At 48.0% G+C, this 117,665-nt stretch overlaps 2 protein-coding genes across 3 annotated transcripts; one reads left to right on the top strand and one right to left on the bottom strand.

The window, feature by feature from the left end:
• The first annotated feature begins 19,357 nt into the window (after positions 1-19,357).
• On the top strand, positions 19,358-56,139 carry PIANP (PILR alpha associated neural protein). The gene is given in 7 exon segments (XM_083149699.1): positions 19,358-19,502; positions 20,351-20,401; positions 35,801-35,981; positions 35,983-36,383; positions 36,476-36,556; positions 51,496-51,678; positions 53,922-56,139. Coding segments are annotated over 6 exon segments (876 nt in total). The 5' UTR covers positions 19,358-19,502; positions 20,351-20,393; the 3' UTR covers positions 53,944-56,139.
• On the bottom strand, positions 54,451-93,097 carry LOC146009383 (uncharacterized). Of its 2 annotated transcripts, none has more exons than XM_083149697.1 (14): positions 92,727-93,097; positions 90,600-90,848; positions 83,555-83,658; positions 82,581-82,726; positions 78,645-78,750; positions 78,287-78,405; positions 78,111-78,194; positions 77,628-77,714; positions 70,506-70,594; positions 70,227-70,431; positions 69,472-69,597; positions 60,391-60,559; positions 58,893-58,966; positions 54,451-54,634 (listed from the first exon to the last, which is right to left on the bottom strand). In XM_083149697.1, the coding sequence occupies exons 2-14, from the start codon at positions 90,696-90,698 to the stop codon at positions 54,546-54,548; spliced, it is 1,497 nt and encodes a 498-aa protein (XP_083005823.1). In that variant the 5' UTR covers positions 90,699-90,848; positions 92,727-93,097; the 3' UTR covers positions 54,451-54,545. The 2 variants fall into 2 exon arrangements, with proteins under 2 accessions (XP_083005823.1, XP_083005824.1); XM_083149698.1 differs by lacking the exon at positions 92,727-93,097 and adding an exon at positions 92,580-92,717.
• Positions 93,098-117,665: the final 24,568 nt, after the last annotated feature.

Here is a 117,665-nt window from a genome sequence, read left to right as displayed (position 1 = left end):
ACTGTAATGATCATTGTCCGTTAGAACAATGATTATTGTGTAATACAGCACCCCCATCCCCCACGCACCGGACTACAGCACGTACACCTAAGTGGCGGTTGGCGACAGTTCGCTAATGCCTATAGAACAGTCATGCAGCCGAGCCCAGGAACGCTCCCCGGAGAGCCGGACCTTTTAAATTATTGGACAGCAACACATGTAATAAGCTGTAAAATTCTCCTCCCAGATAAGAAAGTAAAGCAATGAAAAAGGCAGCAAAGCGCTGATTAAAAATGCAGTGGAACAGATACGGAGCACTCATCCGTCTAATTGTCAGCGGCAGGGAAGGCGAGGAAAGTGCTCACATCCCCAAAGTACAATAACTAGGCCGGAGTGTCTCTTCTGCCAGCGAACACACATGACCTTTTCCTTTATTTATATCCACCTCTGCTCACCTGACGCTTATTGTGTTCTTAGTGTCACGCTGGCCCCGCTTCTGAGCCGCGGTAAGACCTGCTCCATTAACCAGAGTGTTGCCGACGCTCGCTCGTTTGCAGGGAAGGCAGACGCTTTGCAGCCTGGCGGTAACGTCACGTGTCTCCTCACTAGGGAGCGGAGGCATCACTGAGGCGTGAAGCGGCGCCTGATACCTCTGGTTCTGAAGAGAGACCGCCTCAGGGACAGAAGCCGCCTCGTTTAATTAGTGATCACGATGCTCTGCTGCCGTCACTTTATACGTCACTTTTTGTTTTTTAAGGCCCAGGGTAGGTGGTCTGCGACGATCTGTATCTTGTGAATGTGTCCCAGCATACCTGTACACCCCCTTTTTCGGTTTGGAACAGAGACGGAAGAGTTGTTGTACTACAAGTACCAGTAGCCCTGTGCTGGTGCCTCTGCCAGAGGGCCAACGGTGGGCAGAGTTTTCTCTGGAACCTCACATCGTGGTGGCCAGGCTTCTCACGTTCAAGCGTGGCCCCTCGGTTTGCGAACTTATTAAGGGCCAGACGCACTAAGCTTCAAAAGTGATAAACTGGAGAGTGATAAACAACCAACCAGCCCCTGCCTGACATTTTTCAAACCCAGCCTGTAACATGGTAGGTAGGAGCTGATTGGCTGGCTGTTTATCACTCTACTTTATTACTTTTTGAAGCTTGATGCATCCGGCCCTTAAACTTTTTAATGATTAAATCCCTCCCCCCCCCCCCAAATGTATCACTTCCTCTTGTGTCCTGGTTCTGTACGGTGCATTCGTCTCTATATGAGGCTGGGAATATTACCCTCCCCTTCGGAACATCACAGCAATTACTGCGCAGTTTGGAAGCCTGTGTGTAGACTTTACTCTAGAAGGAAATGTAACGTTGGCGGAAGGCAGCTCAGGATCATTACAGGCTGGCTTCTTTAGCCGCTGTTTTTCTGTCCTGTCTGCTTTAAAATAACAGCTCATTTACTGCACCAAAGCCTTCCTCGCCGCTCCTCGTCTTCTGCTGTGACAATCTGTTCTATCTCACCGGCTTCTCCTCCTCACGCCGTACTTAACCGACTGTGTCGCCGCTCTGCGCCGACGCTCCACTGTGTTTGCACAAACTCTGACTCGCTCGAGCGCCTGTTGCAGTCTGTTCTTATTCTGTCTGCGGCTATAACCTGCTCAGGCGGGACGTGAATGATTATATGCATGGCCGGGTTGACCACAAATAAGTCCCATGAATACGAGATGCCAACTTATAAACATGCAAAACGTGAAGAAAAAAAACCCGCAGCCACACAAGTGGCATTAATGTAAAGGTTAAAAGCAAAACCCTGTGTACTTTTATTATTAGGTTTTGTACTGGTTTTACTGTGACATTGCAAAATGATGTGGGGAAGACTTTTGTGGTTGCGCATTCTCACATAGCTCAGTCTGTTTTTGAATAGAATGTCCTCTGATCATGGAGACTGAACTCATTCAGGATGTGGCAGAAGAAGGGGGTGGAGGTGGGGCTGTGCAGTGACTGTGCAGTGACTGTGCATGCTGAGATAGGCGTTCCAAAGCCTCTCTGCTCACTAGGTAACTCGGCAATCTGAGAGCTATTGAAGAAAACCTGTAAGGAAAAGGCGACCGCGTAGTCTCTCCTAATCAGAGCCGGTAGTGATTCATTTTCTGTTTGTGGATTGCAGCTGTACAAGGCTAATGTGGGAAGTGTTTCTATTCCTGTCTGTGTTGCATTGTGCTTGTACATCTCTGTGCATTACAGCACGTAACCTTGTATTATAAAGATTTGCCAGGTGTTTCTTTGTTGCCGCTGTCCCTGTGTTTCCCCTTGTGCCTATTTGAGTGTCTCTACGTCATTGCTGGTATGTGTAAATGTCAGCCGCATCTTATGGCAATGACGCCGTTGTGGGCCCATTGCACATATCCTAGTGCCAGCTGCCTGTCGGCGGGCGCAGGCTGCCTGCTGGGGTTCATATATTTTATTGGATGCAGAATTAGGAGGGGTGGGGCTGTGGATCACATGGTGCAGTATGTCACTTTTGCAGGTCTAGGTGTGCGGTTGAAGGGTGGGAGGAGTCAGTCCATCACAGGACCGGTCCTGCCTAACCCTGTGTCCTATCACATTGCTTGGAACCAGTGACATCACTGCAGCATAACCCAGCCTCTAATATATTCACTGAGCTACAATGTCTAAGTCAGACATGTCCAACGTTGGCCCTCCAGATGTTGTGAAACTACACATCCCAGCATGCTTTGCAATAGTTTTAGCATTCTCTAATAGCAAAACTGTGGCAAAGCATGCTGGCATGTGTAGTTTCACAACATCTGAAGGGCCAACGTTGGACATGTCTGGTCTAAGTAAACAGGCAGTAGGCTAACACCGCATCGTCAACAGGTAGAAATGTACTGTGGCCTCGCTAGCAAGGTTCTGACACAGTGGCGCACTCCACCACCACTGCGCAATCTGCCGGTTACTGTTCCCCCTAGCTCTCCACGTGACTAGTACATCGAGCAAATGTCGGTAAACATGCGTCAACCATTTGCGTTTCAACCCTTGTCATCCAGATATTAGTGTAATCGACTCTTTCAGAGCTTGCTTAGCATTCATTACTATTGCCGAGTCAACATCGATCGAAGCCGCCGTCATGGGGAGCACAGCGTTCCTTACAGGACACTGGATTTCCTAATGATCTCTGAGCGCGTGTGACCTATAGGCCGCTGCTGCTGGTCACTGGTGTATGATGTATAATAATATAAGATGTATACTACTGTCGCGGTACGTTTCCAATGCAGACATCACCGCCCAGGGCAGAACATGTCTGATGGAAAATCCCAAACTGTAATCTGTATAAAGCATGGAGGTACAATGCATGTTTATGTATCAAGCAGAGAAGAGCGGATAAGGTGCCCATAGCAACCAACCTTTAGCGTCTACCCATCATAAATACCAAAGCTGATTGGTCGCTATGGGCAATTTCTCCCTAGCAACCACATCGTTCAGTGTAAAGTACTCCCGTCCTCATCCCAACCGTACAGCAGTGTCTTAATGAATGTGTTCTAGGTGGAAAGTTACCGTGACATTACTCCCCGCCGCTCCATGCAAATCACCCATTCAGCACAGAATGTTCTTCCTTGAATGCTACCAACAGGTTTTCTAGGATTACGTGTTACCAGACCCCCTAGCTGGTACCCAGGTGCAGTCATTACGTGTTACCAGACCCCCTAGCTGGTGCGCAGGTGCAGGCATTACGTGCCGCCAGACCCCCTAGCTGGTGCGCAGGTGCAGGCATTACGTGCCGCCAGACCCCCAGCTGGTGCGCAGGTGCAGGCATTACGTGTCGCCAGACCCCCTAGCTGGTGCACGGGTGCAGGCATTACGTGTCACCAGACCCCCTAGCTGGTGCACGGGTGCAGGCATTACGTGTCGCCAGACCCCCTAGCTGGTGCAGGCATTACATGTCACCAGACCCCCTAGCTGGTGCACAGGTGCAGGCATTACATGTCACCAGACCCCCTAGCTGGTGCACAGTGCAGGCATTACATGTTGTCAGCACCCCCTAGCTGGTGCACGGGTGCAGGCATTACGTGTCGCCAGACCCCCTAGCTGGTACACAGGTGCAGGCATTACATGTTGCCAGCACCCCCCAGCTGGTGCCTGGGTGCAGGCATTACGTATCACCAGACCCCCTAGCTGGTGCACAGGTGCAGGCATTACATGTTGCCAGCACCCCCCTAGCTGGTGCCCAGGTGCAGGCATTACATGTTGCCAGCACCCCCTAGCTGGTGCACAGGTGCAGGCATTACATGTTGCCAGCACCCCCTAGCTGGTGCACAGGTGCAGGCATTACATCTCACCAGACCCCCTAGCTGGTGCACAGGTGCAGTCATTCATAACTGTCACATTTGAGCTAGACACTGTTAATCCCTTGATACCATAAACCTAACCGCAGCTTAACACTGTTGTCACTGACGACATGCACAATGTTGATGTTACAAATGTCGGCATTTCTCTGAGGGTAGACGTGATAAAGTAAATCTTATTAGGGCAGCTACTTATGGGATTTGATAAAAGTTAGTGATAAATGAAATGCGATGTATTATTTTAGCTGCTGCCTAACTCCTGAATCTCTTGTAAATTTATTTTTTATAAAAAGTATCTCTGGCTATTTCTGGACAGAATACACTGTGTTCCAACGCATCATGCAAAAGTTATTAGAGAAACCACGCAGGCTCGGGTTTATCACACGGGGCTGCAGGACGCTAGCAGCCAGTAGGTGGCGCTGAGCAGCCATCGCATCTACCCTCACCCACATGCTGTGCCTGCAAACGGAGCTTTAAATATATCTAGAAAAGTCCTTTCTATGGGAGGAAAACACGACCGCTCATCTCCTGGATAACATGGGGACAGGCATTGTGCACTGTGTATCAGTATATGTGGCACAGGATGAAGCGGTGGGGGTGATTGCTGGCTGCAGATCAGAGGGCCTAATTCCTCTTTGTAAGCCTGGCCTACACAGCTGCAAATTTTCAGGCTGGTGAAGTGAATCTGACGCCCACCGGAGCCATCACAAACTCATTCAGAACTGCGCACACATACGCAGCCTATACGCAGTAACGCGGAACATGAACTGCCAGCCTCGCACAGACCCCGGCCGCGACAGGAGTCACGCGGGAACCCTGTTTCTTTACATACACGGTCGGCGGCGGAAGCTGATAAAAAAACACCAGTGACGCACCGGTGTTTTTGCTGACACATCCCGATACCTCCCCCAAAAAGGTCCCTTCCTGTCAATCCCTCTGCGATAAAAATCCCAGTGTCGTCTTGTCACGTGCGCAATGAGATTGTGACAGTACGCTGATAATTGGGGGAACATGGGCGTTGTGTGCAAACATGAATTAAGCCCAGAGCGCAGATCGGTGCTAGCAGTGCGTATGGACTTTGCGATGTCTGGACACATTTGCACACTTGCGCCTTGGCTTTCCTGTGGCGCAGTCCTTCCTGAGCGCACCCGGACGCACAGACGCACTTGATATCACAATAGGAGTTTGGTCATGGCGGGATGAGACGTTTCATTGTATGAATTCTTGCAGAGCCGCTTTCTCCCGGCGTCATCCTCTGAGTGAGTGGAGTTCAGCAGAGTTCAGAGCTCAGCGACGGCTTTCACCTCTTCCACGCACAGCGAACAAGACAGTGCATTTGTGCCACGCTACCGAAGACCTTGGGATGTAAGATAATGAGGCATGGAAGGACAACGGTCGCATGGTCTCTGTCTCATCATTACTGGTAGCGGAGGCCGCAACGGGCAATGCTTTGTCAGGAACCAAATGAAATGTAGAAACTGTCTGTATCTCTATGAGTGGTCGGAGCTCTGCCCTAGTGTGACTCACTCTCTGGAGACCCAGACGGATCCCAGCTGTACAAAGTATACACACATGGTAGGGGATGGCAATCGACATGCCCCATTGGTGGTTGCCACCGATGGCTTTTAAAGCAGGAGCCATCAATGTCTATAGAACATTCTACCACTGACCATCGATGGTTACCACCATCGATTAGTTGCGCATGCGCAGAAGAATGGGACGGACTGCTGCATTGCTATGGGTGGGCTCACCGGGAGGTGCGCGTATGCGCAGAAGAAACTTTAGATATCCGTCTAGTTAAAGATTATTCTGCGCATGTTACCTCCCGTTCGAGCCTGACAGTGGCCGGACGTACTGGTGGAGACATAGGCTGCGCATGCGCGCACACACACACCCCAGCCATGTACCATACCTGCTGCAGCGCTGGCCGAAGAAGCCACAAACTGTGAGACCCAGACTGCATATAATGAGAGACTGAGACGATGGAGAGTGTGGGGGGGGGGGGAACATTGCCATCGGGTGCCATCCATCGATGGCATAAAATTATTCAAACATCCCCTATCGATGCCCAAAACATGGAGCATTAGGTCCCGACCATCGATGTTTTGGGAACTTAGTCGATGGCAATCCCTAGCACATGGAGCCGGACAGCACAGATGGATTGGAGATGTGCCTTTGTGCGTTACCGATCTGTCTTATAGGATGGCGGCGGGGAGCAGGGCCGGCGCTACCCACTCAGCAGCTCCTGCAAAGCAGGGAGGCGCCATGCTGAAAAGGCGCTGTCTCCCTCCCTGCTCTGCTAAAGCTGCCTCAGCCCTCACTGTCACTGCCTCCTGCACACCGCCCGCAGCGCCTGTCTGACAGCGGGCGGCAGTATGGAGAGGCTCAGCAGCTCCCTGCACCGCGCACATACTGTCCTCCTCCTGTGACCTGCCCCCTCTTACTCACGGACACTTGTGCTGAGGCATGTAGCGCTGTCTGTGAAAGCCTGGATGACATGTCATGTCCGGATCCGCCCCCTACCCATTGCTCCCTGCGCCTGTCAGCTGTCAATCAAATGACGAACAGGCAGCGGCACCGCCTCCCCTTCCTTCCCTCTTCTCAGTGTGCTGTGCCAGTGCCACTGCCAGTCCTCAACACTCCACCCCCTCAATCTCCTCCCCTCTTCTTCCATCTCCTCCTTCTCTCCCCTCCTTCTCTCCCCTCAGTCACGAGTGCTGCACATACTTTTTGTACTGCTTTCGGATCGCATCGCACACACACTGCATACATGCTGTGCAATGCGATTTAGCCCATAATAATTCTCGCAGCGTGTATGGGCACCTTTAGTGCCTGCAACATTTTGCGGACACAGCACTGAGATGGTGTATGCATACATGTACATGCACCCGAGATCCTCCATAGGATCGCATGTTGCATACACTCCCACAATTGGGTTGCAGCTTGTTGCAATGGCAATGTGAAAGGGCGCAAAATGTATGGTTTGCAGGAGGGCGCCGGACACCTTAGCACCGGCCCTGGCGGGGAGTAAGCAGAATTCCTCTCCCAGAGCGTGCAGATGAATGGAGGCGGCCTTTCATGCACAGTCGCACAGATACTGACATCGGAAAAAGTAAGGATGGCTATCGCTGCAGTCGTCATCGATAGGTAAAACTACCACATCACATATTTTGTTACTATCAATGGTCCTCCCATTTCCTTGTACTTGGGCCAGTTAGAATGTGGGGGCGGGGCTTCAGTGTTGCTTGTAGCAACCTGATTCCAGCTATCTTTTGTCCACTCTATTGCATCCTAGAAAATGATAGACACAATCTGGTTGCTACGGGCAACACCTCCACGTGTGTGTATTAGAAGCTTTGATAACTGTACCCAGGGCCAGGATCACACAATTAGGGATGACTCAGAGAGGGGCGTCCTCCTAAAGCTTACTGTAAACGTCAGGTGCTGAACTCCTAAGAGGCCCCCTCCACACGTTCACCAGAAGTGCTGGAGAGTGGGTGTCGGTGTGTGCGTGGTGGTCAGAGCAGAAAGCTGAACTTTCGCTGTGGGTGCTGAAAAACCTTGCAGCGGTCCTGGCTGTACTACCAGGTGCTTACACACAGGTGTAGTAAGTAGTTCCGTAAAGCATAAGAACATCCCCCAGCGTGTAATACATGGAAAGCTGAGATACTCGTCCTTTCTCTCCTGCAAAGGTTCTGGTTGGTAGGTCGAAGATCAATAGGTCGACCGCTATTGGTCGAAAGGCAAAAGGTCAAAATTTACATCTCCGCTTTATCATTTCTACTTCGAGAAAATGGAGAGAGATAAAGTACCATCCCCTATCTGTCATTTTTTTTAAACCCAGTCACCCAGCTCAGTTAGTAGCTGGGTGGTGGGTACTTTATCACTATTTTTACGCTTAGTACATCTGGCCTGATGTCTGACACCCTGTAGGATGATACCTGTTTCCTACAGGACTCGTATGTACTGAATGGGAAGATTTAACTTAAAATATGTTTGAAATGTTTTTTTTTTTTAAAGAGCCTTAATGTATAAACTGCTGCTTCCAGCTCTGTGCATGCTCCTTCCTCCCAGCACCGACGTCCCCTGACAGCTGACTCTGAGGCTGCCTTGTCATCATTTCTCCGTCTCTCTGTTGACTGATATTGACTTTCTCAGCTGGGAGACAGAAGCACAACAGCTGCATCACAGATATGGCGGTGGCCCGGACTAACAGCTACATCGCTAATATGGCAGTGGCCCAGACTAACGGCTGCATCACGGATATGGCGGTGGCCCGGACTAACAGCTGCATCGTGAATATGGCGGTGGCCCAGACTAACAGCTGCATCACAGATATGGCGGTGGCCCGGACTAACAGCTGCATCGTGAATATGGCAGTGGCCCAGACTAACGGCTGCATCACGGATATGGCAGTGGCCCGAAAAAACGGCTGCATCGCGGATATGGCGGTGGCCCAGACTAACGGCTGCATCGCGGATATGGCGGTGGCCCAGACTAACGGCTGCATCGCGGATATGGCAGTGGCCCTGACTAACTGCTGCATCACAGATATGGCGGTGGCTCGAACTAATGACTGCATCGCGGTTATAGCTGTGGCACGGACTAATGGATGCATCGCTAATATGGCAGTGGCCCAGACTAATGGCTGCATCTTGGATATGGTGGTGGCCCGGATTAACGGCTGCATAGCGGATATGGCGGTGGCCTGGACGAACAGCTGCATCACAGATATGGCGGTGGCCCGGACTAACGGCTGCATCGCGGATATGGCGGCGGCCCGGACTAATGGCTGCATCGCTAATATGGCAGTAGCCCGGACTAACAGCTACATCGCGGGTACGTGGATTGCCCGGACTAACTGCTGCATTGCGGATATGGCAGTGGCCCTAAAACAATCTGTCATAATTATAGGCCTATTATTACATGGATGCCTGGGTCCAGGGCCAGATTAAGGGGGGTACAACAGGAGCCTTTTCCCCATACTTGCCTACTTGAAAACTATAATCAGGTTGATCACAGTAGGATGCACTGCTAAGAGGCATGCCACCCTCTGCCCAAAAGGCTGTCTAGCTCCACATATGGGCATGACTAGCTCCACATATGGGCGTGTCTGCACTCAAATGCTTGTTGTTGTGAGATATTTCTATATAACATTAGTAACATCATACTTTGGGAAGTTTTGCAAGTATTGATCCCAACATTGCTGTCTGCAATATAGGGTTTCATGTTTGCAACTTTATATCCACTGTGATATTTCTTTTCTTTTTACAGTATACATGATTAATGTGATCTATGCAATAAATTCCAAATGCAATTTGACCTTGTGTGAATTCATTCCTAAGCATATAAGTATGTTTTCAGTGTTTTAAAAGTTACTCTATTGTGAAAACTGACTGTCTGCATCTTGCAAGCACTACCTATATTTATCGGATGTGCTGCTTCTCATACCATTATAGCACTAGCGGAATCATTATGGACACCAGATACTCCAATTCAACAAATGTGCTAATTAAACTAACTAAAATTCCTACCCTAAAGTCACTGCTCACTAGCGGCAGCAGGACGCTATGGATGAGTGCACACCAGCACAGCTAAAGATCATGAGTTGTGATCATGTGCTGCTGTCTTGCTCACCAGTCAGGGGTTCCCACAGGGGGGGTAATGAGTGTCATCAGCAAGGACCCCTGAGCAAATCACAGTCCTTTGCAAATAAACCCCTTTATTGACAGAATCTAGGAGATGAGGAGTGCAATGCAGGGCAGCGGGAGGTGTATGACTGAAACAGAGGCCTCCTGCAGGATGTGGGAGGATAGGCAACTACTGTATGATTCTCTCCTGGGCTTCCACATACCAGGCCTGGATGCACGGCCGGAGAGCCCAAAACAAAAAAGAGCCGCTAAACCCAGACATTTCATATTGCAGCGAGGAACCCACCTATCTCGACCGCACTCCCGCAAGGATAACCAATCTATCTCAATCACAAAAACCTCAGGGTTCTGAACTGGCCTCCACATACATCACCTGTAATCTTGACCACCATACAATTTCTACCTCATTTTATGGGTTCATTTCTCTAACTACCTCAATGATATTGTGCGTAACAGCCATCTGTGTGATTGCTGTTAGGTGGCGAGGTCCACGATAACCGAAAAATCATTACTCACAGCTCAGACCGTGAGTGATTGACAAGGAAAAGCGTCTAAATTACCAGCCTGGGAGGAAGGAGAAGGGACACGACAGGCTCGGAGGAAGCCACGCAGATTGTGAGCCTACGAGACAGGCCGTCCTTGTGTTCTTGCAATGTGTCTCTTCTGTTCTCTGCGGCTCTGAATGAACAGCAAACGTTATGTAAGGGAAATATTATTAATTGAAAAAGGGGTTTGCAGCTAAGCAGCGGGCACTCGAAAAGAGATAGCGGAAAACAAAGCCGGAGAATGAAAGCGAACGATTCTACCGCTAGCTATGTGTCAGGGGAGAAAGAAAGACCACCCAGCCAGTGTGGGGGCACATGGTTGATCCAGCAATGCACACATAGCTTGTAGGAATCCATTCACATTAATGCGCAGATCGTTCAGTGCTTGCAAGCAGTTGCCCAAATTAGCAGCTTCTTAGAATGCTTTTTTTTTTATGTGAAAGAAACAGAAATATCCCTGATTTCCTCTGTAAGGACTTATACGTGTCATATAAAGGCACTGAGGAATTCGTGTACAAGAAGGGTATAATTTTCTTTTAATGATGCTGCCGGGAAATTAAGTGCTCACGCGACTTGGCAGCAGCGCATTGTGTCAGGCCGAGGTGCCCCGTGAACGAGAAATTCTCAGTTTGCCCATCAAGAAAAATTATAGAGGCTGAAGTCTAGATCCTATCATGCAACATATATTTGCTATAGATTTCTCCATATGTAGAGAATTGTTAGATATTTCTCTCGCCCCTGGGGAACTATCTAGGATTTCTCCTCATTTTCCTTAGCTACAGTAAAATGACCATTTCTGCCCAGCCATAGAGTAGTATAAATAGTTGGTGCCCTTGAATTTAGTGGAAAGAAGTAGATGTTCACCTGGCCCTGCCTTAAAGCACACTAACAGTGCAGGGCAGGTTTTAGTAAATATCCATGCTTCAGCACAGACGGTTAAATCAAAATAACTGAGGTGACAATCAAGGAACCTGTGATAAAGCATTCGTATTGCTAAAATAGAGAATGTAGGAGAACGCTGGCATAGAGGGATGAGGGCCGCATAGAGAATGAAGGAGAGGGCTTGATGAGGGCCACATGGAGAATGTAGGAGAACCCTTGCATACAGCGATGAGGGCCACATGGAGAATGTAGGAGAACGCTTGCATACAGCGATGAGGGCCACATGGAGAATTTAGGAGAATGCTTGCTTAGAGGGATGAGGGCCACAGAGAATGTAGGAAGATGCTTGTAGAGAGTGATGAGGGCCACATAGAGACTGTAGGACAATGCTTGCATAGAGGGATGAGGGTCACAGAGAATGTAGGAGAATGCTTGTATAGAGGGATGAGGTCCACATAGAGAATGTAGGAGAGCACTTGCATAGAGGGATGAGGGTTACAGAGAATGTAGGAGAATGCTTGTATAGAGGGATGAGGTCCACATAGAGAATGTAGGAGAACGCTCGCATAGAGGGATGAGGGCCACATAGAGAATGTAGAACAATGCTTGCATAGAGGGATGAGGGCCACATAGAGAATGTAGAACAATGCTTGCATAGAGGGATGAGGGCCACATAGAGAATGTAGGAGAATGCTTGCATAGAGGGATGAGGGCCACATAGAGAATGTAGGAGAACGCTTGCATAAAGGGATGAGGGCCACATAGAGAATGTAGGAGAATGCTTGCATAGAAGGATGAGGGTCACAGAGAATGTAGGGGAATGCTTGCATAGAGGGATGAGGGCCACATAGAGAATGTAGAACAATGCTTGCATAGAGGGATGAGGGCCACATAGAGAATGAAGAAGAATGCTTGCATAGAGGGATGAGGGCCACATAGAGAATGAAGAAGAATGCTTGCATAGAGGGATGAGGGCCACATAGAGAATGAAGAAGAATGCTTGCATAGAGGGATGAGGGCCACATAGAGAATGTAGGAGAACAATTGCATAGAGGGATGATGTCCACATAGAGAATGTAGAACAATGCTTGCATAGTGGGATGAGGGCCACATAGAGAATGAAGGAGAATGCTTGTATAGAGGGATGTGGGTCACATAGAGAATGTAGGAGAATGCTTGCATAGAGGGATGAGGGCCACATAGAGAATGTAGGAGAATGCTTGCATAGAGGGATGAGGGTCACAAAGAATGTAGGAGAACGCTTGCATAGAGGGATGAGGGCCATATAGAGAATGTAGGACAATGCTTGCATAGAGGGATGAGGTCACATAGAGAATGAAGGAGAATGCTTGCATAGAGTGATGAGGGCCACATAGAGAATGTAGAACAATGCTTGCATAGAGGGATGGGGTCACAGAGAATGTAGGGGAATACTTGCTTAGAGGGATGAGGTCCACATAGAGAATGAAGGCGAACGCTTGCATAGAGGGATGAGGTCCACCTAGAGAATTTAGGAGAACGCTTGCATAGGAGGGATGAAGTCCACATAGAGAATGTAGGAGAACGCTTGCATAGAGGGATGAGCTCCACATAGAGAATGAAGGAGAACGCTTGCATAGAGGGATGAGGGCCAGATAGAGAATGTAGGAGAACGCTTGCATCGAGGGATGAGGGCCACATAGAGAATGAAGGAGAACGCTTTCATAGAGGGAAGAGGTCCACACAGAGAATGAAGGAGAATGCTTGTATAGAGGGATGAGGGCCACACAGAGAATGAAGGAGAATGCTCACATAGACGGTTGAGGTGAGAGCCCACATAGAGATAGTACTGTAGACGATTTGCTTGCTGAAATAAGTAGAGTGCTCACATAAATGGCCCATGTAAATGTTCATGGGCGCCCACCTGCATTAAGCGATCACATAGAGAGAGCAGGTAAGTGCTTACATTAGAGAGTCAGGAGAGCGCCCACCTGCATTAAGCGATCACATAGAGAGAGCAGGTAAGTGCTCACATAAGAGAGTCAGGAGAGCGCCCACCTGCATGAAGCGATCACATAGAAGGAGCAGGTAAGTGCTTACATAAGAGAGTCAGGAGAGCGCCCACCTGCATTAAGCGATCACATAGAGAGCAGGTAAGTGCTTACTTAAGAGAGTCAGGAGAGCGCCCACCTGCATGAAGCTATCACATAGAGGGAGCAGGTAAGTGCTTTCATAAGAAAGTCAGGAGAGCGCCCACCTGCATTAAGCGATCACATAGAGGGAGCGGGTAAGTGCTTACATAAGAGAGCCAGGAGAGCGCCCACCTGTATTAAGCGATCAGTTAGAGGGAGCAGGTAAGTGCTTACATAAGAGAGTCAGGAGAGCGCCCACCTGCATTAAGCGATCACATAGAGGGAGCAGGTAAGTGCTTACATAAGAGAGTCAGGAGAGCGCCCACCTGCATTAAGAGATCACATAGAGGGAGCAGGTAAGTGCTTACATAAGAGAGCCAGGAGAGCGCCCACCTGTATTAAGCGATCACATAGAGAGAGCAGGTAAGTGCTTACATAGGAGAGTCAGGAGAGCGCCCACCTGCATTAAGTGATCACATAGAGAGCAGGTAAGTGCTCACATAAGAGAGTCAGGAGAGCGCCCACCTGCATTAAGTGATCACATAGAGAGCAGGTAAGTGCTCACATTAGAGAGTCAGGAGAGCGCCCACCTGCATTAAGCGATCACATAGAGGGAGCGGGTAAGTGCTTACATAAGAGAGTCAGGAGAGCGCCCACCTGCATTAAGCGATCACATAGAGGGAGCGGGTAAGTGCTTACATAAGCGAGTCAGGAGAGCGCCCACCTGCATTAAGCGATCACAAAGAGGGAGCAGGTAAGTGCTTACATAAGCGAGTCAGGAGAGCGCCCACCTGCATTAAGCGATCACAAAGAGGGAGCAGGTAAGTGCTTACATAAGAGAGTCAGGAGAGCGCCCACCTGCATTAAGCGATCACAAAGAGGGAGCGGGTAAGTGCTTACATAAGAGAGTCCGGAGAGCGCCCACCTGCATGAAGCGATCACATAGACGGAGCAGGTAAGTGTTTACATAAGAGTCAGGAGAGCGCCCACCTGCATTAAGCAATCACAAAGAGGGAGCAGGTAAGTGCTTACATAAGAGAGTCAGGAGAGCGCCCACCTGCATTAAGCGATCACAAAGAGGGAGCAGGTAAGTGCTTACATAAGAGAGTCAGGAGAGCGCCCACCTGCATTAAGTGATCACATAGAGAGCAGGTAAGTGCTTACATAAGAGAGTCAGGAGAACGCCCACCTGCATTAAGCGATCACATAGAGAGCAGGTAAGTGCTTACATAAGAGAGTCAGGAGAGCGCCCACCTGCATTAAGCGATCACATAGAGGGAGCGGGTAAGTGCTTACATAAGAGAGTCAGGAGAGCGCCCACCTGCATTAAGCGATCACAAAGAGGGAGCAGGTAAGTGCTTACATAAGAGAGTCCAGAGAGCGCCCACCTGCATTAAGCGATCACATAGAGAGCAGGTAAGTGCTTACATAAGAGAGTCAGGAGAGCGCCCACCTGCATTAAGCGATCACATAGAGGGAGCAGGTAAGTGTTTACATAAGAGTCAGGAGAGCGCCCACCTGTATTAAGCGATCACATAGAGGGAGCAGGTAAGTGCTTACATAAGAGAGTCAGGAGAGCGCCCACCTGCATTAAGCGATCACATAGAGGGAGCAGGTAAGTGCTTACATAAGAGAGTCAGGAGAGCGCCCACCTGCATGAAGCGATCACATAGAGAGAGCAGGTAAGTGCTTACATAAGAAAGCCAGGAGAGCGCCCACCTGTATTAAGCGATCAGTTAGAGGGAGCAGGTAAGTGCTTACATAAGAGAGTCAGGAGAGTGCCCACCTGCATTGAGCGATCACATAGAGGGAGCAGGTAAGTGCTTACATAAGAGAGCCAGGAGAGCGCCCACCTGTATTAAGCGATCACATAGAGGGAGCAGGTAAGTGCTTACATAAGAGAGTCAGGAGAGCGCCCACCTGTATTAAGCGATCACATAGAGAGAGCAGGTAAGTGCTTACATAGGAGAGTCAGGAGAGCGCCCACCTGCATTAAGTGATCACATAGAGAGCAGGTAAGTGCTCACATAAGAGAGTCAGGAGAGCGCCCACCTGCATTAAGTGATCACATAGAGAGCAGGTAAGTGCTCACATTAGAGAGTCAGGAGAGCGCCCACCTGCATTAAGAGATCACATAGAGGGAGCGGGTAAGTGCTTACATAAGAGAGTCAGGAGAGTGCCCACCTGCATTAAGCGATCACATAGAGGGAGCGGGTAAGTGTTTACATAAGCGAGTCAGGAGAGCGCCCACCTGCATTAAGCGATCACAAAGAGGGAGCAGGTAAGTGCTTACATAAGAGAGTCAGGAGAGCGCCCACCTGCATTAAGCGTTCACAAAGAGGGAGCGGGTAAGTGCTTACATAAGAGGGTCCGGAGAGCGCCCACCTGCATGAAGCGATCACATAGACGGAGCAGGTAAGTGTTTACATAAGAGTCAGGAGAGCGCCCACCTGCATTAAGCAATCACAAAGAGGGAGCAGGTAAGTGCTTACATAAGAGAGTCAGGAGAGCACCCACCAGCATGAAGCGATCACATAGAGGGAGCAGGTAAGTGCTCACATTAGAGAGTCAGGAGAGCGCCCACCTGCATTAAGAGATCACATAGAGGGAGCGGGTAAGTGCTTACATAAGAGAGTCAGGAGAGTGCCCACCTGCATTAAGCGATCACATAGAGGGAGCGGGTAAGTGTTTACATAAGCGAGTCAGGAGAGCGCCCACCTGCATTAAGCGATCACAAAGAGGGAGCAGGTAAGTGCTTACATAAGAGAGTCAGGAGAGCGCCCACCTGCATTAAGCGTTCACAAAGAGGGAGCGGGTAAGTGCTTACATAAGAGGGTCCGGAGAGCGCCCACCTGCATGAAGCGATCACATAGACGGAGCAGGTAAGTGTTTACATAAGAGTCAGGAGAGCGCCCACCTGCATTAAGCAATCACAAAGAGGGAGCAGGTAAGTGCTTACATAAGAGAGTCAGGAGAGCGCCCACCTGCATTAAGCGATCACAAAGAGGGAGCAGGTAAGTGCTTACATAAGAGAGTCAGGAGAGCGCCCACCTGCATTAAGTGATCACATAGAGAGCAGGTAAGTGCTTACATAAGAGAGTCAAGAGAACGCCCACCTGCATTAAGCGATCACATAGAGAGCAGGTAAGTGCTTACATAAGAGAGTCAGGAGAGCGCCCACCTGCATTAAGCGATCACATAGAGGGAGCAGGTAAGTGCTTACATAAGAGAGTCAGGAGAGCGCCCACCTGTATTAAGCGATCACAAAGAGGGAGCAGGTAAGTGCTTACATAAGAGAGTCCGGAGAGCGCCTACCTGCATGAAGCGATCACATAGAGGGAGTGGGTAAGTGTTTACATAAGAGTCAGGAGAGCGCCCACCTGTATTAAGCGATCACATAGAGGGAGCAGGTAAGTGCTTACATAAGAGAGTCAGGAGAGCACCCACCAGCATGAAGCGATCACATAGAGGGAGCGGGTAAGTGCTTACATAAGAGAGTCCGGAGAGCGCCCACCTGCATTAAGCGATCACATAGAGAGCAGGTAAGTGCTTACATAAGAGAGTCAGGAGAGCGCCCACCTGCATTAAGCGATCACATAGAGGGAGCAGGTAAGTGCTTACATAAGAGTCAGGAGAGCACCCACCTGTATTAAGCGATCACAAAGAGGGAGCAGGTAAGTGCTTACATAAGAGAGTCCGGAGAGCGCCTACCTGCATGAAGCGATCACATAGAGGGAGTGGGTAAGTGTTTACATAAGAGTCAGGAGAGCGCCCACCTGTATTAAGCGATCACAAAGAGGGAGCAGATAAGTGCTTACATTAGAGTCAGGAGAGCACCCACCTGCATTAAGCGATCACATAGAGGGAGCGGGTAAGTGCTTACATAAGAGAGTCAGGAGAGCGCCCACCTGCATTAAGCGATCACATAGAGAGCAGGTAAGTGCTTACATAAGAGAGTCTGGAGAGCGCCCACCTGCATTAAGCGATCACATAGAGGGAGCAGGTAAGTGCTTACATAAGAGAGTCAGGAGAGCGCCCACCTGCATTAAGCGATCACATAGAGAGAGCAGGTAAGTGCTTACATAAGAGAGCCAGAAGAGCGCCCACCTGCATTAAGCGATCACATAGAGAGAGCAGGTAAGTGCTTACATAAGAGAGTCAGGAGAGCACCCACCTGCATTAAGCGATCACATAGAGAGAGCAGGTAAGTGCTTAAATAAGAGAGTCAGGAGAGTGCCTGCCTGCATTAAGCGATCACATAGAGCAGGTAAGTGCTTGCATAAGAGAGTCCGGAGAGCGCCCACCTGCATTAAGCGATCACATAGAGGGAGCAGGTAAGTGCTTACATAAGAGAGTCAGGAGAGCGCCCGCCTGCATTAAGCGATCACATAGAGGGAGCAGGTAAGTGCTTACATAAGAGAGTCCGGAGAGCGCCCACCTGCATTAAGCGATCACATAGAGGGAGCAGGTAAGTGCTTACATAAGAGAGTCAGGAGAGCGCCCACCTGCATTAAGCGATCACATAGAGGGAGCAGGTAAGTGCTTACATAAGAGAGCCAGGAGAGCGCCCACCTGCATTAAGCGATCACATAGAGTGAGCAGGTAAGTGCTCACATAAGAGAGCCAGGAGAGCGCCCACCTGCATTAAGCGATCACATAGAGGCAGCAGGTAAGTGCTTACATAAGAGAGTCCGGAGAGCGCCCACCTGCATTAAGTGATCACATAGAGAGAGCAGGTAAGTGCTTACATAAGAGAGTCAGGAGAGCGCACATAACAGGCACGAGGGCGGGAGAGCACCACACTCAGTAAGTGCTGGCATAGATGGTTCTGTACTTCATTATTTAAACATGATGCTAAGGTTGAACTTGAGAGCAACGGGAGCATCAAGAGAGAGACAAGACACACACATACGAGACCAGCATCCACCCAAATTAGAGCGCCCATCCTGCAGTGAGAGAGAGGGGGGAATGCAGAGTTAGAGAGACAGCAGGCAGAACATAACATGGATGGAGCAGGGGGAAAGGCAGCCAGCCTGGAAGAGAAGCAAATGTTAGACAGAGACGTTGTGGAGTAATGGCCTCCAGATATAGACATAACCCAGAGAGACACGCAATAAGTGGCAGAAGTGAGACACTCAAGAAGATAAGCAAGAATGACAGTCACACAGAGCGCTGAGGAAGGAGGTACGTGCAGAGGGAGTGAGAACAGGTAGGACACAGAGATCTGCAAAATAGGAGACAGATCAGATAGTATAAGGATGCAAAGAGAGAGAGAGTGTTGGACATCTGGGAGGAGAGGAGACAGCTGGTACCAGTGATGTTCTCTCCTCCGTCTCCATGGTAACCTCTAGGCATCTTACAAGGAGACAGAGGAGAGATGGGGGAGAGCGGTGGGAGTGCATGGGAGATGGGAAGAGACTCAGAAAGTGTGATGTACAAAGAGAGAGCCAAGGAGTGAGCGAGACACTGAGCCAGATCACAATGTGACAAAGTATGACTGAGTGACACCGGAGAGACCCCCCCACCCCTGAGTGACAGAGTGGGGAGGGGATGCACAGTGACTGCTCTCCTGTTCTGTACAGAATGTCCCCATCATGTCCGAGACTGCAACAACTTCTCCTATGAGCCCAGCCACGGCTCTGCAGAGTATATATCTCACTTCATTCTTTATGCACATGCTGTGTGTGCATAACCCCCCTCACTTAACCCATTCTGCTAAAGTTATCCCTCTGCAGAGCGTCGCCCTAGTGCTCATGTTCCCATGGCGCTGCAGAGTGTTGCATCGTGCATGCAACAGTGGACGAGGAAGGGTAAAGGACCATAAGAGAAAGGTGGAGACAGTCTGCGAGGGAGGGAGAAAGATAATATGAGTGGATGGGAAGGGAGAGCGAGAGCACACTGATCCTGCCAGACAGAGAGAGGGAGAGAACAGAGGTAGAGAGAAGCGTCACACTCAGCTGCTCCCCCCTCAGCACCTCAAATCCAGCCTGCACCCCAAACTGAGGTCAGAGCTGTGCATGTGCACCAGTGTGTATGTGTGTGTGTGTCTCTCTGTGCGTTGTACAGGTGCGTAACCAGTTTCTATATGTGTGAATGGAATATTGCATCATTGGTTTGCATAGCAATGAAGCAGGTCTGCTTGTGCAACCATCCACCTGTTGTTGTTGCAGCAGTGTGTGTGTGTGTATGTGTTTGTGTGAGACACCGATAGTGCATGCTTTGTGGGTGTGTGTGACACCCTGACTTGTGTCCTCTGGCTGTGGGTGGGTGTGTAACACTACATTGTACATTTCAGCCAGAAACACAAGTTGCTCCTCTTGCACAGATGTGCTTGTGCGATTGCACACTTAGGGAGAACACTATTACCGACACAGTCTTCTTCATTGTTACATCTCTGCTACAGTATCAGTGTGACAGCAGCATAAAGACATTTTGCAACAATTACACAACCGAATCGCTTCTCTCACCTGCAGCCTGTGGCTAGCCAGCTGTTGGGGAGGGGGGACTACATGTCCCAGCTTACACAAGGCATGCATGCACTTTTCCACAACACTTGGAGAGCCACAGGTTGCTTTCCTGTGACAGCAGCTGGTCATTTTGGGGTGCAACTTTGAAAGAAGATGTACAAGCACCCACCTGTGCCCAGTTCCCCCTGTCCCCATACATTTAATGCTAGAATAACTGGTATATATATATTATATGGTTCTAGTGCTTTGTACTAAGCCCTATGTGCAGATATTATGGTGCATTGGGAGGGCTCAGCTGGAATGATCATTTAGATAATAATGTGTAATCAGGGGAGTGTGGGCTATTGTACAATTGCCTCTGTATAACTGTATTCCCATCCAACAGGCAATGATCGTCTCTCCTCGGGGTTAACTGTGTGCGGTCCAAGATGAAGCGGTATGTAAGAGTGCTTGCTGGGGCAGCAGTGTAAGGTGCAGGGGCATTTAGGACTGAGGAGCTAGGGTGAGGAATTGAGGTGCGAGGGCTGCATGGTAACAGAGCTGAACGGCCAGGGAGAGATTCATGTAATGGCTCTTGAGCTTGTAAATGAATTTATGTAGGAGAGCAGTATATTAGCTTTAAGTGCGAGGTGGCTGTGAGCTACTGTCTTGGCTTGTGCTGGGGAGGGGGAGATGTGGTGAGGTAAGGAAGCACTTTTAGCGTAGCTAGACCATCAGAGGGGAAGACAACATTTTGGAGGAAGTGTTAGAATGGTCAATGTGTGGTCAGCAGCGATTGAATGTTCAATAAATAATGCTGGGCGTTCATGACGTAGGCGGCAATGTTGGAGTGTTATGCTTGCAGTCAGCCAACCTTGAAATGTCCAAATCAATTAGACTGTAGAGTGTACAGGCAAGCAATGCTAGAGTGTCCAACGTGGAAGGAAAGTCGTGGTAGAATGTGGTCACCCTGAAAGGAAACATGGCCAGTGTATGGGGAATGCAATGTAAGAATGCACAGTGTGTGGGGAAGCAAAATTAGAATGTCAAGTGTATGTATAAACATTGTTAGAATGCCCATTGCAAGCGTAAACAATGGGCCAGTATGTGTGAGTAAGCAACATTAGAATGTCCACTTCATGGAATAGAAATGTAGGCGCATTCAGTGTGTCTGGAAGCAATGTTAGAATGTCCAGTGTGTCTGGAAGCAATGTTAGAATGTCCAGTGTGTCTGGAAGCAATGTTAGAATGTCCAGTGTGTCTGGAAGCAATGTTACAATGTCCAATGTGTGAGAAAACAATGAGATAAAGCAGTTGTATAAATGTTGAACTCTTGGGAGACAGTATTGGCATGTTCCACAGTGTGTAGGGGAAACAATGCTAGAATGTCCAGTGTGATGGGAAGGAATGTTAGAATGTCTAGTGTGTGCAAGGAAACAATATTAGAATGCCCAGTGTATGAGGAAGGAAGTCTAAAATGTCCAGTGTATTGGATAACAATACTAGAATGTCCAGTGTGAGGGGAAGGAATGTCAGAATGTCCAGTGTGTGTGTGGAAGGGATGTTAGAATGTTATGTGTGTGGGGGGAACAATATTAGAATGTCCATTTTGTTGGTAAACAATACTAAAATGTTCATTGTGTTGGGAAGGAATGTTAGAATGACCAGTGTGTTTGGAAGGAATGTTGGAATGTTCAGTGTGTGGAAGGAACAATATTAGAATGTTCAGTGTATGGGGAAGGAATGTTAGAATGCCCAGTGTATGGGGAAGGAAGTCTAGAATGTCCAGTGTATTGGATAACCATACTAGAATGTCCAGCGTGAGGGGAAGGAATGTCAGAATGTCCAATGTGTGGGAAGGAATGTTGGAACGTTCAGTGTGTGGAAGGAACAATATTAGAATGTTCAGTGTGTGAGGAAGGAATGTTAGCATGTCCAATGTGTGGGGAAGGAATGTTAGAATGTCCAGTGTGTGGGGAAGGAATCATAGAATATCCAGTGTGTGTATGAAAGCAATATTAGAAACCTTGTTAGAATTCAGAGCAATGGAAATATAATGTTAAAGAGTACAATGAATGGAAAGTAATGTTAAAATGTCTTTGGACAACAATGTTAGAAAGCCAAGCATATCAAGGAGCCCTGCTAGAGGGCCTTATTCTGGTTGGTGCGGCCGGGCCGTACGCGTACGTTCCGGGGTTTTTCTTGATCTGCGCATGCGTACATTCGCTAATGTGCAGGCGCGAACACTCCACAACGCTTACGGACGGGTCTCTCCGTGCGAAAAAACCTGTACGCGAGTGTACGGGCATTGGGGGCGGCATAGGGGCGTGTTGAGGGGAGCGGCCGAAATAATGAGGGAAAATGGGCGTAAACATGGGCGTACACGGGGGTGTGCACCAAAAATGAGCGGTGCTACTACCGCACGATCGCCTAAAGCACCGTTCATTTCGGACACAAAACAGGCGGCCGCCAACCGCCAGCTCAGACCACCCCTACAGATACCGCATGCCAGCGTGCGCCTGGGTTTGCTAGATTACTACTCAAACACATACACCTGAATGTAATAAGCAATGCTGCAGTCTATTAAGTCCAAACCATGATTTCACTACCTGCAAGCCACACACAGCACTCAAACACATTGGAAGCTTATCTTTCTATACTTCTCGACATTTAAAGGTTTGTTTAATTTAAGGTAAGAATCTTTTTAAGACCTGCTTATATATGCTAAGGTAGGTATTTGTTAAACAGTTAGACACATTCACTACGTGCTTTCATAGACTTTACACAGTAGCACACTCAATCTACACAAGTCGACATGTGTCAACGTGTTCACTCTAATACAAACATAGGTTTTGTATTTATGATACAATAACATAAACCACATCTAACACCTACAAAGGATGTTTCAGCAATGTTTTAAGCCCATGCCCACTATTTTGCACATTAATTAATTCAATCAATTAATTAATTTTCATAATTATAGTTGAAAGGCAAGATTTGCAGGTCCATATATGTGAAGGGTATGCCAGCGTACACGGACGTACGCTCACTCTCACGAGCGGTGACATAAGCTGAGTTTTCTATTGAAAATAATAGGGACCCGTCCGTGCAAGCTGGCGTACGCTCAGATAGCCGCAAGAAGTCGGTGGGAAGACGGACGAGAGACGTCCGTAAACGGTGGCGTACGCTCAATTGTACGCCAGTTGTCGGAGTGTAAGGGCTGGTCCGTCCGTGTACGTTGGCGTACGCTCAATTGTACGCCACTCCCCTTCGACGGTGTTTCTGCCCGTACGTATGCGGCTGATTTGTGGGTGGACTTAACCCCAACGGCCGCGTACGGATAGCGTACGTTAATAGCGAACGTACGCACGTTTGGCCGCTACGATCAGAATAACCTCCAGAGTGTCCAGAGTTGTCCAGCAATGTTGAAAATGTCACATATGTTGGGAAGCGCAATATTAGAGTGTCTAATGTTCAGGGAAGCCAAATTAGAATGGCCAATATGTAGCCAAGCAATATTAGAATGCTCATAATGTGTGAATGTTAGAATGAATAATGTGTGTGGAAGCCAAGTTAGAATGACCCGTATATGTGAAATAAATATTAGAATGTCCTTTGTAAGTGAAGGCAATGTTAGGCCAGGCTAAGGAAAAATAAATGTTAGCATGTGCAGTGTAAGCAAAAGCAATGTTAAATTAGCCAGAGTAAACAATATAAACATTAGAATGTCCAGTATATGTAAAAACAATGTTGACTCTTCAGTACACAGGGAACCAATTTAAGAAATTTTAATATATGGTCAAGATATGGTAGAATGCTCTCTATGAATGTCCAATATGCGGAGAAGAAATATTAGAATGTCCAATGTGATGGGAAGGAATGTTAAGATATCCAGCGTAAGGAAAAGCCATTTTAGAAAGTATTACAGAAGCAATGGAATTGTGTGGAAAAGTAATGTTAGAATATTCCGTGTAAGCGAAGGCAAAGTTAGAATGTTTAATAGGTGGGAAAATAATGTCAGAATGCCTTATGTGTGAGAAAGTAATTTTAGAATGCACAATGTATGTGGAAGCATGGGTTGAGTGTCCAGTGTGTGAGGGAAAACTGGCATATGGGTAAGCATTAGAATACTGAGTGTGTGGGTTAGGAATTGCCCGAATATTCAGTATTATAATCAAGCAATGCCTATTGTTAGGAATACCAATATTATTCGCAGAATATGAGGAAGCAATGTTAGCTTGTTTAGTTTGAAATGAATGTCAGAATGTCCAATATGTAAGTAAGCAGCTCTAGAATGTCCAGTGTGATGTAAAGCAATGCTAGAATGTCTAGTATGTGGGTAAGCAATGCTAGAGTGTTCAGTGTGTGCTGAAAGAATTATGCAATATCCTAGTCTGCGAGGAAGTAATGACATAATTGCTGGTGTTTAGGAGGAAAAACATTGGAATGTGCAGTGTGTGGGAAAGCACTACTAGAATGTACTATATGTGGTTAAGCACTGCTAGAATGTGCTATGTGTGGGAAAGCACTGCTAGAATGTACTTTGTGTTAGGAAGCACTGCTAGAATGTACTTTGTGTGGGGAAGCACTGCTAGAATGTACTATGTGTGGGAAAGCATTGCTAGAATGTACTATGTGTGAGGAAGAACTGCTAGAATGTGCTATGTGTGATGAAGCACTGCTAGAATGTGCTATGTGTGGGGAAGCACTGCTAGAATGTGCTATCTGTGGGGAATCACTGCTAGAATGTGCCGTGTATGGTGAAGCACTGCTAGAATGTGCCATGTGTGGGGAAGCACTGCTAGAATGTGCCATCTGTGGTGAAGCACTGCTACAATGTGCCATCTGTGGTGAAGCACTGCTAGAATGTGCTGTGTGTGGGAAAGCATTGCTAGAATGTACTATGTGTGGGGAAGCACTGCTAGAATGTGCTATGTGTGGGGAAGCACTGCTAGAATGTGCTATGTGTGGTGAAGCACTGCTAGAATGTGCTATGTGTGGGGAAGCACTGCTAGAATGTGCTGTTTGTGGGGCAGCACTGCTAGAATGTGTTATGTGGAGAAGCAATGATAGAATGCGGTGCGTGAAGAAGCATAGTTAGAATATGCTGTGTTTGGGAAGGCAATATTAGAAAGCACTGTGTGTTGGGTAGCAATATTAGAATGTGCTGTGAATGGGAAGGCAATGTTAGAATGTGCTGTGTGTAGGAAAGCAATGTTAGAATGCCCTGTGTGTGGGAAGGCAATGTTAGAATACTCTGTATGCGGAAACAATGTTAAAATGTTCTGTGTGTATGGAAACAATGTTAGAATGTACTGTGTGTGGGAAAGCAATGTTAGAAAGTACATTGTGTTGGGAGGCAATGTTAGAATATGCTGTGTGTGGGGAATTATTGTTAGAATGTGCTGTGTGTGGGAAGCAATGTTAGAATGTGCTGTATGTGGGAAAGCAATGTTAGAATCTGCTGTGTGTGGGGGGAGGCAATATTAGAAAGCACTGAAAATGTGTGGAGAAGCAATATTAGAATGTATTGGGGATGGGGAGGCAATGTTAGAATGTGATGTGTGTAGGGAAGCAATGTTAGAATGTGCAGTGTGTGAAGAAGCATAGTTAAAATATGCTGTCTGTGGGGAGGCAATGTTAGAATCTACTGTATGTGGGAAGGGAATGTTAGAATGTACTGTGTGTGGGGAGGCATGTTATAATATGCTGTGTGTGGGGAGGCAATATTAGAATGTACTGTGTGTAGGGAGGCAATGTTAGAATGTGCTGTGTGTGGTGAGGCAATGTTTGAATGTACTGTATGTGGGGAGGCAATGTTAGAATGTGCTGTGTGCTGGGAGGCAATGTTAGAATGTGCTGTGCGTAGAAAAGCTATACTAGAATGTGCTGTGTGTAGAGAAGCGATATTAGAATGCACTGTGTGTGGTAAGTCAATGTTAGAATGTACTGTACAGTATGTGGGGAGGCAATGTTAGAATGTACTGTGTGTGGGGAGGCAATGTTAGAATATGCTGTGTGTAGGGAGGCAATATTAGACTGTACTGTGTGTAGGGAGGCAATGTTAGAATGTAGTGTATGTGGTGAGGCAATGTTTGAATGTACTGCATGTGGGGAGGCAATGTTAGAATGTGCTGTGTGTGGGAAGGCAATGTTAGAATACTCTGTATGGGGAAGCAATGTTAAAATGTGCTGTGTGTATGGAAACAATGTTAGAATGTACTGTGTGTGGGAAAGCAATGTTAGAAAGTACATTGTGTTGGGAGGCAATGTTAGAATATGCTGTGTGTGGGGAAGTATTGTTAGAATGTGCTGTGTGTGCAAAGCAATGTTAGAATGTGCTGTATGTGGGAAAGCAATGTTAGAATCTGCTGTGTGTGGGGGGAGGCAATATTAGAAAGCACTGAAAATCTGTGGAGAAGCAATATTAGAATGTATTGGGGATGGGGAGGCAATGTTAGAATGTGATGTGTGTAGGGAAGCAATGTTAGAATGTGCAGTGTGTGAAGAAGCATAGTTAAAATATGCTGTCTGTGGGGAGGCAATGTTAGAATCTACTGTATGTGGGAAGGCAATGTTAGAATGTACTGTGTGTGGGGAGGCATGTTAAAATATGCTGTGTGTGGGGAGGCAATATTAGAATGTACTGTGTGTAGGGAGGCAATGTTAGAATGTGCTGTGTGTGGTGAGGCAATGTTTGAATGTACTGTATGTGGGGAGGCAATGTTAGAATGTGCTGTGTGCGGGGAGGTAATGTTAGAATGTGCTGTGCGTAGAGAAGCTATACTAGAATGTGCTGTGTGTAGAGAAGCGATATTAGAATGCACTGTGTGTGGTAAGTCAATGTTAGAATGTACTGTACAGTATGTGGGGAGGCAATGTTAGAATGTACTGTGTGTGGGGAGGCAATGTTAGAATATGCTGTGTGTGGGGAGGCAATATTAGACTGTACTGTGTGTAGGGAGGCAATGTTATAATGTGCTGTGTGTGGTGAGGCAATGTTTGAATGTACTGTGTGCGGGGAGGCAATGTTAGAATGTGCTGTGCGTAGAGAAGCTATACTAGAATGTGCTGTGTGTAGAGAAGCGATATTAGAATGCACTGTGTGTGGTAAGTCAATGTTAGAATGTACTGTACAGTATGTGGGGAGGCAATGTTAGAATGTACTGTGTGTGGGGAGGCAATGTTAGAATATGCTGTGTGTGGGGAGGCAATATTAGACTGTACTGTGTGTAGGGAGGCAATGTTAGAATGTAGTGTATGTGGTGAGGCAATGTTTGAATGTACTGCATGTGGGGAGGCAATGTTAGAATGTGCTGTGTGTGGGAAGGCAATGTTAGAATGTGCTGTGTGTAGAGAAGATATATTAGAATGTGCTGTGTGAGTGAAGGCAGTATTAGAATGTACTGTGTGTGGGGAGGCAATGTTAGAATGTGCTGTGTGCTGGGAGGCAATGTTAGAATGTGCTGTGCGTAGAAAAGCTATACTAGAATGTGCTGTGTGTAGAGAAGCGATATTAGAATGCACTGTGTGTGGTAAGTCAATGTTAGAATGTACTGTACAGTATGTGGGGAGGCAATGTTAGAATGTACTGTGTGTGGGGAGGCAATGTTAGAATATGCTGTGTGTAGGGAGGCAATATTAGACTGTACTGTGTGTAGGGAGGCAATGTTAGAATGTAGTGTATGTGGTGAGGCAATGTTTGAATGTACTGCATGTGGGGAGGCAATGTTAGAATGTGCTGTGTGTGGGAAGGCAATGTTAGAATACTCTGTATGGGGAAGCAATGTTAAAATGTGCTGTGTGTATGGAAACAATGTTAGAATGTACTGTGTGTGGGAAAGCAATGTTAGAAAGTACATTGTGTTGGGAGGCAATGTTAGAATATGCTGTGTGTGGGGAAGTATTGTTAGAATGTGCTGTGTGTGCAAAGCAATGTTAGAATGTGCTGTATGTGGGAAAGCAATGTTAGAATCTGCTGTGTGTGGGGGGAGGCAATATTAGAAAGCACTGAAAATCTGTGGAGAAGCAATATTAGAATGTATTGGGGATGGGGAGGCAATGTTAGAATGTGATGTGTGTAGGGAAGCAATGTTAGAATGTGCAGTGTGTGAAGAAGCATAGTTAAAATATGCTGTCTGTGGGGAGGCAATGTTAGAATCTACTGTATGTGGGAAGGCAATGTTAGAATGTACTGTGTGTGGGGAGGCATGTTAAAATATGCTGTGTGTGGGGAGGCAATATTAGAATGTACTGTGTGTAGGGAGGCAATGTTAGAATGTGCTGTGTGTGGTGAGGCAATGTTTGAATGTACTGTATGTGGGGAGGCAATGTTAGAATGTGCTGTGTGCGGGGAGGTAATGTTAGAATGTGCTGTGCGTAGAGAAGCTATACTAGAATGTGCTGTGTGTAGAGAAGCGATATTAGAATGCACTGTGTGTGGTAAGTCAATGTTAGAATTTACTGTACAGTATGTGGGGAGGCAATGTTAGAATGTACTGTGTGTGGGGAGGCAATGTTAGAATATGCTGTGTGTGGGGAGGCAATATTAGACTGTACTGTGTGTAGGGAGGCAATGTTATAATGTGCTGTGTGTGGTGAGGCAATGTTTGAATGTACTGTGTGCGGGGAGGCAATGTTAGAATGTGCTGTGCGTAGAGAAGCTATACTAGAATGTGCTGTGTGTAGAGAAGCGATATTAGAATGCACTGTGTGTGGTAAGTCAATGTTAGAATGTACTGTACAGTATGTGGGGAGGCAATGTTAGAATGTACTGTGTGTGGGGAGGCAATGTTAGAATATGCTGTGTATGGGGAGGCAATATTAGACTGTACTGTGTGTAGGGAGGCAATGTTAGAATGTAGTGTATGTGGTGAGGCAATGTTTGAATGTACTGCATGTGGGGAGGCAATGTTAGAATGTGCTGTGTGTGGGAAGGCAATGTTAGAATGTGCTGTGTGTAGAGAAGAGATATTAGAATGTGCTGTGTGAGTGAAGGCAGTATTAGAATGTACTGTGTGTGGGGAAGCAATGTTAGAATGTATAGTATGTGTAGAAAAGCAATGTTAGAATGTGCTGTGTGTGGGGAGGCAATGTTAGAATATGCTGTGTGTGGGGAGGCAATATTAGAATGTACTGTGTGTAGGGAGGCAATGTTAGAATGTACTGTATGTGGTGAGGCAATGTTTGAATGTGCTGTGTGTGGGAATGCAATGTTAGAATGTGCTGTGTGTAGAGAAGAGATATTAGAATGTACTGTGTGTGGGAAAGCAATGTTAGAATGTATAGTATGTGTAGAAAAGCAATGTTAGAATGTGCTGTGCGTAGAGATGCAATGTTAGAATGTACTGTGTGCAGGGGCGTAACTATAGCCCCGCAGCCCCCGCCATGGCGGGGAGGCGCTGAGTAACTGTGGGCGCCGGTCTCCGCTGCGGGGCTATGTTACGCTGTGTAAGGCTGGCCGGCCGGGACATGTGGGCAGACAGAGCGGCCCCCTACCCTCCCCCTCGCCCTCCCATCCGCCCGCCCTCGGACAGTTAATCCCCCCCCCTTACCCCTCCTCGTGCCACCGCCGCCACATTCTCGCAGCGCAGATCTCCAGTCCTTCAGGCTCCGGACAGTCTCCTCCTGACGTACAGTGCTATTGAAAACTGCCCCTCAGAATATGGCTGCCCCCTAACAGCAGACAGTTTTTGTAGGGATGCTAGAGGAGGCGGCGGCCTCCTCTAGCATCCTTAAAATCTGTCTGCTATTAGGGGGCAGCCATTTTGTGATGGTATTATTTCATTAGCACTGTACATCAGGAGGAGACGGTCCGGAGCCTGGAGGAGGATCTGCGCTGCGGGAATGCGGCGGCGGCGGCAGAGGGGTAAGGGGGGGGGGGGTGTTTAACTCTTGGAAGACCTAGGGGGGGGCCGCGCCTCCTATAACGGCGGGGGGGGCGCAAAAATCGTAGCTTCGCCGCTGACTTTGTGTAAGGAACCACTTCCAGAATGGCATAAGGGATGGCCTTGCCATATGCCCCCCCACCCCCTCCCCCTTTTGCAGGCTACAGAAAAGCAGCTGTCGTTCCTGCGATTTCTTGCAAAACTACGACTGAAGCTGAATTAGGCCCAATACTGGGTTACTTCTGATTCATGGTACAATATAACAGCTAAAATCACCGTAAATGTTCAGATTTTCCATTATGCATAATATGACTCCTCTCTTCTTGAAGCTACTTCCTCAGTTGAAGAGAAGAAAGAGGGGAGTGTCCTTCTGTCGGTGCACCTTATAAGAAATAGACAATAAAATATAACCTTTATTGGGGCAGATCCAGGAGAAAATGACAGGGGGGCACCATGAGAGGTTTGGGAGGGGGAGGGGGTTGTTAGTGGTTCCAGTGTACATGCTAAGAGAGCGGTGAGAGAGAGGAGAACAGAGAGAGGGTGAAAAATAGGCCCTGGCGTTTAAAGTACACAGGCCCACCTTGGCGACAAAAGTGAAGGATGTAGTTGTGCACGTCCCGAAGGCGTGCTCCGGGAAAGGGGGTATGGCCACTCAAAAGGGGGCATGTCCTTGAGTGTAGTGTACAACACCATATACAACTTCTACATATTATGCAACAAAATACTAGAACCCATTATAATTGCCCCTTACACATGATGCCAAATGGAAGGAGCCAAAATTGACATAATGCCACATGGATTGTGCCAAAATTCACAATATGCTTCATAAACAGGGACATTTCGCGCCAAAGGGGTGCATTAAAAATGTACAACATAATGCCCATTGGGCGGGATGTATTAAAATACATCGCCGCCCTTCGCGCCCCCCCCCCCCCCGCCGCGATGCCGCCGCATATGTACTAACATATGCGGCTGGCATCGCGATGCGGTGACGGAGGCCCCCCGCGATACCTGTACTGTGGTCTGCGGGGGGTCTCCGTCACCTCCCAGCCGGCTTCTGCTGCTTTCACGCCGGGGACAGCTAAGCAAGCTGTCCCCGGCGCTTCCTCCTCCCCCTGCAGCCGGAAGGACGTCCGGCTGCATTGCTAGGGGGAGGAAGGGCTTACCTTCCGGGGTCCTGGAGGACCTGCAAGAAGGTAAGCCCAAGGGAGGGGGGAAAGGGGGGGTCGGCGGGGCGGCGGGCGGCGAAAAGAAGCCCATAGGCTTCTATAGGGTATCGCCACCCAAAGGTGGCGATACCCTGCCCCGCGATATCGCTGCGAACGGGTTTTAGTACATAGGAAAATGCGGTAAAAAGGGGGTTTTACCGCATTTTCCCTTTAGTACTTCTCGCCCATTATATGTTAAGCCACACAGCATAATGTCCATTACGTATTATGCCAAACACCATAATGCCTATTAAAAATTATGCTGCATAAGTGCTGCTTACCTACATGCTCATTGCCAAGGGTTCCATGCTCATTGCCATGTGGGATTACATGCTCCTTGCCAAGGGCGAATACATGGTTGCGGTAACTGGGGAACAGCTGCGGCCAGGCAGAAGTGACAGTCATTGACAACCAGGCAGAGAACAGGGGGCTGCCCGGCTGTATTTAGAGCACTGCAGGTCCGGCTATTTGAAATAATACCCCTTTCACTCCAGGAAATGCAGGGACTTACCCAGGAATATGGTCCCAGGATCATGCAGGGACATTCCCAGGTTGGCCCCTTTTACACCAGCCTAGTCCCTGCATTTTCTGGTGCAAGGGGGAGAGAAAACCACCCCTTTCTTCCCCCCTTTAACTGGCTATGGGGCAGATGTATCAAGCCTGGTGAAGAGATAAACTGGAGATAAAATGGAAGGAGATAATCGACTGCTTTTGAAAAATGACAGTTGGGAGCTGATTGGCTGGTGCGTTATCTCCTTCCACTTTTTCTCCACTTTATCTCTTCACCAGGCTTAATACGTCTGCCCCTATATAGTTTAACCGGCTATATCTTTGGAACCAACTGACCCATTTACATGAGACCAGTATCATATTGAACTTTTCCCATGAAACTGGGCAGTTTGGTTCCAGAGAAATCTTCCCTCAAAGAACATGAACAGCCATGAAATTACATTTCAGGAAAATAAATATCTCCAGAACCAATTGCATACCTCCCAACTTTCGATGTGATGGAGGCGGGACGTTGACGAAAATTCCAGGTACGTGGCCTAATTCCGGTGGTGTGGCCTAATTCCGGGGCATGGCCTATACTCGTGAGGCCACGCCTCCATTTTGCCGCTATGGGGGCATGACTCAGAGGCTCTGTGAGCCTCTAGCCATGCCCCCAGCCCCCTGTCTGCGGGAATACATCGCACAGCGTTTATTCCCCGCTGGTTAGCAGCCGACAGGGGGGACTCCCAACAGCCCCCACTCACCGCGGGACATTTCCAGCCCCGGGAGGGACAGCGGGACAGGCCCTGATAATCGGGACTGTCCCGCTGAAATCGGGGCTGTTGGGAGGTATGCAATTGACCCATATGGACCAGTGATTTGGGTTTGAATGAGATCAACCACGAGCTGTGGGGGCTAGTGACGTTGGGCCAGGCTTTTTGGAAATCCACGGTCAGAAATTACAGGGGAGCCCCCCCCCCTGAATCCGCCCATGCGGATACACGTTTAGCCAGTGTTGTCTAGAGGCCCAGCAGAGCAACAGTCAGGCTGAACAAACATAGTATACCTGCCACAGAGTTCCACACAGAGAAGCTATCAACGAACAACCCTGATGAACAAGTGGTGGGGCCCTGCATTGTCGTTTGTATCATACACACTGGTCGATATTTTGAACAATACCGTTCAGAAGGGCCAAAATGATGCACCTTAAGTCTTGCAAAACTTACTTGTATTAGAACTTATTTATCCACAGTGCCATCTACAGTCATACACTGGTAATACATCATGCTCAGCTACTTCGTGGGGGATATTTCATCAATATTGCCTCAAGGCAAACATTCCTGATTACTCAAAGCAAACCTAAATTTAAAAAGGGCATATTTTCAATTGAACACATTTCTTAAATATGGCGGGAAAAAAAGAGGTGAAAATAAGCAATTAATAAAATAGGCAAAATATGCCATGTCATGTCAACCATACATGTCATGTCAACCAAATGGCCAGGAGGTTCCTGAAAATCTGGTCCCCCTCCTGGCCTCCCGGGAAGGTGGGAAAGCCTCCCGCATGTGCCCGAAGCCCCCGCACCCCCTAAATTCAAATGCCAGAATTTGAGGCTTTTCAGGGAAGGCGGGACTAAAATAACGTAAATCTCTGCATTTTGCCTCATTTAAGCCCCACCCTCTCTCCAAGGACCCGCAAGCGGGACTTGGTAATGTCATCCTCGTCCCTTGCCCCCCTGGAGTTTGCACATGGGCCCCCTTCTCTCTTAGGGGCCGATTTATTACAAATATTTTTACTAAAATAATCTAAAGAGGAACGTTTCATATCCTTTTTTTCGCATTATTTTAGTATAACCCAGGGGTTCCCAAACATTTTTGAATCACGGCACCTTAGAGCATCAAAATATTTTCAAGGCACCCCTAGGCCAAATGCTTCTTATCAAGAAATTCAGAAAAAAAATATTAAATTAAGTGCATTGTGTTTATATGTCACAGTTATCTGAGGGACAGGATTTGCTTCGGTTTGTCCACATATATTGTGATTGGCAGCCACCAGCACTGGTTTTACCTGGTACATTGACCATTCATAATATGAATTGATCCTGGTGCACCAACCCAAGGCACCCCTGCAAGTGTCCTGAGGCACCCCATGGTGCCTAGGCACACAGTTTGGAAACCACTGGTATAACCTAAATGCACATGAAAAAGGTCTTGGAGCAGTTTAATTAGCAGTTTTTGTAACTAGATCACATTTCACATACTTAGGGCCAAATGCACTAAGCTTCAAAAGTGATAAAATGGAGAATGATAAACAACCGACCAATCCGCTCCTGCCTGACATTTTTCAAACACAGTCTGTGACAAGGCAGGAAGGAGCTGATTGGCTGGCTGTGTATCACTCTCAAGCTTAGTGCATCTGGCCCTTAGAATATGAAATGTGATCTGGACAAATTTTGGGGAAAAGCGAAAACAAAATCCGCAATGTTATCAGAGCATCAGCTTCAGCTGGCAATTTCCGGCGGGGACTGGGCCAGTGGCCAGTGTGATCAGCTGTGTGTGTCCCATGGACTCACAAGCTGATCACTGTGTACAAAAATAAAAGATACAGAGACTGCTAAACACTGCTTCGGTCATCAGAGCCCTGCAATGCTCCTGTGACACCCGGAGCGATGCAGCGGAGGTCACAGAAACAGGAAGTCGCAGTGACCGAGAGCGGTCCAGTAGCTCCAATCACTGATCCCCGGTGTAGGTGAGAGTATGACCAGCGGTTTGGGGGGTTGTGGCACAGGGGGGGATCCTGACAGAGAGGAGGTGCCGGCAGCGCTGGTACCAGCGACTATGGTGGCGCGTGTGCAGCTCACGGTCTGAGTATTTGTCTCGAAAAAATCCACTGCTATGGCTGCGAAGACGCCTCACTGGGACGGCATACGGTCACTAGGTCTACAAGCATTGGGTAAATACCACTGGCCAAAATCATGTGCACTGCAGGTGGGGCAGATGTAACATGTGCAGAGAGAGTTAGATTTGTGCGAGTTATTTTGTTTCTGTGCAGGGTAAACACTGGCTGCATTATTTTTACACTGCAATTTAGATTTCAGTTTCAACACACCCCACCCAAATGTAACTCTCTTTGCATGTTACATCTGCCCCACCTGCAGTCTCATGGTTTTGCCCATTTTCACTAACAAATTTGTACTGCGATCAGATCTGAAAAAGGGCCAATGATCCACACCCACTGGGACAGAGCTTACTCACAAACTCTGTCCGTGCATCCAGTAATTGATACAAATACTCATATACTCTCACTCTGCTTATTTGGTGACCCGGCACTGGATGTAGACCATGGGCCAGTTTTGTTGCTGTCCTTTGCACGTTCCCTTATGTATTTTTGTCCGTTTAGAGACCTGACCTCTCGCACTGATCCTTGAGATGCCGCTATCAATGTAATCCCAAAAAAACTGTTGATATTTCTTTATATTTTTAAATGAATCAGAATATGGTGAAACGGTACCAAGGTTACAGTGGTTGAGGTCAGGATACAGTGTCGGAATGTGCAGTGTGGGGGGGGGGAAGACCTCCGGAATGTCCCAATGATCGTGTTGGAATGTGCAGTGTGGGGGGGAAGACCTCCGGAATGTCCCAATGATCGTGTTGGAATGTGCAGTGTGGGGGGGAAGACCTCCGGAATGTCCCAATGATCGTGTTGGAATGTGCAGTGTGGGGGGAAGACCTCCGGAATGTCCCAATGATCGTGTTGGAATGTGCAGTGTGGGGGGGAAGACCTCCGGAATGTTCCAATGATCTGTCTTGGTGGACATAGCGTGTGGATGCAATGCTAGTATAATGTGAGTAAATGGCACAGAGAGTATATGAATGGGCAAGATTGGAAGTGGCTGCATGTAGAGATGAGAAGACAATGTAACCTGTAAGAGTGTAGGATACAAAGGGGGGGGGGGGGGGACATATAGGAGCTGATTTGTTGGAGGTTTATATCTCTCCCTGTTATCACTTTTCAAGGATTAGTACATCTCGCCCAGGGTAAGTGCGTTAGTAATGTCAGACAGCTACAATGAGATGTAGAGGAAGAGTCAGATGTAAGTAGGGAACAGTAGGGACAACTGCGGGGAGTAGTACAAGTCCACCAGCTATCTACAGACAAACCAGGGGTTAGCTGGGCTCATAGCAGATAGTAGTAGTTGAGTAAAGGGTTGGGGGTGTAACAGTTGGCGTTGTAGTCATTATACTAATCCCCCCCCCCCCCCTTCTCTCTCAGGTCTGGCTGTACTTCCACCTACTGCATTTATTATTGTATACTACTCTCAAGCACATGTTCTTCCCTCCCCAAGCTCTTACACCCCACCAAACTCCCTCACCATGGTGCAATACGGCCTTCATACTCCCCTCGCCTTCCGGCCCACCAGCATTTACGCTCCTTCCTCCATCCTGCCCCCAAACCCCTCAGGTACCACCCACCACCCCGATCTCCAACATGCTTTCCCTATAATCAGATCACAAAACTTGCCACCAAAGATCACATACTTCCCCCACAGGAACGCCCAGCTCCCTCAACAACACTTTGTGCCCGCACGGGGCAAACGCCAGTCCCCAGCCTCCAGTTTGCTGTTCCCTGCAGCTCTTGAAGGGGCAGTACCTCCTTCTCCATACCCCTGGGCCATCCTGTGGGACCCAACAGTCGCAGATGAGGATGGGGCTCTAAGCTCCGCTTCGTCCACGCCACGGCCGTTTTACCATCAAGAGTGGGGCCTCTTGGAGCACGACGAGCCTGCGCGAGGACTAGACTTGAGAGGGGCTCCCACTACACTGAGACCCCATAACTTCCCTCCAAAAGATGAAGGTAAGCAGCGACTGGCCAAGGTGTCAGAGAACGAGGCTCAGTTTTCATCAGCAAAATCTCTGACGCAGTTTTCCCTTATCTGTCTTTATAGGAAACAGACCCTCAGCTGTACGTCACCATTGTCATCTCCGTGGTCATTGTATTAGTGGCTACTGGAATCATCATCAAATTCTGGTGAGTGACATAAATGAGGTATCAGTGCCACAGTAACATATTATAATAATAATAATAATCTATCTAACTTACGATATATAGTTAATACTGTGCAACTTACAGTAGAGATGGTCATTGACCATCGATGATTCAAAATCATTGATGGTTCATGGCCGATGTTAAATACTTTTGCCATTGATAGGTGAAAACTAGATGGTTTCCCTCCATCAATGGCACAGCAAAACCAATGGGTTTTTTTTAAGCATAGCTCCGCCCCCAACAACCTTGAAGCCCCGCACCCCCATTCTGATTGTCCCACGGGCCAGTCAGTCAGAGATAATGGATGACCATCAGTAGGTTAAACTATCGATGGTCATCCATCACAAAGTTTGTTACTATCAATGGCTGGTTGCAGTATCACCATCGATGGCGACTGCATGGATGGCCATCCCTAACTTACAGTATTTTTGCCTGAAGTCAACTGTTCAACACTCAGAAACACACTGTTTCTTCTGCCATCTGACGGGTCGTGAATATCTGACCTTCCTTTATTACTCTTTGTGGCCTGCAATGATTGTTCCCATGGTTACCGATGTGTATCCTGCCTTGGAGCTCTCTCAGGTCTTCTGCCACAGGGCACCTTCGTGTTCTGCCAACTCTCCTATGGGTACGCAGTGGGCCGATGCCTGCTGACGCCACAGGAAGTCGGCCACCTGCCCTGACTTCGCCAGACATGCGCAAATTAAAGTCAGTTTGACCATCGAATGATTTCTCCTGCAGTGTTGGCATGTGACGGGATGTATTTTCGCTACACGTCCCCTTGCATGTTACCAATAGAAATCGGCGGCGGGGCCCGGCGGAGGGCGTTCGTAGGGCGGTGTCTCGGGCGCTCGGTAAGCTGAATCGGCCTCTAGGTCCACTTTAGATGAAACATACATCACCACTGGAGTAGGCCAGATGTAAATAGGCAATCACCGCTGGAGGGAGATCGTGTTCTGTGCTGGTAAATGGCGTCCTCACTAGTGTGCCGTTTCCTTAATGTACAGATGTGGTATGAGTGGAATCAGAGTTATGATCCCATCAGAAAAGTGGACCAAGTCATTAGGGGAGTTCTTATACTTTCTCATTCTTTTAGCGCTACTTTTGTAGCATTGGGAACTGGAACTTCCCCGAGTTAGCAGCTTGGTAACACACCCCATACCGAGAGCCTGTTCCTTATCTAGGTAATCCACTGCCTTCATCCAAAGTATGAATTCAGCCAGCAAAAGGTTCTCTAGTGGTTACACAAGTGCTTCCGGGTGCCTCAACAACAGCCTGCAGCCTGGGAGGCAGCACGTGGGTAAAGAGTTCATACTTCAGTTGGTGGTTTGACCAGTTGGTGCCAGTAGGAGAAGTCAGTGATGAAAAGTTAATGACGACCTAATAAGGTTGGTAGATAAAGATGTTCCAGAGTCAGACTTTCTGGTCAGCTAGACATTTGGTTAACCCAATCAGTTGTAAATCTTAATCATAAACTTAATTTAAAGTTACCAGAGAGAAGAGGAACTGAAGCACAGGGGAATTTGCATCCCAATCCTTGCAGGAGGAAGATTGACCTAACCTACTTATGAGGACTTCCTGAAGTCCAACATCCTCGCCAAGAAGCAGGTTTAGTTTTTGAAAAACGGCAGATGTATTTCAAGAGCTGGGGGGTCCATGAGCAGCGGTGGAATTATTGTAGCTGGCTTGCTGGCAGGCAACCATGGAGAAAGTGTTGGCGGCAGTTCAAAATTTGGGCTAGTCTTAATCCAATTGAAGCTTGTGCGCCGGCAGCCAATCAGGAACCACCACTGGAGGGCTATGCCTATTTTATCAGTCCCGGGCCTTGAAATTTCTGATTGCAGCCCTGTGTGCAGTGGCATCGTTCTTATATAACCGGAAAGTTGGCACACAAGTAATAAGACAAGTGGCCAGAGCAGAAGAGGAACCATTGGCCATTGTTCTTTGTGCGCGGTGTACAGCTCTCAGCTCTCCTGGACTCAGGGACTTATTTGCTCACACAACCTGTACTCATGGTAGATATGCCAATAATACCAGCGAAACTCCACCCAAGTGTCACGGGTGGAGGGCTGGGTTGGATCGTGTGGTGTTCAGGAATCACTTTCGGACCAGATGGAGTAGGGTTAAAGCGAGCTGGTTTTATTATAGATGGTTTCATAAATGAAAATAAATCACTTATTCAAATAACGGCTTTGACATAAGGAAAACAAAGAAAGTCCCAAATAACGTCTTTGAGCAAAGTCTTTAGAAACAAATGGAAATAATAATAAAAGGCAATACGGCTTGCATAACTCACGAAGTGACCGGTGAGGCTGAGGGAGATCCAATATACGGGAAAGAGAGCTTGGAATGGAGGGTTTATGACAAAGACAGGCAATGATGGAAATGAATAACAGTCCAGGCAAGGTCACGGAAAAGAAATGGGTGATGATCCAGAAGGTACGGAGAAGACTGTAAATGGGTGATTTTCCAGGCTGTAGGATATCCCAGGAGGCGATGTCCCTTTGTGGGGTGCAGGCGGACTTCGGGGTTCTGTCTGGAGCCCACGGGCAGGTAGCACTGGTATCACAGGCAAACAAGCAGAAAGGCACTGATAGGTCAGGATTCCCAGAGTCAGTAGCAGAGCGAACGCTGGTGAAGGCTGCAGTGGACAGGAGTAGCCAGGAGTCTCCAACTGCACAAGGCTAGGAAACCTTTGCACTGACACCAGTTCACCAGGACAGATCCCCTAAATACATAGTGGGCAGCTGTCATTGGTTTAGACAGTGCAGGAAGGCAGGAAACCTGAACCTGGCGTCCAATCTGCATTTTGCCCACATCCAAGATGTCGGCGCCGGCCTCCCAGCTCCGCCTCAGTCACAACTCCCTTGGGACTCACAGGGACCCGCCCCCAACACACAGTGCCTCCCGGCCGCCCAGGACACAGCAGCACCCCCGCACCAGAGACCCAGAACGGACAGGCAGCGGCGGGCACGGAGGGGTGAGTACCAGACCCGCCGTGCCTCACCACGGCCGTCCGTGACACCAAGTCACCATGCTGGAGACAGAACCTTCCATTGAAAGATTAGGCTTTGGTGGCTGTAACGATCAGATCAGGTGATCGATCAAATTAACGTATGCCTCCTGTTATGATTATCTGTTCGATCAATGTATGTCTGATATTGTTGTAAAGTTATGTCTCCGGTGAGTATTGGAATCAGGACATGTCTTTTATTATGTGGGTAAACTGTAGGTGACCCTGGGTTTGAGTTTGAGGCCTGTATTCCCTCTGGTTGACATCTGTGGACTCCTCTGGAGTTAGGATGTAAGATAAGATCTGAGACCCCTCATAAACCAGATTGGGGGGGGAGAGCAATAGTGTCCAGCCAACAGGCCAAAGTTGCTCTGGCCCTCCACTAAATTACCTCTTATCACTTGAGGAATGTACTTCAAAGCAGGGACAAATTCTTTATGGGAAAGATCCTATATCTAGGGACCTTCCCTAGGCTCAGCAAGGGAATGGTTAAAAATCCCAGGGAGGGATGAGGGAGGCTGCAGATAAAACCTCTGTACCTTGGAATACCCGTTGTCACTACCTGGGGGTGTAGCAAACAGGCTGTAAGCTACCAGAGATTTCTTGTGGAGAACCCCCCCACGTCAGGATTGGTACTTAATTGTAAGATACGGTTCTGTCATTTTTCCCTTTTATTTTATTTCTGAAATTGCATTTAATCTTGTGTGTACTTTTAAAATCATTGTAATATCTTGTAACCATTTTCTAAAGCTCTGTAGTAATATCTAGGAATAAATAATACATATTCTCAGTCCTGGTTCTGTGTTCTTAAGACTCATTAGCCTCAGAAGAGAACGCTCCAGCGTGTTACCATTTGTATATTGTATTGTGCGGTCAGGTGCGAGCCAAGCCGCCCCTTGCGCAGTTTCAAGCGCTAAAATCAGGTTTTGGCTGGTGGCAGTGTACCTCAAGTAAAGGACCGAGAGTCAAAAGTGAACCCCAGTCACGGCCGGAGCTGCTCAGATTGACGTATCGGAGCAGGCGACCGGTGGGTCCGTGACAGTGGCAGAAGCTTCTTGGATGATTTCCTGTATTCTTTGCATGTTGGAAATCAGAATTTTGTTATGTTAGTTACTACTGTGTAAAAAAACACTTTTGGAGGAGAACCTGTTATCCGCACTTTAGAAGATTGGTGATTTAGGGGCCCCCGCTGCTACCTTCCTCAGAAAACGGCGATAGCCCATTGGAGCCTTCGGGTTACACACAACACTACTGGCTGGGCAGAGGCCGCTGTGCAGTGCAGTCCATACTTGCCTAATTTTGAAAACTAGTTTCAGGGAGATTATAGATGGTAATAGAAGTTTGCACAGCGCCCCATTGAGGGGGCATGTCATGCTCCACCTACAGGGCGTGTCTAGTTCCAAATATGGAGAGATTGTTAAAAGAGATTGTGAACGTGGCATCTAGAAGCGTGGGTGTGTACCGCTACATCTGAGAGGAATCTTTTAAAATTACTTATAGCCAATTGTAGATGAGCCCAAAGCAGTTAGTAAGAGATACTATACTTGGTAAAGTGCTGGGAAATGGTGCTGATGATTCAATGTAACTGTATCTGTCTCTCATTCCTTTTCCCCAAAAAATTTAACAGTGTAATGTGGGCTAGGTGACATGAGGGAGATTGCTGCTATGTCGGGGAGTCTCCTGCAGAATGCAGGAGGGGAGGTAACTATGATGTAACAGTGTAATGTGGGCTAGGTGACATGAGGGAGATTGCTAGACTAATGAGGGAGAGAGGGAGATTGCTGCTATGTCAGGGAGTCTCCTGCAGAATGCAGGAGGGGAGGTAACTATAATGTAACAGTGTAATGTGGGCTAGGTGACATGAGGGAGATTGCTAGACTAATGAGGGAGAGAGGGAGATTGCTGCTATGTCAGGGAGTCTCCTGCAGAATGCAGGAGGGGAGGTAACTATGATGTAACAGTGTAATGTGGGCTAGGTGACATGAGGGAGATTGCTAGACTAATGAGGGAGAGAGGGAGATTGCTGCTATGTCAGGGAGTCTCCTGCAGAATGCAGGAGGGGAGGTTACTATGATGTAACAGTGTAATGTGGGCTAGGTGACATGAGGGAGACTGCTGCTATGTCAGGGAGTCTGCTGCAGAATGCAGGAGGGGAGGCAGCTACAGTATGGTGCAGTCTGACAGACCACCCCGGAAGCTCACTGAGCACATTGCAGGGACAGGCTCCGCCATTGTGAACGCATAGTGCAATGCTAATATGCCCCCCCCCCCCCCCCCTCCCCAATCACGTTGCATATGTGATAATTTTTTATTACCAGTTATATAGTGCATTGGGTAATTTTTGTTGGGAGTACATTTTTGGATTGTGGGAGGAAACCGTAGTACACATAGGAAACCCACGCAAGCACGGGGAGAATATACAAGCTCCACGCAGTTCAGGCCATTAGGGAATCAAACCCATAACACAAGGCAGTATTGCTAACCATTAAAAGGCCAGAATTCTATCCCATAACACTGTTTGCGAAGAGGGCTGTTACATTAAAGCAGGCATGTCCAAATGATGGCCTACCAGCTGTTGTGAAACTACAAGTCCCATCATGCCTTGCCACAGTTTTGCTATTAGGGAATGCTAAAACTGTGGCAAGGCATGCTGGGATGTGTAGTTTCACAGCAGCTGGAGGGCCACAGTTTGGCCAATCCTCCATTAAAGGCTTCCTTTGCACTTGCTATCCTGTCGTGTGGATTTTGATCAGTACAGACAGCGATAGCCAAACATGATCCAATAGAATATGTGATAATCTGTGAGTACATATTTGCAGAGCTGCCCAAATTAACGACCAGAGATACAGTTTGCAAAATGCACCCAGTTATGTTAAATAAATAATTACACGCCATTCCGCACTGCTAATTGCGCCACCTCTGAGCGGCTTCCTGCTGTGTCCTTCACTACCCTCACCGTGCCACTTCCTTTCCAGCCGAGCGCAGGAATATTGCTTCCCCCACAGAACAAATTACATTACAGACACACGCCGCTCGGACGTGACCTTGCATCGCTCACATCCGGATGACAGGGATGAGAGGACGCTGTTATTTGTAACTGTTGCTCTATGGTGTCACTATATTAGGCAGCGCTGTACGGAGGATATTTATCAGTCACATTGTACCCTGTATTATTGGAGATTGCAATCTACAGTCGTTAGACACCAGGGTCCATGTTCATTGACAGATAATTTGTTGGTATGTTTTGGGGCTGTTGCGGGTAACCAGGGCAACTTTGGGACACCCATAGTGGATTGTGGGAGGAAACCGTAGTACACATAGGAAACCCACGCAAGCACGGGGAGAATATACAAGCTCCACGCAGTTCAGGCCATTATGACTTATGACAAAATGCCGCTACACCCACAGCCCCCCAAGAGCGTTTCACACATCCTGGACCCCACGCTGCCCGCCCCCTTCACATAGGTGTGTGCCAGCGGTACTTCACCACTGGCACACACCTACAGATCGGACCAACACATTGTGGGTGGTAAAAAGCCGATGCCGCTGATGGGTCCGATCCGATGGATTGAACCTTCAGCAGCTTCAATCTGTAGGGTCCGACCCGGGTCCACGCATTGGGTCGGATGGGGGTGTCAAACACATCCGAATTGGGCCAATTTCTCGGCCCGATCTGTCGTGTATGGGGGCCTTAAGAGTGGATTGGATGACTGTTTATCACTCTGCATTTTAGCACTTTTGAACCTTCATACATCTGGCCCATAGTTTGAGAAATTAATTAAATAATGAATTATTTGGATTAAACCGAACAGTATTTTAAATGAAATATATACAAGTCCAATGAAAAGGGGGGTTCTAAGGAGAAGGCCGAATGCTGATGGGAAGTTGGACTCTGGATACTGGCAGGAGCCTAAACTCGACACAGGCAGGAGGCTAGCCGCTGGATGGACACTGGCTTCTGGATACTGGCAGGAGGCTGGCCGCTGGATGGACACTGGCAGGAGGCTGGCCGCTGGATGGACCCTGGCTTCTGGATACTGGCAGGAGGCTGGCCGCTGGATGGACACTGGCTTCTGGATACTGGCAGGAGGCTGGCCGCTGGATGGACACTGGCTTCTGGATACTGGCAGGAGGCTGGCCGCTGGATGGACCCTGGCTTCTGTATACTGGCAGGAGGCTGGCCGTTGGATGGACACTGGCTTCTGGATACTGGCAGGAGGCTGGCCGCTGGATGGACACTGGCTTCTGGATACTGGCAGGAGGCTGGCCGCTGGATAGACCCTGGCTTCTGGATACTGGCAGGAGGCTGGCCGCTGGATGGACACTGGCTTCTGGATACTGGCAGGAGGCTGGCCGCTGGATGGACCGTCGCTTCTGGATACTGGCAGGAGGCTGGCCGCTGGATGGACCCTGGCTTCTGTATACTGGCAGGAGGCTGGCCGTTGGATGGACACTGGCTTCTGGATACTGGCAGGAGGCTGGCCGCTGGATGGACACTGGCTTCTGGATACTGGCAGGAGGCTGGCCGCTGGATGGACCCTGGCTTCTGGATACTGGCAGGAGGCTGGCCGCTGGATGGACACTGGCTTCTGGATACTGGCAGGAGGCTGGCCGCTGGATGGACACTGGCTTCTGGATACTGGCAGGAGGCTGGCCGCTGGATGGACCCTGGCTTCTGGATACTGGCAGGAGGCTGGCCGCTGGATGGACACTGGCTTCTGGATACTGGCAGGAGGCTGGCCGCTGGATGGACACTGGCTTCTGGATACTGGCAGGAGGCTGGCCGCTGGATGGACCCTCGCTTCTGGATACTGGCAGGAAGCTGGCCGCTAGATGGACACTGGCTTCTGGATACTGGCAGGGGGCTGGACCTTGGCTTCTGGATACTGGCAGGAGGCTGGACCTTGGCTTCTGGATACTGGCAGGAGGCTGACCGCTGGATGGACCCTCGCTTCTGGATACTGGCAGGAGGCTGGCCGCTGGATGGACACTGGCTTCTGGATACTGGCAGGAGGCTGGACCTTGGCTTCTGGATACTGGCAGGAGGCTGGACCTTGGCTTCTGGATACTGGCAGGAGGCTGGCCGCTGGATGGACACTGGCTTCTGGATACTGGCAGGAGGCTGGCCGCTGGATGGACACTGGCTTCTGGATACTGGCAGGAGGCTGGCCGCTGGATGGACCCTGGCTTCTGGATACTGGCAGGAGGCTGGCCGCTGGATGGACACTGGCTTCTGGATACTGGCAGGAGGCTGGCCGCTGGATGGACACTGGCTTCTGGATACTGGCAGGAGGCTGGCCGCTGGATGGACCCTGGCTTCTGGATACTGGCAGGAGGCTGGCCGCTGGATGGACACTGGCTTCTGGATACTGGCAGGAGGCTGGCCGCTGGATGGACACTGGCTTCTGGATACTGGCAGGAGGCTGGCCGCTAGATGGACACTGGCTTCTGGATACTGGCAGGGGGCTGGACCTTGGCTTCTGGATACTGGCAGGAGGCTGGACCTTGGCTTCTGGATACTGGCAGGAGGCTGACCGCTGGATGGACCCTCGCTTCTGGATACTGGCAGGAGGCTGGCCGCTGGATGGACACTGGCTTCTGGATACTGGCAGGAGGCTGGACCTTGGCTTCTGGATACTGGCAGGAGGCTGGACCTTGGCTTCTGGATACTGGCAGGAGGCTGGCCGCTGGATGGACACTGGCTTCTGTATACTGGCAGGAGGCTGGCCGCTGGATGGACACTGGCTTCTGGATACTGGCAGGAGGCTGGCCGCTGGATGGACCCTGGCATCTGGATACTGGCAGGAGGCTGGCCGCTGGATGGACACTGGCTTCTGGATACTGGCAGGAGGCTGGCCGCTGGATGGACTGTCGCTTCTGGATACTGGCAGGAGGCTGGCCGCTGGATGAACCGTCGCTTCTGGATACTGGCAGGAGGCTGGCCGCTGGATGGACACTGGCTTCTGGATACTGGCAGGAGGCTGGCCGCTGGATGGACACTGGCTTCTGGATACTGGCAGGAGGCTGGCCGCTGGATGGACCCTGGCTTCTGGATACTGGCAGGAGGCTGGCCGCTGGATGGACCGTCGCTTCTGGATACTGGCAGGAGGCTGGCCGCTGGATGGACCGTCGCTTCTGGATACTGGCAGGAGGCTGGCCGCTGGATGGACCGTCGCTTCTGGATACTGGCAGGAGGCTGGCCGCTGGATGGACACTGGCTTCTGGATACTGGCAGGAGGCTGGCCGCTGGATGGACCCTGGCTTCTGGATACTGGCAGGAGGCTGGCCGCTGGATGGACACTGGCTTCTGGATACTGGCAGGAGGCTGGCCGCTGGATGGACCGTCGCTTCTGGATACTGGCAGGAGGCTGGCCGCTGGATGGACACTGGCTTCTGGATACTGGCAGGAGGCTGGCCGCTGGATGGACACTGGCTTCTGGATACTGGCAGGAGGCTGGCCGCTGGATGGACCCTGGCTTCTGGATACTGGCAGGAGGCTGGCCGCTGGATGGACACTGGCTTCTGGATACTGGCAGGAGGCTGGCCGCTGGATGGACCGTCGCTTCTGGATACTGGCAGGAGGCTGGCCGCTGGATGGACCATCGCTTCTGGATACTGGCAGGAGGCTGGCCGCTGGATGGACACTGGCTTCTGGATACTGGCAGGAGGCTGGCCGCTGGATGGACACTGGCTTCTGGATACTGGCAGGAGGCTGGCCGCTGGATGGACCCTGGCTTCTGGATACTGGCAGGAGGCTGGCCGCTGGATGGACCGTCGCTTCTGGATACTGGCAGGAGGCTGGCCGCTGGATGGACCGTCGCTTCTGGATACTGGCAGGAGGCTGGCCGCTGGATGGACCGTCGCTTCTGGATACTGGCAGGAGGCTGGCCGCTGGATGGACACTGGCTTCTGGATACTGGCAGGAGGCTGGCCGCTGGATGGACACTGGCTTCTGGATACTGGCAGGAGGCTGGCCGCTGGATGGACCCTGGCTTCTGGATACTGGCCGCTGGATGGACACTGGCTTCTGGATACTGGCAGGAGGCTGGCCACTGGATGGACCGTCGCTTCTGGATACTGGCAGGAGGCTGGCCGCTGGATGGACCGTCGCTTCTGGATACTGGCAGGAGGCTGGCCGCTGGATGGACACTGGCTTCTGGATACTGGCAGGAGGCTGGCCGCTGGATGGACACTGGCTTCTGGATACTGGCAGGAGGCTGGCCGCTGGATGGACACTGGCTTCTGGATACTGGCAGGAGGCTGGCCGCTGGATGGACCGTCGCTTCTGGATACTGGCAGGAGGCTGGCCGCTGGATGGACCGTCGCTTCTGGATACTGGCAGGAGGCTGGCCGCTGGATGGACACTGGCTTCTGGATACTGGCAGGAGGCTGGCCGCCGGATGGACACTGGCTTCTGGATACTGGCAGAAGGCTGGCCGCTGGATGGACACTGGCTTCTGGATACTGGCAGGAGGCTGGCCGCTGGATGGACACTGGCTTCTGGATACTGGCAGGAGGCTGGCCGCTGGATGGACACTGGCTTCTGGATACTGGCAGGAGGCTGGCCGCTGGATGGACAATGGCTTCTGGATACTGGCAGGAGGCTGGCCGCTGGATGGACACTGGCTTCTGGATACTGGCAGGAGGCTGGCCGCTGGATGGACACTGGCTTCTGGATACTGGCAGGAGGCTGGCCGCTGGATGGACCGTCGCTTCTGGATACTGGCAGGAGGCTGGCCGCTGGATGGACCGTCGCTTCTGGATACTGGCAGGAGGCTGGCCGCTGGATGGACACTGGCTTCTGGATACTGGCAGGAGGCTGGCCGCTGGATGGACAATGGCTTCTGGATACTGGCAGGAGGCTGGCCGCTGGATGGACACTGGCTTCTGGATACTGGCAGGAGGCTGGCCGCTGGATGGACACTGGCTTCTGGATACTGGCAGGAGGCTGGCCGCTGGATGGACCGTCGCTTCTGGATACTGGCAGGAGGCTGGCCGCTGGATGGACCGTCGCTTCTGGATACTGGCAGGAGGCTGGCCGCTGGATGGACACTGGCTTCTGGATACTGGCAGGAGGCTGGCCGCTGGATGGACACTGGCTTCTGGATACTGGCAGGAGCAGTGGCGTAGCTACGTTTTGGGCGGCCGCCCCCCCCCCCCCCGTCGCCGCCCCCCCGCCAAGCACCCCTACCCCGCCGCCCATGCAAACCCCCCCCTCAATCCCCCACAGCCTTACCTATCGCGCTGGTCCCGGTGGCTCCGTTCTTCTGCTGAGGACCACCAGAAAATGGCTGCCCCCATACAGCAGACAGTTTCAGAGAACTGTGTGCTATATGGGGGCGGCCATTTTGTGGTGGTCCTCAGCAGAAGAACGGAGCCGCCGGGACCAGCGCGATAGGTAAGTCTGCGGGGGATTGAGGGGGGGGTTTAACTATAGCACCGCAGCCCCCGGCACCCCCACATGCACAGCGCCCCCCCCGCGGTGGCGGGGGCTGCGGTGCTATAGTTACGCCACTGGGCAGGAGGCTGGCCGCTGGCTTCTGGATACTGACAGAAGGCTGGCCGCTGGATGGACCCTGGCTTCTGGATACTGGCAGGAGGCTGGCCGCTGGATGGACCCTGGCTTCTGGATACTGGCAGGAGGCTGGCCGCTGGATGGACACTGGCTTCTGGATACTGGCAGGAGGCTGGCCGCTGGATGGACCCTCGCTTCTGGATACTGGCAGGAGGCTGGCTGCTGGATGGACACTGGCTTCTGGCAGGAGGCTGGCCGCTGGATGGACCCTCGCTTCTGGATACTGGCAGGAGGCTGGTCGCTGGATGGACACTGGCTTCTGGATACTGGCAGGAGGCTGGCCACTGGATGGACACTGGCCTCTAGATATTTGCAGGAGGCTGGCTGCTAGATGGATACTGGCCTTTAGAGGATGACCTCTAGAAGCTTGCATGAGGCTGGAACCTCTCCTTGGATACTGGTAGTAGGCTGGCCGCTGGATGGATACTGGCCTGGAGATACTGGCAGCAGGCTGGAAACTCTCCTTGGATACTGGTAGTAGGCTGGCCGCTGGATGGATACTGGCCTGGAGATACTGGCAGGAGGCTGGAAACTCTCCTTGGATACTGGCAGGAGGCTGGACCCTGGACGGACACTGGCAGGAGGTTGGCTGCTGGATGGATACTAGCATCTAGATACTTGCAGGAGGCTGGCCACTGATTGGATACTGGCAGGAGGAAGGCCGCTGAATGCATACTGGCCGCTAGATACTGGCAGGGGGCTGGACACTGGCCTATGGTTTACTGGCAGGAGTCTGGACACTGGATAGGCACTGGCCTATGGTTACTGGCAGGAGGCTGGACACTGGCTAGGCACTGGCCTATGATTACTGTCAGGAGGCTGGACACGGGATAGGCACTGGCCTATGGTTACTGGCAGGAGGCTGGACACTGGATGGACTCTGGCCTATGAATACTGGCAGGAGGTTGGACACTGGATGGACTCTGGCCTATGGTTACTGGCAGGAGGCTGGACACTGGATGGACTCTGGCCTATGGTTACTGGCAGGAGGTTGGACACTGGATGGACTCTGGCCTATGGTTACTGGAAGGAGGCTGGACACTGGATAGATACTGCCGGAAAGAGGGCAAGATGCACCAAACAAAAGATCCCGTAAAAAAATACAGTTTTCGGGGTTTTTACCGCATTTTCATATGCAGCAAAGCCCCACCGCTGGGGCTTCACCATGGGGGATTACGCCAGTTCTACATGGCATAACCCCATAGAAGCCTATGGGCTTCCCTTTGCGTCCTGCTGTGCTACATGGACCAGTGACCTCCTCCCGGCCCCTTCTGCGGGTGCAGGGAGCAGGAGGCGGAGCCAGGGCCGTGCAGCCAGGGTCCAGTGAGGGAGGGGGGACCCGCTGCACATCGCCGGCCACAACACAAAGGACAGCTCTTAAAGCAAAAAAGGTGGTTTTATATAAGGTGTAGGGGTGTGTGTGTGTGTGTGTGAGGGGCAAGCAGGAGGGGGTAAATGATAAATATAATGCTTGGCTGTCACATAGGTGTATGTTATATGTTCCCATGTATAACGTGCACATGACATGACATATGATGCAGTCACATATGTGTATGTTGTATGTTCCCATGTATAATGTGCACATGACATGATATATGATGGTATGATGCAGTCACATGGGTGTATGTTCCCATGTATGACGTGCACATGACATGACATATGATGGTATGATGCAGTCACATAGGTGTATGTTATATGTTCCCATGTATGACAAGCACATGACATGATATATGATGGTATGATGCAGTCACATAGGTGTATGTTATATGTTCCCATGTATAACGTGCACATGACATATGATGGTATGATGCAGTCACATATGTGTATGTTATATGTTCCCATGTATAACGTGCACATGACATGATATATGATGGTATGATGCAGTCACATAGGTGTATGTTATATGTTCCCAAGTATAACGTGCACATGACATGACATATGATGGTATGATGCAGTCACATGTGTATGTTGTATGTTCCCATGTATAACGTGCACATGACATGACATATGATGCAGTCACATAGGTGTATGTTATATGCTCCCATGTATAACGTGCACATGACATGATATATGATGGTATGATGCAGTCACATAGGTGTATGTTGTATGTTCCCATGTATAACGTGCACATGACATGATATATGATGGTATGATGCAGTCACATATGTGTATGTTGTATGTTCCCATGTATAACGTGCACATGACATGATATATGATGCAGTCACATAGGTGTATGTTATATGTTCCCATGTATAACGTGCACATGACATGATATATGATAGATATGATGCAGTCACATAGGTGTATGTTATATGTTCCCATGTATGACGTGCACATGACATGATATATGATGCAGTCACATAGGTGTATGTTATATGTTCCCATGTATAACGTGCACATGACATGATATATGATAGATATGATGCAGTCACATAGGTGTATGTTATATGTTCCCATGTATGACGTGCACATGACATGATATATGATGCAGTCACATAGGTGTATGTTATATGTTCCCATGTATAACGTGCACATGACATGATATGTGATGGTATGATGCAGTCACATATGTGTATGTTATATGTTCCCATGTATAACGTGCACATGACATGATATATGATAGATATGATGCAGTCACATAGGTGTATGTTATATGTTCCCATGTATGACGTGCACATGACATGATATATGATGCAGTCACATAGGTGTATGTTATATGCTCCCATGTATAACGTGCACATGACATGATATATGATGGTATGATGCAGTCACATAGGTGTATGTTGTATGTTCCCATGTATAACGTGCACATGACATGATATATGATGGTATGATGCAGTCACATAGGTGTATGTTGTATGTTCCCATGTATAACGTGCACATGACATGATATATGATGGTATGATGCAGTCACATATGTGTAAGTTATATGTTCCCATGTATAACGTGCACATGACAGGATATATGATGGTATGATGCAGTCACATGTGTATGTTATATGCTCCCATGTATAACGTGCACATGACATGATATATGATGGTATGATGCAGTCACATAGGTGTATGTTATATGTTCCCATGTATAACGTGCACATGACAGGATATATGATGGTATGATGCAGTCACATATGTGTATGTTATATGTTCCCATGTATAACGTGCACATGACATGATATATGATGGTATGATGCAGTCACATAGGTGTATGTTATATGTTCCCATGTATAACATGCTTATGACATGATATATGATGGTATGATGCAGTCACATATGTGTATGTTACATGCTCCCATGTATAACTTGCCTCTTACACTGGCATGTTCTCTCCATGCAGCTGTGAGCGCAGACAGAAGCGGCGGCACCACCGCAATGAGCGCTGTGCGTTACCGGAGGAGGGGAGCCTGCAGCCCCTCACTGACCTCTCCCCAGACACCGACATCCCTGGGCTGCATCCTCTAAAACTCGGGGACTTCAAAAGTGGCCTGGATGAGAGAGGCGTCCCCTGCAGGACGAGCAAGTAAGGACAAGGTCTACCACTGCCTCCATCAATGTCACCGGTCACTCCCTTTATTCTGGAAATGTCCCCTCTTTATACTTTCCATAGAATGTTTGGTTTTATAGAGGCTCTATGGGGAACTTACAGGAGCAACCAAGTTATACATGTATATCAGTCATACTGTCCCAACGTCAGGGGAGAAACGTGTAGGTATATAGCGGAAGGAGCAGGGTCCTCCGGAAGCACAGAGTATATCAGGAGATGAGTGATGTGTCCATGAGGACAGGGCTGCATGTGACAGGGGGAGTGACATGATGTGAGGAGGGGAATGGGGGCAGCAGGAAGCCACAGACAGAGTTATATAGTGGGAGGAGCAGGGTCCCCAGCAGCACAGAGTATATCAGGAGATGAGTAATGTCAGTGAGGACAGGGCTGCATGTGACAGGGGCAGTGATATGATGTGAGGAGAGGAATGGGGGCAGCAGGAAGCCACAGACTGAGAGTTATATAGTGGGAGGAGCAGGGTCCCCAGCAGCACAGAGTATATCAGGAGATTAGTGATGTGTCAGTGAGGACAGGGCTGCATGTGACAGGGGCAGTGACATGATGTGAGGAGGGGAATGGGGGCAGCAGCAAGCCACAGACTGAGTTATATAGTGGGAGGAGCAGGGTCCCCAGCAGCACAGAGTATATCAGGAGATTAGTGATGTGTCAGTGAGGACAGAGCTGCATGTGACAGGAGCAGTGACATGATCTGAGGAGGGGAATGGGGGCAGCAGGAAGCCACAGACTGAGAGTTATATAGTGGAAGGAGCAGGGTCCCCAGCAGCACAGAGTATATCAGGAGATGAGTGATGTGTCAGTGAGGACAGGGCTGCATGTGACAGGGGCAGTGACATGATCTGAGGAGGGGAAAGGAGGCAGCAGGAAGCCACAGACTGAGAGTTATATAGTGGGAGGAGCAGAGTCCCCAGCAGCACAGAGTATATCAGGAGATGAGTAATGTGTCAGTGAGGACAGGGCTGCATGTGACAGGGGCAGTGACATGATCTGAGGAGGGGAATGGGAGCAGCAGAAAGCCACAGACTGAGAGTTATATAGTGGGAGGAGCAGGATCCCCAGCAGCACAGAGTATATCAGGAGATGAGTAATGTGTCAGTGAGGACAGGGCTGCATGTGACAGGGGCAGTAACATGATGTGAGGAGGGGAATGGGAGCAGCAGAAAGCCACAGACTGAGAGTTATATAGTGGGATGAGCAGGGTCCCCAGCAGCACAGAGTATATCAGGAGATGAGGGATGTGTCAGTAAGGACAGGGCTGCATGTGACAGGGGCAGTGACATGATGTGAGGAGGAGAATGGAGGCAGCAGGAAGCCACAGGCTGAGAGTTATATAGTGGGAGGAGCAGGGTCCCCAGCAGCACAGAGTATATCAGGAGATGAGTGATGTGTCAGTGAGGACAGGGCTGCATGTCACAGGGGCAGTGACATGATGTGAGGAGGAGAATGGAGGCAGCAGGAAGCCACAGGCTGAGAGTTATATAGTGGGAGCAGGGTTCCCAGCAGTACAGAGTATATCAGGAGATGAGTGATGTGTCAGTGAGGACAGGGCTGCATTTGACTGGGGCAGTGACATGATGTGAGGAGGGGAATGGGGGCAGCAGGAAGCCACAGACTGAGAGTTATATAGTGGGAGGAGCAGGGTTCCCAGCAGCACAGAGTATATCAGGAGATGAGGGATGTGTCAGTGAGGACAGGGCTGCATGTCACAGGGGCAGTGACATGATGTGAGGAGGGGAATGTAGCGGAAGGAGCACAGAGTATATAAGGAGATAATGCTGTGTTAGTGAGGATACACCAATTGACAGGATGCATGGATGGGAATAGGTATATAGCGGAAGGAGCAGGGTCCCCAGCAGCACAGAGTATATAAGGAAATTAGTGATTTAATTGAAAACGGGGCTGCAGGTGACAGGGACAGTGACATGATGTGAGCAGAGGAATGGAGGCACTGATGAAAATGAGATGGCCATACTGTGGACCAGAGAAATGTTTATCAGACTACAATCTATCATCTCTCTATGATCCAGTGATTCCATAACTCCAAGTGAATTGATAAGCTATCAGCCCACAAAGGCTGTGGCTACCATTGTCTCCTTCCCGGACGTCAGTCGCACTTACACCCCATGCCCTGCATGCATAGGCGGGCTGTTTCCACTCATGTCACCAGCCATTATTACTGTGTTCTCTCCCCTCTACCCCAGGATCCCAGTGGTAACCATGTGAGCGCACTGTCTATGTGATGAAATTGTAGAGGAACAGCTCTGAAGGACTCTGACGGGTGACAAACAACCCGCCTGAAAGCAAGTGCTGGCGCAACTCACATTTCTCCAAACACTGCACCCCAAACACAACTGCGTGAGAGGACCGAGCATCGGAAGTGACCAGTCACAGAGAGAAGACCTGAGATAGACAGGAGCAGCCCCGCCCCCCAAACATGGGGCTGTCTGTATATATTACGTGTATGTATGCATGGGCGTACTTAACCACCCATCCAGGCCTGCCCATGGGGAAGACTGCGATGCCCTGGGGCATAATGATAGAAAATGTATGTAATAACATTGTTATATATTATATAGATACGTGTATGTATGACCGCATGTATGACTGTTAACATGTGAGCAATTCACAAAGGGCTTAACCCCATGTATGTTTTGTGAGTGTATCTGTCACCCCAGATAAGTGTAACGTATCTGCTCATCTTTTGGGTTTTAATCACCTTTTTATTTATAAAAAAAAAAAAACTAATTTTAAAGTGTAACAAATGGACAACAGGAAGGTTCCGCTGATGAGACGGAGAGTCGAGGGCGCAGAAGAAGTCTCTCCCTCTATACCAGCACGCACCACTGCCAGCCATGGGTCTCCGCCTGCACGTGGCAGGACGCGCTCTCGCTGTCCACCGCCCACAGATCTTCCTCTGAAACAGAAAGTCGGTGGATAAGCATGGAACCTGTGCGAAACGCGTCGCGCCAGACGAAGCGGTCATATTATATATATATATAGATATTTACAGAGCACAGCACTTTACTATATGTCCAACGCACCACGGAGGAGACGATTTTAACACTGTATGTAAATAATAGCTTGGGAATTCAGATGTCGTTTATTTTCCATAGAGATAGAGAATAATGATTGTGTGGTATATGTAGTAACATGTGACCAGGTATGACGGAGCGCTTTGCCCCCTGTACAACGGCCTATCACGGAGCCGCTGACTACATCCATATAGTTACGGGAACGATATTTGGCGCAGTTAGTTCCCAATGCGCCGCTGGCTTCCTGTCATTCTACTGAAGTGAGGTTACTGCTCTGGTAATCTTACCCTCAGCGGCAAATCCAGAGAATTCCATGGGGTATGGAACATTATGTCGATTAGTATTAGGTCGACATGCAATAGTGTCGACACCCAACTAGTTGAAATGTTGACAGGGTGAAAAGGTTGACATGTACAAAGAGTCAACAAAGTGGAAGGGTCGAGGTGGAAATGGTTAACACAAACAAGGTCGACACAAGATTTGGGGGGGGGTCATTTTTAACATTTTAAACCCAATTGGTGCACCGTGTTAACTCATCACACCTTGGGTAAGGTTACTATTCCTGATCTTAGTCCATGTAGATATTTGATTGAAAAAAATAAGATAAAAAATACTATATGTGTGTCGACTATTGTTATGTCAACCATTGGTACCTGTTGACCATAAGCCCTGTAAACCTTTTATATGTTTAACTTTTGTACCTGCCGACCTACTGCGTGTCGACACTGGGTCCGGCTTATTGACTGTAAACTTAATACTGGTCAGCCTAACAAACGGATACCAATTCCAGGCATCTACGTTGCGGTCACGTGACCGGACATGTGACTACTGAATGTTCTTAGTTAGTCTTATATAAGGAAACTTGTATACTTGCGTCCCTTTGTGTGTGCTAACAAACTATCATTTATTTATTTTAATATGATATTTAACCAGATTCTCTCTAATGCAGGGGTATTCAACACAGCTGCTGTGAAACTACACATCCCAGCATGCCCTGCCACTGTTCAGCATGCTCTATTAGCACACCTGTGGCAGGGCATGCTGGGATGTGTAGTTCCACAGCAGCCAGTAGTCCGTATGTTCAATAACCCTGTTGCGGTGTAAAGGATAGATTGATAACAAGACCAATCTTCCAGCGTTTGAGATCTTCCGCTTAATGGTTGACACTGGCGCTCAACGTGGTGGTGGTGGTGGTGGTGGTGGTGGTGGTGCATTTCCTGTCTATAGACTGTTTTAATGTTTTGTTTTGACCTCTATACTGAACGAGTCTATACATATGTACAAATGCCAAACAGAAGACGTTGAAGTCATATTATCTGCACACAATCAATGAGCTTGAGTGTTACTGTCTATCTGAAAGGAAATAAAACCATATGGTTGTATAGCTTCTTATTGAATTTCCTGGAGACAAATTTCAACCTATTCAAAAGTAAATATGTATATACAGATGGATATCCTGGCGATAGAAAGGCCATTCGCCAGCCGACAGAAGTGGGCGCACGCACACCATGTTCCATCGGAGCCCTCCGCTGCCCTCAGCAGTTCCCCCCCAATCCCCGTCCCTCTCCCTGAAGCGGAGACGGGCAGGGAAACCGCTCCCCGCCGCCGTGCTGACGGGGACGCGTGTGAAACGCTCGCACCCAGCAAGCGACTGTAGACATAATTATGGGGCTGACTTATCATACGCAATGAGGTTTAAAACTCGCTGCGTGTTATAAACGGTGCACCAGCCAATCAGACCACAAATGCCATTTTTCACATACATGAACTAGATGGTCCAGGTTGAACTAGATGGACGCAAGTCTTTTTTCAGCCTTACCTACTATGTAACTATGTAACTATGACCGCTGATTGGCTGGAGCACCATTTATCAGGCACAATCCATTTTAAAACATGTTGTATATGATAAAACTCGTTAATACAACAAACCCCATAGGCTCCCACATGCAGTGACATGTATTTTTAGCAGATTCACACATTGACCTAGACTAGTAAGCAGGCAGCCATGGCCGCAAATGTGTCAGGTATAAGACTGGCACATTTTATTAAGATTAAGCGAGGGCTGCATAGGCAGAAAGTTATAGAAGAGTCTTCAGTTTTTGTGATTGGTAGGAGAGTAGGACTGTTGCTAGGCAGGATCATTCCCCTTTGTGATTGGTTTGGTATTTGATCAGCCAATGAGGTGAAATAGGGGAGGTAACCTAATACCTAATTTCCATATTTGCACTTCCTTTTTTGATTTCCATCTCCTGATTCGACTCGATCATTCGAATCTCATTTCAATTAGTACTTTTGGCGGGAAGGAAGGCGTTCTTGACCAGTGGTCACATTCCAAGGACAGCTGGTGAGTTCTGCCCTTACGGAAATGTCCACGCTATGCCATAGTGAAGGGTTTGATGCCTTCACAACGTAGTTTAGGCCTTTAGTCATATGGGAGCGTTTCAGTCACATCCATTTTGTACAGTTGGGGCATTTAAGTCGCTGCCATTTTAAGTTGGGGCATTTAAGTCGCCGCCATTTTAAGTTGGGGCGTTTAAGTCGCCGCCATTTTAAAACCTTAAATGGGTAGCGCTGGTCATCAAGCGCTTTCCTTGCTACCCCTTACCATAAGGGTCATTCCATTTAACCCTTTGCGTGCTAACATCTCTGTGAGAGCTGTTCAAAATGTTTCCCAAATATGTCAGCAGCTCTCACATTTGTTATATAAATTAAAATAAAAAATAACGTGTAAAAAAAGATTATATTTCCTAAATAAGGTAACATTACAGGTCAATGCGATGAATACAAATGTTTGCTTGGCAATTTTCACACCTAGGCCCTCAAAGGATTAATAAATATGGTACTTGTTTCCTAGTAGGGCGCCCACGATTTTGATCGTGGGCATCGCAAGCAAAAAAATCGCGTCGGTCGCGTCGCGTGCTGACAAAAAAACGCATGCGATGCGACCGACGCGATTACCGCGATTTTACATAGGGAACAATGTTAAATGTCCCAATTGACCCGATTTCACATAGGGAACAATGTTAAATGTCCCAATTGACCCGATTTCACATAGGGAACAATGTTAAATGCCCCCCCCCCCCCTCCCCAATTGTTAACGCCACTCCACGATCAACGTCAACCCGAAGCGTGGCGAGCGCAGCGAGCCCGCGAGGGGCGGCGGTACGCGTCCTCCGACCTTTTCATACCCCTACTAACCACTAGGGCGCGGAGTGAGAATAGAATAGTGTGGCGAGCGCAGCGAGCCACCGAGCCCGAAGCGTGGCGAGCGCACGCGGACACCTGTGAAGCCCGCAAGGGGATGTGGATACCTGTGAAGGTATCCGCGTCCGCTCGCCACGCTTCGGGCTCGGTGGCTCGCTGCGCTCGCCACACTATTCTATTCTCACTCCACGCCCTAGTGGAAAGTAGGGGTATGAAAAGGTCGGAGGACGCGTACCGCCGCCCCTCGCGGGCTCGCTGCGCTCGCCACGCTTCGGGTTGACGTTGATCGTGGAGTGGCGTTAACAATTTGGGGGGGGGGCATTTAACATTGTTCCCTATGTGAAATCGGGTCAATTGGGACATTTAACATTGTTCCCTATGTGAAATCGGGTCAATTGGGACATTTAACATTGTTCCCTATGTAAAATCGCGGTAATCGCGTCGGTCGCATCGCATGTCATTATAATGGCATGCGATGTACACGCGATGCCCGCGATGGGCGCCCAGATAGGAAACAAGTACCATAAATATTAATGACCTGTTAAACTTTCTGTGTCTTTTAGTGATACGTTAGCTTAAATATGGTAATTAAAAGTCAATCACAATAAATCAAAAGACGCCTAATAGATAATAATACTAATAATAATTATAATGTTTATTTATATAGCACCACTAACTAAGAACACGGGAGCATTTAAATGAAACCCATGAAAACACTTGGAGTACGTACAAACTCCACACTGCTGAAAAATTCGCTGTGCAAATTAAACTCATGAGCTTAGTGTCCCAAGGCAGTCATGCTAACCACTACGCCACTGTACTGGCACCTGGTCCTGGCCCTACACCCGTGAGCAGTCCACACACTTTATACAAACACAGCAGGCTATATTTCTATATAACGGTGTGCTGGGAGCTGGAGCCCTCACGTTTCCTTACCTTCATCTTCTTCCGAATCACTTTCCGGAGCAGGGAGCAGGAACTCTGCGCAGAACTGAACCTGCACAGCCGACCTACAGCAGGGGGGGGCAGATAAGGATGATTACAATGGCGGGTAAGGGAGGAATCACTAATATACTGATGCAACGGTCGGGCGAAGAAAACTCAGACTGATAAACCCAGCGGGTAGAGAGAGTCCTAGAAACTGCAGACAGATTGTCTTCATCCCATATACTGAGTAATAAAGACATTGGAGCCGATTCTGGTTGACACGCTCCCCGGCGTGTACTCGCATGCGCATAGTCATTTATGCGCAAGTGAAGCCGCTGTGTGAGAGTGCTCACACACAACAGTGCGGGGTCGGGGGATGCACCCATGGGAATGCCCAGCATTTCATGGGCGTTCTCATGGTGATTCCCCAATGACGAGGGTGCGGGGAGTGGGCAGCTGAAGTCAGCTCCCTGCAAGCTTTCAGCACAGGGCGCCTGCAGTTCTGAGAAACCACAGAGGTCGCCCACCATAGAATGATTTCTTAAATCATCCATTCGCGGCCGTGCGGGGGATCGCGGTGTGCGAAATTTGCAGCCTTGCGAGTCAACCAGAATAAAAGGGCCATTGTGCGTGCTAAGGGCCAGATCCGGACACAAGTGGAAATACAGATGGATCTCACATTTATAATGCTGCAGAAAGAAAGCGGCAACTGTGTGTAAGTATCCGTTAATGAATATCTGCCTCTTCTGCCTACTGATTACTTCCTTCAACTCCTACCTCCAAGACTTTTCACATTCTGCTGCCTTTCTCTGGAATTCCTCTCCCCATCAGACTCGGCACCTCTCTACAAAACTGGCTCTCAAGACCCACTTCTTCCCCAATCCCAGCCAAAATTCACCCTTACCCTCTGTTCTACACTCTCTGTCTACCCCATCTGTCACCCCTGTCTGTCTGTCCCTCCTTTTTACAATGCAAGCTCTCACGAGCAGGGCCCTCTCCCCTTATGTGGTTTTCCTTCTCTTACTTAAACCATCTTTGATGGCACCAAATCTCTGCCACGCTGATACTTACTGTATGTCAGTGTCCTCTGGTGATACAGCTATGTGTACAGCTCTATTGTATTCACCCATAAGTCACAGCTTCCTGTTAGTTTATGTACTCTGTAACTGGGCGCTGCAGATCCCTTGTGTCTCCATATAAATAATAAAGAATAATAATAATAACACCACGTATTTACGTGGATTTGCAAGTGCAGATAGATTGATATGGCAGTTGGCTCGTTCCATGAAGTTGGAACTGATCTATCTCGTGAGAGTGAAGTGGACTCCCACGCATGTTCGTAGATGTGGTGTCTGTTTCAGAATGATCAGCTGGAGAGACAGTGGGTGGCACAGGTTACTTAACAGAACCTTTGGGAACAAACAACCACAATATGGTTTCCTCTACGGTGAGGGTAGGTGATGTGAACGCTGAAATAACAGGAAAAGGACAAAAAAAAAGTACCCACCCATCTACTGCCCCTCCCTTTGGAAGCTCCTCCCACAGCAGCAGTTCCCTGCCCCCCGTCACCCAACGGGAGAGACCGTCGGAGGTACAAGAGACCGCCACACACAGTAGCCGGGGGATATCAGGGCCGGAGAGTGTGCTGAGATAATGGCCGGTTTTCACATCTCGGACTAAAAGAAAAGAAAATAGTGTTATACAAAGAAAGAGTAAATTACAGAACATATATAGCATACATTTATTGGCTATAAGAGACTCTGCTCTCCTGCTGTAATTGCTTGGTACATTACTTATAGTGCGTTATAATGCTGCAGCAAAACACATCTATAACACATTCGACGTGATTGGTGCAAATCGCAGGAAGTTGCAATGTGATACGTCCAGGGACGGGCAGCTTCCGTGATGCGGGGGCTCTAAACGCCAGCGGACACAACAGCTGTGTCCCAGAGGCTCGCTTTCGCTCTCTCACTGGCTATGGTGGATCACTTACAGTAACACTGCACCACTTAGTAAAATTCACTCTCCTCTTTGCAGAAGGGGAAGAAAAAGAGAAGTTTAATTTCAAATAATCTGTCCCCAGATAGCACATAAAGTAAAAGCACAATTGTACGAAGTGATCACGTACACAGAAGCCATAAAACTAAATGAGTAAAACAGCATGCAGAAAAAGTAATTGAATAACAGATGAAATCATCCTCTGATAGTCTGCGGCATCTGTCTTGCACACATACTACATGTGCATTGGGTGGAGGGGATGGGGGTACTAGGCGTCAGGAACCACAGAGGTACAGCCATCCCGCACGCGGTAACCTGTATCTTACATGACGGCTGGCAGGGGCTTTCCTTCTGTCCTTTTTAATCCCATCTAATCTGCGGATACTTACTAACCAAACTCATGTTACCTGGGAGACAGAAAGCCCTGCAACAGCTCGCAAGACATGTCAGCTCCAACTAAGCAGCGGGAGAGATCTCTGGGCAGATTTACATAATGAAGTACTATTTAAATCAGTTGCAAAAGAGGCTTAAAATACTAAAATATATATATATATCCTCATAAAAGGCACATGTCACTGCAATACTGTAAATGGAACAGATAAATATCAGTAAAGGAAATCACAGCTATACAGAAGGATCAGCTCATACAGGTGCATTGTTATTAGATGTGTTCATTTTATGGAATAATGCCCACCTTATGGTAACGTGCTGGTTGTGTAATCAGCCTTTCATATTGTTACACAATCGCCTTGCCTGCGTTTCATGTAAGCTGCCTATCACCGATATATGCCAAAGTCACTCCTGTCTGTGGCTTCCTGCTGCCCCCATTCCCCTCCTCACATCATGTCACTGCCCCTGTCACATGCAACCTTGTCCTCACACATCAATCATAACCTGATATGCTCTGTGCTGCTGGGGTCCCTGCTCCTCCCACTATGTAACTCTCGGTCTGTGGCTTCCTGCTGCCTCCATCCCCTCCTCACATCATGTCACTCCCCCTGTCACATGCAGCCATGTCCTCACTGACACATCACTCATCTCCTGATATGCTCTGTGCTGCTGGGAACCCTGCTTCTCCCACTATGTAACTCTTAGTCTGTGGCTTCCAGCTGCCCCCATTCCCCTCCTAACATCATGTCACTGCCCCTGTCACATGCAGCCCTGTCCTCACTGACACATCACTCATCTCCTGATATACTCTGTGCTGCTGGGGATCCTGCTCCTCCCACTATATAACTCTCAGCCTGTGGCTTCCAGCTGCCTCCATTCCCCTCCTCACATCATGTCACTGTCCCTGTCACATGCAGCCCTGTCCTCACGGACACATCACTCATCTCCTGATATGCTCTGTGCTGCTGGAAACCCTGCTCTTCCCACTATATAACCCTCAGTCTGTGGCTTCCTGCTGCCTCCATTCCCTTCCTCACATCATGTCACTGCCCCTGTCACATGCAGCCCTGTCCTCACCTACACATCACTCATCTCCTGATATAATCTGTGCTGCTGGGGGACCCTGCCCCTCCCACTATATAACTCTCAGTCTGTGGCTTCCTGCTGCCTCCATTCCCCTCCTCACATCATGTCACTGCCCCTGTCACATGCAGCCCTGTCCTCACTGACACATCACTCATCCCCTGATATACTCTGTGCTGCTGGGGACCCTGATCCTCCCACTATATAACTCTCAGTCTGTGGCTTCCTGCTGCCTCTATTCCCCTCTTCACATCATGTCACTGCCCCTGTCACATGCAGGCCTGTCCTCACTGATACATCACTCATCTCCTGATATACTCTGTCCTGCTCCTCCCACTAAGAAAAACTTTCATTCTGTGGCTTCCTGCTGCCTCTAATTCCCCTCTTTACATCATGTCCTAACTCACACCACACAAACATACAGGTCACCGACTCCTACAAGATTAGTCCTGAAATACTCTGGGCTGCAGCCTCCCAATTTCCCATTGCCTGTAACTTTTCTGCGACTTCTAATATCCTTATATCTTGCTGTATCGAGAGCATTATTGCCAGTATATAACAATATCCAATGGCAGGTTACTTCCTTTGGTTTGTTATCTCCTTCTCCCAGGTCCAGTCAAAGCGAATCTAAAGGTTAGTATTGTGCATAAATCACAAAGTTTCCCAGCACCCTGGTGGGAGGATTCTGGTTCCATAATACATAATGCACAGGATAGTTTACGTTTATCTCCCCCTGATAGGCGGTGGTAAAGCTGCACATTACTTTTACTGCTTTTGCTTTGATGTTCAATAAAACGCCTCAACCGTGAATGATTTGAGTTCCATTTGTAATTTTCCGCCTGAGCTCAATAAAACAATAATTTAATGATTTTGCCGTTCGACCTACATAATGCGGGTTACATTCTGTGCAGGGAAGGGTATCAGCTAAATAACCTGGCGCTGTACCATGAGCTGTTTAACTGAAATATGGTTTTATCTGAAAAAGTACTAATGGGACGCAGCAGGTCTGTTAGTCACTAATGACACGTCGGATGGGACAGGAGGGTCTCTCCTCTGCAGGGACAGAGTCCTGTGACGCTGTAATGTAATGCTCGGTGCTGGAGGCATGGCAGCTACGTCGTGTTCTGCTGAGTCAGCGCTCCAGCTTTACAGTAATGCTTTAATCAAGCAGCACTAGATCTCTGTGGGCGATTTACTGATCGCTGGTCATTGGCCACTTGTCACCTGGGCCGATCTGTCTACAAAGCAGTGATGGAGGCTTTAACAACTGGCCAGTTTACCTTGGAAGTTAAATTGAACTAGGGCACAGTGCAACATGTAACATGAGCCATGGGACAGTGCGGAGTATAATGTGTACTGGGGGCACAGTGCAACATGTAACATGAGCATGGCACAGTGCGGAGTAAAATGTGTACTGGGGGCACAGTGTGACATATAACATGAGCCATGGGACAGTGCGGAGTATAATGTGTACTGGGGGCACAGTGCGGCATATAATGTGTACTGGGGGCACAGTGCAACATGTAACATGAGCCATGGCACAGTGCGGAGTATAATGTGTACTGGGGGCACAGTGCAACATATAACATGAGCCATGGGACAGTGCGGAGTATAATGTGTACTGGGGGCACAGTGCAACATGTAACATGAGCCATGGCACAGTGCGGAGTATAATGTGTACTGGGGGTACAGTGCAACATATAACATGAGCCATGGCACAGTGCGGAGTATAATGTGTACTGGGGGCACAGTTTGACATATAACATGAGCCATGGGACAGTGTGGAGTATAATGTGTACTGGGGGCACAGTGCGGCATATAATGTGTACTGGGGGCACAGTGTGACATATAACACAAGCCATGACACAGTGCGGAGTATAATGTGAACTGGGGGCACAGTGTGACATATAACATGAGCCATGGCACAGTGCGGAGTATAATGTGTACTGGGGGCACAGTGCAACATGTAACATGAGCCATGGCACAGTGCGGAGTATAATGTGTACTGGGGGCACAGTGCAACATGTAACATGAGCCATGGCACAGTGCGGAGTATAATGTGTACTGGGGGCACAGTGCAACATGTAACATGAGCATGGCACAGTGCGGAGTAAAATGTGTACTGGGGGCACAGTGTGACATATAACATGAGCCATGGGACAGTGCGGAGTATAATGTGTACTGGGGGCACAGTGCGGCATATAATGTGTACTGGGGGCACAGTGCAACATGTAACATGAGCCATGGCACAGTGCGGAGTATAATGTGTACTGGGGGCACAGTGCAACATATAACATGAGCCATGGGACAGTGCGGAGTATAATGTGTACTGGGGGCACAGTGCAACATGTAACATGAGCCATGGCACAGTGCGGAGTATAATGTGTACTGGGGGTACAGTGCAACATATAACATGAGCCATGGCACAGTGCGGAGTATAATGTGTACTGGGGGCACAGTTTGACATATAACATGAGCCATGGGACAGTGTGGAGTATAATGTGTACTGGGGGCACAGTGCGGCATATAATGTGTACTGGGGGCACAGTGTGACATATAACACAAGCCATGACACAGTGCGGAGTATAATGTGAACTGGGGGCACAGTGTGACATATAACATGAGCCATGGCACAGTGCGGAGTATAATGTGTACTGGGGGCACAGTGCAACATGTAACATGAGCCATGGCACAGTGCGGAGTATAATGTGTACTGGGGGCACAGTGCAACATGTAACATGAGCCATGGCACAGTGCGGAGTATAATGTATACTGGGGGCACAGTGCAACATATAACATGAGCCATGGCACAGTGCGGAGTATAATGTGTACTGGGGGCACAGTGTGACATATAACATGAGCCATGGGACAGTGTGGAGTATAATGTGTACTGGGGGCACAGTGCAACATGTAACATGAGCCATGGCACAGTGCGGAGTATAATGTGTACTGGGGGTACAGTGCAACATGTAACATGAGCCATGGCACAGTGCGGAGTATAATGTATACTGGGGGCACAGTGTGACATATAACATGAGCCATGGGACAGTGCGGAGTATAATGTGTACTGGGGGCACAGTGTGACATATAACATGAGCTGTGGCACAATGCGGAGTATAATGTGTACCGGGGGCACAGTGCGGCATATAATGTGTACTGGGGGCACAGAGTGACATATATTGTGAACTGGGCACACAGAGTGGCATATATTGTGAACAGGGGGCACACAGGGTGGCATATAATGTATATTGGGGGTACAGTGCGGCATATAATGTGTACCGGGGGCACAGTGCAACATGTAACATGAGCCATGGGACAGTGCGGCATATAATGTGTACTGGGGGCACAGGGTGGCATATATTGTGAACTGGGCACACAGGGTGGCATATATTGTGAACAGGGGGCACACAGGGTGGCATATATTGTGAACAGGGGGCACACAGGGTGGCATATAATGTATATTGGGGGTACAGTGCGGCATATAATGCGTACCGGGGGCACAGTGCAACATGTAACATGAGCCATGGCACAGTGCGGCATATAATGTGTACTGGGGGCACAGTGCGGCATATAATGTGTACTGGGGGCACAGTGCGGCATATAATGTGTACTGGGGGCACAGTGCAACATGAGCCATGGGACAGTGCGGAGTATAATGTGTACTGGGGGCACAGTGCAACGTATAACATGAGCCATGGGACAGTGCGGCATATAATGTGTACAGGGGGCACAGTGCAACATATAATGTGTACTGAGGGCACAGTGCGGCATATATTGGGTACTGGGGGCACTGTGCGGCATATAATGGGTACTGGGGGCACAGTGTGGGATATAATGCGTACCGTGGGCACAGTGAGGCATACAATGTGTACTGGGGGCACAGTGCGGCATATAATGTGAACAGGGGGCACAGTGCGGCATAGAATGTGTACTGGGGGCACAATGTGGCATAGAATGTGTACAGGGGGCACAGTGCGGCATATAATGTGTACAGGGGGCACAGTGAGGCAAATAATGTGAATAAGGGGCACAGTGCGGCATATAATGTGTACTGGGGGCACAGTGCGGCATAGAATGTGTACAGGGGGCACAGTGAGGCAAATAATGTGAATAAGGGGCACAGTGCGGCATATCATGTGTACAGGGGGCACAGTGCGGCATATAATGTGTACTAGGGTCAAAGTGCGGCATATAATGTGTACAAGGGGGCACAGTGCGGGCATATAATGTGTACAGGGGGCACAGTGCGGCATATAATGTGTACCCGGGGGCACAGTGCGGCACATAATGTGTACTGGGGTCAAAGTGCGGCATATAATGTATACTGGGGGCACAGTGCGGCATATATTGTGTACAGGGGGCACAGTGCGGCATATAATGTGTACTGGGGGCACAGTGCGGCATATAATGTGTACTGGGGGCACAGTGCGGCATATAATGTGTACTGGGGGCACAGTGCGGCATATAATGTGTACTGGGGGCACAGTGCAGCATATAATGTGTACTGGGGGCACAGTGCGGCATATAATGTGTACTGGGGCACAGTGCGGCATATAATGTGTACTGGGGCACAGTGCGGCATATAATGTGTACAGGGGGCACAGTGCGGCATATAATGTGTACAGGGGGCACAGTGCAGCATATAATGTTTAATGGGGGCACAGTGCGGCATATAATGTGTACTGGGGGCACACAGGGTGGCATATAATGTGTACTGGGGGCACACAGGGTGGCATATAATGTGAACTGGGGGCACAGTGCGGCATATAATGTATATTGGGGGCACAGTGCGGCATATAATGTATATTGGGGGCACAGTGCGGCATATAATGTATATTGGGGGCACAGTGCGGCATATAATGTATACTGGGGGCACAGTGCAGCATATAATGTGTACTGGGGGCACAGTGCAGCAGATAATGTGTACTGGGGGCACAGTGCGGCATATAATGTGTACTGGGGGGGCACAGTGCGGCATATAATGTGTACAGGGGGCACAATGCGGCATATAATGTGTACTGGGGCACAGTGCGGCATATAATGTGTACAGGGGGCACAGTGCGACATATAATGTGTACTGGGGCACAGTGCGGCATATAGTGTGTACAGGGGGCACAGTGTGGCATATAAAATAAATAAATAGTGTGTACAGGGGGCACAGTGCGGCATATAATGTGTACTGGGGCACAATGCGGCATATAATGTGTATTGGGGGCACAGGTGCGGCATATAATGTGTACAGGGGGCACAGTGTGGCATATAATGTGTACAGGGGGCACAGTGCAGAATACTGTGATATCTTTATAAGACTTCCCCAACCCAACTTGCTTACATCTTACCAAGCAGATCAATCCCTTTGCCCAAACTGTATAGATGGGCTGGGGACATGCGATTAGACAGGTGGGGTTAGAACCACACGCAGCCACTCACAGAACTACAATGCTATCAGCGAAACACAGACACAACTTGAGGCTTCTGTCAATCCAATGCTAAATATTGTGGTGTCAAAACCAGGTCACTACGTACAGAAGTTCAAGCACCGGAGAGCTGTCTCCCCACATTAGTAGCAGAGCAACCGGTGCAGAGAAATGTGCAGCCAAACAAGTGATGGGAATTTACAGCGGCGTGAAATAAACTGCTCGGGGGTAAGTGCGAAATACTGCACAGAGCTGGTGATGGATGGAATGATACTACAGTCGGGGTGTGGGCATTAGACGGCAAGCTCCAGTGGTGCAGGGGCTGGTGCACAATGCCATAGCAACAATAATAATAATTGTTTAAATAAGCAGCGGTGCCAGCATGGTACAGGACAGGGAAAATCAGAAGCCAATATTGAATTAAGGAACCGATTTCTAATAATGAGGCAGAGGTAAAAAGCAAAAGCTTCGAAAGCTAGTCTGCTGCCTTGTGATAGAGAGGGTCATTAGGTCGACACAAGCATTAGGTCGACATGGGCAAGGTCGACAGCCAAAAGGTCGACATGGGATTTTTCGCTTTTTTTTACCAGAATGTCGACACAGTCGACATGGACAAAGGTTAAAGGTCATGCCGTGTCGGCCTAATGACCCTGCTAATGCTTGTGTCGGCCTAATGACCCTGTCTACCTAGACCCATGTTGACCGTTCTGCATGTCGACCTAATGGTGTCGACCAAATGCTTGTCGACCAACTTCTTGTAGACCTAATGATCCATACCCAGGATTACGACTGTCGGGAGGTCCTGACAGAATCCAGGATTGAATGCCACCCTAAATCGGCTCATGCAGGGTTGACCGCTTGTGATTTTGCACTGTGAATGTTCCATTATGGATACGCCCAGTGGTTAAAGTGACGGAGAACGGGATGGAACACCTGCAATGGAAGGTGGAAATGGTCCCACCACCACTACAGCCATGCACATTAATTCCAACAGAATGAATTGTGCATTATGTGCATAAGGGGCATTTATCTGTAAAAAGCGCTACTACTCTGGGAATTGTGTTTAAGGGACACTATTTTGTAGCATAACATGTATAAGGGGCACTGCTCTACAGCGCAAAGTGCATAAGGGGCTCTACTATGTTGTATAATACGAATTAGGGGCACTACATGCTGTGTAAAGTGAATAAGATCCTGCTACTGTGTGGCGTAATTTGAATTGGGGGCCCTATTGTGTCACCATGCCCCTTCCTTGTGAGACCACTCTGTCTTTATAAAGTATGGGAGGCAGGGTTCAAATTTATTGTTTGCAAGGGGGGGAAACCAAAAACCTTAGCACTTCTCATGGCTCCGCCTAATAGAGAAGGGGATGGGGGTGTAGGTGGCAGGCTAAATGAGTTCTACCCCTTCTCCAGGACCATGTTTTACCATGTGTGTGTGTGTGTGGGGGGGGTCTATCCCAAAAAGTGCCTATACAACATTACAGGAATCCCTGCTGTTCTCAGGCATTATTTATATACTTAAGGTTTCATCTTGGCGCACACACACACCTCACGCTGCACACTTACTATATAACACCCCATTAGTAATGTACACACTGCAGCTGGTCTCTGATACCTTGTAATGCTCCGGGGTCCGCCGTTTACAAGCGGAGACCTGTGATGTGGAAACACTAGTGCACCGCAGCAGAGAAGACTTACCAATCAGATAGCCGTTTCCCTGGTCAATATTAAACCCCGAGGTGACAAGAAGATTGTTGGGTGTGACAGCGACAGCATCAGCAAACCCGGAGCCGGAGGTGTGATTGGACAGGCGAGTGAGGTGGTCTGGGGAAGAGATGAAAGCAGAATAATGATCTGTTGGATCTTCCTTCCATCCTAGGCACAAATAGTTTAACCCCTTGTCACCCCATTTACTTATACACGGTGACCCTGAAGACGGCAGTCAGATGCACTTCGCAACTTTTAGCAAACACTGCCGTTGTCACAGCTGGTATGTGCAGCTTAGAGGAACTGCCAGCGAGGCATACGCAACGCAGTCGTTTCCCACGGCAACTGAATGGGTGTTACTGGGTGGCGACTGGGCTGCAATGGGGTGTTCGCATGCAAGGGCCCGTGTGGCCAGAGCTGTAACCAATTGTGAGACGATTACGGCCGCTGTGGGCAGCGCGATAGCACGGATGAGTAGAACTCAGATTATCAGTGGATCTGAGGATAATGGGCCTGATTCAGAACCTTTTTCAGGGCTGTCAATCCGCAGCCCTGCTGATTATCAGAAGTCCACTCATGTGACGGGAGACCGGCGTTTGTGGGCGGCACCCCGTGGTTTCAGTGAGTGCCGTCTTATCAGACAAGACAATGACATCCAAGCGCTGATATCCTCCAGCATCCCTCCTCCCCCTAATCTGTGCCTCACGTGAGAAAGCCAGCCCCCCCCCCCCCCCCCCTCACCTCACCTTGCTTCCAGTTAACGGCTTTTAAGCAGGAGCCCTGGGTCGCCAGGTAGACTTGGTCCTTGGTGGCACAAAGAGCGTACAAGCCCCTGAGAGAGGGCACCAGGGGGTCGCAGGAGTGCTGCAGACTCAGAGAGACAGAGGGAGACAATCTCCAAATTTTCAAGGTGCCGTCGACAGAACCGGAGTACAGCAGCCCAGAGCAGTACTGAGAATGGAGGAAGAGCCGATGTATCATTGCGTCACATAGTTCATAGCGCACATCCTTCCAAGGACTCTTACCTGCAGAGCTGACACCTTCTCCCCGTGCGATCTCTCCGACCGCAGGTTCTCCTGCGTCTCCAGATCCCAGACATCGAGCTTTCCGCCATCTGCAAAACAGCCAGCGATTACTATCAAGGTTCAATGAGTATACTGTATATAATACGTGACCCTGTGCCCAGAGGAGGACGGGCCACAAGTCAATCTGGGCATCTGCCTAGGGCCCAGCAGGTCCCAATGGGCCTTATAAATGTTCCGAGAGGAGCATTGCACAACTACCATGTGACGTCATGACATCACATAGACCCGCCCAAACTAACAAAGTCCACATGGACAGTCATATTACAGAAGTGCGCGATGAACGATCCGGAGACAGACACCGCTCTGGCTACGGGCACTTCTGGCGGTCATCTGTAGACGTGGGCATGTGCCACAGAAGGCAGCTGCAGCCTGTGCTGAACCCAGCATACGCGCCTATATAGAGGATACGGGAGCAGCCCGTTCACTACAAGGGAGGCTAGATACTTTCTCATACGTACCTCTGCCCCCCCACATCTGTGAAATCAATCTAGTGGAAGCGTCATGTGGACCTCCGTGTTTGAGCCCAGAATTCTGGCGCACACATCCGCACTCCCGGGCACTTTGCCCCCCAACTCCGAAGCAGGAACATAGTCAGATACTTGGGCATCTCACTGCACAACCACAGCCCCATTTTACTCTATTATTATTATGCAGCTTCTGCAATGTACTTTCACTTTGAGCTGTGACAGTTTTTAGCCCACAACTCTCCACCCCCCAAGTTCCTATCTGCTCCTATCTCCAATCTCTGTCTTTACAGCTCCCTCTCTTCATGGGGGTTATTCTGGTGGGCACGCAGCGCTGCGAGGTTTGTCAATTTCAGCCTGCCCGCTGCTCGCCATCGTCATCGACCATCGAATGATGTGGTAGGTGCACGCAAAACTAAGACACTCTGAAATGCTGGGCGTTCCCATGGGCGCGACTACCAAGCCGCTGCCCCACACCCCCGCTCTCAGTGGTGGGTGCGCGCGCCCGACGAACACTCATGTTTGCCGTGGCCGCTCGCACCTGGTGCATGCGCAAAAGAGAAATATCAGTCCTCCGTGCGTGCACGCGGAGGACCGAAGCAACCAGAATAACCTCCTGTATCCAGCAAGTTTTACCACCTTTTAACACACAAAGGAGTCCTTTGGTCCGTCGAGTGGCCTCTAGTGGTCAGAGGTGGTACTTCACCTCGCAGATATATACTCAATCTTTAAACCACGGGTGTCAAACACAAGGCCCGCGGGCCAAATCGGGCCCGCCAGACCTCGTCATGTGGCCCGCACGAGGAGATAGCACGCAGGGGCATTGTGTCTAAAACAGGAGTGCTGCGGGCCACGTCCACGGCCGCCTTACCTGTTCCTCCACTGTCGGCGGCCATGTTCCTGTAGGCACATATGTATGCGGCTACAGAAACATGGCCGCCAGCCTCCACGGCTACGTGGAGGAGGGCCCGGCCGCCTGTTCCCTCTGATGCCCGGCAGTGACAGACACTGGGTGGGGACGTCATGACGATGACGCCGCCCGCCCATGCGTCTGTAGAGAAGTAGGAGCAGGCAGGGAAGCTGGACCGGGAGTCGGGGACAGTGTGGCCGCAGCAAGCAGAGAAGAAAAGCTGGAAGCCGCAGCAGCTGCAGGACAGACGGAGAAACAGTAAGTGAGGATGAGGATCACACTCACAATAAAATATATATATATATATATATCTATATATATAGATATATATAGATATATATATATATATATCTGCTGTTTCCTGAGGTGTCCCGTGTATAATAATAATAATAATAATGCCATGACACCACAGGCTGCTCCTCCTGTATAATCATTTATGTGTCATGGCATTACTTTTATTATATTATACAGGGGGAGCAGTCTGTGGTGTCATGGCATTATTATTATACAGGGGGAGCAGCCTGTGGTGTCATGGCATTCATTTTATATTATACAGGGGGAGCAGCCTGTGGTGTCATGGCATTATAATTATAAAGGGGGACCTACAGATACAACCGGCCCTTTGAGGGTGACCAAACTGCTGATGCGGCCCCCGATGAATTTGAGTTGGACTCCCCTGCTTTAAACAGTCTCCATCAGCTATTAACCACTTGCCTGGCATGGTCACACCAGGCTGCAGTTATCTGACCCAGTCACCAACAACGCGACCAGACGGAAGCTCAAGATATCCCTCCACCCTGGGGCTGCACACAGGAGCAGCCGCTAAGCCATGTAAAATAACCCCAGTTCAGCCTCTTCCCGTGTGTACTTGACAGCAGCCACAGGGGAAATCATAGTTGCGATGGATCCCATGTTCCGATGGTGATCACCACAATGTTCAGATGTTCGAAGGAACAAAAAAAAAACCTGATACCGTATTTTACAAATGTTCATCTTCCTTGATAAAACCATTTTGGAAAAGTCGGAAATATGTTCTTGACCTAATTCAGTCATGAAAATCCCAATTTCTGAGCGTTTTGGGAAACAAATTTGTCAATTAAGTTTAAAAGGCTATATTAATGGTATAGTGATGGCTAACCTTAAAACTCCAGCTGTTGTTGAACTACAAATCCCAGCATGCCCTGCATCAGTTTTGGCATGGCCAAATAGCAAAACTGTAGCAGGGCATGCTGGGATGTGTAGTTCAACAACAGCTGGAGTGTCAAGGTTTAGCCATCACTGGCCTAGGCTATCTATATATATCCGTGATGACATAGCAAGGAATTGAATACCAAGAGGTAAAAAGCTTCTAAAAATGAAAAGAAATGATGTTGCCTGTAGCAACCGAACAGAGCATTTCACCTCATGTGTAGGACTGACTTGCTTCATTCTGCACACTACTTAATGCTGGGTACACACTAATACACATCTCTAGAGACGTACTGGGCAGCGTGTTCTCCATTCACCCTGCCCGATCCATCGGAACGGACATCCAAGTTGGCGGATGCATTTGTATGCACCCGCCCACTGAGCAGCGGCTCCCTGCGTGGCTGTAGGGGCGGTCAGCGGATCTCCCATACACACAGCATGGTGCAGTGATATATATCTAGATATATCGGCATCAGCTGGGTTGCTGCAGTTCACAGATATAACGCTCGTACACAGTGGCCGATGGTCCATCGACATATTGGTCATTCAATCAAAAGGCCGATATATCGCCAGTGTGTACGCACCTTTAAAGATCACAAATCTGTTCATGACAAACAGCATTTTGGAAGTTAACTAGCAAATCTCTTGCCTATGTGAAGGGAGGAACGTCTTATAATTCTTAATGATACATAGTGCCTGATTCTGGTTCGCTCGCAAAAGTAAATTCTCTAATGGACAAAACCATGTGCACTGCAGGTGGGGAAGATGTTACTTGTGCAGAGAGAGTTAGATTTGGGTGGGGTTTGTACTTCAAACTGATATTTATATTGCAGTGTAAAAATAAAGCAGCCAGTATTTACCCGGCACAGAAACAAAATAACTCACCCAAATCTAATGTGGGGTACACACCAGGACGACCCGCTCACATGTGCACCGTGAGCGGGTCCGATCCAATGGTGACCTGCACCCGGGAGTATGGTCGTCCTTCAGACCCTACCTGCAGCAGGTGGGATCTGAGGACCGACCGACCCGCGGGATTGGATTGGTATCGCTCCACACCGGGACAGAAAAGGGCCCGATCACCACACAATCTACATCCATTCTGTCGGAATTGGATCTAGATTGATGGGATCAGGCCCTAGTTGTCCTGGTGTGTACTCAGCGTGCAGCAGCGGGGACGGGTGTCGCCCCAAGGGACCGCCCAGCATTGCATAGGCGTCACATGACATTAGCCTCCCGTACCGCCTTCGACGCGGCACACGCGGTTTCCACTGACTGTTATTTGTGAGCCCAGGAGAAATAATTGGATGGTTGGCGACCTGTAGCGGACACATGCGAGGGGCTGTCAGTACGCATCCCCTCTCATGGTAGCAAGGGTAATCGGCTGCGGGGGAGGGGGGGCAGATTTTCAGCAGAGCGGAGCTCCCTCGCACTCGGTAAGCTGCGATGTTTGCAGATTACCGAGTCATCCAGAATCCGGCTCATAGTGCAGATCTCACCGCGCTGCGCAGCACCAGATCCCGATGCGCAGCCTCGCGACATCTGAATGGAATCTAAAAATAGACTGTGCAGCGCAATCAATGCTCCATTTCTAAGAGAGCTAATCAGATTGCTAAGAAATGGGGGTGAATATTGCAGTATCCAGACTCAGGATAGATTGACTGGGTCAAAAGGTGGACATGCATTTATTTTAATTTTTTTACAAACTTTTGAGCCGACATGTGCCGACAGGTGGTATGTCATACCCTACCATCCACTATGACGTGGAGGGAGAACATAATTGTGTGCGGCAAGGCACCAAGCCCGAAGCGATGGGATGGGCAAAACGGGTCACTAAAAAGAGCTGGGATCCAACGGGCAATTTGTAAAAAAGATCCGGATCGTTTAGACGGATCATCGCCTCACATTGATAAAAAAAAAAAACGGTTAATTTCATAATAATGAGGCAGAAAATCTCGCGCGAGGTCGGTAGCTCTCGCGAGATTTCCCCTGTACTGAAATTCCTACACAACCACCAGGCAGGTGGGTGGGCCATACCCGATAAAAATCAAAGAAAAGGAACGACGGATCACCTTTTTGGGATCTGCGGTTCACTCACTCTTTTCAGTGATCCGTCCTAGAAGATCTGCTTCATTCACGAACGTCCCGTCTCTAGATGGTATGCAGTACACATGGGTGTCGGGTGTCGACATAGACACCCAAAAAACATGAATAACTCAAGTCGACCTTTTAACTGTCGACCTTTGAACCCTGTTGACTAATAGTGGTCGACCATATGACTATAGACCCAGACATTGTAGATCTAATATCTTCTCCACCACCCTGATCACTGCTTCCCATGCTAGAGTACAGGACTTTGCCCGTGCTGCACCCCTTCAGTGGAACGCACTCCCTCGCTCCATTAGACTCTCCCCGACCTTGCAAAGCTTCAAACGGGCACTGAAAACTCACCTATTCATCAAAGCGTACCCTTCCACTGCATAAACCAGCTGGTTCTCCGACCTCTTGCCTGTTTACATCCTGCTATCTAACCACCACCCACTTGCTTGCACCTCTTGTAATCTGTCTGTCTCCCCTTCCTACTAGATTGTAAGCTCCTCCGAGCAGGGCCCTCTTCCCTCCTGTTGTCAAAGCCCACTTCTCTTCACATGTCACTCACAGCTCTCCTATACTCTAACACTCAGTGACCATCTTCGTCTGCATACTCATCTCCATCATTGGCCTCAAGCCTCTAGTTGTATGTTGATTGAGTCCTCACTACTTATATCCAAGCTGTAATGTGTATTGAACTGTGGTGCTCTTTATTTGTACTGTATTTTTGTTATTTATTCAATGTTATGCCAAGCTTTGTCTCCCTGTATTGTTCCTTTGTACGGCGCTGCGAAACACTTGTGGCGCCTTATAAATAAAATTATAATAATAATAATAATAATATACCATAACCCAAAATCGCTCCATGTATATGCCCCTTTTAGTCATAACAACAATTCAGTGATAACAGAAACAGAACCAAACATATCTCACCTGCTCCGGAATGTTTATGTGAGAATGAGGAGCGGGGAGAATTTACAGACGCGCCATCCGCCTTACAGACCAGAATTTATTTCAGACGTCGTAGATAACATATTGGTCACATTGGTCACTGGTGTTAGGTTGGATTTGGATAACGGTAAAGACATACTGTGCTAATGCGATCATAGTTTATGACAATAAAAGTGGCCACTTACTACCGAAAGGAATAGAGATGTTTCTCGGAGATCTGATATTTTATGTACAGACTAAATCACAGAAATATTAATAGTATAAAGGGTCCCACAAGCAATCCTGTAGGAAGTGTCCCATTGGCTAAATGGTTTGGATTTAAGCCAAAGGCATTTAAATGATTTAAGCAGAGTTTTATGTGCTTACAGCAGAGATGTTTCTGAAGTATCCCCAGGGAGGGAGATGATTAATATAAGTTACTATCTTCTTTTTATTCACATTTTCTCTTCTTTATCACGCAAATGTTTTGAATATTTCGCACTGGCATAAAGTGTAGCGGGACGTTGGGGTAAGCAGTATGGTTTATTGAGTGGCGATTTATATTCTGCGTCGTATTTTTACTATATCTCAGTAACGGATATGAGAATAACTTACATAATGTCTCATTAGGGGGAAGCAATGTAGAATTTACATGTACTACAATCTGTATTCGCCGTCCGTCTCGGGATAATGGTAATACGATGTTTACATTTTAATTAAAGAGCTCCTCATCCCCGAAATGTGAGGAGCAAAGCGAGCCATGAGAGGGGATAGGGTACACTAACTGGGGGAACCGTGAGAAATGCACATCAGTCTTTTCATGTCGACTCTCCGTGAGGACCTTTATCTAGTGTTGACCTTTTGGGGTCAATCAAGACAGTTTACCTAATAGACCACACCCATAGGCACAATTGGGGGCACAGTGGTCAGGGGCATTCATGGGACCATAGGGCAGAGGTACATATGAGAAGGCATAGGCAAATGCAGGGGGGGGGGGGCTTCTGGTTGCCCGGAAACCCCCCTCCTATTGGCAAGTGCCTTAAATGAGAACAACAATAACACTGGTATATAATATGATCAGTAGAGCTGCCACCACATCATGCAGTGTAAGGGACAGAGCAGAGCTGCTGCACATGCCCAGTGCACCAGCTTCTTCCACCACATTTACTGTATGTGTGGATCTGAGGCCTCCAACATCGCAATGGACCAGAGAGCAGCTGCCAGGAGGAAGAGACAGGAGCCTTACCATGAAGTGGGAGATTATGAGCTTAGAAAGTGCAGTACTTGTTCTATTGTTTTTGTTTAACCTTTTCCTGACCACTTATTTAAATGTTTGAAACCGCCTATACTATAGACCATCTGTACTGTTAAATATTACTACTGTATTCCATACAGAATCCAGTGTATAACCAGACTGATTAGCATGGAGGAAGAATGGCAAAGACCCAGAAAACATACAGTAAGTACAGTGAGACTCACCCGATCCAGATATCAGCAGCTTTGTATCTGGGACGTGCGTGACAGCAGAAACAGCGGAGAACGTGTATATACTGAGCAGAGGCCGACCTGGAAGGAAGAAGGACAACGGGACATGAGGTTCTGTCATCCCATTGGCATTCTCAGGAAACTGTGCAGCAAGTACAAGATCCTCACTGACATGAGTCCATCAGTAAGTAGCTCTGACAGTATAGACCCTTCCCTACCCTTCTCCCTCTACTCTATATACAATCTCCCCCTTTATCGCCCACCTATGTCATAATCCCCGAATACATCATTTTATCATCTCTTCCTACATGCTATGGTTCCCTGTGGCAGGTGGGGATTTTTGACGGAACACCTGTAAATCCATAATGCTGGTGTTCTAAGGTGAGGTCAGATGCCTCCTGCGGAGCAGACGGGCTTCGCCCAACATGCAATGCCCCCCATTAAGGTCCTGCTCCTGCCAGCTGCTGCAGTTGTCACCTGTGATCAGGCTCCACACTATAATATTGCTATCCGTAGATCCACTGGCGACAAAATCCTGGCAAGCGGGTAGAAGATCAGAATCTGGAAGTCAGAAAAGTGAGTTTTAACCTCTAATACCGGATAAATACCAGGAACCTGCCCCGTCACCCTATCCGCCCTTATGCGTCACTTACTTAACTTTGTTTTCCCTTGCGCGATTAGTGCCAGGCACGTGACTCCCCCGGTGTGCCCAGAAAACATCTTCAGCTGCGCGCCGGACGCCATGTCCCACATACGTACGGAGGTGTCCCAGCTGTACCAAGACAGAGGCAAAGGGAGAGATGTACAGAGAAAGGAAAGGGGGTGACGTACAGAGGGAGAGCAGTGTTTTAGAACACAAGGGGTAGGCTGCCAGGCATACAGCTCATGGGGAACTACAAGTCAAAACATGTTCTATCAGACAAAAAGCTACAGGACATTCTGGGCCTTGCAGTTCCACAACAGCTGGAAAACAACGAGTTGCCTATAGCTGGTTTATACGGATCTGCTCACCTCCCGGAGATTATATATGTGTCATGGATGAGAATAGAAGTGACCAGATCACTGTGTCCTTCCAGGCTGCGGAGAAGGAACCGTGCGTGCTGCAGGGGGGAAGGGCCTGGGGGCAGGATGGGGTGAGCCAGGCATCGGATATGTGATGGAGAAGATGGCAAATCCGGGAACCAGGAAAGTGTTATATAACGTGGAGAAGTCCGATGGGGGGTGATGTCAGAAAGAGTAAAGGTAATGATAAAAGTCCCAGCGTGGAGACGGGATGGAAGATAGTCAATGGTGGGAGAGGATAATGCAGAAAATGGGGAGAAAACAGAAGAAAGACAAAGTTATATACTATACTGGATGTGCATAAGAACAGAGCAAGTGTCAGTTATTCCTACTGCATTATAGGAACAGAGGAACAATGAGTCGGTGGGAACAGATATATAACTGCAAGAATCCAGCCACCATCTGGTCTGAGGGACGGTACCCAGATACCCAATGTTCTCTGTCTGCAGTACAGTACACTACAAACTTCCGGCAGTGCAATACCCAGCTACCCGCTGCCTGCGGTACGGTACCCAGCTACCCTCTGCCCTGCGGTACGGTACCCAGCTACCCTCTGCCCTGCGGTACGGTACCCAGCTACCCTCTGCCCTGCGGTACGGTACCCAGCTACCCTCTGCCCTGCGGTACGGTACCCAGCTACCCTCTGCCCTGCGGTACGGTACCCAGCTACCCTCTGCCTGCGGTACGGTACCCAGCTACCCTCTGCCTGCGGTACGGTACCCAGCTACCCTCTGCCTGCGGTACGATACCCAGCTACCCTCTGCCTGCGGTACGGTACCCAGCTACCCTCTGCCTGCGGTACGGTACCCAGCTACCCTCTGCCTGCGGTACGGTACCCAGCTACCCTCTGCCTGCGGTACGGTACCCAGCTACCCTCTGCCTGCGGTACGGTACCCAGCTACCCTCTGCTCTGCGGTACGGTACCCAGCTACCCTCTGCCTGCGGTACGGTACCCAGCTACCCTCTGCCTGCGGTACCCGGCTACCCTCTGCTCTGTGGTACGGTACCCGGCTACCCTCTGCTCTGTGGTACGGTACCCGGCTACCCTCTGCTCTGTGGTACGGTACCCAGCTACCCTCTGCTCTGTGGTACGGTACCCAGCTACCCTCTGCCTGCAGTACGGTACCCAGCTACCCTCTGCCTGCAGTACGGTACCCAGCTACCCTCTGCTCTGCGGTACGGTACCCAGCTACCCTCTGCTCTGCGGTACGGTACCCAGCTACCCTCTGCTCTGCGGTACGGTACCCAGCTACCCTCTGCTCTGCGGTACGGTACCCAGCTACCCTCTGCTCTGCGGTACGGTACCCAGCTACCCTCTGCTCTGCGGTACGGTACCCAGCTACCCTCTGCTCTGCGGTACGGTACCCAGCTACCCTCTGCTCAGCGGTACGGTACCCAGCTACCCTCTGCTCTGCGGTACGGTACCCAGCTACCCTCTGCTCTGCGGTACGGTACCCAGCTACCCTCTGCTCTGCGGTACGGTACCCAGCTACCCTCTGCTCTGCGGTACGGTACCCAGCTACCCTCTGCTCTGCGGTACGGTACCCAGCTACCCTCTGCTCTGCGGTACGGTACCCAGCTACCCTCTGCTCTGCGGTACGGTACCCAGCTACCCTCTGCTCTGCGGTACGGTACCCAGCTACCCTCTGCTCTGCGGTACGGTACCCAGCTACCCTCTGCTCTGCGGTACGGTACCCAGCTACCCTCTGCTCTGCGGTACGGTACCCAGCTACCCTCTGCTCTGCGGTACGGTACCCAGCTACCCTCTGCTCTGCGGTACGGTACCCAGCTACCCTCTGCTCTGCGGTACGGTACCCAGCTACCCTCTGCTCTGCGGTACGGTACCCAGCTACCCTCTGCTCTGCGGTACGGTACCCAGCTACTCTCTGCTCTGCGGTACGGTACCCAGCTACCCTCTGCCTGCGGTACGGTACCCAGCTACCCTCTGCCTGCGGTACGGTACCCAGCTACCCTCTGCTCTGGAGTACGGTACCCAGCTACCCTCTGCTCTGGAGTACGGTACCCAGCTACCCTCTGCTCTGGAGTACGGTACCCAGCTACCCTCTGCTCTGGGGTACGGTACCCAGCTACCCTCTGCTCTGGGGTACGGTACCCAGCTACCCTCTGCTCTGGGGTACGGTACCCAGCTACCCTCTGCTCTGGGGTACGGTACCCAGCTACCCTCTGCTCTGGGGTACGGTACCCAGCTACCCTCTGCTCTGGGGTACGGTACCCAGCTACCCTCTGCTCTGGGGTACGGTACCCAGCTACCCTCTGCTCTGGGGTATGGTACCCAGCTACTTTCTGCTCTCCCAACTACCCTCTGCCTGCGGTACAGTACCCAGCTACCCTCTGCCTGCGGTACGGTACCCAGCTACCCTCTGCCTGCGGTACGGTACCCAGCTACCCTCTGCCTGCGGTACGGTACCCAGCTACCCTCTGCCTGCGGTACGGTACCCAGCTACCCTCTGCCTGCGGTACGGTACCCAGCTACCCTCTGCCTGCGGTACGGTACCCAGCTACCCTCTGCCTGCGGTACGGTACCCAGCTACCCTCTGCCTGCGGTACGGTACCCAGCTACCCTCTGCCTGCGGTACGGTACCCAGCTACCCTCTGCCTGCGGTACGGTACCCAGCTACCCTCTGCCTGCGGTACGGTACCCAGCTACCCTCTGCCTGCGGTACGGTACCCAGCTACCCTCTGCCTGCGGTACGGTACCCAGCTACCCTCTGCCTGCGGTACGGTACCCAGCTACCCTCTGCCTGCGGTACCCGGCTACCCTCTGCTCTGTGGTACGGTACCCAGCTACCCTCTGCTCTGTGGTACGGTACCCAGCTACCCTCTGCTCTGTGGTACGGTACCCAGCTACCCTCTGCTCTGGGGTACGGTACCCAGCTACCCTCTGCTCTGGGGTACGGTACCCAGCTACCCTCTGCTCTGGGGTACGGTACCCAGCTACCCTCTGCTCTGGGGTACGGTACCCAGCTACCCTCTGCTCTGGGGTACGGTACCCAGCTACCCTCTGCCTGTGGTACGGTACCCAGCTACCCTCTGCTCTGCGGTACGGTACCCAGCTACTCTCTGTCTGTGGTACGGTACCCAGCTACTCTCTGTCTGCGGTACGGTACCCAGCTACCCTCTGCCTGTGGTACGGTACCCAGCTACTCTCTGTCTGCGGTACGGTACCCAGCTACTCTCTGTCTGCGGTGCGGTACCCAGCTACCCTCTGCCTGCGGTACGGTACCCAGCTACCCTCTGCCTGCGGTACGGTACCCAGCTACCCTCTGCCTGCGGTAAGGTACCCAGCTACCCTCTTTCTGCGGTACGGTACCCAGCTACCCTCTGTCCTTCCCAATGTGGCTATCCTTGTACTATCCTCCCATTTTTAGTCTCTACATAATACTGTATACCGAATGCTCACTAATTATGTATCTGTGCATTTATATACTGTCTGTACATCTATGTCCTGTTGTCAGTGTTTCTCTGTGCACAGCGCTGCAGAACCCTTGTGGAGCCTTCTACATAAAATATGATAACAATTATTATTCCTTTAGGGAACAATCCATATAAAATACAGCATTTTATTTTCTTATAAACCAGCTACCGCCAGCATCACAGAAACATTGGCAAGCATTCCAGGCACCTGGTAGAAGGATCTATTTAACTATTTAAAGTATATTTGTGAATATATTTGTTATAAGAGGTTCTCTCACAATGGAGTCATTTATTATTACAGCATAAAGTGGTCCTTAGCTTGTGTCAAATTTTACATAGAAACCCATACTGGGAAAAACATTTTTTTACTGTTTAACTTTACAAATTACCAATAACACCCCCCCCCCCCCCCCCCAATGCTTCTAGTAATATGTGAAAGGTAATTCTTACGTCTCTGCGGTTCGGCAGATTTTGGCGTCTCCCTCGGGTGCTTCAGCTTTACTTGCGGAGCGGACTCACGCAGACCTGATGTAGAAGCAGTGTCAGATGCGGGCCTCTGTCTCACAGAGGAGTCTGGAGACAAGGTCCTGGCCACACTGCAAGCACAGACATGTGTCAGGCGCCTGGCATCAGACTATCCGGCTTATGTAACAACCTGCGAGATGCAGGCTCTGGGCGAGGCTGGCTGTATTTTTAAAGCACCAATCATTAAAAGGTAAATCCAGCCTTTAAATGATTAAAGCTATAAAATTACTTGCCAGAACCTTTCAGGCTATTTTTGTAATCCAATATATCACACCAGGTATGCATAATAATATCAGGGCAACACTGAATTTTATAATGTTATCTATATATTGAGCACAAGGTGGCGCAGTTTCTCTGTTCTGCCAAACAATGGAACAGCTCCACCTGCTGGCCGGACCAAATGTTGACGTCTGATTTTCAGCGTGCACTACATCTGTTTTTGTTTTCTAATTGGCAAAAATGTTTTATTAGCACAAAGTAACAGTGGCCGATCAGACAGGAATAAATCTCTTTCAAAAGACCCCCAACAAGCAGGCACCACGCTTAGCAAAACTGTGTTTTTATTTATATAATAAGCAATACTAATGAAATATGTCCCTTCAGTATAAAGCGTTTGCGCTCAGCCTTCCAAGCACACAGGCCCAGGGGTAGCAAAAGAGAACTTCCACTAATCATTGGCGGTCTCAGCTGTGGATAATGGACTCCAGGGCGTTCTTCCAAGGAGAGAGCCTGTTATGTACGCACGCAATTATGTAAATGATATGCAAATACCTAAGAAGGCTGTGATTCAGCTGCTCGTAGAGGAATCCAAATGTACATTTTTCAATACCCTGTTCTCTCATTAAGTAAATGATGTCCCTAATAACAAGTATTAATGAAATCGAGCCACAGAAACAAACCTGCAGTTCCCATATGTCTCTTCGGTTTCTTCCTCATGTTTCACGTCCACATGGCGAGACAGCAATTCCTCCAACAGCCGCCGCAGCGCCAGCTTCCGAGTCACCTGTACGTAGGAGCAGGAGACATCAGAACATATAAAACACTTCCCGTTTATAAGCTGGGGATATGTATATTATTGTGCACGCAAGCAGCTCTTCCTGTGCCACGTGCGGACACAACTACATGCCCGTACCCTGCCCACTATCACTGCATTCACACCAATCATTACTTCTCCTAAAAGGTGAGTGCTAGGAAATGGCAACATTCTAAATGTCGGCAACCTCATAATGTCTACATGATCTGAACTTTAACAGTAACAATGTTGACAGTGACTTAGGGGTGTATTCAATGCGACCGGCGAGGGGGTTAAACGGCAGGGATCACCAAAAACAAGCAATCCTCGCCATTTAACCCCCGCTCACCCTATTCTACGTTCCGGGGGAATCCTCCCTGTCAGATGACGGCGAGGATTCCCCCAAACAAGCGAGGCTCACGACTAATGCACTGCATTCAGCTGCGAGCCTTGCTGTTTTAGCGGCTGCATATGCCGTTTCTCAGGGGTCAGTTGAATATTGACCCTGCGAGCTGTGGCAGATTGCCCCCAGCATTGAAAACTGCCCATAATGTCGATGTTTTCAAACTGTTGAAATTGTGAATGTCGACATTCCTGTTATAGTCTAGACCAGGCATGTCCAAGCTATGGCCCTCCAGCTGTTGTGACTACAAGTACCATCCTGCCTTGCCACAGTTTTGCTGTTAGGGAGTGCTGAAACTATGGCAAGGCATGCTGGGATGTGTAGTTTCACAACAGCTGGAGGGCCATAGTTTGGACATGCCTGGTCTAGACCCAACGATGACTGCAGCCCGACTCAAGATGCAGGGTAACCCTAACAGCAGCCAGACCCTAAAGGCCTCCATACACCAGAACGACACTGGACCCGAACGCACAATCTCGCAACGCACGGTCCCGCGGATCGAGTGCTTGGTCCACTAATCAGACGTGCAGCGCCTCTGATCAGCCTTGATTGGGGGCACGCCATGGGTGCTTTTAAGCACGACTCTTTTGACCGGCGTGATTTGAGTGGCAGTTGTCAGGCTGTTATGGTGCATGCCATCGATGGTGAGACAACTGGTCGTATGCAGCAGCGGAATTGTACGACAGATTGTGTGCACATCGTTTGTCCAAAAACCACCAATTCATGACTCTGGGAGTACCGGGGAGTTGAAGGGAAATCTGGACACTATCAAGATCATGAGCAGGTCGTCCTGATGTATAGACCATAATAATGGTTAGCATTACCGCCTCACAGCGCTGAGGTCATGGGTTCTAGTCCCACCATGTGTTATATATACGGGGCAGTACGGATGGTGTAATGGTTACATTACTGCCTCACAGCACTGAGGTCATGGGTTCTATCCCCACCATGTGTTATATATACAGGGCAGTAAGGATGGTGTAATGGTTACATTACTGCCTCACAGCACTGAGGTCATGGGTTCTATCCCCACCATGTGTTATATATACAGGGCAGTACGGATGGTGTAATGGTTACATTACCGCCTCACAGCGCTGAGGTCATGGGTTCTAGTCCCACCATGTGTTATATATACGGGGCAGTACGGATGGTGTAATGGTTACATTACTGCCTCACAGCACTGAGGTCATGGGTTCTATCCCCACCATGTGTTATATATACAGGGCAGTAAGGATGGTGTAATGGTTACATTACTGCCTCACAGCACTGAGGTCATGGGTTCTATCCCCACCATGTGTTATATATACAGGGCAGTACGGACGATGTAATGGTTAGCATTACTGACTCACAGCGCTGAGGTCATGGGTTCTATACCCACCATGTGTTATATATACGGGGCAGTACGGATGGTGTAATGGTTACATTACCGCCTCACAGCGCTGAGGTCATGGGTTCTAGTCCCACCATGTGTTATATATACGGGGCAGTACGGATGGTGTAATGGTTACATTACTGCCTCACAGCACTGAGGTCATGGGCTCTATCCCCACCATGTGTTATATATACAGGGCAGTACGGATGGTGTAATGGTTATAGCATTACTGCCTCACAGCGCTGAGGTCATGGGTTCTATAGCCACCATGTGTTATATATACGGGGCAGTACGGATGGTGTAATGGTTACATTACTGCCTCACAGCACTGAGGTCATGGGTTCTATACCCACCATGTGTTATATATACGGGGCAGTACGGATGGTGTAATGGTTACATTACTGCCTCACAGCACTGAGGTCATATGTTCTATACCCACCATGTGTTATATATATACGGGGCAGTACGGATGGTGTAATGGTTACATTACTGCCTCACAGCACTGAGGTCACGGGTTCTATACCCACCATGTGTTATATATATACGGGGCAGTACGGATGGTGTAATGGTTACATTACTGCCTCACAGTGCTGAGGTCATGGGCTCTATTCCCACCATGTGTTATATATACGGGGCAGTACGGACGGTGTAATGGTTAGCATTACTGCCTCACAGCACTGAGGTCATGGGTTCTATACCCACCATGTGTTATATATACAGGGCAGTACGGACGGTGTAATGGTTAGCATTACTGCCTCACAGCACTGAGGTCATGGGTTCTATCCCCACCATGTGTTATATATACGGGGCAGTACGGACGGTGTAATGGTTACATTACTGCCTCACAGCACTGAGGTCATGGGTTCGATTCCCACCATGGCCCTAACTGTGTGGAGTTTGTATAATCTCCCCGTACTTGCGTGGGTTTCCTCCGGGTACTCCGGTTTCCTCCCACAATCCAAAAATATACTGGTAGGCTAATTGGCTCCTAACAAAAATGAACCCTAGAATGTCTGTGTGTGCGTGTACATGTGGTAGGGAATATAGATTGTAAGCTCCACTGGGGCAGGGACTGATGTGAATGTTCAACTATACTCTGTACAGCGCTGCGGAATATGTGTGCGCTATATAAGGAACTGTTACATAAATAAATAAATAACCCTACTGTCAGCCAGACCCTAACTGCAGCCTAACCCATGTGTGTCAACATTTTAACAATGTCGATGTTATGGCACTGTTATATGGTAACATTATGAACATGTCAACATCCTGAATGTTGGCATTAAAACCATGTTAACGTTATGGTGACGGAATGTTGACATTCTTACTAGATCCCCTCCTTACATGCTTATCCCCTAGACTAATTATGGGGCAGATGTATTAAGCCTTAACAAGAGATAAATGCATAGGTACGGACGATGTAATGGTTAGCATTACTGACTCACAGCGCTGAGGTCATGGGTTCTATACCCACCATGTGTTATATATACGGGGCAGTACGGATGGTGTAATGGTTACATTACCGCCTCACAGCGCTGAGGTCATGGGTTCTAGTCCCACCATGTGTTATATATACGGGGCAGTACGGATGGTGTAATGGTTACATTACTGCCTCACAGCACTGAGGTCATGGGCTCTATCCCCACCATGTGTTATATATACAGGGCAGTACGGATGGTGTAATGGTTATAGCATTACTGCCTCACAGCGCTGAGGTCATGGGTTCTATAGCCACCATGTGTTATATATACGGGGCAGTACGGATGGTGTAATGGTTACATTACTGCCTCACAGCACTGAGGTCATGGGTTCTATACCCACCATGTGTTATATATACGGGGCAGTACGGATGGTGTAATGGTTACATTACTGCCTCACAGCACTGAGGTCATATGTTCTATACCCACCATGTGTTATATATATACGGGGCAGTACGGATGGTGTAATGGTTACATTACTGCCTCACAGCACTGAGGTCACGGGTTCTATACCCACCATGTGTTATATATATACGGGGCAGTACGGATGGTGTAATGGTTACATTACTGCCTCACAGCACTGAGGTCATGGGTTCGATTCCCACCATGGCCCTAACTGTGTGGAGTTTGTATAATCTCCCCGTACTTGCGTGGGTTTCCTCCGGGTACTCCGGTTTCCTCCCACAATCCAAAAATATACTGGTAGGCTAATTGGCTCCTAACAAAAATGAACCCTAGAATGTCTGTGTGTGCGTGTACATGTGGTAGGGAATATAGATTGTAAGCTCCACTGGGGCAGGGACTGATGTGAATGTTCAACTATACTCTGTACAGCGCTGCGGAATATGTGTGCGCTATATAAGGAACTGTTACATAAATAAATAAATAACCCTACTGTCAGCCAGACCCTAACTGCAGCCTAACCCATGTGTGTCAACATTTTAACAATGTCGATGTTATGGCACTGTTATATGGTAACATTATGAACATGTCAACATCCTGAATGTTGGCATTAAAACCATGTTAACGTTATGGTGACGGAATGTTGACATTCTTACTAGATCCCCTCCTTACATGCTTATCCCCTAGACTAATTATGGGGCAGATGTATTAAGCCTTAACAAGAGATAAATGCATAGGTACGGACGATGTAATGGTTAGCATTACTGACTCACAGCGCTGAGGTCATGGGTTCTATACCCACCATGTGTTATATATACGGGGCAGTACGGATGGTGTAATGGTTACATTACCGCCTCACAGCGCTGAGGTCATGGGTTCTAGTCCCACCATGTGTTATATATACGGGGCAGTACGGATGGTGTAATGGTTACATTACTGCCTCACAGCACTGAGGTCATGGGCTCTATCCCCACCATGTGTTATATATACAGGGCAGTACGGATGGTGTAATGGTTATAGCATTACTGCCTCACAGCGCTGAGGTCATGGGTTCTATAGCCACCATGTGTTATATATACGGGGCAGTACGGATGGTGTAATGGTTACATTACTGCCTCACAGCACTGAGGTCATGGGTTCTATACCCACCATGTGTTATATATACGGGGCAGTACGGATGGTGTAATGGTTACATTACTGCCTCACAGCACTGAGGTCATATGTTCTATACCCACCATGTGTTATATATATACGGGGCAGTACGGATGGTGTAATGGTTACATTACTGCCTCACAGCACTGAGGTCACGGGTTCTATACCCACCATGTGTTATATATATACGGGGCAGTACGGATGGTGTAATGGTTACATTACTGCCTCACAGTGCTGAGGTCATGGGCTCTATTCCCACCATGTGTTATATATCCGGGGCAGTACGGACGGTGTAATGGTTAGCATTACTGCCTCACAGCACTGAGGTCATGGGTTCTATACCCACCATGTGTTATATATACAGGGCAGTACGGACGGTGTAATGGTTAGCATTACTGCCTCACAGCACTGAGGTCATGGGTTCTATCCCCACCATGTGTTATATATACGGGGCAGTACGGACGGTGTAATGGTTACATTACTGCCTCACAGCACTGAGGTCATGGGTTCGATTCCCACCATGGCCCTAACTGTGTGGAGTTTGTATAATCTCCCCGTACTTGCGTGGGTTTCCTCCGGGTACTCCGGTTTCCTCCCACAATCCAAAAATATACTGGTAGGCTAATTGGCTCCTAACAAAAATGAACCCTAGAATGTCTGTGTGTGCGTGTACATGTGGTAGGGAATATAGATTGTAAGCTCCACTGGGGCAGGGACTGATGTGAATGTTCAACTATACTCTGTACAGTACGGACGGTGTAATGGTTACATTACTGCCTCACAGCACTGAGGTCATGGGTTCGATTCCCACCATGGCCCTAACTGTGTGGAGTTTGTATAATCTCCCCGTACTTGCGTGGGTTTCCTCCGGGTACTCCGGTTTCCTCCCACAATCCAAAAATATACTGGTAGGCTAATTGGCTCCTAACAAAAATGAACCCTAGAATGTCTGTGTGTGCGTGTACATGTGGTAGGGAATATAGATTGTAAGCTCCACTGGGGCAGGGACTGATGTGAATGTTCAACTATACTCTGTACAGCGCTGCGGAATATGTGTGCGCTATATAAGGAACTGTTACATAAATAAATAAATAACCCTACTGTCAGCCAGACCCTAACTGCAGCCTAACCCATGTGTGTCAACATTTTAACAATGTCGATGTTATGGCACTGTTATATGGTAACATTATGAACATGTCAACATCCTGAATGTTGGCATTAAAACCATGTTAACGTTATGGTGACGGAATGTTGACATTCTTACTAGATCCCCTCCTTACATGCTTATCCCCTAGACTAATTATGGGGCAGATGTATTAAGCCTTAACAAGAGATAAATGCATAGGTGATAAGGAGAGATAAACGTCCAGCCAATCACCTGCTAACTGTCATGTTACAGGCTGTGTTAGATAAACGTCCAGCCAATCACCTGCTAACTGTCATGTTACAGGCTGTGTTAGTTAAACGTCCAGCCAATCAGCTCCTTACTGACTTTCTTCGAACACAGGCTGTAACATGGCAGTTAGCAGGTGATTGGCTGGACGTTTATCTCTCCTTATCACCCTTGCATTTATCTAGCTTAATACATCTGCCCCTATGTGTCCTATCCATTTATATAGGTTGAATGTAAAGCAGCAGTGCCTATAACATTGCTTCTGTCCTACAGAACCAACAGGTCAATTATGATAACTTCTGCCAACAGCTGCAGAAGAGATAGAGGGGGCTGAGTGGAACCCAAGACTGGTCTTGGGATGAGCTTTGTGAGTGACTGGGAGACCCTCTGATATTATTATCACTTATTTCTAAAGCACCACTTTGTGTAGATAAATGTGGTGGTATGTAGTCATTCATCGGAGACATTGCAGTCACGAATCAACCCCATAACAAGAGAATGATAAGGGAGCAATGGAGTTCATGGCCCGGATGGACACACTGCCGATGGGGGTGGTGTATCGAAGCTCAGAGAGAGATAAAGTACCAGTCAATCAGCTTTCATCATATTTCAACCACAGTCTGTATCATGGCAGTTGGGAGCTGGTTGATTGGTACTTTATCTCCCTCCAAGGTGCGATACATCTCCCCCAGTATCTGGTATCTATCTATAAGTGAAACACTAGGCCCTGACCTTTTCGATCTCGCTGGGGGTCAGATCCCGAGGTAGGTGCTCCAGAGCCTCAATCTGCCTCAGCTTCTTGCGCAGCTTCCGGATTTCTACAGCATCCATCTCTGCCCAGCAGGATAATGACACACGTTCCGGAGAGAGACACAGTCACTGACCCCTGGTCCTCGGTCGAGCAGGATAATTAAACACGTTCCGGAGAGAGATACAATCCCTGACCTCCGGTCCTGCTGCTACATACAGATTATCATGAAGCTGGAACACAGAAAAGGAAGAGAAGCGCGATCAGGTATAGATCAGGCATGTCCAAACTGTGGCCCTCCAGCTGTTGTGAAACTACACATCCCAGCATGCCTTGCCATCATTTTAGCATCCCCTATACTGTGGCAAGGCATGATGGGACTTGTAGTTTCACAACAGCTGGAGGGCCACAGTTTGGACATGCTTGGTATAGAGTAACATAATGCGCCACATAACGGTAAAAAATTTTAATAAAAATATAATGGACAACCAAAGAGGGGAATTCAGTTGCCGATAGTGACACAATGTGGGGTATAAGATGTGCGGGAAGGAACAGTGATGGGGGTACAACAGAATATACACTGAAGGGCTAAAAGTTATGGGATAGTTGTATGTAAAGGAAATTGGAAATGGCCAGGCCTGCATCACTTGTAATCGGACATCTAGTGAATCAGTCTGTACATCAGGTAGACAATGTAAATTATAGGAGAATGAACGGGGCATAATATTGGGGGCCCGATGGATGAGACGTTACATTTCTAAAGACGTGCGGACATTCAGGACTCCTCGATCTTCGGGGGAACGTGTGTACTGGGAATACCTCATGGAAGACATTACCACCCACTGGGGACAGCACAGTGGTCAATCATAAGGCCCTCATACATCAGAACGAGATTGGACCCACGCGATCGCACGATGCACACTCCCACGGGTCGTGTGGTCAGTCCCCAGATAAAACATGCTGCACTCATTAGCTCTCATTACAGTGGAACGAGTGATCATATGTGGCTTTATGGGCAGCTATAGGTGCTTAATGATTGTAATAAGCGGCATATGGCCAGAACTGTCTGTGGTAACACACAAGTTACAGTGGCTCAAATCACATCCACATTCAATGCAAGAGGAACCAGACACATATACAGCAGGTCAGTGCAGCGTTACTTCACTTCTATGGGATATGGGAATAGAAGATATAAGAGATGTGCAGGGGGTGACACAGGGATGGGTATACAGCATCATATATATATATATATATATATATATATATATATAGGGAAGGACAGGCAGGGTATATACACAGGGATGGGTATACAGCATCATACCTGCGATACAGTGATATAGATAGATAGATAGATAGATAGATAGATAGATAGATAGATAGATAGATAGATAGGGAAGGACAGGCAGGGTATATACACAGTGATGAGTATACAGCTGTATATATGGGATAACATACAGGTAGGTGCAGGCAGGGTTTATACACAGTGCTGGGTACACAGCAGTATATATGGGATAACACACAGGTAGTTGTATGCAGGCCAGGGTATATACACAGTGCTGGGTTTACAGCAGTAGGCAGGGATTATACACAGTGCTGGGTATACAGCAGTAGGCAGGGATTATACACAGTGCTGGGTATACAGCAGTATATATGGGACAACACACAGGTAGGTACAGGCAAGGTATATACACAGTGCTGGATATACAGCAGTAGGCAGGGTATATACAGAGTGCTGGGTATACAGCAGTATATATGGAATAACACACAGGTAGGTACAGGCAGGGTATATACACAGTGCTGGGTATACAGCAGTAGGCAGAGGATATACACAGTGCTGGGTATACAGCAGTAGGCAGGGAATATACACAGTGCTGGGTACACAGCAGTAGGCAGGGTATATACAGAGTGCTGCAGTATATATATGGGATAACACACAGGTAGGTGTAGGCAGGGTATATACACACAGTGCTGGGTATACAGCAGTAGGCAGGGAGTATACACAGTGCTGGGTATACAGCAGTAGGCAGGGTGTATATAGTATATAGGAGGTATAAGCAGCACGGGGCAGAGGGAGCTGCAGCCTATGTGGCACTCTCTCCCCTCCCCCCTACCTGTCTCACAGCAACCCGGAAGGTAAATACAGCACAAGCCGGAAGTACAAGCCGGCGCTCGTGTGGCTGGCGTGTGGCCCGGGGGCCGGGCTGTCCTGCCCCCTCCCCTGTGTGTGACTGGCGTGTGGCCCGGGGGCCGGGCTGTCCTGCCCCCTCCCCTGTGTGTGACTGGCGTGTGGCCCGGGGGCCGGGCTGTCCTGCCCCTCCCCTGTGTGTGACTGGAGGGTACCGTGTCACCCCCGTAACGCCCACGACATCCAGTTAATATTCCCTGCAGTGTAGTCAGTGTGTCCCCGGGCCCTCATGTGTTCCCGAAGGGCTGGATGCCGGGGATCCTGCATGTGGCCGGTGCTGCCCTCTGGTGATTTGTGCCCTAAATATATGGGTGCGCCACGATGTGCCTCCTCGGCTCCACCCTGCCACCTGTCCTCCCGCCAGCCTGTGCACCCTGCCTACCCACTATGGCACCTGTCTACCTTCCCATCCATTCTGCCAACACACCATCCTGGGTACACCTAACCATCCACCCTGCCCACGCGCCCACCCTATTACCTAATCCCCTTCCTACCCACTCTAGCCTCTGCCAACACACCATACTTGCCTACTTTTGAAACAAAGTATATATATATTGGACCACCTAGGTGGAACAGTATATACAGGCGCTTTTAAGGTGAGTTGTTTAGCAAGCTGCTCACACCGTGGGGAGGTCAGCCCCCAGAAAATGGAAAGAGAAGAAAACAAACAGGTGGTGGAGCGCTAACACAAAAATATGTATGACCAATTGGGTATCACAAATATTTTATTTACTAATACAGTTTTAATCTTTAATAGTAAATAAAATATTTGTGATACCCAATTGGTCATACATATTTTTGTGTTAGCGCTCCACCACCTGTTTGTTTTCTTCTCTTGCCTACTTTTGAAAACTAGTTTCAGGGAGATTATAGTTGGTAGCACAATTGTGCACAGCGCCCTATTGAAGGGGCGTGTCTAGTTCCATATATGGAGAGATTGAATGTGGCACCTAGAAGCGTGGGTGTGTGCGGCTACATCTGAGAGCAGTCATGGGCAAAGCGATTAATTGAAATGATTTGAGACACAAGGCTCAGTGAAGTGAAATGTGTTGAGTCACGAGTCACAACTCATTCGGTTTTGCAGGCAAAGGGGCACATTTATCAAGATTGCATTTACAATGCGATCTGGGCAGAATATTACTGCCCAGGATCGCATTGTAAAAACTAGATGTATGGTGTAATCTCCCTCATTAGTCTAGCAATCTCCCTCATGTCACCTAGCCCACATTACACTGTTACATCATAGTAACCTCCCCTCCTGCATTCTGCAGGCGACTCCCTGATATAGCAGCAATCTCCCTCTCTCCCTCATTAGTCTATGTCAGGGAGTCTCCTTCAGAATGCAGGAGGGGAGGTTACTATGATGTAACAGTGTAATGTGGGCTAGGTGACATGAGGGAGATTGCTAGACTAATCAGGGAGAGAGGGAGATTGCTGCTATGTCAGGGAGTCTCCTGCAGAATGCAGGAAGGGAAGTAACTATTATGTAACAGTGTAATGTGGGCTTGGTGACATGAGGAAGATTGCTAGACTAATGAGGGAGATTGCTGCTATGTCAGGGAGTCTCATGCAGAATGTATCAGGGGAGGTAACTATGGTGTAACAGTGTAATGTGGGCTAGGGGACATGAGGGAGATTGCTAGACTAATGAGGGAGAGAGGGAGATTGTTGCTATGTCGGGGAGTCTCATGCAGAATGTATCATGGGAGGTAACTATGGTGTAACAGTGTAAGGTGGGCTAGGGGACATGAGGGAGATTGCTAGACTAATGAGGGAAAGAGGGAGATTGCTGCTATGTCAGGGAGTCTCCTGCAGGAGGGGAGGTAACTATGGTGTAACAGTGTAATGTGGGCTAGGTGACATGAGGGAGATTGCTAGACTAATGTGGGCTAGGTGACATGAGGGAGATTGCTAGACTAATGAGGGAGAGAGGGGGATTGCTGCTATGTCGGGGAGTCTCATGCAGAATGTATCATGGGAGGTAACTATGGTGTAACAGTGTAATGTGGGCTAGGGGACATGAGGGAGATTGATAGACTAATGAGGGAAAGAGGGAGATTTCTGCTATGTCAGGGAGTCTCCTGCAGAATGCAGGAGGGGAGATAAACTATGATGTAACAGTGTAATGTGGGCTAGGTGACATGAGGGAGATTGCTAGACTAATGAGGGAGAGAGGGAGATTGCTGCTATGTCAGGGAGTCTCCTGCAGAATGCAGGAGGGGAGGTAACTATGATGTAACAGTGTAATGTGGGCTAGGAGACTAGGGAGATTGCTAGACTAATGAGGGAGAGAGGGAGACTGCTGCTATGTCAGGGAGTCTCCTGCAGGAGGGGAGGTAACTGTGATGTAACAGTGTAATGTGGGCTAGGTGACATGAGGGAGATTGCTAGACTAATGAGGGAAAGAGGGAAATTGCTGCTATGTCAGGGAGTCTCCTGCAGGAGGGGAGGTAACTATGGTGTAACAGTGTAATGTGGGCTAGGTGACATGAGGGATATTGCTAGACTAATGAGGGAGAAAGGAAGATTGCTGCTATGTCAGGGAGTCTCCTGCAGAATGCAGGAGGGGAGATAACTATGATGTAACAGTGTAATGTGGGCTAGGTGACATGAGGGAGATTGCTAGACTAATGAGGGAGAAAGGGAGATTACTGCTATGTCAGGGAGTCTCCTGCAGAATGCAGGAGGGGAGGTAACTATGGTGTAACAGTGTAATGTGGGCTAGGTGACATGAGGGAGATTGCTAGACTAATGAGGGAGAGAGGGAGATTGCTGCTATGTCAGGGAGTCTGCTGCAGGAGGGGAGGTAACTATGATGTAACAGTGTAATGTGGGCTAGGTGACATGAGGGAGATTGCTAGACTAATGAGGGAGAGAGGGAGATTGCTGCTATGTCAGGGAGTCTGCTGCAGAATGCAGGAGGGGAGCTAACTATGATGTAACAGTGTAATGTGGGCTAGGTGACATGAGGGAGATTGCTAGACTAATGAGGGAGAGAGGGAGATTGCTGCTATGTCAGGGAGTCTGCTGCAGAATGCAGGAGGGGAGGTAACTATGATGTAACAGTGTAATGTGGGCTAGGTGACATGAGGGAGATTGCTAGACTAATGAGGGAGAGAGGGAGATTGCTGCTATGTCAGGGAGTCTGCTGCAGGAGGGGAGGTAACTATGATGTAACAGTGTAATGTGGGCTAGGTGACATGAGGGAGATTGCTAGACTAATGAGGGAGAGAGGGAGATTGCTGCTATGTCAGGGAGTCTGCTGCAGAATGCAGGAGGGGAGGTAACTATGATGTAACAGTGTAATGTGGGCTAGGTGACATAAGGGAGATTGCTAGACTAATGAGGGAGAGAGGGAGATTGCTGCTATGTCAGGGAGTCTGCTGCAGAATGCAGGAGGGGAGGTAACTATGATGTAACAGTGTAATGTGGGCTAGGTGACATGAGGGAGATTGCTAGACTAATGAGGGAGAGAGGGAGATTGCTGCTATGTCAGGGAGTCTCCTGCAGAATGCAGGAGGGGAGGTAACTATGATGTAACAGTGTAATGTGGGCTAGGTGACATGAGGGAGATTGCTAGACTAAGGAGGGAGAGAGGGAGATTGCTGCTATGTCAGGGAGTCTCCTGCAGAATGCAGGAGGGGAGGTAACTATGCAACACACCATGCTGCCTTCCAGCCTATCTACCCACCCTGCCACCTGCCCTGTCATCCATCTTCCTACCACTAGCCTCCCCACGCAGGTACCTGCCTGTATATCCGCGGCTCTCTCTTGGTAGCTGCAGACATGGTCATTGGTTATAGAGAGTACTGTGGGTGTCTGGGCCTCAGGACGAGCTCCTTCACTGCGTCTCCTCACAATCCTCTTCTGTCATTCATGGCCTAACAAAGTTCTCGGACTCGCTCTCTGCAGTGACCGTTGCGCGGAATCCGAGGGGTACATTTACTTCTGCTTCGAAACATGAAAAGAGGTGATGTTGTCCATAGCAACCAATCTGAATATGCCTTTCATTTTTTGGATGCAATGGTCGCTATGGGCAGCATCATCTCTTAATTTTTTAGATGCTTTAGAAAATTTAACCCAAAGTGTCGGTTATGGGGTCGACAGTCAGGTTGACCGCTATTGGTGGATAAGGCTTAGGTCCACAGGGTCAAAATGCCGACACAAGCTATGAGTCAGTGAGAGAGAGGTAACGGGAGAGAGTAGGAAGGGAAGTAGAGGAGAGGAGAAGATGTAGGAGACACAGGTGGGAACATTGGGCAGAACAAGGAGTGTCTACCTAATCAGGACAGTTGATAGCCTGGACATAGTGTAGGTGAAAGGAACAGGGTGAAATATCAAGGAAAACAATCGCAGTGATAAAATTGCAGAGCTCTACCTGCATCCTTCTAGTTCAGTAAAGTGCACAATGCTGCCCTAATCCAATATAGGAGGCCAGCACTGTTGCCATTACTCTGGAGAGTGCCAATAAAAAACAGATCACTGATACATTGTATAAATATAGACACCTTGTATAAGGACTTCTTCCTAATACAATGTGTTCTAAATAAATATATACATGAATTGTATCAGTTGTTGCGAGTACAGTACACTTTGCCCGTGCTGCACCCCTTCAGTGGAACGCACTCCCTCGCTCCATTAGACTCTCCCCGACCTTGCAAAGCTTCAAACGGGCACTGAAAACTCACCTATTCAAAGCGTACCCTTCCACTGCATAAACCAGCTGGTTCTCCGACCCCTTGCCTGTTTACATCCTGCTATCTAACCACCACCCCCTCGCTTGCACCTCTTGTAATCTGTCTGTCTCCCCTTCCTACTAGATTGTAAGCTCCTCCGAGCAGGGCCCTCTTCCCTCCTGTTGTCAAAGCCCACTTCTCTTCACATGTCACTCACAGCTCTCCTATACTCCAACACTCAGTGACCATCTTCGTCTGCATACTCGTTTCCATCATTGCCTCAAGCCTCTAGTTGTATGTTGAGTGAGTCCTCACTACTTACATTTAAGCTGTAATGTGTATTGTACTGTGGTGCTCTTTATTTGTACTGTATTTTTGTTATTTATTCAATGTTATGCCAAGTTTTGTCTCCCTGTACTGTTCCTTTGTACGGCGCTGCGAAACCTTTGTGGCGCCTTATAAATAAAATAATAATAATAATAACATTTAAAAACCAGAGAAATACAGAGGGAATCACAGCAAACCCTGGGAAAATAGGGGATAATAGACACAGCGAATGAAATTGTACAACCTAGTATCCACATCTTAGTTTTAACCACAATTTCTTTCTCTTTTTTTTCCTGCACATTCTTACTATCGTCTTATTGAAGAGGATGTAAATAGTACACCTCTTTTTAAATTGCTTTAATAAAAGTTAAATTTTAGGAATTGTGAAACTACAGTTGGACGCCCCTCCAGACATATTTTCAGAGTGCACCCCAAAATTCTCCAACCTTTTTCTTTTCTTTCACTGTGAACCCCTGTACAGGAGAGGGGTAGCACCGCATTCTCATGAATATATAAAAATATCATGATACCAAAACAATAAAGAAAATTAAAATATGAATCATAGGAGGACGAACAAAAAAGAGTACTCAGGGCCTTATTCTGGTCGATGCGTAAATTTCTGAATTCTTTCGGATGGCGTTTTTTAGCCGTCTGTGCATGCGTGGGCAACACTATGCGCATGTGCCATGCACGGTCGCCGTACTCGTTCTCACTAATACCGTACAGAAATGTGCACCGCATTCACTCGTGAAATATGGGCGTAATATGGGCGTCATTCGGGACTACACAGGGGCGTAGTTTCAAAGTGGGCTAAACTGGGCGTACACGGGGGAGTGCACTAATTCTGGTAGGCGTGCATTCGGACAGAACACCGACTGCAAACGAACCAACACGCATGAAATATGCGGTCTTCATAAGCAAGTTTCACTTTGCGGACACCACTCGGTCATGCGCTAGGCATTCGGATCGCCCAATTAGTACGCCCGCACCTGAAGCACTGTCAGCTGAACACAATACAATCCACTCCTCTACTCATTACTCATTAATTACACTCTTTTCATTGCTTCAATTGGAACCATTGCAGCCTAAATGGACCATTACTAAATACACAAATATATGCTGAAAGCACGGCTGCATTTTTTACACACATTTACACTGCAAGCAATGGACAGAACTTGGTATCACTAATATAAATATACATGTCACTTTTACATTCAGCAATAACAGCACACATTTGGGGATCAAATGTAAAATTTATTACAGTTAGGGAAAACATAAAATTTTAATAGCATGTTATGTGGCACATGCCAAAAAATAAAGGTACCATAACAGGAATGTACAAAACAAACAAAAATGTATTCTTTTCATACATAGCCACAGCAGAATCATTAGGAACACATCAGGTGGCTTCACCATAAAAAAGTATAGCACCAACACTTCAAGTACAGCAGACAGTAATGGTAGCAGAAAGAGGGCAACAGGGGAACCAAACAAAACATTTGAAACGAGGGCAAATGTGGGTACCCTGTGCATGGGATTGGGTTGCACACATGAAGCTGACACACACAGCGAAATGAAAGATTTGGGAAGACATAAAGGTGGAGATTAATGCAGAGCCAAGTTCACTTTCGGGACCGTTTGGCCCTGGTAGGGTCCTTGCCACGTGCAGCAGCTCCTCGGCCACAGCCACGTTGAGATGGTGGGGCAGGTGGAGCAGATGATGTGGAAGGGGGGATAGTATTCCCCTTCTGCCAGCAGGGAGTGCTGGTGTAGGGAATGCACCAGAAACGGCTGACAATAGGGCCCTATTGGTGGTAAGTAGCTCCGCCACAAGCTCATTATGGCGGAGGAGGAGGTCATTTTGGCGCAGGGCTTGCTCTGCCAACACCTGCAGGCTGCCAGCTATGGACTGCTGGGTGGCAGCCATGGCCTGCTGGGTGGCAGTGATTGTCTGCTGGGTGCTGACAATACCCTGCATGACCTCCTCGGTCCTACGCAGCCGCTCTGATGATAAGTCTCCCTGCTGGCGAATCTGCCCAAGCATCTGCACCCACCTGTCCAAATCCTGTGTGGCCGTTGGCTGCTGCTGCACATGGCTGGCACGTGTGGCAGGTGGCACTGTCTCCTCCGCCTCCTCAAGAGTATCACTCCCGCACGTTGGAGATGCTGCTGAAAGAGAAACGTACAATTACAACACATTCCTATAAAATTAGTACAAACTACTTATGGCATGCAAACAAATTACCTTCTAAGTCAGTAGCAAAAACATCCACTGGGGCCTCACTATCCATGTTGCTCACCCCCCGGACCTCCTCGATTGCAATGCACGGCAGAGCCAACTCCTCTAGGGGGGTGAGCTGCAGTCGGCCTGGCATGGGGCCAGCCCCAGAGGTGTGGCTGTGGTTCCAACGTGCGGTCATTTTCCTCTTGAGGTTGGTTTTGAAGTCATGCCACCTGCAAACAAAGTTTAAATATTATTAAATGTTACCCCTGACGTTTGATTTAGCATGCATTTAAATCTGCTACAGATTTCAACGTGTGCTTTATTTAACATAACTTACATTATGTTAAACTATAAAACCAACCCTTAGAAGATACATTCACACTCACCCTACAATAAATATAGAATAAGTGACATGGTAATCATGTCTGTTGCTCCTAGCAACGTGACCGACCATTTACCAAATCCATCTAACATCTAATAAAAACATTACTGGTCTTGTTCTGCTCAAATGTAACACACTTGAACTTGCCTCTTTTTCACGTGCTCCATCTCACGAACTTGTGGAACTACCGCATTAATCTCCACAGTTATGTCCTCCCAAATCTTCCATCTCCTTGTGTGTGTCAACCTGTCCTGTGTCAACTCTATCCAATCCCGTGCACGGGTTACCAGTATGGCAAGCTCCTGCGCTTCAAATGCCATGTTCCTGGTGCTTGGTTCCTCTAGTGGCCTCTTTCGGCCACGGCTACCAGTCGCTGTACTTGAAGTGCTGGCCAGGCTACTCTCTTGTGAAGCCACCTGCTGTGTTCCCAATGATTCTGCTGAGGCAGAAGATGGCCCAGCTGTAGATTGGGCAGCTGTAGATTGGGCAGCTGTAGATGGCCCAGCTGTAGATGGGGCAGCTGTAGATTGGGCAGCTGTAGATGGCTCAGCTGTAGATGGGGCAGCTGTAGATGGCCCAGTTGTAGATTGGGCAGCTGTAGATTGGGCAGCTGTAGATGGGCCAGCTGCCTGCTCACCTCCCATTGGCTGGTCTCTGGTGAGGTGCTCATTGGAGGTGATGGAGTCCAGCCGAGCTAGGAGGCGCTGATGCTCCTGTTCTCCCTCTGATTGTGAACCAGACACGTTTGCAGCACAAAGTTGTATTTTGTGCACACCTATATATACACATTTATGTAATAGGCGTACATCACCCCCACCCTGCGTTCTGTGCGGCAGCGTACCGTACGGCGACGTACACAGTGGTGTTTGTGCGGCGCATAGGCCACGCCCATACCAGCGGAAAATCAAGTGTACAAAACCAGGCGTACATTCTAAGTCTGATTTTGTACTCATTGCCAGATTTTAATCACAATGAACAACTGCACCTTTAGCCAGACATAAATTAGATCTGTGAATGTTCTTTTGTACTGTGCACTTGTTTGGTATGTACAACAAATGACACTAACCCATTCCATATGTTAATCCAGTCCACAACTCATGCAATAGTAATCACTGCTTGCATCCAAATCACATGTGATAGCCCTATAAATACTGCCTTGGTGCTAGGTACATTTTAATCCACATCTATAGTGTGGGCCGGTATAAGGTTAGTGTTTAAATGGCACCATGGCCTTATAATGGGAAAAGCTATTGCACTATTTTGTATGTTTGTGGTGTATTGGGTTCACACCATTAAGGCTGTCCAATTTAGTATATTGTTGAACACTATTTTACATGGTGTTTTCTGCCATGTTTGCTGAGTATATTTTTTCCCCAACTTCTTTCGGTGATGTGGTTATTGGTGGCAATATTAGTTGCATACAGTAAGTACTGCGAAGGGCAGCTCAGCGATGCCAAGGTATAGCAACGTTTGGCGGTGCGATGTTTTAGCCGATTGTTGTAGCGCATACACACTGTGCATGTAAAAATGAACAATTAAGTTATTACCAAATAACAATCTTACCAACCAATTACAGTACATGATTGTTTGTGATGCCCCATTGGGAAAATGGCGACCTCCCAGCGTGCTGCGCCTTTCACTACAGCAGAGCTGAGGGCCCATGTCTCTGTAATGGAGATCAACAAAAGCGCCGGGCGTACCTTGCTGCCCGGCGAAGAATATTCGCCCGGACACAGGTGCGGAGGTCCGTGGCCCAACTTGAGCAAAGGTGGTCGGATCTGCGCCGACGGCAGCCAGACCTGCTGCAGCGTTTAAGGCAGCAGATCGCAAGATGTGAGTTTTTATGCAAACATTACTTATTTACCAGTAAATGATTTTAGTAGATACTTTATGTGAATGTGGTTAAATGGCTGTTAATGATTTCAAAATGGATTCAGTATATATGTGTTACTTCCACTTTGACATGCTGTCATGTGGGTATTAAAGGATACCTGTCACCCCCTTTTACTACCCCCAACTAACCCCTAGGCTATGTAGTATAGGTCTATGTAAGCTGTGCTGTGTTTTTTTTTTTTTTTTTTGTGTTTTTTTTGTAATTGTTTTTGGTGAATGATGATTCAATAAATGATGTGCCTTAATTGACAATCTGCATTTTTTTATTTTATCCAGCACGTGAACGAGCAAGACAGGCCCAGGAGGAGCAGGGCCAGGAGAAGGTGGCGGAGGAGGAGTTGGTGGCGGAGGAGGAGGAGGTGGTGGAGGAGGTGGCGGAGGAGGAGGTGGCGGAGGAGGTGGTGGTGGAGGAGTTGGTGGCGGAGGAGGAGGTGTCGGAGGAGGAGGCCTGTGAGGTGGTGCAGGTGGATGAAAGTGGTAGGTATACATAATGCATAATTAATCATTTGTTTGGCTCATATTTGTTATGTAGACATGCTGAATAAATTGTGTATTACAATAGTATAAAGTAATAAAACAAAGTGGGTAACAACACACACAGTTAGGGGTTAGATAGGGTGACCAAGTCATCCCTTTCATCCGGGACACATCTTAATGACACAGGTTCTGGGGATGGCTTTCTGCTCTATTTTAACTGCCACAGAACCAGTGTAGTTAATCTGTATCCTGGATTAAAGGGATGACTTGGTCACCTTAGGGTTACAGGCCCCTGCTGCAAGCGTACAATCTGTAGCCTCATATAGGTGAATAGATATATATATATATATAAACACAATATGGACCTCGTCTTGCGCTAGAGAGTATAGATATTAGCTGCTACTCCGATAAGACTCCCCTGTTAGTGAGAGTCTGGCAAAAAGTACAGGAAAAAAAGGGTTTATCGGAGAGCGCTGAGCTTAGTACCACCTAGTCACTTTTGTACAAATTTCTTACTGGGTAAGACACCAATTACATTTATATTAACAATTCATTGTCCCTTTCCCGAATGAAACGTGGAATCCGTTCAAGGTAAAAGTTCTTTATTGAAACCCAACGCGTTTCGTCAGAACGACTTCTTCAGGGGTAAGACTAAAAGTGGTACAGAAAGAAAACAGGGGGCGTACTTTCAGTATTACAGTACATTGCATCAATAGCCATATAACAGTTATATTCATTTATACTTATATACATACCAGAGTGTTTTAAATGTATGGACTATTCAGCGATTAGAATTCATACAGGATAATGGTAAAATCTAGAAAGTATTTTAAAAATTCAATGATTACCATCATGAAACAAAAACGTAAGTAGAAGAGCAAGCAAAGAGGATATAAAGGCTGGCACTTGGCCAGACTACATACCAGTAGAATGTAAAATAGATGAAAGCCAAGTTGGCTTAGTAATCAGATGTAATTTAAGAGTTTTTTTCTGTAGGGATGGAGTCCTTGGTATTAGAGCTACCAGGGCCTGAAAGCATAAATTAATTGCTTAACCCCTTCCCGACATTTGACGTACATTTACGTCATGGCCGGGATGTACTTCCCGACACATGGCATAAATGTACGTCATGACTTTAAACTGTCACTGCGTCTCGAGACGCAGTGACAGAGGGACGATGTCTGCTGTCCCTGACAGCAGACATGTCCCTGCATGCCCAGGGGGGGCTGCGATGCCGCCCCCCCGTCGGCGATCGCTGTGATTGGCTGTTCAGTGTGAACAGCCATTCACAGCGTTTTCCTGTGTTACCAGCGAATCAGACGCTCGGTAACACAGGTGTCAATCACCGCCGGGCGTGAGGGGGCATGAGGGGGTCATCGGTGACGATGACACCTCACCCCACCCTCACCCCACCTGCCCCCAAGGCTGTGATTGGTCCGTGGGACCCACGGACCAATCACAGCCAAGGCGCGACATTTAAACTAACGGTGACTGCGCTGCAGACGCCATTCCGGTCTGGAATAGCGTGCAGAGCGGTCACTGTGCCTATCTGCCGTGATACTGACCTGATCCTTGCTAATACTTACCTGATCCTTGCAAATACCTTACCTGATTACCTGATCACTGCTTGTAGCGTGCTGGACGCTTCCTGGATCTGACTTCTTGGGACTTCCTGCTGCTGCTGCAGTGTGATAGAGAGATAGAGAGATAGAGAGAGAGATAGAGAGAGATAGAGAGATAGTGACAGAGAGAGCTATATTTTGTGTCTGCTACCCCCCCTTTTTGGGGGTGCAGGTTTTTTTTATATATAAATAACTGTCAGTGCTGCTGCTGCAGTGTCATAGAGTGATAGATAGTGATAGATAGTGATAGATAGTGATAGATAGTGATAGATAGTGAGAGATAGAGAGATTTGTGTCTGCTACCAGTGGCGGATTCAGGGGGGGGGCACCTGGGCACGTGCCCCCCCTGTCATTTCATTTGTAGCTGTGGACCGGGGCTTTTCAACGAGCCCGGCCCTGTGTCTCTAGCCCCCCGGGAACCAAAGATATCACCTGGCAAAGCTGTAACGTTTTTTCCCCATAGGATAATATGGGACCCGGCAATTCCGACCCCCACCTGGTTCCGACGGCTGCCAGTTCCCTATCTGGCATCACAGAAGCTTGTGGTTGATTTCATTCAATTCCAAATCGCTGGGCCTTCAATAGGATACCAGGCTGGTCCATATCGGTCAATCGGTTCCAGAGATATTGCATGTAAACCGATTTTTTTTATTTTTGAAATGTAATTTCATGGCTGTTCATGTTCTTTGAGGGCAGATTACTCTGGAACCAAACGTTCCAGTTTCACTGGACCAAAATCATTCAAAGCCCACTCAAAAGTTCTTCAATATAATACTTGTCTCATGTAAATGGGTCAGTTGGTTCCGAAGATATAGCCGGTTAAATGAGATAACTGGTTAAAGAGGGGGAGGGGTGGTTTTCTCTCCCCCTCACACCAGAAAATGCAGGGACTAGGCTGGTGTAAAGGGGGCAAACCTGGGAATGCATTTTCTGGTGTGAAAGGGGTATTATTTCAAATAGCCGGGACCTACAGTGCTCTGAATACAGCCAGGTTCTGCCACTGTCAGTGGCTATCACTTCTGCCTGGCGGCGGCTGTCCCCCATTTACCCCGAGCATGTATTCTCCCTTGGCAATGAGCATGTAATCCCACATGGCAACGAGCATGGAACCTCTGGCAATGAGCATGGAACCTCTGGCAATGAGCATGGAACCCTTGGCAATGAGCATGTAGATAAGCAGCACTTATGTAGCATAATTTTTAATAGGCATTATGGTGTTTGGCATAATACATAATGGACATAATGGCATGTAACTTAACGTGTAATGGACATTATGGTGTAAATGTTTAATGCGCGCCTTTGATGGACAATGTCCCTGTTTATGAAGCGTATTGGGAATTTTGGCTCAATCCTAGTGGCATTATGTGAATTTTGGCTCAATCCTAGTGGCATTTTTTGAATTTGGCTCAATCTGTGTGGCATTATGTGAATTTTGACACAATCCATTTGGCATTATGTGAATTTTGGCTCAATCCATTTGGCATTATGTGAATTTTGGCTCAATCCATGTGTTATTATGTGAATTTTGGCTCATTCCGTGTGGCATTATGTGAATTTTGGCTCAATCCATGTGTTATTATGTGAATTTTGGCTCATTCCGTGTGGCATTATGTGAATTTTGGCTCAATCCATGTGGCATTATGTGAATTTTGGCTCATTCCATTTGGCATCATGTGTAATGGGCTAGTATAGTGGGGTTTAGTATTTTGTTGCATAATGTGTAGAAGTTGTATATGGTGTTGTACACTACACTCAAGGACATGCCCCTTGTTCAGTTTCCACACCCCTTTTCCGGAGCACACCTTCGGCGCGCGCACAACTGCGTCCTTCAATTTTGTTGCCATGGGGAGCCTGCGTACTTTAAATGCCAGGGCCTATTTTTAATCCCATTCCCACCCTCTCTCTGCCGCTCTCTTAGCATGTACACTGGCATTACTAACACTGCCCCTCCCCCACCTAAACCTTCTTTTATCATGGTGCCCCCCCTGTCATTTTATCCTGGATCCGCCCCTGTCTGCTACCCCCCCTTTTTGGGGGTGCAGGGTTTTTTTTTATATATATAACTGTCAGTGCTGCTGCTGCAGTGTCATAGAGTGATAGATAGTGATAGATAGTGAGAGATAGAGAGATAGAGAGAGATAGTGACAGAGAGTGATAGAGAGTGTATATTTTGTGTCTGCTACCCCCCCTTTTTGGGGGTGCAGGTTTTTTTTTATACATATAACTGTCAGTGCTGCTGCTGCAGTGTCCTAGAGTGATAGATAGTGATAGATAGTGATAGATAGTGATAGATAGTGATAGATAGTGAGAGATAGAGAGAGATAGTGACAGAGAGTGATAGAGAGTGTATATTTTGTGTCTGCTACCCCCCCTTTTGTGCTGATCAGTATATCTGTGCTGATCAGCAACTTTTTGGGGGCGCAGGGTTTTTTTTTTTTATATATATATACCTGTCAGTTGCTGCCAGTTGCACTGTCAGTTGCACCAAAGGTTGTGCACCTGCTGCCCCTCACTGGTAATCAGTGTTGCATCACTGATCACCTTTTTTTTTTTTGAGGCTGCTGTGGGGTCTTTTTTTAATTTTTTTTTTACACACACTGTGATTTTGTGGGTGTCCTGTGGCCACTGTGCGCTGATCAGTGACGTACATCACTGATCAGCTTTTTCGGCACAGGGTTGATCTATTTTTTTTTTTTTTTTAAACAAATTCCTGTTGCCTTTGAGCGCTGTTCAGTGACGGACGTTACTGACCAACATCTGTGCTCAATTTTTGGCGCAGGAGCTTTTTTTTTTCTTTTTTAACCCCTTCAATTTTTTTTTTTTTTTTAATTGGGATCAAATTCCTGTATAAAGTATTTTTTTTTTTCTGCACTACATACACACTACACACTACATACCCCCCGGGTTGAAATAAAGTTTGTTACCCCCCCCTACACTATACACGTGTTGAAACATTTCACTACCAGTAACACAAAAATAAAAATGGCATCCCAAATGTCATCCCAAATGTCATCCCAAATGTCATCCCAGTCATCCAGAAGAATGTATTCAGCGGAGGAGGCATATGCCATGCTTGCCTCTGATTCTGACACAGCCAGTGAGGCAAGCGGGGAATTTGAAGGATTCATCTTAAGCTCCTCTTCCTCCTCTAGTGATGAGGGACCCCCTCAAAGACGCCCCCGTAGAGCAGCTGAGACCCCCCCCCCAATAATTGATCTCGTATGGACCCCACCACCAGACAATTTTGAGCCCCAGGTTCCTGAGTTTTTGGCCATGCCAGGAATCCAATTTGATTCCACAGGTCTCAGAGAAATTGACTTTTTCAAATTATTTTTCTCTGATGATTTTATAAATTTAATTGTGGACCAAACTAATTTATATGCCCAGCAGTTTATTGCTCAAAACCCCACGTCATCATTTGCTAGGTGGACCCCTGTAGATGCAGTAGAGATGATGACGTTTTGGGGTCTGGTGTTTCATATGGGCATAGTAAAAAAGCCAGAAATTAGGCAATATTGGAGTACAGATGTTCTGTACAGCACCCCATTTTACCGTATGGCCATGCCCCGGGCTCGATTTGAGACGATCCTTAAATTTTTGCATTACAACGATAATGCACAGTGCCCACCCAGAGATGATCCCACCTTTGACCGGCTATTCAAAGTCAGGCCGGTCATTGATCATTTCAGTGCCAAATTTGAAGAGATGTACATCCCAGATAAATTCATTTGCATAGACGAGTCCCTTATACATTTTAAAGGAAGGGTTAAATTCCGCCAGTACCTTCCCAGTAAGAGGGCAAGGTATGGCATAAAAATGTATAAGCTGTGTGAAAGCACCTCAGGGTACACCCACAGGTTTAGGGTATATGAAGGGAAGGATTCAAGAATTGAACCGCCAGAATGCCCCCCCTCCCTCGTAGGTGTTAGTGGAAAAATTGTCTGGGATTTAGTGCACCCCTTCCTGGATAAAGGTTATCACCTCTATGTGGATAACTTTTACACCAGCATCCCCCTGTTTAAGGCCCTTGGTTCAAGAGGTACAGCAGCTTGCGGTACTGTGCGCAAGAACCAAAGAGGCCTCCCAAAAACGCACATTGCCCAAGTAATGAGAAGGGGTGAAAGCAGGGGAATATGCACCGAAAATATGTTGTTGGTCAAATATAAGGACAAGAGGGATGTCCTTATACTGACAACAATTCACGGAGACAGTACCACCTCCGTCCCTGTACGAGGTACCAGTACCCACACCTCCAAACCTAATTGTATCCTGGATTACAATAGGTACATGGGCGGAGTGGATCTTTCAGATCAGGTACTGAAGCCGTACAGTGCCCTGCGGAACAAAAATCTGGTACAAGAAGCTGGCCGTGTATATCATCCAGATGGCACTGTATAACGCTTACGTGCTATTCCGTTCTACCGGCCAGAGGGGGACATTTATGCACTTTCAAGAGGAAGTCATAAAGGGCCTAGTATTTGGGAACCAGCAGGCAGAGGGCCCCAGTACTTCTAGTACTGGCCCCCGTATTGTACCAGGGCAGCATTTTCCTGATGAAATCCCCTCCACTGGAAAAAAGGGCAGGACACAAAAAAGGTGCAAAGTTTGCTATAAAAAGGGAATAAGAAAGCAAACTATTTTCCAGTGTGACACTTGCCCCGACAAACCCGGCCTATGTATAAAGGAGTGTTTTAAAATATACCACACATCTATGGATTTTTAGGTTCATCATTTCACCGTGCTTCGGGGGTCTTGCTAATGCCACATAGCACCCACCATTCATTCCACCAGAATCTGAGCCGCAAAATCCAAAAATCACTCCTTCCCTTCTGAGTCCTGCCATGCACCCAACTGGTATTTTTTGGTCACATGTGAGGCATTGCCATACTCGGGAGAAATTGGGGCACAGATTTTGGGGTGCTTTTTCTCCTTCATACCTTCTGAAAATGAAAAATTTTGAGCCAGAACTGCATTTTTGTGTAAAAAAATGTAATTTTTCATTTTCACTGCCCAGTTGTATCAAAATTGGTGAAACCCCTGGGGGTTTGAAATGTACACTATACCCCTAGATGAATTCCCTTAGGGGTGTAGTTTGCAAAATGGGGTCACTTGTGGGGGGGTTCCACTGTATTGGTGCTTTGGGGGTCTTGCTAATGCGACATAGCACCCACCAACATTCCACCAGAATTTGTGCTGCAAAATCCAAATATCACTCCTTCCCTTCTGAGTCCTGCCACTTTTTGGTCACACATGAGGCATTGCCGTACTCGGGAGAAATTGGGGCACAGATTTTGGGGTGCTTTTTCTCCTTCATACCTTCTGAAAATGAAAAATTTTGAGCCAGAACTGCATTTTTGTGTAAAAAAATGTAATTTTTCATTTTCACTGCCCAGTTGTATCAAAATTGGTGAAACCCCTGGGGGTTTGAAATGTACACTATACCCCTAGATGAATTCCCTTAGGGGTGTAGTTTGCAAAATGGGGTCACTTTTGGGGGGGTTCCACTGTATTGGTGCTTTGGGGGTCTTGCTAATGCGACATAGCACCCACCAACATTCCACCAGAATTTGTGCTGCAAAATCCAAATATCACTCCTTCCCTTCTGAGTCCTGCCACTTTTTGGTCACACATGAGGCATTGCCGTACTCGGGAGAAATTGGGGCACAGATTTTGGGGTGCTTTTTCTCCTTCATACCTTCTGAAAATGAAAAATTTTGAGCCAGAACTGCATTTTTGTGTAAAAAAATGTAATTTTTCATTTTCACTCACCGGTTGTATCAAAATTGGTGAAACCCCTGGGGGTTTGAAATGTACACTATACCCCTAGATGAATTCCCTGAGGGGTGTAGTTTGCAAAATGGGGTCACTTGTGGGGGGGTTCCACTGTATTGGTGCTTTGGGGGTCTTGCTAATGCGACATAGCACCCACCAACATTCCACCAGAATTTGTGCTGCAAAATCCAAATATCACTCCTTCCCTTCTGAGTCCTGCCACTTTTTGGTCACACATGAGGCATTGCCGTACTCGGGAGAAATTGGGGCACAGATTTTGGGGTGCTTTTTCTCCTTCATACCTTCTGAAAATGAAACATTTTGAGCCAGAACTGCATTTTTGTGTAAAAAAATGTAATTTTTCATTTTCACTGCCCAGTTGTATCAAAATTGGTGAAACCCCTGGGGGTTTGAAATGTACACTATACCCCTAGATGAATTCCCTGAGGGGTGTAGTTTGCAAAATGGGGTCACTTGTGGGGGGGTTCCACTGTATTGGTGCTTTGGGGGTCTTGCTAATGCGACATAGCACCCACCAACATTCCACCACCAAAAATCACTCCTTCCCTTCTGAGTCCTGCCATGCACCCAACTGGTATTTTTTGGTCACATATGAGGCATTGCCATACTCGGGAGAAATTGGGGCACAGATTTTGGGGTGCTTTTTCTCCTTCATACCTTCTGAAAATGAAAAATTTTGAGCCAGAACTGCATTTTTGTGTAAAAAAATGTAATTTTTCATTTTCACTGCCCAGTTGTATCAAAATTGGTGAAACCCCTGGGGGTTTGAAATGTACACTATACCCCTAGATGAATTCCCTGAGGGTGTAGTTTGCAAAATGGGGTCACTTGTGGGGGGGTTCCACTGTATTGGTGCTTGGGGGGTCTTGCTAATGCAACATAGCACCCACCAACATTCCACCAGAATCTGAGCTGCAAAATCCAAAAATCACTCCTTCCTTTCTGAGTCCTGCCATGCACCCAAATGGTATTTTTTGGTCACATGTGAGGCATTGCCGTACTCGGGAGAAATTGGGGCACAGATTTTGGGGTGCTTTGTCTCCTTCATTCCTTGTGAAAATGAAAAATTTTGAGCCAGAACTGCATTTTTGTGTAAAAAATGTAATTTTGCATTTGCACAGCCCAGTTGTATCAAAATTGGTGAAACCCCTGGGGGTTTGAAATGTACACTATACCCCTAGATGAATTCCCTGAGGGGTGTAGTTTGCAAAATGGGGTCACTTGTGGGGGGGTTCCACTGTATTGGTGCTTGGGGGGTCTTGCTAATGCGACATAGCACCCACCAAAATTCCACCAGAATCTGAGCTGCAAAATCCAAAAATCACTCCTTCCCTTCTGAGTCCTGCCATGCGCCCAAATGGTATTTTTTGGTCACATGTGAGGCATTGCCGTACTCGGGAGAAATTGGGGCACAGATTTTGGGGTGCTTTTTCTCCTTCATACTTTCTGAAAATGGAAAATTTTGAGCCAGAACTGCATTTTTGTGTAAAAAAATGTAATTTTTCATTTTCACTGCCCAGTTGTATCAAAATTGGTGAAACCCACTGGCGTAACTATAGGGACGCAGCCCCCGCGGTGGCGGGGAGGCGCCGGGTGTCTGCGGGCGCTATTTTTTCTCAGCCAGCTCCCCACTGCTTGTGGGTGCAGCGGGGAGCTGGCAGGGGGGTCCGTGCGGCGCGGAGGTACCTGTATTCAGGCAGGGAGAGCCTGGAGGTCACTGCGCCTGCGGCGCTGAGTAGGATGTTGCCGGCCGGGGTCCCTGCAGTGAAGTGGAAATAACGCGCTATCTCCGGCGGAGATAGCGCGTTATTTCCACTTCACTGCAGGGACCCTGGCCGGCAACATCCTACTCAGCGCCGCAGGCGCAGGGACCTCCAGGCTCTCCCTGAAATTAATACAGGTACCTCCGCGCCGAACGGACCCCTGCGGGGGGCAGCGGCAAAATTGTCGGGGGGGGGGGGGGCGCGAAATTGTCCCGGCGGGGGGGAGCAAAAATTTGCGTTACGCCACTGGTGAAACCCCTGGGGGTTTGAAATGTACACTATACCCCTAGATGAATTCCCTGAGGGGTGTAGTTTGCAAAATGGGGTCACTTGTGGGGGGGTTCCACTGTATTGGTGCTTGGGGGGTCTTGCTAATGCAACATAGCACCCACCAACATTCCACCAGAATCTGAGCTGCAAAATCCAAAAATCACTCCTTCCTTTCTGAGTCCTGCCATGCACCCAAATGGTATTTTTTGGTCACATGTGAGGCATTGCCGTACTCGGGAGAAATTGGGGCACAGATTTTGGGGTGCTTTGTCTCCTTCATTCCTTGTGAAAATGAAAAATTTTGAGCCAGAACTGCATTTTTGTGTAAAAAATGTAATTTTGCATTTGCACAGCCCAGTTGTATCAAAATTGGTGAAACCCCTGGGGGTTTGAAATGTACACTATACCCCTAGATGAATTCCCTGAGGGGTGTAGTTTGCAAAATGGGGTCACTTGTGGGGGGGTTCCACTGTATTGGTGCTTGGGGGGTCTTGCTAATGCGACATAGCACCCACCAAAATTCCACCAGAATCTGAGCTGCAAAATCCAAAAATCACTCCTTCCCTTCTGAGTCCTGCCATGCGCCCAAATGGTATTTTTTGGTCACATGTGAGGCATTGCCGTACTCGGGAGAAATTGGGGCACAGATTTTGGGGTGCTTTTTCTCCTTCATACCTTCTGAAAATGAAAAATTTTGAGCCAGAACTGCATTTTTGTGTAAAAAAATTTAATTTTTCATTTTCACTGCCCAGTTGTATCAAAATTGGTGAAACCCCTGGGGGTTTGAAATGTACACTATACCCCTAGATGAATTCCCTGAGGGGTGTAGTTTGCAAAATGGGGTCACTTGTGGGGGGTTCCACTGTATTGGTGCTTTGGGGGTCTTGCTAATGCGACATAGCACCCACCAACATTCCACCACCAAAAATCACTCCTTCCCTTCTGAGTCCTGCCATGCACCCAACTGGTATTTTTTGGTCACATATGAGGCATTGCCATACTCGGGAGAAATTGGGGCACAGATTTTGGGGTGCTTTGTCTCCTTCATTCCTTGTGAAAATGAAAAATTTTGAGCCAGAACTGCATTTTTGTGTAAAAAAATGTAATTTTTCATTTTCACTGCCCAGTTGTATCAAAATTGGTGAAACCCCTGGGGGTTTGAAATGTACACTATACCCCTAGATGAATTCCCTGAGGGGTGTAGTTTGCAAAATGGGGTCACTTGTGGGGGGGTTCCACTGTATTGGTGCTTGGGGGGTCTTGCTAATGCAACATAGCACCCACCAACATTCCACCAGAATCTGAGCTGCAAAATCCAAAAATCACTCCTTCCTTTCTGAGTCCTGCCAAGCACCCAAATGGTATTTTTTGGTCACATGTGAGGCATTGCCGTACTCGGGAGAAATTGGGGCACAGATTTTGGGGTGCTTTTTCTCCTTCATACCTTCTGAAAATGAAAAATTTTGAGCCAGAACTGCATTTTTGTGTAAAAAATTTAATTTTTCATTTTCACTGCCCAGTTGTACCACAATTGGTGAAACCCCTGGGGGTTTGAAATGTACACTATACCCCTAGATGAATTCCCTGAGGGGTGTAGTTTGCAAAATGGGGTCACTTGTGGGGGGGTTCCTAAATTTTAGCATCTTATGGTGCCTAGAAACCTACATGGTGCCTAAAAAATAATCTCATAAAAAGGAGGCTCCAAAATCAAGTAGGTGCTCCTTCTATTATGAAGCCTGTGGTTTGGTCAACGTGCACACTAGGGCCACATATAGGATATTTATGAAAACAAAAGAATTGGGGGAATCAATTTTTAGTCACATTTCTCTAGTAAAATGTACTGTGTTCCTTAGAAAAATGTATTAAAATTGCAAATCTGCAAAAAAAATGAAATTTTGAAATTTCACCTACACTTTGTTTTAATTCCTGTGAAACACCTAAAGGGTTAACAAACTTCCAAAATGCTGTTTTGAATACTGTGAGGGGTGCAGTTTTTGAAATGGTATCATTTATGGGGGTGTCTCACATACAAGTCCCTCAAAGTCACATCAGAACTGAACTGGTCCCTAAAAAAATCAGTGTTTGAAATTTTCTTGAAAATTTGAGAATTTGCTATTCATATTGTAAGCCTCCTAGTGTCCAAAAAAATTAAAAGGAAGTTGAAATTATGATGGAAACATAAAGTAGACATATGGTCTATGTTAGTTATTAACTATTTTGAGTGGTATGATTATTTGTCTCACAAGCAGAAAATTTAACATTTTGCAAATTGCAAAATTTAACATTTTTTCACGACATTTTGGTATTTTTCACAAAAAAACACAGACTGTATCGACCCAAATTTACCACTAATTTGAAGTACAATGTGTCACGAAAAAACAATCTCAAAATCACTGGGATAAGTAAAAGCAAAAAAAAGTTATCCCCACTTAAGTGATACATGTCAGATTTGAAAAAAAGGGCTCTGTCAGGAACGCAAAAACTGGCTCTGTCAGGAAGGGGTTAATTATGGCCCAAAAAACAATAGTAATTCTCTATAAAGTTTTTAAATGAAATTTACATACCCCTAAAAATGATGATTCTAGGAGGAGCCGATTTAGCTCGGTGTGCTGGATAACACCAGTAGGGGTCAGATCCTGGACAACTGGACTCTAGGAGTCTGAATATATGAAATATACCTTTAATTATGATCAAAATACATTGGTATTTTTGATTATTAAGTACAATAAATATTAAATTACATACCGCTAGGGTGATGACTTTATCGGGGAGAGCCCGTCTAGCTTTGTATATTGAACGGTTTAAGGTGTAATCCTAGGGTATAGGGTTCACCATACCTAAAAATATTTTTAATTTTTTTATTAAATGGTAAATCGGATAGACACAAAAAATGAAAAAGAAATGTTTACATACCAATATGGTGGAAGGAAAAGGCCACACCGGCCTGGTGTATTAAAGATTCCCGTAGGGAAAAAACGATCCTCAGAAACTAGGCTTACAGGGTCTAGAAAGTGTTATCACCATATTAGCATCTAGATATATTTTAGGGGTGGGGGTTCAAAAATAGAAAGAAAGGTAATGGGATATTCTACACCTACCGTATTATTACAGATAACCTTTCAAGATCCCAATAGAAAAATAGAGAGTGATCCGGATTGTGATGTCACCTCTCAAATAGTCACCTAAAATAATGGGTTTACAGATATAATGATCGTGAGAATCCCCGTTATCATAATTCCGTTTACATGGGGGAATATAAGTACCAATTGAAAAAGAACTCATTGCGTTACAAATCTGTATTGCCTCAGTATTTTCTATGGCCAAATCCCTCTGCCTTAAAAATTGTATTGGATCACTAAAGGTATAAGTCACAATTTTGAACTAATAGCTTTGTTTGTGTTAGTAGGGGCAAATATAAAGTATTGTTGTAATTGTTAAACATATGTAAAATATTTATATATATATGTACAAATCTGATTATCAGTGAAACTGCAACGCAATGAGTTCTTTTTCAATTGGTACTTATATTCCCCCCATGTAAACGGAATTATGATAACGGGGATTCTCACGATCATTATATCTGTAAACCCATTATTTTAGGTGACTATTTGAGAGGTGACATCACAATCCGGATCACTCTCTATTTTTATATTGGGATCTTGAAAGGTTATCCGTAATAATACGGTAGGTGTAGAATATCCCATTACCTTTCTTTCTATTTTTGACCCCCCTCCCCTAAAATATATCTAGATGCTAATATGGTGATAACACTTTCTAGACCCTGTAAGCCTAGTTTCTGAGGATCGTTTTTTCCCTACGGGAATCTTTAATACACCAGGCCGGTGTGGCCTTTTCCTTCCACCATATTGGTATGTAAACATTTCTTTTTCATTTTTTGTGTCTATCCGATTTACCATTTAGGTATGGTGAACCCTATACCCTAGGATTACACCCTAAACCGTTCAATATACAAATCTAGACGGGCTCTCCCCGATAAAGTCAGCACCCTAGCGGTATGTAATTTAATATCTATTGTACTTAATAATCAAAAATACCAATGTATTTTGATCATAATTAAAGGTATATTTCATATATTCAGACTCCTAGAGTCCAGTTGTCCAGGATCTGACCCCTACTGGTGTTATCCAGCACACCGAGCTAAATCGGCTCCCCCTAGAATCATCATTTTTAGGGGTATGTAAATTTCATTTAAAAACTTTATAGAGAATTACTATTGTTTTTTGGGCCATAATTAAGCAATTAATTTATGCTTTCAGGCCCTGGTAGCTCTAATACCAAGGACTCCATCCCTACAGAAAAAACTCTTAAATTACATCTGATTACTAAGCCAGCTTGGCTTTCATCTATTTTACATTCTACTGGTATGTAGTCTGGCCAAGTGCCAGCCTTTATATCCTCTTTGCTTGCTCTTCTACTTACGTTTTTGTTTCATGATGGTAATCATTGAATTTTTAAAATTATATATATATAGATGTCACCTTGAATATGTTAAATGTATTCATGAATATCAATAGTAATTTTACCCCCTTTAATATGCCCACAGATGACCCTAGCCAAGCAGATGAGGGTGTCCGTAGGGCCCTCCTGCGACTGAGAGAGCACCTGCAGCTAGTACTTTAATTTTATTTTTTTATTATATTTACTTTTCTATATTTTGTATTCTAAATAAATAGTTGTTGACAGTTAGAAGTTGTCTGTGTGTTTTTTTTACATTAAACAGTTGTGTAAATTGTTTACAATATTTTTCACTTGCAAAAGGTAAATACTGTATATAGATGTATGTTATTGTAGTGTGCACATCGTGTACTACAATTGGAGAACAAATAACATTATCCAAATAAATAAATACACACACACACTGTGTTTATAACTGTTGGTAAGTTTGCATTATAATGTGTTAGTAATAATTAGCACATTGTAGAATATTGCATTTGAGGTACAATTATTACATAATATGCATACGTAAAACCGAGGTAAAGGGGTAACAATGAATGAATAGCACTTCACATGATGTAAGGGTTAATGTAAAGTGGTAGTAATGTGTTTAATGTGTTTAAGTATCTATTAGGATTTAATTGATTCAAATTACAAACAAACATTTTCAATGAGGTAGCCTAATTGCATAAGTGTGTCATGTGACAGATTTATGAGTTCAGAGAATAGTCGTGAGTTTTGCGTAAATACACCGCATCGGTGCGTACGGGCAGCTTCACGTCCGTTCTGACGCTGTATGACCGTGCAGAATCTTTGTATGGCCACCGCACACGCACGGTTTGGATGTTGTCCGTAAACACACCCTCTTCTTAGAGAGCGAGTCCGTCCGTATGCGGAGGACCTGTGGGCGTTTCTTCTTACAATGTCCGCACAGCGTGGCGTGCGGTCCGCTCCGAAAGAATTCGGAAATTTACGCACCAAAC

Source organism: Crinia signifera, chromosome 6 (genome assembly GCF_055691185.1).
Source record: "Crinia signifera chromosome 6, ASM5569118v1, whole genome shotgun sequence".
NCBI classification, from domain to species: domain Eukaryota; kingdom Metazoa; phylum Chordata; class Amphibia; order Anura; family Myobatrachidae; genus Crinia; species Crinia signifera.
The sequence above is the reverse complement of the archived record's forward strand: the minus strand, read 5'-3'. Positions and strand labels throughout refer to the sequence as shown.

Coding starts and splice junctions, on each gene's coding strand:
- LOC146009383 (XM_083149697.1), bottom strand. CDS start 90,698: ATGGATGCTGTAGAAATCCGGAAGCTGCGCAAGAAGCTGAGGCAGATT. Junction 60,560..69,471: donor GGGAAACGGCTATCTGATTG/GTAAGTCTTCTC, acceptor CTTTTCTTTTAG/TCCGAGATGTGAAAACCGGC. Junction 54,635..58,892: donor TGATTCGGAAGAAGATGAAG/GTAAGGAAACGT, acceptor TTTCTGTTTCAG/AGGAAGATCTGTGGGCGGTG.